This window comes from Tasmannia lanceolata, unplaced genomic scaffold (assembly GCF_043159265.1).
Source record: "Tasmannia lanceolata isolate RefF3 unplaced genomic scaffold, GAP_Taslan_0.1 ptg000008l, whole genome shotgun sequence".
In the NCBI taxonomy this organism is placed as follows: Eukaryota; Viridiplantae; Streptophyta; class Magnoliopsida; order Canellales; family Winteraceae; genus Tasmannia; species Tasmannia lanceolata.
This window is the reverse complement of record NW_027518685.1, coordinates 67,305,143-67,449,321: the sequence shown is the minus strand read 5'-3', so window position 1 is coordinate 67,449,321 and position 144,179 is coordinate 67,305,143. Positions and strand designations below refer to the sequence as shown.

The 144,179-nt window shown below is 37.0% G+C and overlaps 5 protein-coding genes, 4 long non-coding RNA genes and 2 pseudogenes across 26 annotated transcripts in view; 4 read left to right on the top strand and 7 right to left on the bottom strand.

Annotated features, from left to right (window-relative positions):
* Window positions 1-7,892: 7,892 nt before the first annotated feature.
* On the bottom strand, window positions 7,893-10,297 carry LOC143883246 (uncharacterized; annotated as a pseudogene).
* An 11,773-nt stretch (window positions 10,298-22,070) lies between these two features.
* Window positions 22,071-61,887, top strand: LOC143883245 (uncharacterized). The gene is made up of 10 exons (XM_077386592.1): window positions 22,071-22,582; window positions 22,810-22,887; window positions 25,057-25,284; window positions 31,702-31,857; window positions 33,394-33,549; window positions 34,930-35,085; window positions 35,908-37,833; window positions 55,957-56,109; window positions 59,295-60,113; window positions 61,619-61,887. The coding sequence occupies exons 1-10, from the start codon at window positions 22,207-22,209 to the stop codon at window positions 61,885-61,887; spliced, it is 4,317 nt and encodes a 1,438-aa protein (XP_077242707.1). The 5' UTR covers window positions 22,071-22,206.
* On the bottom strand, window positions 38,903-41,986 carry LOC143885508 (uncharacterized). Its single transcript, XR_013253334.1, has 3 exons — window positions 41,767-41,986; window positions 41,441-41,495; window positions 38,903-39,158 (listed from the first exon to the last, which is right to left on the bottom strand). It is a non-coding gene; the product is annotated as an uncharacterized LOC143885508 (long non-coding RNA).
* LOC143885506 (uncharacterized) lies at window positions 46,724-49,805 on the bottom strand. Of its 13 annotated transcripts, none has more exons than XR_013253328.1 (7): window positions 49,342-49,805; window positions 49,181-49,262; window positions 48,842-49,036; window positions 48,363-48,608; window positions 48,076-48,246; window positions 47,711-47,753; window positions 46,724-47,074 (listed from the first exon to the last, which is right to left on the bottom strand). It is a non-coding gene; the product is annotated as an uncharacterized LOC143885506 (long non-coding RNA). The 13 variants fall into 13 exon arrangements; XR_013253329.1 differs by having other exon boundaries at window positions 49,181-49,235; window positions 49,335-49,804; XR_013253332.1 differs by having other exon boundaries at window positions 49,181-49,231; window positions 49,335-49,804.
* A 5,984-nt stretch (window positions 61,888-67,871) lies between the features above and the next one.
* Window positions 67,872-74,346, bottom strand: LOC143885504 (putative LRR receptor-like serine/threonine-protein kinase At1g14390; annotated as a pseudogene). Its single transcript, XR_013253316.1, has 7 exons — window positions 71,922-74,346; window positions 71,500-71,633; window positions 69,487-69,730; window positions 69,190-69,398; window positions 68,989-69,038; window positions 68,675-68,786; window positions 67,872-68,272 (listed from the first exon to the last, which is right to left on the bottom strand). The product of XR_013253316.1 is annotated as a putative LRR receptor-like serine/threonine-protein kinase At1g14390 (transcript).
* A 4,347-nt stretch (window positions 74,347-78,693) lies between these two features.
* Window positions 78,694-79,819, bottom strand: LOC143883243 (uncharacterized). The gene is made up of 2 exons (XM_077386591.1): window positions 79,433-79,819; window positions 78,694-78,795 (listed from the first exon to the last, which is right to left on the bottom strand). Exons 1-2 carry the CDS (start codon window positions 79,817-79,819, stop codon window positions 78,694-78,696), a joined length of 489 nt encoding a protein of 162 aa, XP_077242706.1.
* A 6,333-nt stretch (window positions 79,820-86,152) lies between these two features.
* On the top strand, window positions 86,153-94,237 carry LOC143883242 (uncharacterized). Its single transcript, XM_077386590.1, has 9 exons — window positions 86,153-86,208; window positions 86,329-86,358; window positions 87,050-87,205; window positions 87,392-87,425; window positions 88,313-88,360; window positions 88,425-88,490; window positions 88,682-88,761; window positions 90,494-90,597; window positions 93,629-94,237. The coding sequence occupies exons 1-9, from the start codon at window positions 86,153-86,155 to the stop codon at window positions 93,970-93,972; spliced, it is 918 nt and encodes a 305-aa protein (XP_077242705.1). The 3' UTR covers window positions 93,973-94,237.
* Window positions 94,238-97,268: 3,031 nt separating this feature from the next.
* On the bottom strand, window positions 97,269-101,212 carry LOC143885503 (uncharacterized). 2 transcript variants are annotated; one of them, XR_013253315.1, is made up of 3 exons: window positions 101,056-101,212; window positions 97,725-100,850; window positions 97,269-97,535 (listed from the first exon to the last, which is right to left on the bottom strand). It is a non-coding gene; the product is annotated as an uncharacterized LOC143885503 (long non-coding RNA). The 2 variants fall into 2 exon arrangements; XR_013253314.1 differs by having other exon boundaries at window positions 97,269-100,850.
* Window positions 101,213-106,786: 5,574 nt separating this feature from the next.
* On the top strand, window positions 106,787-108,879 carry LOC143883766 (uncharacterized). Of its 2 annotated transcripts, none has more exons than XR_013252507.1 (3): window positions 106,787-107,074; window positions 108,387-108,469; window positions 108,595-108,879. It is a non-coding gene; the product is annotated as an uncharacterized LOC143883766 (long non-coding RNA). The 2 variants fall into 2 exon arrangements; XR_013252508.1 differs by having other exon boundaries at window positions 108,324-108,469.
* An 18,506-nt stretch (window positions 108,880-127,385) lies between these two features.
* LOC143883241 (receptor-like protein 1) lies at window positions 127,386-128,461 on the top strand. The gene is made up of 2 exons (XM_077386589.1): window positions 127,386-127,446; window positions 127,938-128,461. The coding sequence occupies exons 1-2, from the start codon at window positions 127,386-127,388 to the stop codon at window positions 128,459-128,461; spliced, it is 585 nt and encodes a 194-aa protein (XP_077242704.1).
* Window positions 128,462-137,219: 8,758 nt separating this feature from the next.
* LOC143883765 (putative LRR receptor-like serine/threonine-protein kinase At1g14390) overlaps window positions 137,220-144,179 on the bottom strand; it is a 21,364-nt gene continuing 14,404 nt past the window's right edge. The window contains exons 3-7 of one of the 3 annotated variants that reach the window (XM_077387081.1): window positions 138,834-139,077; window positions 138,537-138,745; window positions 138,335-138,382; window positions 138,027-138,073; window positions 137,496-137,633 (exon numbers count right to left, since the gene is read on the bottom strand). In XM_077387081.1, coding sequence (XP_077243196.1) covers window positions 138,035-138,073; window positions 138,335-138,382; window positions 138,537-138,745; window positions 138,834-139,077 — 540 coding nt within the window. In that variant the 3' untranslated portion in view covers window positions 137,496-137,633; window positions 138,027-138,034. Of the gene's footprint in view, window positions 137,634-138,026; window positions 138,139-138,334; window positions 138,383-138,536; window positions 138,746-138,833; window positions 139,078-144,179 lie in introns of all 3 variants that reach the window. The other 2 variants (XR_013252506.1, XM_077387080.1) reach the window with 2 other exon arrangements.

Sequence of the window (144,179 nt, the reverse complement as noted above, 5' to 3'; positions counted from 1 at the left end):
GCCTCCCCAAAGAGTCGTCTGCCTCTTTCACTCGCCCGAATTTTGATTTGTTGTTGTGGTTTTTTATTACAAAGCCTTGGTGGTTTTTGTTGTTGTTGTTTTTTATTACAACCCACCCAACAAAGAGCTCTTATCTTGTCTCTGCTTGTGCGTCGAATAACCACCGACCATACCCTCTCACTCCAAGAGCCGATTTTGTCTTCACTGGGCAATAGGATTCAACCGACGCCCAATTTTGTCTCCCATTTGGGTTACATGATTGAGGGCTCTTCATCAACAGATGATGCCAAGAAGTCCTTTATTCTAAAAAACAAAAGGAGTTTGTTGAATCAAGGTTCTCTCGTGTAAATTGATATACGACAAAGAGAGACACATTGGATCGGGTCTTGGATCTTTCTCCGACAATCTTTTCTCTGAGTTGGACCTAGCAACTCGTGTTGGATTAATCTCGTGTAGATTGAAATCGAGCAGCCCTCTCCATCTTGAAACCTTGCTGGCGGATAAGTATTGGACTTCTCTCACAGTACAACGTTTTTGGGCGTGGGTTTATTCCCACACTGAATAAGGCTTGGCCGTGGCTTCTTCCCTCCCAGATTTGGCCGTGGTTTCTCCCTCTAAGATTTGGCCATGGGTTATTCTCCCACAGAAATTCGTTTGGGCGTGGTTTCTACTACCCCAATTAGTTGAAAGTTTGAAACTGGGTGGAACTTGTATTGGGTTGAAGGTTCTTGTGGACGAATTTCTATGGCGGACTAGTCGAAATATATTTTTTTCATCAAAAGCCCTCTCTTGACCGAGTGCTTGTGGCCGGCTCTTGGTCGTGGCTTTGCCTATCTTTCAACACTTGTTGAATCCTCTTTGGGAGAACAACCGGTTGGCAGAGCACAACTTTGGCCTTATTTTGGAGCTCGGTTGTGACTTGGTTCTTGGATTCGATTCTTGGAGCTAGACCTGGAGTTGGTTCTCACGGTTCGGGTCTTGGATACGGTTCACGCGGTTCGTTGCGGTTCTCCTGGTTCGGGTCTTGGATTCGGTTCACGCGGTTCGTTATAGTTCTCGCGATTCGCCAATCAGGTGCACTCTTTCCAATTTTTACTTTTCTCTAAATTATTCTATGAAAAAGAATTCTGCTCCATTTGAGATGGTTAAACTTCAATCATTTGGTGGGTCTGAGTTTAATTCATGGACGCGAAAGACTCAATTCGGTCTACAATATATGAATTGTTTTTACACCGTTTTGAGTACCTTTGCTGCCTCAAATGAATAAGTTGATGAATCTCAATGGCATTCTTTTTAAAATAAAAAGTATAGGAAAAAGGTGCAAGTGGGACTGGATGATCTCAAACGATTCTTTCGAATCGAAGATGAGAATCGAGCTAGGAATAACTTGGAGATGGTTAGACAATAACAGTCTACTGCTAACGCGGTAACATATCCCAAGAAATTTCCTCGGAAATCCAAGTCACCTAAAAGTGAACATCCCAAGTTGGAGGCCAAAATGACTATCTTTCAAAAAAAAAAGAGTAAGTGCCACAACTGTGGGACATAGGGTCACTTTGCTGCAGAGTGTAAACAACCTAAGAAGGCTAAATCTGATACACCATACAAGAAAGCTCATAAGATGGTGGGCAGTGCTGAGCCTAAGAGTTTTGTTACTATGTTAGACAATGGTAAGGCCGGTACTTCTTCAGACTGGTGGTTAGATACATGAGCCACCTGCCATGTTTGCAACTCGAAGCGACTACTTACGGATGTTGTTGGCGTGAAAGAGACCGTTACAGTAGCTAGTGGAGCCGAGACAGAGGTAACTCACACTGGTACTGCGAACTTGGTCATTTCTTCAGGTAAAATACTAACTGTAAAAAATTTTAAAGTAGTTCCTGCTATTCAAAAGAATTTAATTTCTATTAGTCTTTTAGACAATACTAGCATGCGTTCATCTTTTTTGGGTGGTCGAGTAACTTTAACCGTTAACTCTTATTATTTTGGCTGTGCTTTCTTAATCGATGGTATGCATAGATTGAGTTTAGCAAATGACATCGTTAGTCAGGTTAGTTCCACGTTGATTGATCCTAAGTTGTTACACACTAGATTGGGACATGTGAACTATAGGAAAATGATCAAACTTGCTAAAACTTATAATATACCTTTAGATACATCGATTAGATTTAACAGATGTGAAGTGTGTGCACAAACCATGATCACTAGAAAACTTTTTCGTTCTGTTTCTAGGAGCACACAACTTCTTGAGTTAATACATTCTGACTTCTGTGACTTTAAAAGTTTCACTACTAGAGGTGGTCGGAAGTATTTAATCACTTTTATAGACGATTCTTCTAGATATTGTCATATTTATCTCCTAAAATTGAAAGATGAAGCTTTTGATAAATTTAAAATTTTCAAGAATCGTGTTGAAAATCAATTGAACTTGAAAATTAAGAGGTTTAGGAGTGACAGAGGAGGAGAATATATTTTGACAGAGTTCAACGAATTCTGTGCCTCTTAGGGCATAATACTTGAAACTATTGCTCCTTACTCGCCTCAATCAAATGGCATAGCTGAGTGTAAGAACATGACGTTAACTTAAGCGTTCAACTCCATGTTAATGACAGCTGGCATGCCTAGTTGCATTTGGAGAGAGGCAACTTTGACTGCAAATCACATCCTAAATCTATATATGCTCCTCCATGTGATAGAGTACCGAAGAATTTAGTGAGGACTTTGTGACCTACCAATTAGAGACTGATCCATCATTCTATCAGGAAGTGTTGAGATCTAGGGACTCTATGTTGTGGGCAGAAATCATTCATGATGAAATGAGCTCTCTGTTAGAAAATCTAACTTGGCAGCTAGTCGATTTGCCAAAAGGGTCTAAGACTATTGGCTGTAAGTAGATATTTGTATGTAATTATACAAAGTTTGTTATGGTCTTAATCAAGCACCTAAATTGTGACATCAGAAATTTGACAAAGTAGTAAAGAGCTCTGGGTTTCTGACAAATTACTCGGATAAATACCTTTATTATCTTTTTTGTGTCGAATAAGGTCATGATTATTTGCTTGAATGTAGATGTTGATTCTTGTTTCCAATCTCTCTCTATGATGAATAATGTGAATCTAACCTTGGGTAAAGAATTTGACATGAAAAGACCTGGGTGTTGTTAACACCATTGTTGGTATGAAAGTAAGTTTTTGAAAGACAAGGAATCACTCTTGGCCTAGCCCATTATATGAAATACTACTTTCTTTTGAGGATGCAGTGAGTGCAAACCGATTGAGACACCATTTTGATTATACCAAGAAGCTGATTTCTAAGGAAGAGACAGTGTGAGCCAGTTAGATTATTCTAAACTTGTTGGTAGTCTCATGTTTGTGTTGTACTAGGCCAGACATAGCCTTTATAATTGGCATGCTGAGTCGTTTTACTAGCAGTCCTGGCCATGAGCATAGAGATGCCCTTATGAGGCTAATGAGATACCTTTCATGTACTCAAGAGTATGCTCAAAACTATGGTGGTCATCCACTTATCGTGGCAGAATATTCTGATGAATCATGGGGATCAGAAGTAGGAGACAACAAATCTACTGCTGTTGTGTGGAAGTCGAATTGGAACTTTATGCTCTAGCTTCAGCTGCAGATGAAGCAGAGTGGATCAAGAATATGATTATGGACATTCCACTAACTCGGTTAAGGATTAATTCCTTCAGTGTGTTCTGTGATAATCAAGCTACAATTGTGATTGTGAAGAACTCAGTCTTTAATGGTAAGAGGAGACATCGTAGGCTGAAACATACCATGCTGAATTATCTCATTGAACACAGGATTATCACTTTGATTGATGTGAGATCGAAGGATAATATGACTGATGCTCTCACAAAGGGACTGACCAAAGATCGAATATTCAAAACTGTGGGGGAGATAGGGTTAAAGTCCGTATAGACAGGACTTAACCTACATCCATGTTATTTTGAATCTTCGAATCTCCCTTTTGGCCAAGATAGGCACTTGATATGTTTCGATGATGTTTATAGTTATTGTGTGTCATTCTACATTTGATGACATGTCCTTTTTGGGAAAGGTTGTACATTCCAAACTTGATGATACAGCTTAACTCAAATATGGATAAGATGACTGTAACATTCCAAAAAGAAACATGAAATGGTTCTTTGCAAAAGAAACTATTTGATCTTGTTCTTTGTTGAAACTTGACAATTAGGAATTGTTATTTACAAAAGAAGTTGTTTAGGTCTTGTTCTTTATTGAAACTTGACAATGATGCTTATGGTAAGAGTGATACTGATACTTTTTCAGCCATTTTTGAATTGTACTAAGTTCTTCTTCAGGTAGAACTAGATACTTTCGTGAATTATGAAATTGTACTAAGTTCTTCTTCAGGTAGAACTAGATACTTTAGTGTTTTACACAAATGATTGGATTCATTTTCATGAAATTCATATTTGGTAATTCACAGGAATTGGCGAAAAATGAGGAGCTTGTCCTGATTTGGATTTTGATGAAGATGACTTACTTGATGAGTAAATCTTCTAAAGTCATAAAGACTATGCTTTCATTTCAGTATGTATAGAGTTCACCTTTTTGTGGAACTTTATTTTGGATCTCGATGAGAATCATACCCCATGAATGAATTCATCTAAGATCAATGGGGTTCACTTATATGTGAAACTACCTTTCGATTGAGTTTAGATTGTATCTGAAACTCTTGGTTAATCATAAAAGTATTCGTGTTTTCAGTTGGATTATACATCTTTTTTGATATGGTGCTATGGATGATTCAATATTTGTTTGGACACACATTATCTATCTATTGGATTGTTCTATATGTAGAACATAGGAGGAGATTGTTGGGTATATGATATAACCCATGTATGTTCTAATATAAGCCCAATAAGATAATGGACCGGTGTAGTGGGCCTACATGGGCTAGAGTCCCTTAACCAGTAATTAAACCTAGTGTATCTCTATATATAGGGGCTGAGGCAACAAACTCGGTATTCCAAATTAAATACCTTCGGTGTAATTCTTCAAGCAACTTTGCTTAACCTAATTACCTCTTACAGATAGGTCCCACAAATTAAGATTTCCGATCTCCTGGGAGGTGATAAATTCGCACCCCTTTTAACGTGAATTGTGGCAGACTTTTATCACTTTTTTATCGTGTAAAAGTGGTGCGAATCATCCTAAGGGGTGCGAATTTATCATAGCCCTTTCTCTTATCCTTATCATATGAGTGAAAGTCGTCCACAAGAGATGTCCTTTCATTTTCAGTTGGGTCCCATATGTTTTTAATAGTCATAAGCCATCAACGAGGGAATACATGTTTACTTATTTTATAAAATAGTACTTATGGAATTTTATTAAAAGTTAAAATTTAACCATAAAGAATTAAAAAACCTAAAATACCTTTAAGTTTTGTCATTTCGTCTAAAAAATGGCCCCGTCCTGCTGGCACTTGTTTTTGCTCTGTCCCATACAAATTTTGTATGACTCAACAAATTGGAAAATTATCATGAAAACATACTTCTAAATTTTAAATATGATGTCTGTGCCTAGATATGAGTATTTTTCAAAAAAAAATAAAAATCGATCCCTCTTTGTTCAAAGATCCAAACCCTTCATTTGGATTACCATAACATAAATATGTTATGCCTCAATAATCATCTCCACGGGATGATCCTAACCTGGGATCATCAGAACGACGGCACTACATAAAATGATACAGATAGGAGGATTAGGATCATCCTAAGGGGATGAATATATTTTGGGGCACCACCTACTTACATTAAGGTGACCCAAATGAATTGTTTAAATCTAGAGGAATGATAGATGGAAGGACGCCCTTACATAAAGAGCTGGAAAGGGCCCTTGATTGGATCCACATCATTAACTAAAACTGAATTTACCTTTTTCAACCGATTTAGACGGTTAGCAAAAATGATGTGATGCAATCAAGGGCCCTTTTCCAGCTCTTTATGCAAGGGCGCCCATGCATCTATCATTCCTCATAAATCTGTAAACAAACTTCGGCTCAACTATTTGTTTTTTTTTTAATAATAAATTAGGCACAGCTACTCCTAAGCATTATATAAAAACTCATTCCAATCTGATAATGTTAGGTCATGTGATATGAGTGTCGCCATCTTTTCCTACTTACATGTGTGCATAATCCACACATAAACATTGTCCATGGGTTATCAACGTTAGAATTCTGCATTAAGATATTTGAACAATTATGGATTATAAAATTGAAGTCACGATCCGAGGGAAAACCCAATTAATTGGGATCTGCTTTGAAACAGATCCGAGTGGACAGTGGGCTTGTTAACCCCCCCACGGCTGGTTAACGTTTTCCCATCATTTGACCAGTCTCTCTCTCTCTCTCTCTCTCTCTCTCTCTCTCTCTCTCTCTCTCCACACACACACAACACGAACAATTGGTGGGCCCAACAAACCGTTGGTGGAATGGTGGGCCCATCTTTGACAACGTAGGCCCCACCATACCACATCATAGGATAATCCAAACCGTCCATTTGATGGGCCATAAACGTAAATAGGTTGCGTCCCAAAATATTATTTCCATAGGCTGATCCTAGCCCTCCGATCTAAATAGGAACTACATCTTATGCAACCTCTATAGATTGTAGGGTTGTGATCATCATACGGAAATGATTTTTGGGGCACAACCTATTTACATTGTGGCCCATCAAATGGATGGCTCGGATCATCCTATGGTCTGGACGGTACACTTCATTTTCAAAAATATGGGTGGGGCCTAAATTGGTACGAACCACACCATAGGGATCCAAACCATGGACGGCTTGGATCATCCTATGTTGTGGACGGTACGCTTCAATTTGAAAAATATCGGTGGGGCCTACGATTGGGCCTTAATGTTAGTGTACGACCAACTCCATAGGATCATCCAAACCAAGGACAGCTTGGATCATCCTATGTTGTGGACGGGCCTTAATGTTACTGTACGTCCACAGGATGTTCCAAACCATTCATTTGATGGGCCAACCCTTTTGGGGGCACAACCCATTTACGTTATGGCCCATCAAATGGACGGCTCGGATCATCCTATGGTCTTGACGGTACACTTCATTTTCAAAAATATGTGTGGGGCCTAAATTGGGCCTTAATGTTACTGTACGAACACACCATAGGATGATCCAAACCATGGACGGCTTGGATCATCCTATGTTGTGGACAGTACGCTTCAATTTGAAAAAATATCGGTGGGGCCTACGATTGGGCCTTAATGTTACTGTACGACCAACTCCATAGGATTACCCAAACCATGGACGGCTTGGATCGTCCTATGTTGTGGACGGGCCTTAATGTTACATTACGACCAACTCCATAGAATGATCCAAACCATTCATTGATGGGCCACAATGTAAATAGGTTGTGCCCCAAAAATCATTTCCATAGGATGATCACAACCCTACAATCTATAGAGGTTGCATAAGATGTAGTTTCTATTTAGATCGGAGGGCTAGGATCAACCTATGGAAATGATATTTTGGGACGCAACCTATTTACGTTTATGGCCCATCAAATTGACGGTTTGGATTATCTATGGTGTGGTATGGGCGGGGCCTATGTTGTTCAAAGATGGGCCTACGATTCCACCAACGGTTTCTGTTGGGCCCACCAACTGTTCCTGTTTTGTGTGTGTGGAGAGAGAGAGAGAGACGGGTCAAATGGTGGGAAAGTGACATATACGTGAATCCTAACGTTTAACGTTAGCCAGCCGTCAAGGGGGGCGAAATAGCCTACAAGGGCGGGGGAAATATCAGCACCCTAAAAAAAATTCAATCATCATATATATCCTTTTTAGGGTCTGTGTTGCCATAAAATGGGCGTAAAAGTTTACAGTCGTGAATTATTTACTTTAAAATTTTGAACCTTTTTTGTTTTTAGCTGTGCATAACTCGGCAAAATGCCCTTGCTAATCATTTCTGAATATAGGCTCATTGCCTTATCCATTTGGCTCCTCAAACAATATCCATCCATCAATGTATTGTATGTGGTAATGTCAGGGTCCTCGCCTCTTTGAATCATCACTTCCAATAGTCCATGAGCTTTTGTGACCATTCCTTGCTTGCAAAGAGCATTCGCTAGTATGTTGAAGGTTATCACATTGGGAGAAATCTCTCGTCCCACCATTTCATTGAACAACCCTATGGCTTCATTCCACCTGCCCGAATTGCACCTGCCCGAATTGCAGAGGCCATTAATCATGGAATTATAAGTGATAATATTGGGGTGAAATTCCCTTCTCAATCATATCTGAGAATAGGCACATTGCCTCGTCCACTTGTCTCACTAAACAATATCCATCCATCAATGTATTGTATGTGATAATGTCAGGGTCCTCGCCTCTTTGAATCATCACTGCCAATAGCCCATGAGCTTTTGTGACCATTCCTTGTTTGCAAAGAGCATTCACTAGTATGTTGAAGGTTATCACATTAGGAGAAATCTCTCGTCCCACCATTTCATTGAACAACCCTATGGCTTCATTCCACCTGCCCGAATTGCAGAGGCCATTAATCATGGGACTATAAGTGATAACATTGGGTAAAATTCCCTTCCCAATCATTTCTGAGAATAGGCACATTGCCTCATCCACTTGTCCCACCAAACAATATCTATCGATCAATGTATTGTATGTGATAATTAGGGGTGTAAACGGACCGAATTCGAATCGGATAGTGCTATATCCGAATTCGAATTCGATTACAATATTCAATATCCGTATTCGTATCCGAATCCGACGGATAATTATTATTCGTTACCGAATTCGCATCCGACGGATATTATTCGAATTCGGATATTATCCGTATCCGTTTATCCGGATTCAAATCATATCCGAATATCCAAATTCGAATAAATCATATCCGAATGTCCGAATTCGTATCCGTATCCAAATTCGATTCATGTCTGTAACTTTAAGTTAACTGGTTAAATATCCAAAATTATCTAATTGAAGTTGAATTCGAATGCGAATATCCGCATCCGTAACCGGATATCCGAGTTTGCATGCGAATCCGGATATCCGAATTCGAATACGAATTCGGATATACGAATACAGATGCGGATATTCGGGATAAACGGATGTACTTGTCGGATTCGGATGTTAAACGGATCGGATGCACCATTTACCAGATTCGGATCGTTAAGAACCGGATATCTCCTAAACGGATTCGGATAATATCCGCTTGAAGCGGATTCGGATAATATTCACTTTAAACGGATTCGGATGCAGACGGTAATCGAATTTTCGAATATCCATTTACACCCCTAGTGATAATGTCATGGTCTTCGCCTCCTTGAATCATCACTTCCAATAGTCCATGTGCTTTTGTGACCATTCCTCATTTGCAAAGAGAATTTGCTAGTATGTTGAAGGTTATCACATTTGGACAAATCTGTCGATCCACCATGTCATTGAACAACCCTACGGCTTCATTACACCTACCTGAATTGCAGAGGCCATGAATCATGGAACCATAAGTGAGAACATTGGGTGAAATGCCCTTCCTAATCATTTCTGAGAATAGGCACATTCCCTCGTCCACTTGGCCCACCAAACAGTATCCCTCGATCAATGTATTGTATGTGATAATGTTAGGGTTCTCGCCTCTTTGAATCATCACTTTCAATAGTCCATGCGCTTGTGTGAACATTCCCTGTTTGCAAAGAGCATTAACAAGTATGGTGAAAGTTATCAAATGAGAAATATCTCGACCCAACATTTCTTTCAACAACCCTAAACCTTCATTCCACCTGCCTAAATTGCAGAGTCCAAGAATGAGGGAACTATATGTGACAACATTCGGGCAAATGCCCTTACTAAGCATTTCAGAAAAGTGATTCAGGGCCTCTTTAATTGGTCTCTCTTTGCAGAGACCGGCAATGAATGTGTTATGAAGGACTACATCAGGCCTACATCTTCCCTTCTCCATTTCTCTGAGCAACCCAATTGCTGAACCAGTGTATCCCATCTTGCAAAGCCCGCCCACGAGAGTGCCGAAGGTAAAAACATCTGGTTCATGACCGGATTTCAGGATGCCACCGAAAATAGCTAAACCAAAGTCTACTCTATTCAAACAGCAAAAAGAATTAACCAAAATGTTCAGCGTATATATATTTGGATCCATTCCTACCGAATTCATCTTTCTACATAGAGAAATTACAGTGGAATAATGTTTCATTCTGGAAAGAGCCCCCAACAGGTGACCAAAAGTCGAAATCGATGGGAAGGGCTTCATGGCCACCAAACGATCAAAGAAACCCAATGCATCCTTCAAACTAATACCAGACCTTGATTTACGCCTGCTTCTTCACGAAATTTTCAAACTGGGTTTGGCTCCAGATATCCGAATTAGATTTATGATGATGTATAATATGAGAATGAGAGAGTGTAGAAAGAGGAGGTGAGGGTGGAGAAAGCTTACCCTTTTGATGAATCTGAGAAGCAAAACTTGTCCTTGCAGTTTTCATGGAAGAGGAAAAAGCAGCAGCATAAGCAGATCCCATCCCCATTAGTTGTAGAATATGATTATGTTATTTGAGCCGCATAAGCAGGGCCTTTAGGGCCTGCCCTAAAGGCCCTAAACTCTCTGTTTTTCATAGGGCAGTAGGGGTGGCAATGGTTCGGTTTCGGCTCGGTTTGACCCCCAAACCGAACCGAACCGAACCATCCTACACTCCAAACCGAAACCGAACCGAACCGAAATTCTGAATGGCCAAACCGAACCAAACCGAACTGATTTGAAAATTTCGGTTTCGGTTCGGTTTTCGGTTTCTTTCGGGGTGTAAAATAATTGGCCCCTTTCCATTAAAAACATGAGGTGAAAATGGAGGTGAAAATGCTTAGAAGACTACAGCCCTCAACCGCTAAGGAGCATTTCTAGTTGTTTTTTGAATGTTGGTGTATGATTTTGTTTACGAGTTTAACCAATTTGAGCATTCACACAACATGGTCAAGAAAATTCTAAATGACCTGTCACATAAACTATATATAAATTGGAATTTGAGAAGAATATGTCAAATTCCAATTTATGGGCATCACAAACAAAGTGCCTTAAAACCCCACAGAAACAACTCACAAATATTCAAATCCATTTCCCGTCACAATCTCCTGTCTCGTTTCATTGAGAAAATTCAAGATGAGACATCATATCCTCACAGATAGCAAGGAGGAACTGGATTGTTTCTATTTTGGATACCTTTGATCATGAGAAAAAATGGCTCAAAAAAATGGGGCGACTATACAAAGTCCTCTTCTGTACAAATGCATGGCCCAATTTGGGGAAAAAATGAAGGGCGAGATAGATTGGATGCTGACTAGCACACACAAAGGAGTGCAATCAAATGTTGAAGAGCTTGCTTCGTGCACTAAAAAAAAACTTGATTTTAGAATTCATCAGGCTTATTAAATGCTCCCTAAAACATTTTTCAACAATATCGACATGAGACCAAAGAGGTATCCTTTTCAGATATATGAACAAAATTTTACATAAACTTGTACATGTCTTGGTGATGTGTGTGAAAGTTTACTTTTTGACCTTCAAGACATGAGGAACTGACATTTACAAAGGTCAAATTCATATCGTGAACTAATGCTGACAGTTTTTTATAAAGAGCAATGCAATTATGCCAACAGTGAATTGACAATATTAGCAACATATCAAATTATTTCCTACTGGCAACAAAGAGAAAATGGAAACTACATAATGAGCTCATACCATGAGCTAGCATTGCACAACCAGAATAAATCATTTCCTTTGTTAACTCACAAATTGCCAGTATAAGTAAAAATCGCAAATTAAGCTTGCACAAAACACTGATACAAACACACTCATCTAATTACCTGTTAACTCATCCCAACTTTTAGTATTGAAAGAATGATCACATTCTTTGAAGGGACTCAAACGATAAAAGAGATGAATTTACCCATAGGTTAATATGAACATACAAGTTTGAGCAAGTTAATATCATTTTTTCAACCTGATAAGGACATTATCTAACTGAACAAAATAAATCTGCATTTGTTAGCATTTCTCAAGTAATTACATTAACTATCTTAACTATCTGTTACTAGTCATAGCATTTTCCATTTTACACTGAATAAAATACAGGGCAAATATTTCAAGACGACATCAAATACTTTCAGCCCATACCCTGTAATGACCACGTACCCAACTCAATTGAGTATCAACAAGCATTTGAGAAAACCACAGGATTCTATATCATATGTATGAGAACACTGAATTATAGTAAAACTCATTTCAATTAATCGCAAGGCTAGTAAAGCTAAAAGAGGTTATTAGTGTTAAGACATGATTATGATAACAAAATCTGAGAGAAAGCCAACCTCTAATGAAACCTCTTTACTCCTTCAGCTAACAATTATCAAGATAAGGAATTCCAGCCCATTATGAGAAAACAGTTAACAACTCAGATTCTGATGTAAAATGATGATTGATAAGCCCCACTCATGTTATGAATCAAGCATAAAAAAATATTCCCATTTGTTGAGCTTCCTCCAACAAAACACAACGATAGAATATACTACCTGAAAAATATTGCCATGATATCAAGGAAAGATTCCACCAATCTTCACAAGGTTACAGACTTCCCCACAATTAAAAGAACCATTGTACACATCCAGAAATCCGAAAAGATGCAACCCACCCACATTTATGTAGCATGGCACACATACACTCTATTATCACAGCACTACTATATGATGACTAGTCATTACATACAAAAGAGAAAAGTCTCAAAAACAGATGTAGGAATTTCTTTTCCCAAGTCAAGTCATAGACCGCAATTGTTTTTCGAGAAATTAAAATCTAACATTACATATGACTAAAATCATACGTCTTCCCCAGCCATTTCCTCATCCTTCCCCGTGAGAATGGTGGCATGTATAGCATCTAGAACAACAGCACAACAGAAACAACACCAATAAGATGACTTAAGAAAAGAAGACGAACAAACATAAGTATGAACATAAACACTAACAAGTAGTTACTACTAATAAACACTCTTCCATTCCATGTTGAAAATATGCAACATTACTAATGCTTAAAATTACCTACCATCATCCAATCGTTGATTCATCATCCAATGATTCAATTAAATGACTATCATATTCACTATCAATTGTAGAAGCCGAGGTAATAGTTGAATATGCATCAATCGACCCGAGATGTGCGATCCCTATGAAAAATAAAGTATAAATATATCAAAAGAATTTACATAGTTAAAAAAAGATAAATCATAAAAAAACTTATTAAGTAAAGAAAAAACATTACCATTTCCTTTAGCCTTCAACCAATCTTGAGTACAAATTAAAGCTTCTACAGTACTTGGTTTCAAGCTACTCCTATACTCATCAAGAACTCGACCTCCTGTGCTAAATGCACTTTCAGAAGCAACAGTAGAGATCGGAATGGCTAGAACATCACGAGCAATTTGAGCAACCATTGGATACTTTCAACCATTTAATTTCCACCAAGACAATATATCAAAAGTACCATCTTCAATCCCTGCCCCAGGATGCACTTTTTCGTCCAAGTAGAGTTCTAATTCAGATTTTTGTGGTGTCTCCTCGGTAGTTTCCATAACAAAAACAGCAAGTTTTGCCAAGTTGGAATTTGATGTCGAGGAAGTTGCAATCGATGTGGAAACATGCCCATATGGAATTATATCATGTCTATCATATTTTTCCACGTATGCATCATAAAGACGAAATAACGCATTCTTCACATTCTCAACATTCATCTTTCTTTCCTCTTCATATGAATAAATTTCTCGAAAGAAGTATTGAATCGATTTCATTTTATATCGAGGATCTAAAATGGAAGCAATCCCCAATATAATGCTAGTAATTCCCCAATACTTCTCAAATTTTTCAAGCATTGACACGGCCATGTTGCTAATGCAATTAACTTCACTAGTATTCCATTTCTTCAAAGCAAGATATATATCACAAATATCATTGAAATAGAGATTTGATGTGGGATATCGACAACCAGAAATCCTTTCGGTAACATCATAAAATAATTTCAAACAACCAACAATCATCTCTGCAAGATTCCATTCATATTCTGATGGTGCACAAGTGTACTTCGTATCACATTCAGCCATACGATTAAAAGCTTCCTTGAATTTAAGAGTGTTAACAAGCATCAAGTATGTGGAATTTCATCTAGTAGGCACATCATAAAAAAGAGAGCTTTTAGGAGACCGAACTTGATTTGCAATTTTTTTGACCCTCTCCAATCTAGCTACTGAAGATTTAACAAACTTGATGCTTTCACGAATATTGTGGATGCTTTCACGAAGATATCCTAAACCATCTTGAACAATGAGGTTTAAGATATGTGCACAACACCTAACATGAAGAAACTCTCCATTCGAGATAAGAGATTTCTTTGGGTAGAATACTTTCAACATCTCCCGAATGACAACATCATTAGTAGTACAATTATCCAAGGTGATACTAAAGACTTTATTATCAATGTTCCAATCATAAAGTCTAGCACTAATTGACTTTGAGATCTCTTCACCCGTGTGAGGAGTTTCAACATTTATGAAGTTTAAAATTTTCTTTTGAAGCTTCCAATCATTATCAATGAAATGACACGTTAAGCATAAGTAACCTTCCATGGTTCTTGAAGTCCACATATCCGATGTTAGACTTACTTTACAAGGAAGGCTCTCAAGTTCCTCATAAATGTTCTTCTTTTCAATTTCATACATTTTCAGACAATCTGCTTTCACAGTATTCCGAGTAATCAACTTAAACATCGGCTGAAGATTTCTGAGAAAAACTCTAAAAAAAACATGATTGGCAATAGAAAAGGGATGTTCATGATAAATAACCATCCGAGTAAATCATCACGGCTTATTTGTTGATTGAACTCAAAAAAACTAATATCAACACTCCCATCAATCTTTTTCTCCCCCATTTTAAGAATCTGTTGGCCCACATCAAGCTTTTGTCTCTTGCTCTTTTTATAAGTAAAGCACGTCTTTAAATGGTTACTCAAACTACTAGTTCCAACTCTACTACTTCCTGCGTATTTTTTATTGCAATATTTGCAATAAGCCCATTCAGACCCATCTTCCTTTTTTTCTTTCCTAAAATCGATCCACACTTTTGATCTCAAATTGAAGGCATTATCATAGGCACCTTTATCAGACATTGGAATATCATCTTCATCAACATTAATAGGCACATTCATTTCCACAGAATCAGAATGACTGTAACAAAAGAAAATAAATAGATTCTTCAAATGTATCTAAAAACTCTTATGTCATTCTACTTCTAAAACAACATAATAAGGTTCTAAAAAGTGAGATTATATACCTAGCCACTGGTTGGCTTGAAGATCCTTGATAAGATAGATTCTTTTTTTCCGGGCGGGGGATGCGAGCACGACGTGGGCTACGAACAACTTCCTGAGTAGTCTCAATTGGAGGACTTTGCGAACTCATCTTCCTGCAAAGTTAGGAAAGGTTGAGCAAAAATTATTAGACTTACAAGTTACAATACTCTAAGAAGCTTCATTTGCAGTTCTATACTTGTGAATTAGTCAAAACCCTCAAAAACCAAAATCTGTAAAAAAATATTGAAAATTAAAAAAAAACATCAAATTTGGGTCGGGGGTGAGCTTCATTCTACTTCTCAAGATTTGGTAGATGAGATTTTTGTGTTTGTAAGGATAAATTTGTTGAAAAGAAGTCTAGGCTTTGTTTCGGTAACCATTTTCTAAAGTGATTCTGATTTTAGAGTTCTAGCTAATGATTCTTGAGCGATTCATCAAATTTTTTCCCTACTGCAAATAAAAACAAGAGATTCCATACATATAGCCAGCAAGGTCCATAACAAGAAACTCATGATCCAAACAATGGAAACAGTTCCATTCTTCAGTAACTATTTGGTAGGGAAAGCTCCAACGAAAATAGCTTTGCAAAGGGCATGTGAGGTAGTTCAGCTCTGATAATGGCTGTGTGGATTAGTTTCCCAGACAAAGTAGAAAGTGAACCAAAAAGTTGAATCTCTTCGCCATACCAGGGAACTACAGATCTTGGATTAGATCTTTCAAGTCTCCATTGATCCATAACCCGGAGATCTGAGGACTAGCCCAGCATTGTAACCAAGAGCAACCCACACACTAAAAGGAATCTCTGCAATGTGTGATGATGAATAAGCAAAACTACAACAGTAATATGTTCATCAAAATCATATTGAATTTCCTGTACCTGCTGATCCCAGATTTCATAACAAAGATCCATCAAAATTTTAACTTGATACACGACACACTGGCGGTGTAGGAATAACAGGAAAGTTAAGCCAACTCAGAAGAACAGTAATTAACAACACTCCAGCCCTGGAGATAGTGTCGAGCAGAGACATCGTGCTTCTCGACATGGAGATGAAAACCCCCATTAGAAGCCTAAAGCAGCAGTTAATATGTAAAGGGAAATGATATTTCCACCCCTCAACTGTCTAATGTGTTCAACTGATTGGAATTGTAACAGCAAATGAATAAGCAATCTAAATAGGGGCCATCAAGGTAACAAAACAATGGGAAATGTCAGATAAACATCTCCATTTTTCATACACATATATGGGAGTGTCAATGAGAGGGCTGATACCTTAGCAAAAGAGGGAATATTTCCTGCATTTGTGATTGTTTTATAGAACATCAAACCACAAACGAAGGCAAAAAAAGATTAAAAACAAATCAAAAAAACAAAAATTCTGTAAAAAGAAAAAACCAAGAGAGAGAGAGAGAGAGAGAGAGAGAGAGAGAGAGAGAGAGAGAGAGAGAGAGAGAGAGAGAGTTTGAATCATACTTCTAAGGGCAGTGATAAATTTAGGGGTATTTTGTTGGGGGCACCCCTCACTTTATTAAAAGTACGGTATGGCCTGCACCATAGGATCCAAACCGTTCATTAGATGGGGCCACAGCCTAAATAGGTTGTGCGCCAAAAATCATTTCCATAGGTTGATGCTAACCCTTCGATCTCAATGTTAGAGTGTTGATCTAACCCTCTATAGATCGGAGGGTTAGGATCAACCCATTGAAATGATTTTTGGGGCACAACCTATTTAGACAGTGGCCCATCTAATGGACGGTTTGGATCATCCTATGGTATGGGCCATACTGCACTTTTAATAAAATGAGGAGTGCCCTCATCAAAATATAATAGTGCTGATGACATTTCCCTAAATGTACCCCCATCTATTATAATATTCAACACCTATTTTTCAAAATGGCCTATACAGCCCATACAATAGGATGATCCAAACCGTACATTTGATAGGCTATATGGATTTTCGATTGGGAGGGCTACTATGATAATCGTATGGAAATGATTTTTGGGCACAGCCTATTTGCATTGTGGCCCATCAAATGGACGGTGTGGATCATTCTATGGTGTGGTAGTCCATTCTGAAAAATAGGGGGTGATTAGTGCAATAATAGACGGATGTGAATTTATCACTGCTCTATTTATAGTCCTACGAAAACGCAATTACGCAACTCCCAAAATGCTCTGCTTTTCGAGATTTTAATATATCTGTCTCATACTTACACGGAACCCCTGGATAGAGAGAGAGAGCGAGTCAATTGCCCACCGAATCTGTTTCCTTAACCATCAACTTTTGACCCCCAACAAATGAACGATGCAGATCATGCTAACAGTATGAGACTTTTGTCTTAATCATTTAATTCATCTTACGTGGCTGCCAAATCCCATCTGCAATTGTCCCTAGCAAATCCGGTAATGGTACCGGCCGGTTGTAATCTCAATTTTCTATAAATATAGATTTTTTTTTTCTGTCGTAAGGGTTTGAAACAAAGTTTTAAGAAATGTATTTTTTTTCAAAAAATTTCAAAATAAATAAATAAAACCGGCTTAAAATGAAGTTTTGCAAACTAACTCTATCTCCTCACTCTTTCAGCATGAACTATTGGTAGATCTTTGAACAAAGTAGGCTCCACTGTATTTGGGAGATAATATTTTCACCCCCACTACGTATGTGCCCCCTTTGTAAGGTGATTTGACGTGAACAGTGGACAACTTTAATGCTTTTTGAAGTCAAAATCACGTTATAAGGGTGGATGCATGTGTTCTGCAGGAGGGGTGAGTTTTATTGACATCATATAACATGCATACTGGTGGGGTAAAATCGGACCAGAAGGAACCAAATTGACTCGTGGCTCCGACCGAGACAACAGTTCTCGGCTGACCGACTACTGACTACGACCGACCACTCCGTTTTACGGAGTGAAGTGAAGAGAAAACACTTACAAGAGGAGCTAAGATTGATGTTAGAAGAGAAATCAGGCACAAGAAGGCCTTCATCTTCTTTTACCTAGCGAAGTATACCTCTTGCTGTCAATTTTATCTAAACTCAATTCAGCCTCATTTCCGTTCTAGTTCAATTTGTGTTCTTTTCTTCTCATTTTATGCATTTTCTATTCTAAAACAGCAAGTTTATGATTTTTAGACTGATTTCAACTTAGTTTCCATTCGAATATTACTACTTCACTGATATGGACTAGTGTTTTATCCTAATTGATAAATTAAAACTAGATCCACACTAGATATATGTCAAATTTGGTATCCGAGTCGGATCCAGATGAAATTCTCATTAGGGTCTGTGTTATCTCCTTTTGAAAAATGACCAAAGCAACTCTCTCACATAAAAATGACAAAAAAACTCATATCTCATAAAAATAACCAAAGTACAGCTCGTTAAAAAAAAATGTAAAACCAGGTGGGTTGTCCTCATTATCAAAACATTGTCTTGGAGATACTAAGATATCAGTCCCACCAGTTTTAAATATGCAGTTTATAAGAAGGCTATTGATTTTGGCACTGCTGTGTTTTGATATTTGCACTAGGTTACCTTGTCTTCTATTTCATAATTTGCTTCTATAGCATTTTTTGAAATTGTCATAGCCATTGACAGCTGGTTGAATAGTACAAGACAATATGAGTTAGTGAAATTATCAAAACATTTTCCCAACCGAAATCTTTCTTGCATGCATGTATTACAATCAAGGTTTTAAATTTCAGTTTCGTTACCGGTTTCGGACCCCACAAAAATCGAAATTTCGCTCGAAATCCCGACGGACAATTAAAAAGTATATTTTATTCTTATTGAAATCCCTGAAATTTCGGGATAATTATAAAATAGTTATAAAATAAAAAAAATGGTCGAAAGCCCTAAAATTTAGCACGAAATTTCGGAAATAACGAAATTTCGACCGAAATCTCAAAATTTCGGTCGAAATAATAACACGTTTCAGTTATGTACCATTTCGGTTTCGGTTTCCAAATTTCGGACCGAAATTTTGGACTTCGGTTGAATTTAAAACCATGATTACAATATGTATATGCCATCCACCTTATTCAATCTGAACCAAATCATCATGGCCCGGTTTGGACTTTGGATTGCAGGAATTTTATGAAAAATGAAAGTAAACACTTATCCAATTTTTCCTTCTTTTCCATTGTTTGATTTTATATGAATAAAATAACTTGAATCTATTCAATTTTTGGTGAAAAACAAACTTTCAATTTGTGGATAATCCATCGGTAGGTTTGACGGGATTAGTATCATGACAACTCTGTAGTTTTTTTACTGTCTAGATTGACCAAAAGTGTCTTTGATCTAATTCTCATTTTGTAATATCTATACCTGCATCTTCTTTAAATAAATAGAAAATAAATAAATAAGGGTTACACAAAATGATAATGAGTGTGAGACCTACCATCCTTTAATGTAAGATGAAGGAATTATTGATGAGTGATTTAGAGTGTGAGGCACGTAGTGGAAGTATTCTCTTGGAAGTATTCTCTTGACTCTCATGTTATACAGATAGAAAAAGAGACGACCTTTCCTGTCACAGTTGTGGGTCTCACTCTTTATGAGATGTCACTATTACTATGCATTTTTCCCTTATATGACACGACATTGACTATTAAATTTTAATTGTTTAAATCTCTATCAACAAGACTGCTTTTACACTAGAAGACATTAAATACAGTCAGACCCGCACTCCACACTAGACACAACCGTCTCAATTACTCAGAATCTCCCATCCAAGGATGATAAATTAAGATTTTCGATCTTTTGGGAGATGATAAATTCACACCTCCTGGCAGAATATAACACTTTTTTTTACGTGAAATAGGGGTGCGAATCATCCTACAAGGGGTGCGAATTTAGCATCGCCCTTCTCTTATCCTTTTCATAGGAGTGAGAGTCGTCCACATGAGATGTTCTGTCATTTTCAATTGGGTCCCATATGCTTTTACTAGTCATAAGCCATCAACGAGGGCTAAATCTTTTATAAAATAGTACTTATTGAATTTTAGTAAAAGTTAAAATCTAACCATAAGGAATTAAAAAACCTAAAATACCTTTCCCTTTAAATAAATACATCTGCTAGCTGGCACTTGTTTTGCTTGCCTCATACGAATTTTGTATAACTAAACAAATAGGAAATTTATTGTGAAAACATAGTTCTAAATTTTAAATATGATGTCTGTGCTTAGATATGAGTATTCTTCAAAAAAAGTCGGTCCCGTTTTGTTCAAAGATCCAAACCCTTCATATGGATTACCATAACATAAATATGTTGTGCCTCAATAATCCTAACCCTAGATCAACAGAACGACGACATTACAGAAAATGATACAGATCGGATGGTTAGGATCAACCTAAGGGGATGAATTTTCGGGCACAGCCTACTTACATTAAGGTGACCCAAACGAATTATTTAAATCTGGAGGAATGATAGATGCAAGGACGCCCTTGCATAAAGAGCTGGAAAGGTCCCTTGATTTGACCCAAATCATTAAGTAGAACCGAATTTACTTTTTTCAACCGATTTGGACGGTAATAAAAAATGATGTGATGCAATCAAGGGCCCTTTTTCCAGCTCTTTATGCAAGGCCGCCCTTGCATCTATCATTCCTCATAAATCTGTAGACAAACTTCGGCTCAACTGTATGTTTGAAGGATCCGAGGGAAAACCCAATTAATTTGGATCCGCTTTGAAACAGATCCGAGCAGATTGCCAGTTTTGAGCCAAGGGCGAATGGAAGAAATTTTGAGCCATTGGTAGGGTTTGACGGGATTAGTATCATGGTCGAGCAATCAAGACCATCGTTTTTCTTTTTGGGATCCACCTATTCATCATATTCAATAGTTTAATTCAGGAAAAAAACGAAAAAAATAGGCTTGTGGGCCCCCCTGCTACTCTTTTCCAGCCTATTCCGTTGCCTCTCGCAATTTTCCACGGACATGGAAAAAGCAAGAGGTTTCGTAGTTTCTTTGACGACGAAGTCCGGTAGTTGGGCCCACTCAGGGATCCGCCTGCCGGCCACCACGCGTGACAAATTCGTGGGCTGAGGTGGTGCGAACTCACGATATTTCCTCAGTGCTTCCGATTTTATGGGAGATTATTTTTTTTCGCCCCCCTGTAGGATAATGCGCCCCATGTTAATTGGAACTGGGGGCAGACTTTAACCTTTTTGACGTCAAATCACGTGACAAGCGGGGCGCATTATCCTACAGTGGGGCGATAAAATCATCATCGCTTTCTTTGTTTTCTTATTTTTCTTATTATTTATATTATGGGAGATGATTCAGCACAACCATGTTTGAACAATTGCTCCTACCTAACTTGTCTTTTTATTTATTTTTTATTGGTTTGTCTTTTTCCTTTTTAATAGACTTGAAAATCTTTTTAATAGCTCTGCAGTGTTTTTTGAGGTCCGGTAGTTGGGCCCACTCAGGGATCCGCGTGCCGGCCTCCACCCAAGAGAAATTCGTAGAATGGAAGTATTCTCTTGTCTCTCCCATGTTAGACGGATAGAAAACGAGACGACCTTTCCTGTCACTGTTGTGGTCTCACTCTTTATGAGATGTCACTATTACTACGTGTTTTTCCCTTATTTGTTAGCTCAGCTTCTACTTTAGACATTTGGACAGTCCAGATTTATGAATGGTGAGGTGGCGAAGACTAGAAAGACTTTGGATCCACCTTCGACCTTTCCTTCTCTACATATATCTATGTTTAAGCTGAGAGTGAAACTACAACCAAGCTTTTAGTTTGGAGATAAACTTGTTAAAAATATGAAAGGTTTACACGCGTATAGTATTGTTGGGGTGTTGTGGTCTGTGAGTGTGTGTTGCTGCTTTTACGGGGTCCAAGCATGTTTGAAGGAAGAGAAAAAAGCTCTCTTACAATTGAAAGACTCCATCAACGACTATCCAAATAATGCTACTTATTCTCTCTTGGAAGATTGGGTTGGAGAGGATTGCTGTCAATGGAGGGGTGTATCATGCTCTAATTCTTCGTCCCGCGTGATAGAAATCGACCTTTTCAATGCAAGGGATCCTTCTTGGTTTGGAGTGTGGTATCCTAATGCTACTCTGTTTGCCCAATTCAAAGAATTGGAGTCACTATATTTGGTCTCTAATCGGATCGGTGGATGGGTTATGCCAGAAGGTAATGCTCGTTTCCTCCAATTTTATAAAATCCTTCCTCAAATTCCATATAAACCCTCAATCTCTTTTCTTAGGCAATTCAAAGATATTGATGGATGTTTAGCAAATCAGGTTTTTCTTTTAGTTCATTACCGGCATGAGGCCCATATATTTTTTATTATTATTATAAAGGGGGAGGGAATATAGTCATCAACATCTCACTCTCTCATCGTCTCTTCCTTTTTGCAGGGTTCATTCAAATGAAAAACTTAAAGATATTGCGTCTTGGGGATAATATGCTAAACCAAAGCAGCCAATCCTTGTCAGGTATCGATTCTAGATTGAATCTTATAAACTCACACACATACAAAAATTCCAATAAATATTTAGTGGAGTAACAGTCGATAGAATCATATTCTAACGACATGCTTTGGATGGAAATTGAATCATGTTTATGATTTGTATGAAACATCATCTATTCTTTTCTTCTTTGTTTTCTCATTTGTAAAATGCTTGTTTTCACTATAATTTGCTCATTTCTTGCGTGACTATGTGGTTTGAAAAACCTACTATATTTGGATCTTAGCTACAACAATTTTGAAGCACTTCCATCGTGTCTGCGGAGCAATCTCTCTGCATTGGAAGAATTGTTCTTATATGGGAATAACCTGAAAGGAGACTTACCTGGTATTTTGCATTTTGCCATTTCATTTCTATGTTAGTTGAAGCAGTGTGAAAAATCAAAGAGTAGATTTTTTTCATTTAGAATTAGTGATGTGAAACAGGTGAGTAGGAAATGGGTCTTAAGCTGAAAAACTTTAATCTTTATAGACTGAGGTGTTTTAGGTCAAAATTCAAGTTTAATTTTTAGAGAAACAACACACTCTATCTTGGAACATTGTAATGAATGAGGATTTATCAATAACAACTCAGAACCGATCGGCCGAAAAGAAACACTTCAAACAGAACGTTAACTTCAACTCATGAAAGAACATGTTTCTATTTTTCTTGGCCCACTGACCGCTTAGGGAAATGATCGGATCTGATTCTGATCACTATGGATGCAGAACTGATTAAGTAGGTGGAAGCTAAAGGAGATTCCTTAATTTCTCTTCACACTTGTCATCTGAACATAGAGATGACATGAGATGGGAAAGACCCTTGCAGATTCAAAGTTGACTCGAAAGGGAAATTTTACAAGCGTGGAACTGATTACATTCAAAGAAATTCAAGATAAAGGAGATGAAATGGAGCACCTTACCTTTGAAAACGGCCAAAAATGAAACTCCTTATTTATAGAGGAAGAGAAGTCTACTAGAAGCTGCTGCCATCTTATGACAGCTCAAGCCAGCTGGCTTGCTGAGGTGGCATGCCACATGGCTTCTTGTAAGGCTCCCAATCATGTGGTCCCTTCTTGCCCAAAGGCCCCCCTTCTCGCCTTCTCTAAGCTCCCAATTGAGTGACACATGGTGTGTTCTTGTGCTTTAACGCCTTTTAATAATCAGTCCTCCCAACCGACTATGCCCTACCATCCTTTCTACCCGATATTGCCTCTCATATGACAACATAGACATTACTACATTTAACCCCCTGTACGCATAAAGGAAAGTAAAAATACGACTACTCTATGCTAAAAAGAAACCCGCGCTCCTCGAACTCTCCACCTTCAAAAGAGCATTCCCTAAAGCTCACGTCTTTCTCCAGGCAGACTCGACACAGGTTCTAGGATGCCCTTCGCCTGGGGCCGATCTGTGTCAACACCTTGCCTCGTTGTCAATGGTGTATCGCACCACCTGGCTACTTCTGATAGTGCCTTGTCTTTATCTCCATCTTGAATTTCAAGTAAGTTTTATGTCCCAAGGCTATCCTCACGAATCAAATGTTTTTGCCATAATGTTCTATCATGATCCAGAAAAGGATCGTGAATGAAAAGCTCTATTAAGTCAAAATGGTCCCTTGTCATCTCAAGATCCAGGCCGTCCACTGCCCACACCCCTGGGCACAATATGGTCGTCCTCTGCAAATGCCATCCATTCTCCATCATCCTCTATGAAGTGTTCCTTGTATCTACGACGTCAGACTGACAATCCTCCCATATCTCAACTTGTGTACCACTATCCTCACAAATCTCACTTTGTGTGTCAAACTCCCCTATCTCCACACAAGAATCTATCATCAACCTGCTCATTGTACACACATCAATTGATGTAGATCGCCACGTTTAGATCAAATTGTCATACTAGTTCCCAAAGGTTAGCGGAAAACTCTGAAGATCTGATCTTCAAGACTTGGATCTAAATGCAAAGCTTTCAACAACAGTGATGAAGTTCGATCTACTCACTCTTCATAAATGAGTTTTAGAATTCTGGTCAGGCTGAGGCTTCGCTATCACTATATTCTTTGTGAAATTAATGCTCACGAATGTATACTACTGCTCAGATTGAAGATTCTTCTAACCAAGGACTTTTGATTCTTTGGGATTCTGTTGTGTTTCAGTGATGGAAGATGCAAAGCAATCTCAGATTTGCAAGCTCCAGGTTGAAGCAAACTCCTCCAATGATTGCTCCTTAGTAAACTCAATTTGGCCAGATCCACTCACTTGTTGTTTGACAATAGCTAGCTGGATTGGAGTTCAGCGAGGTTTCCTTCACTCACTGAACTGGTTCGAGTTTATTGTGAAGAGGAGAAGTAGATCCAGAGAAGATATTAAGAAATATCAAATTGGTAACTGAATACCTTCAGCTCTGAGTTCTCCTGTTCTAGGAAACTCAAATCTAGCACTTGAACCCAAGTATTGGAGGGGGGAAAATACAAATCAGAGAGAAGGAGCAATAGGACCTAGAACCTGTAGAATTCCAGAGTGGAGAGCCGGAACTTGTAGATCCGGAATGCCTTTCTATTCAGGTGGACCGAAGCTCAGCTTCAGAAAACTATCGCTTCAAGCCAGGAGACGACAAGCAGGTGGCAGCTCAAACTCCACATAGTTGATTTTCATGATAACATAGCACGCTGTCTTTTCTCCTTCCAGCTCAAAATGGATCAAAGGTTCATCAATACCAATTCTCAAATACTTGTTTGGATCGAACAACCAAAAAGCATAGAATTTTCTCAAAAACAGAGTGTCGGTGGTACTCTGTTTCTGTGTTCTTCTAGAATATAAGAAACAAAAGTTGAATCCTTTAAGTTCAAGTGGATTTGTTGTTTTGTAGAGATGTAAGAAGATAATAAGTATAGGATCCACTATACTTGTTGTTAACAGTTAGCACTCTGTATTCCATTAAGACGAATGATCAGTTTTCCCAAAGACGAATTATCTGCCATGAAGTAGTGTAAAAACACAGTGGTTTTATTGCCTCCTAGATGACTCCTTTCCCCATTTCAATTCTGTTCAAGGAAGGCTTTCGAAATTGCATGAAAAACATGAATAGATTCCTTCATTTTCTATTTTGATCTATTAGATCTTTATGAGGAAAGATCTCAGAGATGAAGTCCAGTAATGAAAGCAGAGAGGATCGAATGGATTGCACGTCCAGAACAAAGCGAAAAAGAACACTTATGGAATCGAACAACGAGGCTCTCCTCCAATTGCTAAATCTCTAAAACTCTAAGTCTAATGAAAACAAAGAGAATTCCTCAAGTATCCTAATAAGCTGCAGTTCGTATGACGGGGATGGTTTTCCTGGTATGATCCAAGGAAAAAAAACAATGGAGGCAGAGCAATGTGTGATGCTCTATTTTTTTATTCTATGAATAAATTCAATGGAAAACTATAAAACTCTCAATGGAGGAAATATGATCGACCAAAGAAGAAGGACTTTGTCACTCCTTGATGTGCTTGTCATGAGGCTTTCCATTTGAGTTGCTTGTGGAGTAATCTCATATTGACCTGAACTTAATCCACAATACTAACAAGCGAATCATTAGATTATAAATTTCAATCAATTTGGGTTTGGGATCAATCAAAACAGGGGTGATCGTTGAACCATTGGGCTTACAAAATTTCCGCAAATTTGGTGGACTTTTCGACAATTTCTGTGGAAATTTTGGTGGACATCTTTAAATTTCGATGGGAATATTTAAAATCTGGGTGGAAATCTTGTAAATAAGCATGAAAATGAAAATTTGGAATTTCAATGAAACCGTGTAAAACAAATGACTCATTGTGAATTTTGTTTCGGTCTTGGCCGAATTCCGAAACTTCGGCTGAAATTTAAAACCATGCCACCAGTCTGATGTCTTGGAAAGCAGCCCTCACTTCCGCTTTGTTAGATTCCTTGATACCAAAAGGCCCAGGGAAGGCTCGCTTAGTATCACCAGTCTTGTCTCTAATAAGGCCTCCGATGCCGGTCAAACCTGGGTTGCCAAAGCTAGAACCATCGAAATTTAGCTTCAAACAACCGGGGTGTGAGTGACATTTTTAACATTTTTCATAGAAGTGATATAGAAATTTGTGTTAGTATCTAAGTCAAATAAAAAATGTGGAAAATTGATCGTACCTCTTGCCATGATGATCATATTGACATTGCTTTATGATATGTGCTACTATTGAAAATGCTCATATCTTCAAGTATTGTTGATCACTGGAATGATTTTGCAATATAGCCAACTTATGATGCTTAGATCAATAGAATCTTTGGCCTTACCTTTGGTATATCAAAGAAAAATCATAATAAAATCCTGAGATCTGAATATCTCTTGCTCCCATCAATCAAAAACCCATATTAATAAAAGAGATTAGGGTTAACCCTCCTAGTGAAAAACATCTTCCTTCTTAAAGTTGAACTTCTAATAGATTTAATCTTTAATTTATCTAAAATCCATTTTAGCAAAAATCCTAAGCACGGATTAATAAAAAATCTAAGTGGCAATGTCGGCTACCCTATTAGATCTCACGAGAGATTATTCCAGCATTCTCCCAGCGGTCCATATTGACACTGCTATGTTCTGGGTAAAAAAAGACCGGGCTTTGGACACTTTAAATTTCTGAAGTATGGGCATACATCATTTCCTTTAACAAATAATCTCTTTAGTCTAGTCTTTCAGGGAAAATATACATTCATGTAAAAAGAACTAAATATATAGATCATGGCAGCAAATACCCAAATAATGAGCATTACATTCCATATATCACGGAAATAATGATTTCCTTTTATGAGTACTTAATGTGGTGCACTCTTTATGATTAGACTAACTAATATCCATTCCATTCCAACTTTATGTTGTGCTCGTGGTTAATCTTCCTTTGACTATATCCAAATGTATAAACTTTACCTATGATACGAATCATCAAATTTAGTTTCAACATTAAAGTTAAAAGTGTCTCGTAATCGCGATCAAACACTAAGGCCCTGTTTGTTTTAGATTTTGAGAATGGATTGTGAGTTCAAAACTGATTACTGGACTAAAAATTAAATGTAATTTTGATTCCAATAATCAGTTTGGGACTCACAAACGATTCTTAATATCCAAAACAAACAAGGCCTAAATGAACTAATCAATCCCATATGCTCTACATGCCCCTTATGTGATATGTATGGAAGCCTTTCTTTGTCACTTGATACGCGGCTATCATCACAATGTATATGTGCTTCACAGTAGGGGTGGACATGGTTCCAGTTCGAACCGAGGAACCGAACCGAACCAGCACATTTGGTTCTGTTCGGTTCGGTTCCATTTCTATATGGTTCGGTTCCGGTTCAGAAATTTGGGAACCAATGCAAATTCGGTTCGATTCTGGGTTTGGGATCCTGGAACCGAGAACCGAATTGGTTTAATGTGATTTTTTCTTTGGATATTAGGGACTGTTTGCTTTGAATATTAGGGCCTTATTATTTCCCAAATTTGTAGTTCATGGCTTCATTCATTGTCAAAATTTGTGCATGATTATCCCACTTGTTTGTACTTCTTCATACTTCATATAAGTTTTGCATTGCCCAAATTTGCGCCTATTACTGTTACTGTTAGTGCTTGTAATTCATATGTAAACAGGGCCATTGGTAAAGGTTGGGTAAACCCAGAACCGAACCGAACCGAACCGATTATATATGGTTCTGGTTCGGTTCGGTTCCACACATATGGTTCGGTTCTGGTTCCAATTTCAGGGAACCGATTATATATGGTTCGGCCTTGGGTTTAGCCCAAAACCGAACCAAACCGGACCATGTCCACCCCTACTTAATACCCAAATGATGATCCCTAACGTTCTCCCTAACAATATGATACTTTAAGTAATTATGCTTATTGTCATTGTCACTCTTCTTTCTCCTTAGAGAAGAAACCTACTGTAGCATTATCCCAATAAATAACATGTAGCCTAGAGATATGAGTGCACGACTCCAAGCCTTGTGATAAAATTCTGCAACCATAGTGCCTGTATCCCAGTCTTGTAGCATGGAACAAACTCAGCCTCAATACTAGAAGAAAAGATCTGACACTAATACTTCATGTTTTGTATGAGATGAGATTTCCCTCCTTCCACGTAAGTAGGAGGACATCCCTAAGGTAGACTTCATATAATCGAGGTATTGTATTTATAAGAGAAAATTAGCAGGTTAGCCTTTTGTGAATGATCCTTAAACAGAACATCGCTCAAACAAAACCTCAAATGAGTCTTACGATCAAGCCTAGCGTCAACATCATGTCATACATAGGGACAAGGGTGTGGAATCAAGATCATTGATCTGGTGAAACATGATGAGGAAAACCCATATGGTTCTAGTCCCGTTCCTAATGGACATCCCATTCACCCAATTAACTGCTATAGATAATCAAAGCTTTAGCTTCTGATAGAGAAAACCTTAACGAAGCCTAATACTCAAGTGCTAGGATCATTCAATCAAGGTTGGGCAAACAATAATGTGCCAGGTTTATGTTCGCCAGTTAGTTAACGAAACAGATCACGTCCACAGGGCACAAGTGGAGGGCCCAGGATGTGAGCCCAGGAAGTTATATGTCTTCAAGGATGCGAAGAATTGATAATGAGTATTTATCTCGTAGACTATGAAAATATAATAAAACAAAGTTAACTTTTTTTTTTTGCAAACCTTAAAACGAGGGTTGGTTAAAGAACCTAGATCTCTGGGGAAACCAACTTGATGATCGAAGTCTTCCATCATGTCTAGGAAACCTTTCGTCCCTGGAAGGTTTATATTTATCATCTAATAATCTTAGAAATCCACTTGGCATCTCAACAGGTATGGAGTGACAATAGTATTTTTCTCATCCGAAATGATGATGGTTAAAGTAGTTTTTCTCTTTCACTTTCACTTATCTCATAATTTCAATGATAAGATGATGCATATAATATGCTTTTGGTACAGGCCTTAGGGTATCTGGGGATCTTTAGTAGCTGCACCCTTTTTCAATTTTCGAAAGGCAACTGATCAAGGCACAAACTTGTTTTGACAATAGAGCAAATTAACTCATCTTGTCCACATGGATGGGGAGATCAGATAATGACTGTCGTTGGCGAAATTAACAAATAGGCTAGTATCATGTCTCATGGCGAAATGAACAAATTTTCCTTCCTTCAATTTTTAAAATAACAAAAATACCCATTAGATTAGATTAGATCTCCCCAGCAGTGACCGGAGTAAACTGATCAACACGCTACTTTAGGGCTGTTGCACAATTAGATTAGATTAAACTCTAGAAAAACCACCCAAAAGTTGCATTTATTGGTGTTTAATAGGAAGCCCTAACCCAGGTTTTGCAAACAGACAAAAACACCCACTTTGTCTAAAGAGGAGAACGAATTTGGTTAGGGTACTTTCGGGCTTTCGGTTAGGATAAGACTAGGCTCAACTTCTAATCCCATTAAAAAGGGCAGTGATAAATTCGCCCATTGGAGTTGGCATTCGCCCCCTTTATCGCCTCTCTAATGCAAGCTAAAGCTTTTATGTGGCCCATTTCCTCGTCCCCAATAGAAGCTAAAGCTTTGATAGTTGTAGGCCTTAAATCTGACATATGTGATCTCTGATTGTACTATATGGATTGCCTCATGATAGTCCATTAAATCAACGGTCTTAATTACACCCTTGACCATTAAATCATGATAGTCCATTAAATCAACCTTGTGGGCTACGCCATGAGGAACTAGGCATATGGCCCTTTTGGATTGCAGGAATTTTCTTAAAAAGTTTGGAAAAGAAATTTTTTATAAAATTTCTTCCTTTTCCATTGACTGATTACAAAGTTTTATTTATTAGGACTTTCTTTTTATAATGGTACCCCTCTAAATAAACCGTAACCACACGATTCCCCTCTAAATTGTGAAATATTAAAAAAATCAAAGAAAATATTTTCTGCGAGAAATGTTTATCTGCAATCCAAACAGGGCTGAAACAAATCTCATATGTTTTTCTGCAATCCAAACAGGGCTTAAACAAATCTCATAGGATGAATACTAGGCCAAGATCAGATACATTGCACATAGGTACAAGGGTGTGCGTAACCAAGGCCCTTGATATGGTAAACTATCATGAGGCAACACATATGGCCCTCGCACCACACCCAACGGCCATCCCATCAGTAAGGGCCCATTTGGATACCCAAAAGATTTTGATTTGGATTCCTCACATTTGCAGCCCTTTTTGTGTTGTGATTTGAATCCGGATCAAATCCTTGGATTTCCAAATCAACTACTGACAGTAAAAAAAATCAGATTTCCAAATATGCTGTGGTAATAAGTAATTGGAAATCCACAAATCTGTCTCCCTCAACATGAGCTGCGGATCTATTCATTTTGTATTCAAAACTCAAATCCAAATCCAAATACATAATATCAACTATCCAAACGGGCCCTAAGATTATTTGTTGGATACAAATATGAAAGCTTTAGTGGCTTTTGGTGTGAGACCTACTAAATCAAGGCTTAGGATCATCTGATCAAGATTGGGAAAATGATAAAGAGCCACTTTTGTGGCTGTCTTCTAAATCAACAGAATTGATCATCTCCACATGGCACAAGTGGGTCCAAAAAGTAATCATAGGAAAAAAATAATCCAAGGGTGATTTTTCTAGCAATTTTCATATAAGTAATATAAAACTTTGAGATTTCTCCCTTGCGTTGAGAGCAGTTTATTGTTTAGTAATAAATGAAATGGATTTTGGATTTTTATGTCTTGATAATTTTTCTTGTAGGTTTATGTTTCTTGAAGAGACTCACGCGACTAGATCTCGGATATAACAATCTTGACGATCAAAGTCTTGCATCATGTCTAGGCAACCTCTCCTCCCTTCAAACCCTGGATTTATCAGGGAATAATCTGACATTCACATTTGGCGCCATCTCAACAGGTTCGGGGCCATTAGCATTTCCTGTTTAAGAAAAGTAAACTATACATTTAATAAAGAAAATAGCATCTGATCAAGATTGGGAAAATGATAAAGAGGCCATTTTTGTGGCTGTCAGCTAAATCAACAGAATTGATCAACTTCCACATGGCACCAGTGGGCCCAGAAAGTGATCAATAGGAAAAAAAATCTAAGGGTGCTTTAAAAGATGATATAAGTTTGTAACATGCGGGCGGTGTTTTTGCTTCTTTAACCGAGTACAGTGATAATGTCATTACTCACTTTGTTTTGCACCTTTTATGAGTGGATGTTTATACCATCTTGAATATTGTGGTGTCATTATCAAAATACGGTAGTGCAGATATCAGTCCCCCTAAAATAATCTTCCAACCTTGTGACAGTAGAATTTGGCTAATAATATTGGCACTACTCTGTTTTCATAATTGCAGAATCTCAGCTTGTCTTTTCTTCCTTAATTGCTTTGAGTGCTTTTGGGGAACTATAATAACCTTTGACGGCTATTTAAATGATAAAAGACAAGATGAGTTACTGCAATTATCAAAACATGGGAGTGTCAACATTAGTAGCCGAAGATGGAAGTTCAATTTTTGCACGCTTCAATTTTATTGAACAATATAAACACAATTGCAAATTCATATTTCAAAATAAAAGATCTATTTTTCTCATAATAAAGTACACAAAACATAGATCAGAAAGATTATATAACAATAATACAGGGAAATAAACCACACTAAAAAGGGGTAAGAAGAAAAAAGAAAAAAGAATAAAGAATGAAAGATTTTAGTTGGGCTTTTGTTGATGTATATTACACAAACACTACCCAAATCACGCACCACTCTTACTCCAAGGCTTGATGACAACAACAACAATGATAACCACGATTATGAGAAGGAGTATAATAGCAAAGCACGTCCATTTCCGTTTGTTCCTTTGCAATTTCTTAGCCTTTTGGAGAGCAACCGTCCCAGATGAAACGTGATCCACCACGCTCGAAACCTAAGTTAAAAGCGTACTTAGCAAAACGTGGTTCGGCACCACAAAAAGGGCAGGGATGGGAAAAATTCGAGTTTAATACAATATTGGTTCAAAAAATGTAGTAAAAAATGAAAACACAAAAAAAATGCATTAAAATTTGTCATTTACAAAAATATAGTGGTGGTAATAAAGTTGGAAAGTTGGGCAAAAAATGTATCTAATACCATCTTAAACGTGTTTAAAACATTTTCCACAGAAAATGGGGGTTTTTACTATAAAAGTTTTAAACAAAGTACTAACTCCATGCCAATAAAAAGAGATTTTTTTCAAAAAAAAAAAAAAACTCTCCTTAAACTGTGTTTCGTTCACTACGGTTAAAGATACTGTGTATATGTAATGTAACAACAACCACCTGATAACAACAACTTTGAGATGATTTTTTAGCATTTTTTTAGCATTCTTAGTTTTATATTCCATTGAGAGCAATTTATTGTTTAGTAATAAATGAAATGGGTTTTGGGTTTTTGATCATTTTTCTAGTAGGTTTTTGCGGCTTGAAGAGACTCACGTATCTATATCTCAGAGATAACAATCTTCACGATCAAAGTCTTCCATCATGTCTAGGCAACCTCTCCTCCCTTCAAACCCTGGATTTATCAGAGAATAATCTGACATTCACATCTGGCGCCATCTCAACAGGTACGGAGCAGTAGCATTTCCTCACCCAAAATGATGATGTGTGAAGTATTTTTTGACAGGATTTTGTTATTTTTTTGACATAATACTACCCGCTTTAAGAAAAGTAAACTATACATTTAATAAAGAAAATGGGAAATGATATTCCCACCCCCTCTTTTAAGATCTTTGGATCTCACAAGTCACAACACAGAGACAACCAATACAATGACTGGGCCATATCTTATAGTTATATCATCTCTACATGGTTACTGATCAAATTATCCTATGACTGTCATAGGCCTATGAAAAATATAATAATAAAAAGTTAAACTGTTTTTTCTTTTTGGAGAAACCATAAAAACGAGGATTGATTGATCAGTAGGCTACTATCATGTTTCTTGGGGAAAGTAACAAATTTTCCTTCCTTCAAGTTTTAAAATAACACAAATACACATTAGATTAATTGTCTATTCGGTTTTAGCAAAAACAACATATTTTTGTTGCAAGGTGGGGTCCAAGCCATTCAACTCATGCTCATTCCAAATCAACAGAACTTAAATCTTAGTGTTTTTGAAAGCTTTAGTGGCTTTGGTGTGGGACCTCCTAAATCAAGGCTCAGGATCATCTGATCAAGATTGGGAAAATGATAAAGAGCCACTTTTGTGGCTGTCTGCTAAATCAACAGAATTGATCATGTCCACATGACACAAGTGGGTCTAAAAAGTAGGAAAAATAATAATCTAAGGGTGATTTTTCTAGCAATTTTCATATAAGTAATATAAAACTTCGAGATTTTTCCCTTGCAGCGAGAGCAATTTATTGTTTAGTAATAAATGAAATTGGTTTTGGGTTTTTATGTCTCGATCCTTTTTCTTGTAGGTTTATGTTTCTTGAAGAGCCTCACGCAACAATCTTCACGATTAAACTATACATTTAATAAAGAAAATAGCATCTGATCAAGATTGGGAAAATGATAATGTGTGGAGCATTTTTTGACCTTTGACCTGCCTTAATTGCTTTGAGTGCTTTTGGGGAACTATAATAACCTTTGACAGCTATTTAAATGATAAAAGACAAGATGAGTTAGTGCAATTATCAAAACGTGGGAGTGTCAACATTAGTAGCCTAGAATATACACTAATACAATACCTAAGATGGAAACACAAAAAAATGAAAACACAAAAAAAATGCATTAAAAATTTTGTCATTTACAAAGATATAGTGGGGGTAATAAAGTTGGAAAGTTGGGGTAACAACAACCTCCCGATAACAACAACTTTGAGATGATTTTTTAGCATTTTTTTAGCATTTTTAGTTTTATATTTCATTGAGAGCAATTTATTGTTTAGTAATAAATGAAATGGGTTTTGGGTGTTTATGTCTTGATCATTTTTCTTGTAGGTTTATGTGGCTTGAAGAGACTCACGGATCTAGGTCTCACTGATAACAATCTTCACGATCAAAGTCTTCCATCATGTCTAGGCAACCTCTCCTCCCTGGAATATCTGGATTTATCAGAGAATAGTCTGACATTCACATCTGGCGCCATCTCAACAGGTACGGGGCAATAGCATTTTTATGACATAATACTACCCGCTTTAAGAAAAGTAAACTATAGATTTAATAAAGAAAATGGGAAATGATATTCCCACCCCTTCTTATAGGTATATCATCTCCACATGTTTACAGGACTAATTATGTTATTACTCTGAGTGGTCATGGTTAGGATGAAGCCTAGGGTCAACATTAAGTTCCACATATGGTCAGGGGTGTAATCAAGACCGTTGATCAAGTTGACCATCATAAGTCAACCCATACTGTCCAAGTCTTATGCCTAACTGAGATCCCATTCGTCAGATTAAGGCCTACAAAACATTGAAAAAGGATGCGGAACTTCCTTCACGATTTTCTCAAACATAACGGAATGTTTTATCATTTTCCTAACAAGAGGGATAATTTTGTCTTAAAAAATAATTATGACTGTAACGTTACACACATGACAAAGCATGATAACCTCCCTACATATTATTGTTATGGTATTCTACCTACTACACTGGCCTTTTAATGAAGATAAGCAAAAAAATGAAAAAGGGAAGAAATAGCGAATGGGACCCCACGTTGGAGATTTGATGTATGAGGGCGTCATCCAGAGGAAGTTGGTGGTCTTGAGGGTCCCACCTTTGATTGATCTTATCCTTGCATTTGATAGGCCTTACATTGAGTCAAGGTGTGAGAATATTATTTCCCAAAATATGACTATTTACATTTACACTAATAAATTGAAAAAAAAGGAAAAATAAAATTTTATTAGAAACTTGTTTTTTAGCGAAGAATTTTATCTTGCCTCATAATCATACAATGGGGCTTCCTCGTTATCATTTTGCAACATCAATCTAATTTTGTCACCATTTTCTCTCTGTCTTATTCTTACAGGGATTTGCAAACTAAGGAACCTAAGTCGCTTGAATCTCATGAGGAATTCAATTGAGGGTATTCATCCATGTATGGAAGGCATGCATAACCTTCAACAGCTTTATCTCTCCGACAATCACGTTACAGGGAAGATTCCTTCATTCATTTTCAACAACCTAACGAAGATAGAGTCTATTTATCTTTCAAATAATCAGTTCATGGGTGAGTTCTCATTTTCTAGTTTTGCCAACCTCTCGAAGCTTTCAGATGTTGACCTTTCAAACAATGTCCAATTAGAAGTCGAAACCCAACACCCACATTGGGTTCCTACTTTTCAACTCGGGAGTCTGTCCTTAGAAAATTGCAACCTCAACAAACATAGCACTCGTACCATTCCCAGCTTTCTTTCTAGCCAGGATAACTTATATGATTTAAATTTGGGTCATAACTCTCTTAAAGGGATCATCCCGTCTTGGCTATTGTACAATATGTCAATTTCTTCCTTGTGGTTGATGGGTAACTTGCTCGAAGGCTCAATTCCTCAGTCTACCCACAACACTACATCATCTGTCAGTTTTCTAGATATCTCTGAGAACAATCTGTCTGAGCCACTTCCTACAAACATCGGCACACTCTTCCCTCAGTTGAATTACTTCAACCTATCCAAAAATATTTTGCAAGGTAGGATCCCCTCATCCATGGGTGAAATAGAACGCTTATCTATATTGGACCTATCTTCCAACAACTTTTCAGGAGAAATGCCACATCAACTCACCAAAAATTGCACTCAGCTGGTTTACCTCAATATATCAAGTAATAGATTGCAAGGAGACATTCTCCCAGTTGATGCTAACTTGATACGATTGCAATATTTATTTGCCAGCCACAATAACTTCACTGGAAAAATTCTATCTGGCCTGTTAAATAGCCCTGTCTTGATGATTCTTGATATGCGAAAAAATACCCTATCCGACACTATTCCTAGTTGGTTATTCTCCCTCTCAAAATTGGTATCAATTCTTTTAGGGAATAATTTATTTCGAGGAAACATTCCAATACAACTGTGTCAACTAAGTAACCTCCATACCTTGGATCTCTCCAACAATTCTTTTTCTGGAAATATACCTTCTTGTCTCGATCGCATAATTTCATGGAAGAAAGTAGATCAAATCCAAATTTCTGATCTTTTTATAAATTATGCACCCTTTCATCCTAGGCCAAACGGTGTAAGTTACTCGTATACTACATCCTTTCTTCCTAGGCCTTCAACTTCTTTCACCACAAAGGGTGTAACTTACACTTACGAGGGTGTTCCTTTTACCTTGATGACTGGAATTGATTTGTCCATGAATCAGTTGGAGGGTGACATTCCATTCCAAATAGGAGACTTGGGAGAGCTTCTCTCATTAAATCTTTCCAACAACCGGCTAACTGGCCATCTTCCACGATCCTTTCAAAACCTAAAAAGCTTGGAGAGTTTGGATCTTTCTCACAACAAGTTAGTTGGGAGAATCCCTTATGAATTATCTCAATTGGATTCACTTGGCGTTTTCTCCGTCGCCTACAACAACCTATCAGGTAAGATCCCTTATGAGAAACACCTTACCACATTTGGTAACGATAGCTACGAGGGAAATCCAAATCTTTGTGGACCACCACTAGAAAGAAATTGCTCCTTGGAAATCCCTTCACAACCTCCTAGAGATGAGGGAAACAATTCTAGGGTTCTTGAAAATCCTATGATTTTCTACTCATTCGTGGCAATGTCATTTGCATTGGGATTTTGGGGAGTCATCGGCTTTCTCATCCTCAACAAAAATTGGAGGCATAAATACTTTAGAGCTATGGATGCATATATTGACTGGTCAATCGAGAAGCTCTCAGAATTCCGCAGTTACTTGAAAACTTGTTGTTTCAAATAATGGTACAATTTTTCTTTAGCTGTAATGCAAAATGATTGTTGGAACTAATAATAAGCTTTATCTTCAGTTTAAAGTTAATAATTTGATATTTTTGCAATGAATGGCTTATGACCACAAAGATCAAACCGCCTACCCAAACCGATGGTGTTGATCACTCCATATCAACAATTATATGGTTGGGATGGCACCAAAAAAATAACTGCTTGAACTTTTAATAAATTATTGTTATATAATCATCACCTGCATTGTGAGGATGTCCTAGAATGTGTTGCTTGTTCCTAGCAATCTCTTTAGACTATAACATCCTCTTAGAGTGATAGCTGAGATATCTTCACTATATATATATATATATATATATATATATATATATATATATATATATATATATATATATATACACACACACACACACACACACACACACACACTAGTAAGAAACCCTGTGCGATGCACGGGTAAAAAAACAAAAGCCTAAAAACTTACACTTAAATAGCTTGATTGCATATGTGGAGGGAAAGATAAAAAATACCATAAGAGGTAAATAGAACTTAAAGAGAGATCCAAAGAAGCGGCAAGCCTGTTGGAAAATGAAATAAAAATATAGCTGGCAATGTTTCATAACTAATATAAACAACCTAACAATAAGGTATTCACCTTTCTAATATGACTTCTCTCAACAGCCTATTGATATGACAGATGTGAGGAAAATAGAAAGACGAATCCAAAATAGCAAAGGACAATTTACTATCCTTCTTTTCATTACAATGACGAATCCAAATCTTAACCCGTAAAGTGGTATTAGAACATCACAAAAACTTTGAATTCTACATGGACACAGTAATGAACCTCAATTCTACACCCCGTGCGATGCATGGGCAAAAAAAGAAAGTTTGGCTTAAAATTGTTTCAAAGGCAGAAATATGCATTCGTTAAAAATATTAAGTTTGGAGATGCAGGTTTTGCCTCAAAACATGTGAAAAAAGAGTAATAGCTCTTATAAATTATCTATTTAAAAATGGACATGAAAATGGAGGAGTAAAGAATAACAAATTCATTTTCTTGGAAAGAGGAAGGAATAACAAATTCAGTTTCGTAAACATAAACAGAATGAAAATCGAGCAAAATCCCAACTTCTAAGCCAACAAATCAAAGACAGACTATCAACGAAAGTTCAAGTGGTGAACATCGTCTCCTGTTCTTAAGTGATGAAACAAGATGAAACCTCAATTTCCCACTCTACTCCACCCAAGCAACTGTCGTTCTTTGCAAGTAGACCTCTCCAACTGCAACTCAAGCCTGCAAGCTCAACTACAAAATTATTCATGTGGGACCTATGAAAAAGCAACTACGGAAGGATTAGAAGATTTCGGTTCTTTATCAAAAAGCAGAAATGCAACTACGGAAGCATTAGAAGATTTTATTTCTTTATCAAAAAGCAGAAATTTTGAATAAGTAACTCCTATGATCCAAATTTCAAAATACATACCATTTAGGACAAATGTGACAATGATCAAAAGGAGATGCTGTTTTGCTGATATTGATCCATACAATTGGTTATTCAAGCACAATAAAGAGATCATTAACCTTGGTATGGTGGGTTGCACAGATGAGACTCCACAAACACCCCTTGTTCGGTCAAAGCTGTACCCACTTGGAGGGTACAGCTTAATTATTTAACAAATTTCGGCTGAAATTACCAAAATTTTGGAATAATTTTATATTTTAAAAGAAAAATCAATTTCTTAAAATTTCGAATGGTAAAACATGGAATTTCAGATTTTGCCAAATTTGGTGTTCGGTATTTCGGATCTGAAATTTGAAACCATGGTTATGGTAAATCCGAAATTTGAAACCATGGTTATGGTGAGATTATATGTATCACAGAAAATACCTTAAGAGTATCTGCAATTGGTGACCGTATAAAATGAATGAGGGATCTGATTAGTAAAGGTGTAGAAATCAGAGGCATCAAAGTGGTCCTTGGCATGAGATTAGAAAGTTTTTGTGCATAAATTCCAAAGTTCAATTTCCTAATAAGTAACAAAAAAAAGGCCACAGAAATGTGGTTATCTAGCATCTTGAAACAATGATCTTTCCATGAAAGAGGGATTGTTTTTTGAAGGTAGGGATGTAAAAAAAAGACCACGAAACTTAGTTTTCTACCATCGTCAAACAATGATTTTTCCATTTGGCAAGAATTCCTAATAGATGTTTGGACTTGGCAAAAAGTCAGCATAGTAATATTGTAACAAAGTTCGGAATTGGGAGAAAGAAACTTTGCAAAAAAGAAAGGAATATGGAAGGATGTTTGGACTTGGCATTGAATTCCCCTTATGAAAACCAGAGGAAAAAAATCTTAATAGACACTGAAATACTTGAATCGTAGTCCAAGTACACTTGACTTGGATATCTTCCACTCAACGAAGCTATCCCATATTGTCGAAGATATGTAAAATCGTTATGAAAAAGAAACCAATATTAACACTGGAATGACGATTGGAGTTGGCATTTCATCCCTAACCACGTAAATTCCCCTTACGAAAAGCTGCAGTAATTTTTCTATGGAAATATCAATGCAACAAACAATGGCACAAACATAACTAATCCCATAAACATCAATGCAACAAACATAACTACGTGCATGCCCACTAAGAAATGTGATGAAACTTCTTAGAAAAGGCATTGAGCACTGACATGAATTTCTTCCATTTCAAAGACGGCTTTGAGCTTTGGACACCATTTTCTATAACAAAGCAGGTCTTGAGGTAGAAATTACCAATCCCAAAAAAAATCAGCCAAGTAACACCTACCAAAATTTGACTGAAAAATATGAATCTAAATACCAACATGCCATCAAAATGGCAAGCTAATCTAAACCAATTCAGCTTATTGAGCATCCCATCCAACAACACCATAAAAGGAAGATGAGAGTAAAATAATAGCCCTGTTTGGGTTGCCAGATTTTTTTGGAAATGTTTGGAAAATGAAAAAAAATTTACATTAAAAATTAGTAGCCCAAACAAAAATTTTCGGATTGCAGGATTTTCTTCGAAATGTTTGGAGAAGATACCCATGCATTGTAACAAAAAGAGAAGATACCCATGATGATTTGCAAGACTGAAAAGGAATTGGGAGAAGCAGCACCCTCCTCGCTCCACACTTGCTGAATGCCGGGGCTACAATACTGTGCTAAAAAATGTTGTGCCTGCTAAATCTACACTTGTGTTCCTCTTATGGCTCTGGTTGATATAAAACTCTAAGTGGTGGGTCACTCTTGCAATTTGGGTACTATGCATATGATTTTTGAATCACCAGGCGATATCAGAGAATGGAATACAAAGAAGAATATAACGTTGAGCAAATGGTAGATATACTGCCCCTTAAAATCAGTGAATGGAATGAGAAAACAGAGAAAAGAATAAAACTGCAAGTTCACGAAGTTCTTTTCCTTCATATCCTCGAGGATATGAAGGAAAAGAAGAAAAAAATTGCCTCATTAATAGTAAAAAATATTAGTTTTTTTTCTATCAAAAGTAATACCATAGCTTGACAGAGCAACACACAGTGGTAAAATTCACCTTTAAGAAGGTTGAATGTATTGCTTCGTAGGAGATGAAAACAGCCCTCGAGATCCTGATTTCCAAGAATGAAGCTGGGGATGAGAATAGGTTTGTAGCAAAAATAGATACGAAATTGTCATCCATGAAGAAAACTAAACAATTATCTTAGATTTCATAGAGGTGACAAATACCCTTAAAACCAATGTATTAGACAGGGAGACAGGGAAAGGCTTTGAAGGTATGAAACCCTAAATTACCCCAAAAAAAAAAAAAAAATACAAAAATCCCAATGTTGTAGAAGATAAACAGGAAACCTAAGAAGAAGAGGAAGATAAGGAAAATACCTTTTTTTCTTGGACCGTGTATTCCTTCAGGAACTGAAAGCAGAGCTGGGCCTGAGGAGAGAGGGGTGATGGTGGAATGGCAAAAGTCAGGAAAAACAAATCCGGAATATATCGCAAGACGTTGAGATGGGGAAACCAACGGACATCGAGAGAGAGAATATCACAGGCCGAGATTTTAGGCGTATAAAGAGACGAAGGTGGTGACGTTGAGATGAGGAAAGCAACCGACATAGAGAGAGAGAGAGAGAGAGAGAGTGTGTCTCGGCGATATCACGAGCAATCCTTTTCTTTGGCTTTACTCTCTCTCTCTCTCTCTCTCTCTCTGCGCATGTGAGGACGAAGGAGAGGCTGACACGTAAGGAAATCTTATTTTCTGAGATTTTTTTTAAATAAACGAAAACACAGAAAATATATGTTAAGACAAAGGGGAGGCTGACACGTCAGCATGATGAACAGTAAAAAAACCTTTTCCTCTTTATTATAATACTAGTGGGACACCCCGTGCGATACACAAGGAGTGGGAAAACATTATATTCAGCTTCTCATGATAGACAATAGAGAAACTGCACATTACGGAAACCTTATAGATCGGAGGGTTGCGATCATCCCATCGAAATGATTTTGGGGGCACAACCTATTTGCGTCGCGGCCCATCAAATGGACGGCTTGGATCATCCTATGGCGTTGACCGCAAACTTAATTTGAAAAATCTGGGTGGGGCCTACAATTTGGCCTTAATGTTAATGCACGACCCACACCATAGGATGATCGAAACCATTCATTTGATGGGCCACAATGTAAATAGGTCGTGCCCCAAAAATCATTTCCATTGGATGATCACAACTTTTCAATCTATAGAGGTTTCCGTAATCTACAGTTTTTCTTTAGATCGGAGGGCTATGATTATCAAATGGAGGGTTTGGATCATGGGGTGATGCGTACAATTCATTTTGAAAAATACAGGTGGGGCCTACCTCGTTCAAAGATTTGAAGAAATTAATATTTGGGCCCACCAATTGTGGGTATAGACCAGTTCAAAGATTTGAAGAGATTAATTTTTGGGCCCATCAAAATGATCTTGAAAAATATGGGAGGGTTTGACCCGACCCGTAAGGGTCCAGGTGACACAGGCCAGGTCAAAATGACAGGGGGAAATTTACAGGTCACGAATATTGGACCCGTACCCGGCCCAAGAACTGTAAGGACCACATCATAGGTTGATCCAAACTGTCCATGTGATGGAACACAACATCAACAGGTTGTGCCCCAGAAATAATTTCCATACGCTGATCCTAGGCGTCCAATCTATAGAGGTTTCCATAATATGTTGTTCCTCTTACATCGGATGGTTAAGATCACCCTATAGATTTTTTATTACAAAAGCATAAAGGAGAGGGGGCAAGATTGAAATTATGTGGCTTTCATGGGTGCCTTCGTTAAAAAGCATAAAGGAGGGGATAGGATTGAAATTATGTGGCTTTAACAGGTGCCTTTGTTAGAAAGCATAAATGAGGGGGTAGGATTGTAAATATGTGGGTTGAATGGGTGCCTTTGTTAAAAAAAGTCAAAAAAAAGTGATGTGTAATTCTCACAGATTTTTGGGAGAAATTCAAATAATTCCCTTAGTTTCCATTTCTATATATATATATATATATATATGAGAAAGTGATTGTGAGCAGCCCCTCATATAAGCTTATATGAGGTGACTGCTAAAAACATGGTGGGCCCACATTTTTGGGGTGATCTGAGCTGGTCATATGATAGGCCCTGACGTAGATAGGGGGTGCCCAAAAAATCAGCTCCATAGGATCATCCCAACCCTACTAATTGTGGAGGTGAAAGAGGGGGAAATGGGTGGGTATAAATTTGCCCACTTACCCGTCCATTTTCCCCTCTTTCACCTTCACAGTACGAAGGGTTGGGATGATCCTATGGAGCTGATTTTTTGGGCACCCCTTATCTACGTCAGGGCCTATCAAATGACCGGTTCGTATCACCCCAAAAATGTGTGCCCACCATGTTTTTAGCGGTCACCTCATATAAGCTTATATGAGGGGCCGCTCACAATCACTTTCCCCATATATATATATATATATATATATATATATATATATATATATATATAGAGGAAACTGTTGGTGAGCTTAAGCTCACCAAACTTATGGTGAGCTAGCTTGCCCAATCACATGGATCCCACATTTTGGGGAGTGATCCAAACCATTCATTTGCAAGGCCTTATCATAGATAAGGGGTGTACCAAAAATCAGCTCCATAGGATCATCCTAACCCCTCCATTTGTGGAGGACAAAAATGGGGCAGATTTGTGTCTGTCCATTTTTGTCCTCCACAAATGGAGGGGTTAGGATGAACCTATGGAGCTGATTTTTGGTACACCCCCCATCTATGTAAGGGACTTTCAAATGAATGGTTTGGATCATCCTAACAAAGTGGGCCCCCATGTGATTGGGCAAGCTAGCTCACCATAAGTTTGGTGAGCTTAAGCTCACCAACAGTTTCCTCATATATATATATATATATATATATATATATATATATATATATTTGAGGAAACTGTTGGTGAGCTTAAGCTCACCAAACTTATGGTGAGCTAGCTTGCCCAATCACATGGGGGCCCACTTTGTTAGGATGATCCAAAGCATTCATTTGAAAGTCCCTTACATAGATGGGGGGTGTACCAAAAATCAGCTCCATAGGATCATCCTAACCCCTCCATTTGTGGAGGACAAAAATGGGGCAGATGTGTCTGTCCATTTTTGTCCTCCACAAATGGAGGAGTTAGGATGATCCTATGGAGCTGATTTTTGGTACACCCCCTATCTATGATAAGGCCTTGCAAATGAATGGTTTGGATCACTCCCCAAAATGTGGGACCCATGTGATTGGGAAGCTAGCTCACCATAAGTTTGGCTCACCAACAGTTTCCTTATATGTATATATAGTAAAAAAACCCCGTGCGATGCACGGGCCGACAAAGAACTGTAGGGACCACATCATAGGTTGATCCAAACCGTCTATGTGATGGAACAGAACATCAATAGGTTGTGGCCATAAAATCATTTCCATAGGTTGATCCTAGCCCTCCAATCTATAGAGGTTTCCATAATCTGTTGTACGAAGGTGTCCGGAATTTGTAAATATTTTTTACAGGTCTGATGAATTTGTAAGATCCTCAAAAAATTAATAAAGAAAAGTAGTTTTTTCGTAATTGTCATATTTTGATACCTCTTCTTTGTAGTTTTTTCCGTAATTGTTATATTTAGGTACCTGTTATGTCCTTTTAAGCTTGCTTGGCGTATGTATGTTAATACGGTTTGGATCATCCTATGGTACGGTCTATGTAAGATTTTTTTAATTTTTTTGAAAAACAACCTATTCACATTGTCAGTCATCACATGAATGATTTGGGAAATACGGTACTAAGAGTAAAAAATGGATATTTTATAACATCTCATAAGATGATCAAAACCGTCCATCTGATGGGCAACAATTGAGGTATCTGATGGGCAACAATTGAGGTCGAAGAATAATTTTTATCAGATTATTCCAACCTTGTGATCTATAGAGGAATTGCATATATGGAAATCTATATACATTGGAGGTCTACCATCTATAGAAGAAGAAGAAGAACCTATTTACATTGTAGTCAGTCATCACATGAACGGTTTGGATCATCCTATGGTATGGTCCATGTAAGAGTTTTTTTTTTGGGAAATACGGTACTATAAGGGCCTACATCGTATAAAAGTTTTTATTTTATGAATTTTTATTCGTCTGAATTCTGATACATAAGGATAAGATGGGAATTGCCAAATTAAAGTAGGAGCATACCGTAAGAACTGAGCCGAGAAATTCCCGTCATTTTGTCTCTCTCTTTGCCGAGAAATTAGCAGTATTTTTTTTGCCGTCTATTTGTTCCTTCTCTGACGAAGGGGAGGCTGACACGTAAGGATGTTTCTTTTATTTTTATTTTCAAATAAGCGAAAACATAGGAAATATATGTTTTAGAGGAAGTGGAGGCTGACACGTTAGCATGATGAACAGTAAAATACCCTTCCCTCTTTAATAGAACTAGTAAAAAACCCGTGCGATGCACGGGCCGACAAAGAACCGTACGGACCACGTCATAGGTTGATCCAAACCGTCCATGTGATGGAACACAACATAAATAGGTTGTGCCCCAAAAATCATTTCCATAGGCCGATCCTAGCCCTCCAATCTATAGATGTTTCCATAATTCCTCTTATCTTAAATCGGATGGTCAAGATCACCCTATAGTTTTTTAATTAAAAAACCATAAAGGAGGGGGTAAGATCGAAATTATATGGCTTTAATGGTGCCTTTGTTAAAAGCATAAAGGATTTAATGGGTGCCTTTGTTAAAAGCATTAGGGGGGGGTAGGATTAAAATTATATGAGTTGAATGGGTGCATTTGTTCAAAAAAGTCAAAAAATTTGACGTGTAATTCTCATGTGATTTTCAAAAACATGGAAAAAACTCTCTTCTTTTCATCCCAGCTTATTGTATTAGATATATATATACTAGTTGCAGACCCCTGCGATGCACGGGAAAAAAAAGGTAAATGTTAAGTTAAAAAATGTGTCCAAAAATTGTAGAGAAAAGAAAATGCATGTAAATGATTCACAAAAAGAAACTTAGTTAAAAAATTTGAATGATACAAGTAAAGAAGAATTTCAGGGAAACCCATATTCAGAAAGTAAATTCATAGGGAGAAATAAATTTTCATCTCGACCACTGAAAACTCTCTTCACCCATTTCTTAACGTTACATCTCCATGGCTGCTAAGAGTGACCACAAAGGGTCAAACAAAAAGTACTATGCAGTATGCACGCATGAAACAAACATGCTTCACAATCTACCATATGGAGGATGGGGTGGAATATTATTAAAGAACCTAAAAATTACAATCAAGAATCAATTGCCAAAGCAAAGAACACACTCTATAGTTTTATGAAGATTAAAACTCGTGTTCGTCAAAAGCTTCGAAATAAAAATGCCATCACATAGCAAATCAACACTTTCATCTACAAATATAAATATGAAACAATTATCAAAACACTCATCCATTGTAATAAAAAGGAAAAATACCCATCCATTGTAAAAAAAAGAACCCCAGCAAGGTAGTATGATTGAGGAATGTGTATGTACTCCAACAGTCCATCCTAACACTAATGAGATGCAACTTTTTGCGTAGAAGTGAGCGGGATCAAACCTCCAACATGTAGATTGTCACACACACAGCTCTTCTAAGTTGCTCAATTACGACGACCTGTGGTGACAAATGAAAGAATTACCATTTCATTCTTTTAGGTAATTTAATTCCTCAATTTTTGAAACAATGATATGTACCAATCTCAAATAGTTTACATATGCAGGTGTATCTAGTGAATAAAAGGAAGAAGATAGATCACCCTGATAAATAAAGTAGCATAAGATGCTAACACTGTAAGCTATATACCATGCTTGAGAGGAATAAATAAAACAAAGAAGAGACAATTGTTAGCTGTTAGCCCATTCAGGAGAGGACCCAGACAAATACAATTGCAGTAAAGAATATAAGGGGCTACACCCATGTCTAAAAGAGTGTTAGCAAAGCGGCCATAAGGGGTTATACATTGTTGGGAATACCAAAAAGTCATGAAAACCTTAACATTAAAGACGACGCAATTTCGGCAGCTACATCTGCTGAAACAAATTAAATTTAGAGATTTATGGTTGTGGCATTCATTTGATGGCAAAATCATGCAGGGAAAGAAAAATGGGACCTAAATATCCAAATTTAAGAGAAAACCCCTGCAAACATGACTCAGATGCCACACTAAACCTTTACATCATAAGAAAGAAAATATTTGACCCATAGTGAAAAATTACAGATATGGAAAACACCCTCTGGGAAAATACTCACTAATTTTGTTCCCCCTTTTGCTCTCTTCAACAAAAGAGTATACCTACAAAAAATTGAAACCCGTCTCAAATAATTAAAAAGAAAACCTATAAAAAAAAGGAAATTCATGAAGTTACCACATGGCCAAATTTCATGTATGTAGAGATGATTTGAATCATTTGCTTAAAAATCAGTTCAATAGCAAGAATCACTTGAAACTTAAGTGAAAGAATGAGTCTTAATAGGAAATGCATGCAACTATAGAATCCTCTCTCATTTGATACAGAATAGGCAGAGCACTTGAAAGTTGGGAAATGCCTCACTAAGAAATCCATGCAACTATAACAAACAATCACTTATGCATACAAAAAGAAAGCATTACCAACCATAGAATCCTCTCTCCTTTGATGGTATCATCTCTCCAGTCCCTTCTCCATCTCCCCAATGAATTTAGATGCACCAAGAAATACACTAAGATTGCATGCTATTCTTTTATTCCTTTTCCCAAATATTAATGTCAACTTGAAGTTTTTTGTCATTGCTGTGAACATTATACACTGCAAATTTGAGCAACCAGAAATGGCCATGATGAGTCATCTGTTCCAAAATCTGATGAAGTTTGACAAAAATACTGAACCGTAAGTGAATGGATGCATGGAGTGATTTGACTTACCTGCAAATTACTCTACCAAAAGCAGAGCCGTAGCAGCAAAGCCAAGACCAGGCTATCATGGTATGAGTCTATGAAATATTACCATGGAAAGCATCTTAAGTTGCAATAAAAGCTTGGGAGGTAGTGTCCTAGTCTTACCAACCCATGTAAAAATTTTGGAACCACAAAGCACCAGAAATACACAAACTTCTTATCTTGTATTGAGACACCCAAAAAACTATTTTGTCCATTTCTACCAATGGAGATCTGTAGAAACAGGGAAAAAAGTTTCTTAGACATTGAATTACCATCTCTACCAATGAACTAAAAGGAATGAATTAACGGAGGATTGATGTTTTTAAAATGTCATTAGAGTTGAGAATTACCGATAAATGAAGAGCAAAAAAACAATAAAAATAAATATATTTTTTGTGCGAAGGAGAAAGTGCCAAAGTCTGATACAAAAAATGAAATGAAAATAAAATATATAGCTTTATTACCTGATGCAAAATCCGTGGGCAAAAAAGAGAGCAAGAGGTTGTTGCTTACATCTTACACTCATGTCACTGTGATCCTTCCCCGATCTCATCCTGCATTGGAGGAAATTCCGAAGTAGATATTAGGGCTTCTATTCTTTCATTGATGAACAAAACTTGGCTTCAGTTCATTGATTTGCCTTGGTGTTCTTTCCAATCCTGATACAACCAAGTCAAATATGGGGATTTTAAATTACTTAAAAAGCACCCCAAATATCTTCTGTAGAGGAAATTTGAGTGAGATTTGGGGATGCTACATAATTCCTTCATTCCACTCAATACTCGATCATTAGAAAAACCCACCGTTCCATCTTCGTCTCCAAGAGAGTGCCCACGAATCGAACTGCTCCATAGCTACCTACAGAAAAAACACCAACTAAAAACCCTAAAATAAAAAACTCATAGCAGTCCATCTACAGAAAAAACCCAAAAAAAAAAAAAAAATTAAAAATAATACCCTTTACCAATCAGTTCGTGACTCGTTACTATCGTCGGCCAAGCGACCTTGCGATCCACTTCCAGCCAGATTAGTCAGAGATCGATACTGGCCAGCGCCTCTTTCTGAGATCAATCGCAGCAAAAGGAGGGTTTGAATAAGAGAGCAAGAGAGCAGTTTGGGAAAGGGCGAGAGAGAGATTGATTAATAATGGAGAGAGAGAGAGAGAGAGAGGTTTTATTTTTCTTTTGCCGTTTAACTTGCGAGCGGGATAGAAGAGGGGCTGCCATTAATTGATATTTATTTATGGAGGCGTATTTGTAAAAGAAGCAACTTTTGGAATTCCTGACGTGTAAAACGGGATTAAACAAGGATGCTTAAAACGCCATGCTGTAAATTAGAGACAAAAGGAGAAAGAATCCGTTTCTCTCGCCCTATTAAGTAGGCGAGAATGAGGAGCGTTGCTCAAGACCTTTGAAGCGTTTCTCTCCCTATGTTGTAAATCTCCCTATGTTGGAATTTTAGGGGACATGAGAAAGAAGAAGAAGACATGAGGAGAGAGAGAGAGAGAGAGAGAGAGAGAGAGAGAGAGAGAGAGAATTTAAGGGCATAGGAGGTATTTTCACTTAGATGTGTTGGAATTTTAGGGCATAAGAGGTATTTATCTGTTTGGGGGTGATGTGTAATTCTCATATAATTTTCAAAAAAATCAAAAAATTCACTTCTTTTCCTCCAGCTTATAGTAGTAGATATATATATATATATATATATATATATAGCTTCAGCTACACAATTTAGGACACACCAATACATTTTGTGGCTATGTTTGAGCCTGATCCGGTACAATTTTGTGCCATATGATATTAGTCCAAATTAGATTCGATGGATCGAACTATTGTGCCTAGGTCTTGAACATTGAAGTTTGGACCTTTTAGATCCATCGGACTGTCTACTCCAACGACACTTCTACTAAATATGTGAAAATACCATCCTAGAAGATAACGCCATACACAGTATTTCACCACGTTTCAGCGCGCGCCATTATCTTTGCCAGATATTGTTTGGTTGTCATATTTATTAGTGACACTGAATATATCCTCAATTTCAAGGTCATTTTCCCTATAAAACAAGGGCCCTTATCCTACCTCTATCTAAACCTTTTCTAGTTTCTTTGGATAGCCACCATGACCAAACTCCAAACCAAGCATTTTTAGTATCACGGTCCATTGCCATCAACGCCATAGAAGTTGAGAGGCTATGGTAGGGCCATTCCATACGAGGTTCTTGTAATGATCCAACTCCAGAAATAGTCCTTACCAAATAACATTATGGAATCGGTGATATAGGAAAAGAAAACGTGGGGATGTTGCAAGCAAGCCTGATTTCTAGTGGTCTACTTCCATGCATGGTTGTCTCAACTGGCAACTCGATCAACTTGGAGGTAATCATAAAATATTCATCCATTATTTGTATGTGAATGCATATTTATATGTTTGTGTCTTGATGTATGCCTGTATGTTTGCTCATACATTTATGAGTGCCCATTTTATCCTTATATTACCTAATTAGATAATGTTTACTTTTCCTAAGAAGGGACAAATTCTTAAATATCTCTCCCTATCAATAATCATTTGGAATCTCTCTCTCTCTCTCTCTCTCTCTCTCTCTCTCTAAAATAAAGATAAAAATGCAACGGGAAGGAAGAAACACCGCAAAGAGTCATCTTTCTCCTCCTCAAAGAGTCGTCTTTGTCCGCTATTTCAGAACAAAGGCTCCTTTGAAAAAAGTGGCTCTCCAAGGGGGGAATTGCTTTGTAAAAATAAAAGATAGGTAACCGGATACATAAGTCCCTTTAACCCTTTGAGTTAAAGGATCGCTAAGGGGGGTGAATTTATTGTGAAGCGGGGTGAATTATCAGTGCCCTTTCACTTTCGTCTGTATTTTCCAAACAAATTCCTGTTTTGGAAGTGTTTTCAAGTCCTTTATGAGATGACCTAATTATTGCTAGTCCCACGCCACACGAAAATCAAATCCATAAGATAGATCAACTTTCGATCACCTATGATGGAAAAAATTTCTTTATGGAAGTTGGAGCAGGCAGTTGTTTATGGAGATTTTGGTTCTAGAAAAAATTCTTAAGAGGATGAGGACGATGACTTATGATGAAGAGAGGGCTTTTTTCAATGACCCAACTGATAAAGAGATGTCGGGAGATCTTCTCCGGAAGCAATGGAAACTATTTAAGCTAAAGACCCAAGGTTGCCCTTGAAAACTTTATAGCCTCTATGGGACAGACACGGTTAAAGACACCCACTCGCCGTTACATAAACATCCTTTCTTCAAACTAATCTTGAACAAAGAAAGAGTGGTGAGGAGGCAGAACTGGGAAGCTAACAAGGTGGTGGGCATCCAGCTGGTGGGGAAATGATTGCTAGCAGAAAAATTCCTGGATTCTTGGATCGGATTCCGAAGGATCTCCTCATTGAAATGTCGGATTTCCATTACCAGCACATCCTGGAGGAGTTGGAGAACTGCTCGGCATAGGTGAGCCGTCTAAAGATGAGTTGTTGCTAGAATTTTCTGAAAGTAGGGTGGTTTCCATAGCGTTAGGGACATTGTCAGAATCTTAGGTCTTTTTGGTAACATAAGTACACTTGCGGAGGTTTAGACGTAGTCTTTGGGTATTCGAGGTCATACTTTAGGATACCTTTTGTTCTTTTTGGTAACATAAGAAAAATAGCTAATGATTTTTCTTTTCATAGAATTGGCGGATAGTGCCATTTTATTTTGTGATCATTTGAAGAGCCAAATGAGAATTTCATTTCATCATGATTTCCTGACGTCTTTGCTGTAGATTTCCTTTATAGCTGATTATAGTGTTTTAATTTCCTAAAAAAAAGGGGTAGCATTTTCATGATATGTGATGAGTGAATAATATTCTTAATTCAATAGGTTATACATTTTTGTGTCTTATTAGTTCATCAAGCCTTGAGTGAATGGGCTAAAATTGATCTGTTGTTTGTATTCCTTTTTGTTATTTCAATAGTTAACCACCGTAACCTTGGTCTTTGTAAAGCTCAAGATGAATAGAGAAGGTGTAAAATTTGTGTGCCTTGTTGATCCGTTTAACATACTACTTGTGGTGGCACGAAGTTTACAAGCTTCAGTTGGTTGGAAATAGCTATAGTTTTGATAAATACATGAAATTGGCTTGTTCTTAAATGGATATATACTTTATTACAACAACTTTATCACATAATTTGCATGCTAACTGACCTGACTTTAAGTTCGCACTAGGTGAAATGCTTAAAACATTAGCCATAATTAAGAGAGACATTTATAGAAATATTGGCTTGTGTTCTTGACTCCATATGTGTAGAGGACTACTTGAATGGATTTTAGGTTGCTTGAATGACAAATTCTTCAATTGGATAGATGGATTGATGATTTGGGAGGGTATATCTGACCTATTATATTCAATTTGTTCCATGATTGTTGTGAATTAAAATTATATGTGATTTCCTTTCTATTAACTTGTTCCAATTTAATCATCCATAGTATGTCATGATAATATGTTCATATTGTCTGTCTAAAGTATTACCCTTCTTCATTCTATAGAAATGAATGGTTTAGACCATTGATTTTATTCTATCTTATCCGCATTCTCTTTTGCAAACAGATTATGTTCAATTAGAGTTAGTTCCATTTCATTTTTTTTCTAAAACTAGTTATCATTTGTCATTTAAGGTAGATGATGTCTACTTTTTTTTTTGAAATCTGTATCAATATTTAAACTTTAGGGGTCTGAGGAAAATGTGTCTATTTGATGATTATTGGTCAGTTGTACATTTCATTGAAATCATGTGTTTACTTTTCTTTAGGAACTTGAGGCATGTTTTGGGTGTTCCATGTATTTCATTTTCAGGAGGTTTTTCAGAAGAATATAAAGGCATGTGTATACTCAATGGATTGGATAACAGGTGGTAGTTATCAAAATAGAGCAATATTTACTCTAACTTTCATAATGATGTTATCTTAGGCAATCATATGTAATCTGTTCATCTTTTTCAAGGTAATTATAACCTTCCTCGAATTCTTAGTTGTCCTATGAAGTCTACTTTGGTTTAGGATTTATCCAAGAAATCTGTTAGTCTTTCCAATTTGTTTAGGGCAATGAAAGAGTCATCTAGAGCCCCCTATAGGAGACATGGTTTGTCTCTATAGTAAGTTACTCTTTAGGAGACAAGCCCTGTCTCATTAGAAAAGTACCCTCCTTTAGGAGACTATTCAAGTCTCATAACTTGCACCCCTAACTAAGTTAAAGACTATCTTAGTCTTTTAGTTGCCCTATGCTATTTATCATTGTAAGGGCAATGATAGGGATACTTGGAGCCCATCCCTGTGTCTAGGAGACTTGCTCAGTCTCACTAGCACCCTTCTTTGTCTCCTCTTCTTCTAGGAGACTTGCTTTAGTCTAGTTAGTACTTCCTTTAGAGCTTATAGACTAGGAGTTAGCCCCATAGAATAGGAGTCTACCCTCTAGTTAGGAGTCAGTTCTTCAGTAGGATTCTGTCCTACTATCGTAGAGAGTTAGGATTTTGTCCTACTTTCATAGAGTCATAGGATTCTGTCCTATTGTCATAGAGTCATAGGATTCCGTCATACCCTTGCAAAGTTTAGGAGCCTGTCCTACCCTTGCAGACTTTAGGAGTCTGTCCTACCCTTGCAGAGTTTAGGAGTCTATCCTACCTTGACAGACTTTAGGAGTCTCTCCTACCCTTATAAAGTATAGGAGTCTGTCCTTTCTTTTAGGAGTCTGTTCCATGATTCAAACCTGAATTCCCAAGATCTAGAGCTTAGCCTCAATATCCAACTCTGGAATTCGAAGGATGAGGAACAATGTAAGCAAAAAAAAAATCTAAACTAGTATATGGATCTTGCCCAAGGAATTGAAATTAGAAGGAAACTCAGTTTCCTAATGTAATAATGGAAATATACTATGAAAACACAGCAAATATACTTAGAGATATAACTAAATATGAGCTTATTGTTGTAGTGACTACTCCTGAGATTTTTTTTTCTACAATTCACAATCCAAAAATGGGGAAACATTTCTAAAGATCGAGTGTTATTTAACTCCGTTCCAGAAGAACGCAGGCACTTTCTATCCTAGAAGGATGAAGGAATGCTCTTATACATTGAATTCTCTTGTACAACGTTCTGAATTTTATTGTACATGGAATTTTCTTATATATATAATTGTATTGATTTGAGTGCAATATATAGGCCTCAAATTATGGCACATGGATGGTTTTAGTCTATGTGGGACTAAACATCACATAATATATATGTAAAACAAAATCCTGGACGACTTGGGGGCACGACATGGCACCCCTTCTATACCCACTTTCCTTTCTCCATAGAATTCACGATTAGAAAAAAGTAGCTATTTTTTTTGCCTAAATATTCTACGAGAATAAAATACATGCAAACTGGTAGGGTTTAAGAAAATCGAAACAAAAGAGTCCTCCAGCTGTGGGATTTTAGGAAATAGAAAGAAAAAAAAAATTGATGATAGTATCCAGTTTCCATAGGGGTGAACCAACCTTTTGGGTATGTGTATTGTGTAACACTCAAATTAAGGCCCCCCAATTACAAACACGTTAGTGGAGGATATTTCTTAAGATTTAATTTAAGATTTATCTCTAAATTGCCATCTTAGTTGGTTTAGTATAAAAGGCCCGTGCATAGCACGGGTCCGCAACTAGTTCTACCTTAATTTCGAAATTGCATAATTTTGGAAAGTTCTGCTAGAGTTTCAACCAACTTTTGAAATTTGCAGTAATTAGAGTTTCTCACATGTAAAACCAGGTGGGTTGTCCTCATTATCAAAACACTGTCGTGGAGATATCAGTCCCACCAATTTTAAATATGCAGTTTATAAGAAGGCTATTGATTTTGGCACTACTGTGTTTTGATATTTGCACTAAGTTACCTTGTCTTTTATTTCATAATTTGCTTCTATAGCATTTTTTAAAATTCTGATAGCCATTGACAGCTGGTTGAATAGTACAAGACAATGTGAGTTAGTGAAATTATCAAAACATTTTCCCAACATAAATCTTTCTTGTATGCATGCATTACAATATGTATATGCCATCTATCTTGTTCAATCTGGACCAAATCATCATGGCCCGATTTGGATTGCAGGAATTTTAGGAAAAATGAAAGGAAACACTTATCCAATTTTTCCTTCTTTTCCATTGTTTGATTTTATATGAAAAAAATAACTTGAACCTGTTCAATTTTTGGTGAAAAACAAACTTTCAATTTATGATGTATTTTTCTAAATAAGCCGTAACCATATCATTTTCTTCTATTTTCCTGAAAGGAAAGAATTCCTGCAATCCGAACAGAGCCTATATTCAAACAAATCCTCACGGTCACTTTTGTGGATAATCCATTGGTAGGGTTTGACGGGATTAGTATCAAACAAATCCTAACAGCTCTGTAGTTTTTCTAGCAATTTTCATATAAGTAATATAAAACTTCGAGATTTTTCCCTTGCAGCGAGAGCAATTTATTGTTTAGTAATAAATGAAATGGGTTTTGGGTTTTTATGTCTTGTTCATTTTTCTTGTAGGTTTATGTGGCTTGAAGAGACTCACGCAACTAGATCTCAGCGATAACAATCTTCACGATCAAAGTCTTCCATCATGTCTAGGCAACCTCTCCTCCCTTCAATCCCTGGATTTATCAGAGAATAATCTGACATTCACATTTGGCATCTCAACAGGTACGGGGCAGTAGCATTTCCTCACCCAAAATGATGATGTGTGAAGTATTTTTTGACAGGATTTTGTTATTTTTCTGACATAATACTACCCGCTTTATGAAAAGTAAACTGTACATTTAATAAAAAAAATGGGAAATGATATTCCCACCCCCTCTTTTAAGATCTTTGGATCTCACAAGTCAAGTCACAACACAGAGACAGCCAATACAATGTATATCATCTCCACATGTTTACAGGACTAATTATGTTATTACTTTGACTGGTCATGGTTGGGCCCAGACCGGTCTGGAGAAACTTCCTCCAGCCCCTCTAATAGCAAGGGGTGTGGAAATATCAAATCCATGTCTGAAAAAAATAAACATGGCATTGATATTTACACACCCCTTGCTATTAGAGGGGCTGGAGGAAGTTCCTCCAGATCGGTCTGGAGCCAAGTTTTGTTCCATGGTTAGGATCAAGCTTAGGGTCAACATTAAGTTCCACATATGGTCAGGGGTGTAATCAAGACCGTTGATCAAGTGGACCATCATGAGGCAACCCATATTGTCCAAGTCTTATTCCTAACCGAGATCCCATTTTTCAGATTAAGGCCTCTAAATATCAAAGCTTTAGCTTCTTTTAGTAGGATCCTTAAAACAAGGCTTGATTGGTTAGCATCTCCATATTTTTTTAGCATATTCCTTCACGATTGTCTCAAACATAACAGAATGTTATTTCATTTTCCTAAGAAGAGGGATATTTTTGTCTTAAAAAATAATTATGACTGTAACCATACACACAAAACAGAGCATAACAACCTCCCTAAATATTTTTGTTATGTTATTCTATGTTTTCCAAGGGGCGAATGCCGTTTTGTGTGGGCTACCCCATGAGGAAGTACAAGGTCAATGGTTGTATTCATATGATTGCAGTCTACATTGTGAAATAAACAAAATCATATGATTGCAGTCTACATTGTGAAATAAACATTGGAGGATTGCAGGAATTTTCTTAAAAAGTTTGGAAAAGAATTTTTTTATAAAATTTGTTCCTTTTCCATTGATTGATTACAAAGTTTTATTTATTAGGACTTTCATTTTACAATGGTACCCCTCTAAATAAACAATAACCATATGATTGCAGTCTACATTGTGAAATAAACAAAATCAAAGAAAATATTTTCTGCGAGAAATGTTTTTTCTACAATGGTACCCCTAAACAAATCTCACAGGATGAATACTTGGCCAAGATCAGATACATCGCACATAGGCACAAGGTTGTGCATAACCAAGGCCCTTGTGCCTTGGTTAATTATTGCATACAAATATGAAAGCGCGCTTTAGCGGCTTTTGGTGTGAGACCTCCTAAATCAAGGCTCATGATCATCTGATCAAGATTGGGAAAATGATAAAGAGCCACTTTTGTCTAGGCAACTAGATCTCGGATATAACAATCTTCATTGTCAAAGTCTTGCATCATGTTTAGGCAACCTCTCCTCCCTTCAAACCCTAGATTTATCAGGGAATAATATGACATTCACATTTGGCGCCATCTCAACAGGTACGAGGCAATAGCTTTTCCTCGCCCAAAATGATGATGTGTGGAGTATTTTTTGACAAGATTTTGTTATTTTTCTGACATAGTACCCGCTTTAAGAAAAGTAAACTATACATTTAATAAAGAAAATGGGAAATGATATTCCCACCCCCTCTTTTAAGATCTTTAGATCTCACAAGTCACGAGACAACAAATACAATGTCTGGGCCATATCTTAAGGTGGGGTCCATTGTTTGGCTATCCAATCCATTCAACTAAATATATAAAAAATATTTTTTATGAAGATAAGCAAAAAAATGAAAAAGGGAAGAAATAGCGAATGGGACCCCACGTTGGAGATTTGATGTATGAGGGCGTCATCCAGAGGAAGTTGGTGGTCTTGAGGGTCCCACCTTTGATTGATCTTATCCTTACATTTGATAGGCCTTACATTGAGTCAAGGTGTGAGAATATTATTTCCCAAAATATGACTATTTACATTTACACTAATAAATTGGAAAGAAAAGAAAAATAAAATTTTATTAGAAACTTGTTTTTTAGCGAAGAATTTTATCTTGCCTCATAATCATACAATGGCTTCCTCGTTATCATTTTGCAACATCAATCTAATTTTGTCACAATTTTCTCTCTGTCTTATTCTTACTAGGATTTGCAAACTAAGGAACCTATGTTACTTGTATCTCATGAGCAATTCAATTGAGGGCATTCATCCATGTATGGAAGGCATGCATAACCTGCGACGGCTTTTTCTCTCCGACAATCGCGTTACAGGGAAGATTCCTTCATTCATTTTCAACAACCTAACGAAGATAGAGTCTATTGATCTTTCAAATAATCAGTTCACGGGTGTGTTCTCATTTTCTAGTTTTGCCAACCTCTAGAAGCTTTCAGGTGTTGACATTTCAAACAATGTCCAATTAGTGGTCGAAACCCAATACCCATATTGGGTTCCTACTTTTCAACTCCAGTGGTTGTCCTTAGAAAATTGCAACCTCAACAAACATAGCATTCGTAGCATTCCCAGCTTTCTTTCTAGCCAGGTTAAGTTATCTCAATTAAATTTGGGTCATAACTCTCTTAAAGGGATCATCCCATCTTGGCTATTGTACAATATGTCAAGTGATTCCTTGTCGTTGACGGGTAACTTGTTCGAGGGATCAATTCCTCAGTCTACCCACAACACTATATCATTTCTCATTGTTCTAGATATCTCTGAGAATAATCTAAGCGGGTCACTTCCTACAAACATCGGCACACTCTTCCCTCATTGGAATTACTTCAACCTATCCAAAAATATTTTGCAAGGTAGGATCCCCTCATCCATGCGTGAAATAGAACGCTTATCTATATTGGACCTATCTTCCAACAACTTTTCAGGAGAAATGCCACATCAACTCACCAAAAATTGCACTCAGCTGGGTTACCTCAATATATCAAGTAATAGATTGCAAGGAGACATTCTCACAGTTGATGCTAACTTGATACGATTGCAATATTTATTTGCCAGCCACAATAACTTCACTGAAAAATTTCCATCTGGCCTGTTAAATAGTCCTGACTTGATGATTCTTGATATGCGAAAAATACCCTATCCGACACTATTCCTAGTTGGTTATTCTCCCTCTCAAAATTGGTATCAATTCTTTTAGGGAATAATTTATTTCGAGGAAACATTCCAATACAACTGTGTCAACTAAGTAACCTACATATCTTTGATCTCTCCAACAATTCTTTTTCTGGAAATATACCTTCTTGTCTCAACAATATAAGTTCATGGAAGAAAACAGATCAAATCCAAATTTCCGATGTTGAATTCAATTTTACATCCTTTCATCCTAGGCCTTCAACTTCTTTCACCACAAAGGGTATAACTTACTTTTACGAGGGCCTTCCTTTTAGCTTGATGACTGGAATTGATTTGTCCATGAATCAATTGGAGGGTGATATTCCATTCCAAATAGGAGACTTGGGAGAGCTTCGCTCATTAAATTTTTCCAACAACCTGCCAACTGGCTATCTTCCACAATCCTTTAAAAACCTAAAAAGCTTGGAGAGTTTGGATCTTTCTCACAACAAGTTCGTTGGGAGAATCCCTTATGAATTATCTCAATTGGATGCACTTGGTGCTTTCTCTGTCGCCTACAATAACCTATCAGGTAAGATCCCTTTTGAGAATCACCTTATCACGTTTGGTAACGATAGCTACGAGGGAAGTCCAGATCTTTGTGGACCACCACTAGAAAGAATTTGCTCCTTGGAAATCCCTTCACAACCTCCTAGAGATGAGGGGAAAAGTTCTAGGGTTCTTGATAATCCTGTGATTTTCTACTCATTTGTGGCAATGTCATATGCTTTGGGATTTTGGGGAGTCATCGGCTTTCTCATCCTCAACCAAAATTGGAGGCATAAATACTTCAGAGCTATGGATGCATATATTGACTGGTCGACCGAGAAGCTCTCAGAATTCTGTAGTTACTTGAAAAAATGTTGTTTCAAAAAATGGTACAATTTTCCTTTAGTTGTAATGCAAAATGATTTTTGGAACTATTGACCTTGGAGGCGTGTCTCACGGTTCGAAAGACCATTTTGTCATCTTCTTCTCATATAATTTTTCCTATCTTTTCATCTCCTGCAATGTGTTCGTTGCACCACCGATTACCAATGAAAATAGTAATATGTAGCCAATGGGTGCATATATCTAGTCCTAGACAATAAACAATTGACATTTAGTTTTTTTGTTTTAAAGTAGAAATTTTGAAAAAATAAAATTTGATACTTTCTTTTCATAGGGCTTTATAAACCTTGTAAAAATTTCTTTTGATAGAGCTCAATTTCCTCATATAAAAAGTTTCCAAGTACGAAGAAAAGATCACTGTGTAAAATAGGGCTTTATAAACCTTGTTCTCGTCATGTTCCACAAATTGCCACATCCAATGTGGATGTTGTGTCTCAGATATATCGACTGATTATATATGGCACATCATACACACTAAAGAGAGATAATATATGGTGAAAACAAGGCCCCATGTATGATCTATCATCACACTCAAAAGTAGCTTCATATCACATAATACATATCTATAACAAACAATATGGAATACCTTGCTCAAAACATTCTACTATATAGTTAATCCATATAACACAAACTCATCAAGATATATATCATTTACCTTAGTCATTGGAATATAGAAAAGGGAGATGATAAATTCGCAAACCCTATAGGATGATTCGCACCCATTTAAGGTGAATTGACGTCAAAAAAGTGTCAAAAAGCATAAACAAGCATAAGCCTTTAATGTTTTTTTAACGTCAATTCACGTTAAAGGGTTTGAATAATCATACAGGGGTGCGAATTTATCATCACCCCATAGTAAATCCAAAATGGTTGAGGTCAAACTGTTAACTATCTATAGCCATCAGAATATAGTATATCCACAACTGCACAAGATAACCTAGAGGTCGGCAGTTCAATCTCAGCTTACCTACCGAAAAAGGAAAGTAATAAGCTTTGCTTGCTTATGAAAACTTTCTAAAACTTATAGAAGACTTCAAGCTCTTGGCCGCAGACTTGAAATCCTTTAGGCCCTATTTAGATGGCAAGAATTTTAAGGAAAAGTTTGGAAAGGAAAAATATTTCAAATATTTCGTACTTGTTTTACACATGAAAAAGCTAATTGGAACCACCACTATTCAAATTTTACTAAGAGGAACTTACAATTTATAATAATATCTTTCCAAATTAACCATAATCATATCATTTCCATCTAAATTGTGGAAAGAAGAAAATTTTCCAAGAAAGTTTTTTCCATCTGAAATTTTTTTCTTGCAATTCAAACAAGGCCTTAAGGTAGACCTGAAAAGGAATCTTAATGACTAGCTTAATACATTCCAAAGGAGGACTTCAAGGCACCTAAAAAATACAACACTTGCTAAAGAATGGCATAAGTCTGCTAACTAATGCTGGTTGTTGAAGGGTCAGAAATGCTACACGCTCTAACACCAGACAGTATTACTAAAAGGATATTCCAAATCAAACCATATGAAACGAAGAATCCTGATCCTGGAGAGCCCAAGATTAATATCGAAGGAGCTGGAATTGGTGGAATTCTTCAACACTACGAAAGAATGATTCTTGGTTTATTCTCCATTGAAGTCATGAAAGAACAATTTTTGGGACTAGAGCTCTCATCCATTTTCATGGGAGTGAAAACGGTGCAAAAATGGGGAACCCCAAATCTATAGATTAGAGCCGATTAATTATTTGCAGTAGATGTAATTACGGGGAAAATCCAAGCCCCCATGGAAAATATCCCAATGATAACCCACATTCGAAAAATCCTCAACACTTTCAGAGCCTGGTGCATAACTCACGTGTCGACGGAAGCAAACTCGGCAGCAGACTTCCTCTCAAAGTGAGGTTGCCCATGCAAGGGAGAAGATATCCCTCTTCTCCTCATCCCTCCAATGCTCATGGAAATAATCCAGTCAGATAGGGAAAGAAAATTGTACTCTTGTTTGTAATTTGTTCTCTAGTTTCATCTGTTCTTCTTGTATTCTTTCCTTCTATTCAATGCACTCGTAGGGGTTCCGCCAAACCCCAGCTCACCCATAAAAAAATCTATTTACAATTCACTGCGGCTATCCATACCTTATCCAGTATGGTTTTCTTAGTGTGGAGATCCCACCTAAGACATACTTTCATTGTAGTTATCCACACTAGCACATATGATAGCCATCCTCACTAGCTTAGCTTTTCTCACTGAATCCATCCGCACTTTATAAAATACTCAGTGTAGGTGTCCACACTATCATAAATTTTCGGTGTGATTATCCATACTAATAAAATTTTAAGTATAACTATTCACTATAGTACATATTTTAAGTATGATTATTCACATTTATGGGGTTTTCTTTTTTAAATGTAGTTTTCTACACCTATAGTGAAAATTTTACTGCCTATATCCTACTTGTGATTGAAAATGAGCATGGGCTTTAGGATTATACTAATAAACGGCGGAAATGACGTAATTGACAGCAAGAAAGTAATGTAAGAATCAAATGGTAAAGAAGTGACTTATCGACTGAGTTGATGCATGAATATGAATCTGCTATCCATAAAGCAAATATTGTCCTCATAAACAACTAATCGATGGTACGTATGGGATCTCCAATGAATGCCTCCAGGATACAACAACTCCACTCCAGGATTGTGCATTCACACAACTTGGACGCCTTGAGAAAATGATTATGTTTGCCATGATAAAAAAAATAGAACAGAAAAGGGACCAAACTTTACAGGGGAAGAAGGGAGAGAACAAATATATTCTAAAATAACTTTTACGCATTCTTGATCGAATATTTCAAAAAGTTAAAGAGACGTGATTAATGAAAAGTTATGTTGAAAACTGTTTTGAAATGTTTTCATAACGATAGCTTATGCTAAACTAACCCGACCCGGCTCTGAAAACTCGCTACTCAAGCTCTGGAATGATATTCCAAATCAAAGTAATTGAAAACATGCTACCCAAGCACCGTAAAACGCGCTACCCTTGGAGACAATGTGCCCCCTTCTGCACTGGGTTGATCGGCGTTCGGCTCCCAAGATACAACGATCCATTGGGTCTCTTCCGGAATCGATCTGTAGGGACGCGGGTAAAACTCATGCTTAAAAGCTAGCTGTTAAGGGGAGGGTGCTCATTCCCTTATAAAGTCCATCCACATCCATTACACTTCCGATGTGGGATCTTTGCTTTCACGTGGATCCCCCAACAATCTCCCCCTCCATGTGGAGACAACGTGGGAACTACAAGATCTTCCCCGAGGGATATTTTATCATTCTCAGAGGCATACCGGGGTTACTCAGATCTTCCCTGAGGTATTTTTCGTCCTCAAAGGCACACCAGAGTTACCACGGCCTGGCATTGATACCACTGGTTGTTTGACTTGGTATCGGATGCAAGGGTCCCGAGTTCAAACCTCCTTGATAACAAAAATCCATATGCAATGGCCAAATCCAAAAGAGAGGACACATGTGTCACATATTTAGGCAAACCCTAAAAGAGGGGCCACAAGTGAGGGGGGTGTTAAAGTATAAAAGATTAAATAATGCCTTCTCCAGCCGCTTAAGCTTTTGAAGCAACTGGTTGTTTGACACGATCCCTCGAACTCGTCACCACCCGTGTTACAAAAGATGATAAAAGATGTAACCAAAAATAAATCAATGGAGTTTCTGGAGAAGAAACCAGATAGCTTTTATAGAGATGAGGAGACCTCACCAGAAAGTGGTCCTTCTCCCATTTTGAGACTATCGAAAGAGAGATTTTGTAGGGAAGAATAAACATGAAACGTCTCCACCCCTCCTAAAAGCCCTCTTAACATTTCCAATTTCCCTCATTTATAGGTTTTAATGTCTCCCACCGTTTCAACCCATAAAAAGTACATAGTAAATAAAATCTTTTGATCTCTTTAAACACTGAGAAACATTAAAACCAAAATGTCATAGAAATCTAGCATGTAAACGAAGCAGAAGTGGGTCTTGATAAATGTCTTTAAAAAAGGAGAATAAAAGGGAAATGATAAATGCACCCCTTTTCATCCCTTCGGACACTTGGCTAGAGTGTATCTATGACTGCAAAGGGGCTGATGTACTTCACATTTAAGGAATGAAGTGACCTGATTGCCACGTACAATGCAGCCGGGTGTCCCAAGCGATGGAAAAGGGCGCATTTATCATTTTCTGAATAAAAGTGTCTTTCATTTTAGCATTTTCCATTTCCATTAAGGCCTTGTTTGGATTGCAAGAATTTTTCAGAAAAGTATGGAAAGGAAAAATATTTCAAAAAATTCCAAACTTTTTTTACACAAACCAACCCTATTCAATTTTTACTTAGGGGCCCTCAATTTCTGATAGTATCCCTCTAAATTAACCAAACAGGGTCATAGAAAAGAAAAAAATTGAAGAAAATATTTTCATTCTGAAATATTTTTATTGCAATCCAAATAGGGTTTTAATGCTGGGCATCTTTCGCATGTGTATTTATTTACGATTGAGCAAGGTTTGCTGAAGTTTTATTTCATTTACTTACATTTGCCTCGTACTTTCCTAAATGAAGTGTTCTTTACCTACATGTATCAGAATATGTAGGTCCCACCCATATCATTTAATTTGGACCATGTAACAGATCAATACACTCACAGAATCTTAACTATCTCTAAAAAGGCGGCCCAGTGCACGAGGTTGCCGCTATTGCGGGGTCTGTGTAGGGCTAGATGTATGCAGCCTTACCCCTGCTTTGCAGAGAGGCTGTTTCCGTGACTCGAACCCGTGACCACTATTGGAGCAACCTTACCATTGGACCAAGAATCTTAACTATATCTACAAATGTACTTTTTCATCATTATTTCTTCTGTTCTTTTCTTGATCATTAATTTCTAGGATCTTGACCTAATGGTTACGATGATTAGCTGTGTGTTTTCTGCATGGTTGTAGATCAAGGTGGGCCCATGATGATCTGATGAGTGATTGAGACGATGGTGTTGTATATATGAGAGATTTTCCCAACTTTTGTAGTTTCCTTTGGATCCCATGCCTGCAACATTGCCTCATGTCGGATGGGGATGAAAATGGTGGATTGGAATTGACCTTTCGTCTCCTTATATGGGGAAGTGATATATTCGCCCTCTTTTCTTCCTCAGGCCACCCCTGTAGTGTATTCATGACTACTCTTTTCAACAGGGGTGGCCAGTGAAGAAAAAGGGGCTAGATATCATTTCCCTTCAAAAAGAGAATGTGGAATACACAATTGCTAATTAGTGGGACCACCACCACGAATGTAAGGTGGGAAACTTGGTAGGTAGTGTGATTCAGATGGACGTCTGAAGTGTATAATGCGGCATAGATATGGATAATTGAAATGGAGATTAAGAGACCTTTCATTGAAATTGTTGGCAATCTTTTGGAGTATATACGGGAAATGATACTTTTTCCATTCTTTTCTAATATTTTCACCCATTTTCATTTATCTTTTCCTAGAAAAGATGGCATTTCCAAACTTTGTTTGATTTTTAAAGGAAACAAAAGGAAGGAAAAAAAATGGAAGAAAACCAAGTAAGAAATATGCCACCAAACCAATACTCAATTCGCGGTAGAGTAGAGTAATTGTATTGTCAATATGTTTCATTTGGGCACACCTCATTGTGTGACAATGGGGCATGCCCCACTAGGACATAGTGGGTGTCAACTTAGATTGATCTAAATCGCACATTTCATGTTGTGACAAATTGTAACGGTGGATGAACAAAGTGACTCTTTAGAACAAAGAATCATAATAGGAGAGAAAGAGAGGTAGGCAAGGCACAACGAAGCTTTCTCTTACAGATTCTTTTTCTTCACTTATGAAGGTGGCTACACAGAAATAAGTCCCACGAAAATTGTTGGGGTCCACGCAAAAGCAAAATAGTCCCACATCGGTTAAGTAAGATGGATGGGGATGGATTATAAGGGAATGGGCACCCTCCTTCTAACAGCTAGCTTTTAGGGGCGAGTTCTACCAAGTTAAATTCCCTACAGATGGTTTGCTTCCGAGGGCGGGAATGTCCCTCGGAGAAGATCTCGGAAACCCCGGTTTGCCTCCGAGGGCGGGAATGTCCCTCGGGGAAGATCTCAGAAACCCCGGTGTAGTATCTTGTGGTTCCCACGTTGCCACCACGTGGAGGGGCGAGATTGTCCACCTTGCTTCCGCGTGGAGGGGGAGATTGTTGGGGTTCCACGCAAAAGCAAAATAGTCCCACATCGGTTAAGTAAGATGGATGGGGATGGGTTATAAGGGAATGTGCACCCTCCTTCTAACAACTAGCTTTTAGGGGCGAGTTCTACCCGGTTAAATTCCGTACAAAATAATGCATACGCCAAGAACAAGGTCTACACGCCGAATTCCGGACAAGTATGCCCTTACATATAGGAAAAGAGCAGAGTTAAAGGGGAGAAAGTTATCTTAAAATTGAGACCACAAGCCTTCTTTTTTTTGTTAATAGAAAATAAAAAGGATATGAAGGCACCACGTCAAATGAAAAGTACCCTTTCATTTTAAAACAATACTTTTTCACAACCTAATGTGTCTTCTAGTTGGAAACATCATTTTACAGAGAGAAATGTCTCTTTCAAATTTCTCATTGAAAAATCTCATTTTTCTATTTAAAAAAATAAAATATTTTAAAAATATCCAACATTTCAAAGGCACACCAATCATGCATTATATCTTAATAATATGTGTTTATGTCTTTGACCCCTTGATCATGAGATGAATATCACAAGATAATGTGTTTTATTTTGGATTTAAAACCACTCTCTCCATCTCTTGTGTCTTGATTTGGCTAAAACCTTTGAGAGATTGGATTATGCTCAACTTGTATTATATTGTGAGAGATTTCTTCTTCATTCTTCATCGTGCAATCAGCCCCTAAAATGAGGCAAAGCAAGATCTTTCTCTTCTTCATTCATTTTCATTGTAAAGGTGGAAGGGCACCAATATTAAACCCCTTGAATCATCAAGCTTATATGGGCTCACATACGGCCTACTAGGGAGAATAGCAATAGTAGTTTTCCTCAAGGAGCAAAACTTGAGAAGAGTGGAGTATGCCATGGTTTCAAGGTCGAACCACTATAAATTATTGGTGTACATTTCTCTTTCCCTTACCTTCTTTTCTTCTCTTAGTTATGCTTATCGTGTTTATATTTTCATTCTACTTGGCTAACCACTGAACTAAAGATTAATAAGCAAAAGGGTTAGGATTAAAGATCAAAGTTTAAAGAGCTTAAAATTTTAATAGCCAACCAATTCCCACCCCCCTGTTTCGTGGTTGCCCTACTTGGGATTTACATTGATTTAAGCATATGGCTTTGGATAGATCTAAAGGCCACATCAAAACTAAGTTCTTCAAGGAGAGTATTCAACGTTCAGATAATGTGCATCATCCGCACCTTCAATTTGATCATCGTAGCAGAGGTAACAATCTATTTCCGCTTAAGGTTGATTAATTTTCTAACAAATATCATCAGTAGGCTAAATAAAAATGTATAATTTAAGAAAAAAGTATAACATAAAAAATATCAGTAAATTATCATGTTATTTTTACAGTGAATTATAAAAATGAAAATATCGTGATATTTCTTAAAATCTCGGGACTATTTCGGGATTTTCTCATTTTATAAGACATCTTATTCCCCCTGCTCATTTAACATATCCTCTCTTCATTATCAATCACTGTCATAAAAAATAGAAAGAACCGTAGGAGAATAGGATGGGTAGAAATATACAAACAAGTACCATGATCCGAATTTTTGAAATACCACCAAGTGATAAAAATAAATACAAAATGAAGGATACATTAATCTCTATGAATGGGTACTGAGGTTCTCGCTGTTCGTCCATCCATCTTGAACTTGAGCTGAGTACTGCAAGTTCCAGAGAACATCTTCTATCGATGGACGCTGACCAATATCTTCAGATAAACAGTTTATGGTGATCTCAACTGCAGTTTTTAAGGACTCATAGGCAAAAGTACCTCTAATGGAAGGATCAGTTTCCCCCCTCAGTTTTTTCGGGCCTTCTGCTAGGCCTCTCTCTAGCTGGGAACCACAAAAAACATACATAAACTTTAAAAAAATTACTAAAATTTCAACATACTATTATGAACTAAAAATCTATTCATGATTCAATCTTGATGTCTAATGGCGTGTCACAACTCGCAATCATGGGTTCAAAATTTCCTAATACAAGGAATTCATTTCGTTAACATACTACCAAAACCTTCTTTCTCCAGTTATTAATGGAGTTTTTTTTTTTTTTTTTTTTTTTTTTTTGAATAATCCAAACACTTGGATATTTTCTGAAGAGATTTCCATGTTTTTGAAAAACTAGAAATATGTTTTAGAAATCGCTGATTAATAGCTTAGAAATAGTTTTAAAAAAACATTTCAATTTCTCTCTCTAAATGCATTAATAGTAAAATGGAGGAATGGGTTGTTTACCTTAAGTTTCAAGACATCCAATTCTGTCTGAGATGTGATGGGATTTCCTGTAATAATTTATAGTAGAATAACTCCCAGCTGATAAACATCTTCTTTATCACCATGTCCAGTACTGCAGATAAAGAAAGTAAAAACCAATTCGTACTGAATTCACCGTAACATGCTTGGTGGTCATCACTATATACACTCCCACATGTAAGAAATATAAACGCTTTTTAGGTTGACGATGATCAAACTACACTTAATTTTGATTTGGGTTTTATATAAGACACACTCCAGCTATAAGCATTATATCAAAAAAGGTGGTTGTTTACCTGTCAAGATCGCCAAGTTCTGCTCCATTGAAAGGGCTTTCAGAACCGACCTACATTATTACAGATGAAAATTAGCTGAAATTGAGACCTTTTGGTTCAAACAAAGAAAAAATATCAATAAAATTAGGGGTGTATTAAGTAAATGTGGATACATATTAACAAAAAATAAAAACTGAACTATTCACTCTAAGTGGAGCTGACCTTAGTGATCTTATTGATAAATGGTCTTGGAAGCTTATAATCACTAATTTTTGCTGTGAGATTTTCATCCAACAAAATATTCTTTATATTAAAATTATTTCTTAAAACACCAGGCACAATTCTTGTATGCAAGAATTGGATTCCTCTCGCAATTCCCGTAGCAGCAGCTAATCTTTGTGGCCATTTCAGCATCTCGTGCTTTCGCCGTTCTGCCAAATAAATTATAAGAATTGAAATCTTATGATATTTCAGATATTAATGGCTGAAAAGCCATAGGATAATGGTTATTCCCCTTACCGGTAAGATGACTCCTCAGTGTCCCATTTGAAATGTATTCGAAGACAAGAAAGATGGTATCAGTGGCATTAGGGGATTCCTCATAAGTGACAAAGCAGTGTCCAAGAATGCTGACCAAATGGCAGTGTCTGAGCTCTGAAATTACTTCCATTTGCTGTTTTAAGATTTTAAGAGCATGCCTTTGCTTTAGTTTCAGACACCTCACCACGACCACTGATCTGTCACTGAGCCATCCTTTGTACAGCTAAAATTGCAAAAGAAGTCAAGATGATGTGAAATTGATTCAGATGTCAACATTGAAAGTGAAGCAGTCTGTGTCTAGTAGAGATGATGTTTTAATCATATTAATTTACAAAATTCTATCAAATTCATGGAGATATGATCATGGATCATCACCCAAAGTCAGAAAAAAACAATAACTTCTAGTTTTTCAAATATCCTATGTTGGTCCAGTAAGATACACCATAATCAGGAAAGGTTACTGCAACATATGAAAAGGGGAATTTTATCCCTATTTCTGGGACATTAAATAGAACAGTCCAAATCTTTTGTCTTTTTCATTTATTTTAATTCGTGAGTACATGTATGGCATCTGAAATCCTCCTAAGAGATGCCCATGTCTGAAACTCTAATGACATAGACATTACAAGAAAACTGTAATTTACTGTCCTCTTGAATTACTTTAGTTCATGAGCTATAGCTCCCAAATTTGTCTTACGTAGGTAGAAAAATCACTTGGTATGTTTTATGAATTAGGTTAAAAATATAACTAGTGATTGAAAGACACCATTTAGAGAGAGATATGGTAGTGCTTAAAATCTTATCATTGCTCAAGAAGTCAACCCAAAGCAAAAGTGGGTTGAATCAGGCAGTCAATGATTTACCCAGCGAGTTGCTTGCATCGGGTGGATCAACGAGTTTTACTGACTCAGTAGATCTGAAATCAAGTTGATTTGTGCGAGTCAATGATTGACCAAGTGAAGTTTCAAACATAGAAAAAGTAAATCCAATCAACTACTTGTGGAAATATAAAACAGAGCATTGATGCATTTTGAAAGAGTTGAAATTATAAAAGTGTGGAAACTCAAAATGAACTGACAATAACAAATCATACAAGTGAAAAAAAAAAACATTTTTCGATAGAGTTGAACACTATTACCGACTGAATTAAGCCTATAATGTATGCAAATAACCTATATTAGATATTTACCATGAGCGTGTGTGATTACTTGTTCAAATTTTGAGAAAATAAAAAATTCGGAAACCAGCTTAGTTATGTGGAATCCGTCGGACAGATTTTAACTGTAAACACCCAAAAACATTTCTTCTTTGCTCTTGATCCATTCATAACTTGGGTGTTAGGCTGCTAAGGGAATTGAGAACTGATAAGGAGGATAACTTTATATAAAATTCACTACCTTACCACTTAATAGACTGAAATTTGAGGGGACTTTTGTGTTGAACCCATGAACAAAATATTTAGTATTCAAAAGAGTTTGACACAACAGGCATAGTCCAAAAATCAACAGTTAAATTGTTCCTGGCAAAGCACTAAAAGATAGCCATTTGATCAAGGAGATAGGATGTTTAAATTATGGTGGCAACAGGGCAAATAAACAGGACTCATTGAGGTCTACCAGATGTTAAAAATCTATCATCTATTTTCTGTAATCAGTTTCGTTTCAATGCTCACAGGCACATACATTGGAAACATTCACTTTTATGTCATGGTTAGAGCCACAACTTGGGTAGTCCATTCAGGTCTAGGTAGAAGAAGGAAAATACAACATCATTCCCTTATCCTTTCTTTAGAGTGTATTAACATTTCGTATATGATCTACCTATTCTGTCGCCTTCATTAATCTATGCAGTGGCTAGGGTGACACAGTCAACATTATACTGAAACATTTTATTACATGATCATTTGTCCCCAAGCATTTCGAACAAATATATAAGATTATTATTAAGAGTAGTAGGTGATATTTTCCATCCGAAATAGATTCACTCTCATACCTGACCCTGAGATCCTTCCTCCATTAAATTCGACGGCTCGAAGTTATTTGTTGCTTCTTCGAGTTCCTCCAGAGTAAAAGCATGATATGGTGGGAGCCCAAGTGCTCCTAGCCTCATTGCCTGAGACATATGCCCTGTCAAAGATAAAATTGGCTTCACATATTTTAATCATTCCTATCAAAGAAACATTGAGTGCTCCATGTAAGAATCCTTTTACAAAAGTCTATATACACTACCAAGCAGAAACATTACAAAAGAAATTCAGAAAGATTAGGCCCTTAAACCATAGACGCAAGTCTGGAAAACTTGGATACATTTCTACTGAAATTTTCAAGGATGGTAAAGTGAAAGAAATATCATTCATGGTCATTCTATATAGACAGATAGCAATGAATAATGGTGGAAGAGAAAGAACAGCTTACTAGATTCAGTACCCAGTCTTGGGGATATCCGAACTGACGTTTTTCCTACGACAGATTTCTGAGATCTAGAGTTTCTTTCATTCTTTTTCCCCAATCTCCTAACTATCATGCATATTAACATCATACATGCTACCAAGGATCCCACAATTCCCCCAACAATTCCAAGTAAGAGGCCTAACTTGGTTTTCGATGTTTCCTTCTGTTTACTAGGCATAACTGCAGCCAAAGCTTCTACATGGCAAAATGAGTTTGAATGTTGATACTTTGAATCCCCAGAAGACAAACAATTCCATGAATACAACACAATTCAGTCTGAAGAATTAGAACGGACGCAGGGAGGCAAACCTCCAATCAAAAGATTATGAGAGAGATCCACAAAATTGAGTCCATTTCTGCAAGATGTATTCATTGGAAGAGCTCCACTCAAGTTATTACCAGCCAAATCCAAGTACTGAATTGAAGGTAAAGAGAACAAAAGAGATGGGATTGGCCCCACAAGTTGATTGAAAGAGATATCTAATCTTTGGAGCTGATCAAAGGACTGAAGTTCAGAATTAACACTTGAGTGGAAAGAATTGTTTCTCAATACTAGACTGACAAGCTTATTCCCCAATGAGGGAAACTCCGGTCCGAGGATATTGCAACCGAAGTCCAATTCTTCAAGAACTGTTAAGCTACTAAGATCAGGAACACTTCCATTGAACAAATTATCATGAAAAATAAGACTCTGAATGCTGGTCAAAGAATAAATTTGCAATGGGATTTTCCCATAAATAAAATTTGAACTTATATTCAGTACTTGAAGAGACAAAAATCGATTGATTTTTGCAGGTAAAGGCCCCCACAAACCCAATGAAACAAGTGACAGCACCTTCAAGCTTGACAACTTAGAAAGAGTGGTGAAAAGAGAATCAATCGAAAAATTCGAAGACAGAGTTTGAGAAGAGATGGAAAAGACCTTACTGGGATAAGGGGATCCTTTGCTTCCAATGACAGTTAATTCGGTTACTCGATTTCCCGAGCAGACGATTTTAAGAGACTGAGAAGGGGGAATCTAACAGAAATTAGTCCACCTGTTCCAGCCATTGAGAACAGATGGGTACTCCAAAATGCGTTGAAATCGGAACAAGGCCATTGTTTCAGAGGGAAGCAATTGAGCAAAAGAGAATGGAACAACAAAGAAAATGAGTATTGTAAGGAACGTAAAACCATGAGGTTTTTCCATGGTTGAGAAGAAAAGATTGGTAAATGTAGAAAGAACACAGATAAAAATATTTACATTCTAATGCGGCGATTTGCCAGTTTAGACTACTAATTTATACATAACTATTAGTATCTGTAAATAATCCTAATGCAAATAGAACTAAGAAATAAACAAAAAGGAAAATAAGAAATCTAAAGAAAACAACAAACAATGGCCTACATCACATAAAGGAAAAATTCAGCAATATAAGAAAGAAGCAAATAAACAAGAACTCCAATTTTTCTATTACTGGAAACTAAAAGACTAGAAATTAGTCACAGAATTGAGTCTAAATCTCTGTTCTTTCCATTTATAGAAAGTAATTGTGGAGGGACTGAAACCCAAGATAACAAACAAAGCTGAAATTTGGTGCAAAATGGAGTGTAGAATCTACAGACTAAGAAAGATTTTACTTAAAATTTTGATCTGCAAGTGAAGAACAATGCAAAATGGTTTTGGGTGTGGAGTGAGTATGAGTTTCAGTGTTCTTTCCCAGATGGAGAAATCATTTAGTAGAAGATGAAGTTTCTTGCAAATGGGTTTTGAATTTTAAGTACTGATAACAAAAAAAAACCCCGAAAAAAAAGAGAGTTAAAATTGAAAGATTTAAAGATAAACAAACCCAGATGTGTCAGGAGTTAGAGAAATAGAAAGAGAAAAGATTTTTTTTTTTTAAAAGTTCAAACATTTCAGCAATCAATGTTAAAAATAAGAGCTTCAAAAGATGGGTGTAAGATAATTTCAAGTGGGTGTAAAGAAGATGAGTTGAGAAGAAGAGAAGTGGTCTAGAATGGAAGTGAAAGGAACAGAAGAGAAGTAGAGCAGTGCAGAGCAGAGGAAGGAAGAGCAGAGCTTTCTGTAGAGACAGAGGGGCAAATGATAGGCTAAAAGTCCTGTAAGAAATTGGACGTGTCGGCGGCACGTGCGTAGTGTGAGAAGGAGCGTTGGGAAGTGAGCTAAGATCTGACCCTATTTCGGTGTTTTAATTAGTGCTTGTGGGCAGACAAGAGGGCATGCATTTCAGCAAGTCTACATCTTTAGATTCCTTCCTTCCATTAAGATCCAAATCAACCCAACAGGTTCAACTACTGTATTTATCATTCCATTAAAATGGTGGGGCCCACCCAATCAAAGCAAGGTGTAAAATGGTAGGCCCCACCTTATACATGAATATGAATTTGGGTGGAGATAGTGATCATTGGTATACATGTTGTAAGATGGTGGGCCTGACTCTACGTATGGACTTGGGTGGAGATAGTGATCATTGGTATACATGGTGGGCCCCACCATATTCATGTGTTTGAGGGAAATTGGTAGGTCCCACCGTATCAAAACATGGTGCAAAGTAGGGGGGGTTTTATATTCTGCTGGCAAGAAGTCCATTATTTTTCAAAAAAATACTGTAGGACTAACTTCATAGGATGATCCCAACCGTTCATAAGCATCTCCACAAGATTTTCTTAACCCTCCGATTTGTAGAGAGACTGCACATTTTAGATACCTCTATAGATTGGGGAGTTAGGATCATCCCTTCGAGATTATTTACAGGATACAACATATTTAAGTTGTGGCCAACAGATGAACGGTTTGGATCATCATATGAAGTGAGCCCACAGTAGTTTTTGAAAAATAATGGATTTCACGGGCGCATAGATGTTGTAATTTACATCAATCATGGACATTTTTGTCGGCAATGTGTGGTATCTTATGCTATAATATTATAAGATTGTGTGATTTAAAAATTCAAACTTGTAAATTTATTTTAGAGTCAATATTTTTTAATTAATAGGCCATTTTTCCCACCTCAAATAATTTATTTTAGAGAAAATATATAGATTAAAATTTACAAGATTTCAGCCGATATGGCTGAAAAATCTTTACCTCCCTTAGGCCATGTTTGGATTCAAGAAAAATATTTCTGACAAGGAACCTTTTTCCAGGGAACATGTTTCCTTTCATCGACTTAGAGGGGGATAATATGCATGATTATGGTTAATTTATAGGGATAATCATCATAAATTGGAGGTCCCTCTAAATAAAACTTGAATAGGGTTGATTCAAATTATCTTTTTTAAGTGTGTGAAGAAAGTAGAAAATTTTAGATATTTTATTCCCTCTTTTGAACGGGGGAGACTTTGACATTGTGCGTGTTTGGCGTACCGTTTAAAATACTGTTTTGGGGCCAAACGGCAGTTTGGAAGTGTTGGGGTGCACAGACACCTTTTGAAACACCGTTTTGAACCCTCAAAACGGCGTTTTGCAAACAGAGGGGAGGAGGTCCGTTTGCATAACGCCGTTTTGAACGGAGTTTTTGGGCCTGTGGGTTTTTAAGTGTTTGCCCTCACCAAAACCCATTTTTATGTATATGATTGCGATTTTATGCGTTACATCAAATACCAAAAAAGTGGGGGTGTTAATATCATTCTTGAGGACACAAATTTGTTAAATTGTTAATATTTAATTCAAAACAAGGGGCTGCTGATATCATTATATGATCTCTTAATTTTGATTTTTTAAAGACAAAAGAATTAAAAGAAACCCTAATTTCTTACTTTCTTCATCTACTTTGCAAAGTTGCAAACCCTCTCACGCCTCACTGCCTCAGCTCCTCCACTCGTCCGTCAAATCTGGCGAATCCGGCCGTTAAGAAGAAGAAGGAGAAGAACTCCAACGGGATAGCCATTTTTTTTTTTTGGCAATGATGTTTAATTTTAATAGTGTTTGAATGAGATCCTAATGACCTTTTAATATTGGGCCTAATGAGAGAGTAACTGAGTTCCATTGAGGCCAACCAAATAATGCCCTTTTTGGTCATTTTACCACTAAAACTCCGTTTTAGGGCATTTGCAACCGAACACACAATACCTCTGTTTGCCTTCTAAAAAGCAGTTTTGATCTGGCCAACCAGACATGAAAACGCCGTTTGGCAAAACACCGTTTTGAACCAACATGCCGTTTTGCAAAACGGCGTTTTAAACGCTATTTCAAACGGTACGCCAAACACACCGCTGTCGTTTGGAAGGAACCATTTTGCTTTGATCAAAAGCCATGCTTGGTGGCTTGCCCAAATATACACCCTCGAAAAGTGAACCTTTTTATTTTATTTCTTGATAAATGTAAAGTTTACTTAAAGTTAATCCCTGCAGTCAAAGCAAACAAATGCATCTGATATTTACACTCTTATGCTTTGATACGTCCACTCCTATTTTCGCTTTACAGCAACTAAGAAGACCTTGTTAAAGATTTTTCAAAATCAAGTGTTTTGTGGTCATTGAAAAGATAGTTCCACATTGCTTTGGAGAAAAGTTAGAGATGGGCATATATTAGATCACACATTCCTTTATCTTGTTTGTGTGCACGTGAGGTCTTAGCCATGGGTCGAGCCGCGGGACGGTGCAACGCACCGTCCGCACTCGTGCACGCGCACGCGCTTGCGTGGGCATTGGGCTATAGGGCGCATAATGACGCTTTATTGGCGCTTTTTTAGGCGCACTTTGCACTTTGCAGCGTTCAAACCGAACTGGAAAGACACTATTCGGGGGTGCTTTTCACACTGAAAAGTCACCAAAGGCTCAATAAAAAGTGCAGAACCCAGCCATTTCAATTTAGAAACGAATTTACTTATTTCTGGGGCAATTCTCAAAACTTCCAGTGCAATTATACTCTCTTTTCTCACTCCCACCAAATTCGTTTTACATACTGTTTTCAATATTGTTTGTCTAATTATTATTATACTGCAGAAACAGTAATTAGATTAATTCTCTAAGGCTTGTTATTCTCTAAAGGGCATTTCGGATTTGACTCCGCTTGTGCATACCGTCGTCAAATATAGTAGGACATTCCTACTGGCTTCATTGTATCTTGGAGGTAGTTCGCGGATCCCCTTTGCACACTTCTAGTGGGGGCGAAATCTGTCTTAAGGAAAGCGATTTCGCACCTTGAAGCAAACCGGTTTCTATTCTTTCTTCTCCAACAGATACAAATTATCCCCAACAGACCTTATTGTAGATATTTTGTTAATTGAAAAAGGACACGGGATCGAATCGATTCCTCATATGAGAGCAAACATACCACAATGTTCAAAGGGGATTTTGTAAAAAACAAAAAAAAAAAGAAAAGATGTTGAAAATAAAATGAAGATGCACTACAATGCTACTTCTTGAAGATATATAGTTGGAGCCACCATGCATGCCAAGAATTTTAGCAACTCTATCTCAAAATTCAACTAAGCACTGATTTGTGTGGCCATTAGCCATTTATATTGGGACCTATATTTCTTTCCAGCATGTAAGATTGGCAAATGGCGAAGCCAGTAATAAGCTAGCTAGAGCAAGAGTGTCTAAGGAAGGCTTAGAGTTGTTTGATTTTCTCCCTCCTTAACGGCCCACTAGTAGTACTTGTGTCTGTATTTGTATACTTCTTTTCTGTCTTGTATTGACCCCTGAGACACGGATTATCCCTTTATTTCCTCTTTAATAAACTTTTCTACCATTCAAAAAAATAGCATGGGGCATGTCAATAGCCACCAAGTTCCCCATCATATATAGTATCCAGATATATAACATAGATGTGATATTTAGTTACTATAAGGACATGCATCTATAAGGTTTTAAATAACCTGGAGCTTATCAATGGCCAGCTAAAAAAATTTCTCCCCATTATATATAGATAATAAATAGAAAATTTTATAGTAAGTTTATAAAAAGAGAGACTAGACACTTGAGCAACCTTAAAAGTTGAAGTCAAAAGTGGCTATGGATAGTGACCCCCTCCGTCTTTATGGACTTTTTGTACATATTTTTTCACAAAGTGGATTAGTTGAGAATCCTCACTATCAAACAAAATATTTAGACATCAAGTACTTTTGGTTTCCTTTTTTATACATTTTTATATGCCTGTCGTATTTCAACTCTCTTTGTTTGATTGATTTAGCTTGTCTTATTTGTTTCATTCACCTGTTTTTTAGTTTTGTCCCCATGTCCTTTGTCTACTACCTCCAAATATCCAGCATTCTCTTCCATCCTCCCTCATGCAATTTAGACTGTATGATTCTCAATGCATTGATTCAAAACTGAGAGCCATAACTAGAGGGACTTGATATCTACACGTTAAATTTTGATAATGGCACTTCACTATTTATTTTATATTTTTGTGAATAGCTGGTACAGTTCAAAATTTTATATTTTTGATTTAGCTTGTCTTATTTGTTTCATTCACCTGTAACATAGATATTGATTTGTGTACTTCAAATGATCATACTAACATCAAATGATCATACTAACCTTCTGATTTGTGTACTTCAAACAGATTGAAAATAAAACGAGAATAGCATATACATCAAATGTTCTTACTGACCTTCAAACAGATAGAAAACAAAACGAGAGCATATAACAACTTATAATAATAACAATAGGAGATGTAATCCACAATTTCTTATTTTGATAATCGTGCTCCTCTCAAGGGGTATAAGGGGTATGAAACTGATAAATGATCAAGGGACTATCCAATGTTGCCATTTCTTTTTTTAATTCAGTTACGGGTGTTTCTAATCCCTTCCTCTTGTGAGTAACATCGCAGTTGGGCTAGACCCCGAAAAACATCCTTTTCTGTTTGGATTATAACGGCAGATACCTTCAAAAGAAAACCTTCAAAAGAACAGAGTCAACGATGATGCTGAGACGTTTTAAAACTATGGTTATAACGGCAGATACCTTTCCTCAGATTAAAATCGAACAAAATAAATTGTTGGTACGAGAGGACTATGTCGAAGTGCATAAAATTTCAGCTCATCGCACAGTCACTGAAAAGGCTGTGAATTCAAGCCACAACGCAATAGCAAATTTGAATTGTGTGGGAAAGAAAAGACATCAATACAGGCCAATGTCACAAATATCGTTCTCGGGAATTTCTAGGCAAGGGAAAATCTCGGAATATATTAAATTTCTTTTATTTTTTCCAGGTTTATATCAGGAAAAAACAATAATAATAAAGTTATTTAAAAATATATAAATATATAAAATTTAAGAAAAATATATAATATAAAAATATCGTAAAAATGTCAGGATAATATAATGATATTATTGCTATATTTTATGATAAAAATGAAAAACATAGCTATATTTTTAAAATCTAGGGATTATTTTGGAATTGTCGTTTTATCAAAATGTCGCAATAAAAACGTGATAATTTGAAAATATTGGAGATATTTGTGACATAGAATACAAGCAGCGTATCATTGTGAAATTGAAGAATATACGGGCCTAGATACCTCACATCCAGACTCTAAGGCAAGCTTGAAAAACCCAAGTGAAATTGAATGCTTAGCAGCAGATTCAGATATCTTAATCTGTGATATCCAATAAGAGACAGATGAGAAAACACTGAATTTCCGCCTGTTTGTCGACTTTGACGCATCAGAGGCAGGTGTATCACAATTTCCCTGGCTGGTAGTTGATTTCTTTGTTCTAATTTCTGATATTAGAGTAATGCTGCTAACCGGTCTCGGTAGTGGGTTGACAGAAGACTTGGCAGGAATTGAGAGGAGTCTAGGTGGTGTAGCAGTTTTTTCCTTGCCAGAAAGATCAAGAGCACTCACACTTTTGCTTACATTTGAGACAGCCTGACCCCTGCGCAAGTATGAAATTAATCTCTTCATCTTCTTCTACACAGGATGTTGTAAATATCTAAATTTGAAATACATAAATATAGAAAGAAATAAAATTCTATATTATAGCTAAAATCTGCCGGTACCATAATATCTTTCTCCCTCCCCTTTTAGAAGGAAATTATATGCTGAAAGGCCTTATGAACAAATAAAGGCAGTACGATAAAGGTACCATCCTTGAGATTTGATCCAACAGCAGCCCATCAAAAAGTGAGCTGCTGTAGGATCAAATATGATGGATGAGATGCTGAGTGCGTATTCATAAGACCTTTCATCATATAATTCTCTTAGAAACAAGTCATTTCTCTCATATTTTGCTACTAGACACACCATCTCTCTACCATCTTCTCTTTACACAGAGTTCAATTATACATGCTCTTTAGAAGATCTTTTTTTAATGTATTTATTTATCCCTTGATCTCATACACCAAAGAAAACAAGATTAAAAATAAATAAAAGGTTTGAAATTTTGAATGTAGTAGGAAGAGAGGACATCAAAGTTTCGAATTTAAATATAACTGTGAAGTTGGATTTCTAATGAGTCATGACTGGTTCAACAAGTCGAAGTGAATATGTAAAAGTTTTAACCTAAAATTTGTATAGAAAGATCGAGAGGACATAAAAGAAGAGGATTAAATCTTTCACGATGCTTGCGATTAGTGGGTCCAATCATTGATGGTGGATCTGTCATGGATAGATTGAGAAGTTGGTATTCCGTAGAAGCCCTGTGTGAAAATCAATATGAATGCCGAAAATTTGACGCGTGCATCGCCCCAATATATAAGATCGAGATTAAATAAAATGCTTTGGAAAAAAGTATAAATTCTAGTTTGTATTTGTGTACTAATGGCTTGTATGGTGAAAAAAAAACTATTGTAGAAAGTCTAAATTATAGTAAAGTGTGTGCAGAGAAAGAAATGACTTTTTTTAAGAGAGTTCTAGTGTAACCTTTGAGCAATAGGAGCCGCGAGAGAGAGAGAGAGAGAGAGAGAGAGAGAGAGAGAGAGAGAGAGAGGGTCTTTCGAGAACAGCACCAATCGAGGGAAATATCCCCACCCTACCTCCTTCTAGGATTTTGAGGGGAAGAGAGAAATGAAAGATCCTCTTGAGAGGAGAGGCTACTGTTATTTTTTTAGAAGTAGGATAGGAGTCCATTTTTTGTCCTGCTATAAAAGAAAATGGAAGAAAAAAAAAGATATTTGGGGGGTGCCTAAAATAAAAATGATTATTTTTAATTGAAATAGGGTTGTATGTCAAAAAAAGAACCTTTTCTATAATAGAAAAGTTCGTCGAAAATTGTGTTATCTTTTATGAAATGACACGTCAATGGTGTTTAATTCGATTTCGCGTACTGTGAGAAAGACTATAATGCCTTTTTTATTTTTTAATTGTTCCTGTTTTTTAATCTCCACCACCACCGACGACAATCGCTGCAACTTGAAAAAGGTGGAAGAAGAGGAGAAAGAAGAGAAAGAAGAAGAAGATGAAAAAGTGGACAAAGTAGATGAAGAAAAGAGCGTGAAGAAGGAAACAAAAGAATCGACGATGGAAAAAGTAGAAGACTCCAGAAAAAATTAAAAAAAAAAGAGAGACGAAGCGGAAATTGGGGTCGTGTCGGTGAGAATTGCGGTCGACTTCGTGAAATGTGGCGTCACTGAGTTGACCGAAAAATCTCACAGAATCAACTCTAAATTTCACCAAGCTGACTTTAAAAAATACCGAGTCAATCCTAAATCTCACCGAGTCAACCCCAATTCCACCAATACGACCCCAACATTCTCTTCTTCCCCTTTTTCATTTTTTCCGATCCATTCTTTCGAGTGTCAATTCTCCTTTTTTTCCTTCTCCCTCTTCTTTTCCATTTTTCTAGCATCTTCTATTTTTCCCGACATCGATTCTTTCTGTTTTCTTTCTTCTTCCTCCTTCAAGTTGCAGCAATGGTCAGCCATGGTGGTGGAGATTAAAAAATACGAAAACAAAGAAGAATGAGAATAAGGCATTTTGGTCTTTTTAATCGTACAATACCAAACATACATGAAATGTCATAATGGTTCCATTCTGAAGTAATTTCTCCAACAGAACACAGTTTTCGAGAAACTTTCCCTTCTATATTTGGATGTATGTAGTTAGAAGATTTATTAGAAAGAACAAAGATTTTAGAAATATAAGTAAAAGAAAAATTTTTGAAAAAATAAGGACTGTAGCCTTTTACTGGTTATGGTAAAAGGTAATCTTTTATTGAAATAAAAAATAAAAGAACAATATGTTACAATGAGAATTTATATGGTGGCCGACCGTGAAAATCACAACCCTTGATTTTTTATCTTGGTCAAAGCCCCTTTTTTGACTTTTCACTTAGATAAAAAATCAAGGGGCAGAGATTTGACACTCTGCCCTTGTGATTTTCACGGTCGGCCACCATATAAAAACTCGATTACAATTACCCCTCTTTTTCATCTCTTTTCTATATAACAAGTGACAAAGAAGCAAACACATGAATAATATGTAGGTCGTAATTTAAATAGAATAAAATTAAACTAAATAGACACCTATAGGATACCCCTCTCGTGTGCCTGATTTGAAAGTGTGGTATCCAAATAAATAAACTCAAAAATAAATGACAAAAAATAGTAAGAAAAAACTAGTGTACACTGTAAACAGATTGGGGCAACAACATACAACATCCAATGAGAACACTCTCAATGGCAGCTCGTACACGAACCTTGCTCTGAATTGTTGCCTTGAGCACACAGGACCACATAAAATGAAATTTATACAACAACCTAGCTTTGATACCAAATATGATGTGGAGCGGAAGTGAAAACCAAGTGGATTCTAAACATCGGCAGCAGAAATCATTGAAGCTTCTAAACTTATACAGTTATACTCTTTGATTTGGTATGCTCTAATACCAATCAAATGTAGAGTGGTCAGCAAAAGCAACTTTTAATCACAACAGTAGAAACTCTAGAATTGGTGTGCTTTGAAGCCACTACAGATTCAGTCCTCAACTTAAATCCAAAGACGTAGCAACAAATATGAAATTGAGGCACCCACTACAAAAATCTTTACCTCCCTTGGCCCATGTTTGGATCTCAAGAAAAATATTTCCGACCGAAACTTTTTCTAGGGGAAATGTTTCCTTTCCTCGATTTAGAAGGGAATAAATTTTTGAATTAATTGGGTCATTTTTTCCATCTCAAATAATTTATTTTAGAGAAAAAAAAGATTAAAATTTGCAAGATTTCAGCCCATATAGCTGAAAAATCTTTACTACCCTTAGGCCATGTTTGGATCTCAAGAAAAACTATGCATGGGTTGTGGACACCCTATCTATGTGAGGACCATTCAAATGAATTGTTTGGATCACCCAAACAATGTGGGCCCCCACTGTATTTTAAGGTAGTGTGTAGGTAACTTACCTACACAAGTGTGTAGGAAATGTTCTCTCTCTCTCTCTCTCTCTCTCTCTCTCTCTCTCTATATATATATATATATATATATATATATATATATATATATATATATATATATATATATATATATATATATATATATATATATCGAAAAAGTGTTGCTACTCGGTCTTGTAGCTAAGTTTATCTACTTGGTCGGGTTAAATACAGTGCGGGCCCACATTGTTTTGGTGATCCAAACCATTCATTTGAAAGTCCCTTACCTAGATAAGGTGTCCACAAAAAATTAGACCCATAGGATGATCCTAACCCATCCAACAATGTAGGGGAAAATGGGAAAAAATGGACAGACATAGTGTCCACAAAGAGGAAGGGAAGTTTTACTGTTCACAGACACGTGTCATCCTCCCCTTCCTCCTCCCGTTTATTTTGATTTTCTCAAATTCCCAAAAAATCAGCAAAAAATACAAAAAAAAAAAAAAAAAAAAAACAGGAAAAAAATCATTAAAATAGGGAAAACCCTCTCTTGCCAAGAATATTGCCCTCTATATCTCTCGCTCGCCCCCAAAATCTCGCCTAAGAGAAAATCTCAGTCGAGATTTTTGACCCAAGATTTCCACGAAGACTCTCTCTCTCTCTCTCTCTCTCTCCAAAATCTCGGTATCGCGGGATCATTAGCAAAGCCCGAAAATCCTTACTGAACTTATCTTCTCAGGACCGCCTTGACACACGCGCCACAGCTGCCATACAGCTGCTTCATCAACCACGAAGTTTCTGATTTGTGATTTGTGATTTTCGGTCTTGGGATTTGTCCAAAATTTTGTATGTTCTCTCCCATATTTCTGCCCCTCTTCAAGAAACCCTATATATTTGAAAAGTGTTGCTACTCGGTCTCGTAGCTAAGCTTATCTACTCGGTCGGGTTAAAAACAATGCGGGCCCACATTGTTTGGGTCATCCAAACCATTCATTTGAAAGTCCCTTACCTAGATAGGGTGTCCACAAAAAATCAGACCCATAAAATGATCCTAACCCATCCAACTGTGGAGGGGAAAATGGGAAAAAAATGGACAGACACAGTGTGTCTACAAAGAGGAAGGGAAGTTTTACTGTTCACAGACACGTGTCTTCCTCCCCTTCCACCTCCCATTTATTTTGATTTTCTCAGATTCCCAAAAAATCAGCCAAAAAAAAAAAAAAAAAAAAAAAAAAAAAAACAGGAAAAAAACCATTAAAGTAGGGAAAACCCTCTCTTGCCGAGAATATTGCCCTCTGTATCTTTCGCTCGCCCTCAAAATCTCGCCTAAGAGAAAATCTCGGTCGAGATTTTCGACCCAAGATTCCCACGAAGACTCTCTCTCCAAAATCTCGGTATCGCGAGATCATTAGCAAAGCCCGAAAATCCTCACCGAACTTATCTTCTCAGGACTTGTAAATTTACAAATGAATGTGATCAGTAATACTTTTTTTGTAAATGTTTGACCTGTGCATCGGTAATACTTTTTTTTTTTTTTTTCATCTTGATTTGTAATTTTCGGTCTTGGGATTTGTCCGAAATTTTGTGTCTTCTTTCTACTTAGAAGCCTGATTGATGTTTTTTTTTTTGTTCTTCTCTCCCATATTTCTGCCCCTCTTCAAGAAACCCTATTTCAGGGTAAATTTTAGAAACCTTGTTTCAGGGTAATTTACCCATGTCACCTTTTAGAAACGCTACCTCTCTGTTCTTTTCTTTTTTTCATTTATGAAATTTCTTGGATTTGGGATTCTTCTGAGTTTTTCTTACTTATGATGATGATTCAAAGCTAGGTTTCTTTTTCTTTTCTCAGTTTTTTTCCTCAAGGACAGTAGAAATGAAAAAGAGATTGGAAAAGATGGATTAAGATTGCTAGGGTTTCAGGTTTGGACAGCTTCTTTCCAGCAGGTTTGTGTTTTTTTTTTGTTTAATTTGATGATACTTCGGAGATTATGAGGGTACTACTTTTTCCAGAGGATGTTGATGATGGCCGGCTTACTTGAATTATCTAAAATGTTCTTACAGGCAGCATAGTTTAAGACCAATTGATGTTGTACTATACATGTGTTCATTGGGACTTGCTAGGCAATTTTAAGAAAAGCCATGTCGCGGCTGACTTTTGCATGTGAGAAAATCCACGGAGGCTCAAAAGTGGCAGTTCTCTGGTGCAAAAGTTAGCCACAAAATGGCTTTCGGCTAAATTGCTTAGCAAGCCCATTTATTCAACCGCTTTTCCTATTGCTTACATTTTCCCCCTTCGCTACTTTATAAATGATTAAGACACCTTCTGTTGCCATCTGCTGCTAAGTTTTTAGGGGAGAAAATCGAAATCGCTCTCTTTACTGGCGAGTTCTTAGGGGAGAAAATCGTGCAAAAAGAAAAAGAGATGGTGTGAATCTCTCTTCCACGAATTCCCATCGGCCTTCACCCTATCCATCCCTTTGGCATGTCCTGGTTTTTTAAAGATTCGATGGATTTTGGGGCTCAACAATCGATCTGAAGATTCTTTTCCCAATCTGCGACTGATTATTCAAGCTCTGCTGTTGGTTTTGGAATTTCTTTCTTCCTTCCTTCCTTTTTTTGTTGTTGTTGTTGATTCGATTCCTTTCTTCTTCCAGGAGTAGGCTTTTGGGCGTCAAACATTTAAGACACCTTCTGTTGCCATCTGCTGATAAGTTTGGGTTCCAGACTTTAATTTCACCTCTCTAGCCTTTTTTTGATGGATTTATCAGGAAGGGGATGCTCTATATTTTGGTTGAGTGAAAATAAGGTTTATCAAAATTAGGGGATGCTAAAAAATTCAAAGAGTGTAAGCAAACAAGCCTACAACTATACGAAGTTAGTACTTCTGGATTGAAATGAAAAATCCTTACTATGAGGTTTCTTTGTTGAATCAATGGATATTTATGGCAGATGGACTGTTACAGCCTTGGTGCGTCCTTGCGGACAATGGTACTTTTAGTGAGAAGGTGGTGATGAGCAGTTGTATAAATTTTTTTCTACTTAAAGAATGTTTTTTTTGAGGGTTTTATCTATTTTGATTATGATCTTACTCTTTCTACTGTATTGCAGGTATACGATTAAAAAAAAATTGTATTGCAGGTATAAACAAATCTCGCGAGATTTTTCCGCGAGATTTTCTCCTTCCCTCACCTGTATCTTCATGTCATTGAAGCTGGGGCACGATTTGGGTTTGGAACAGTTGGTTACTTGCTCGAGGGTTTGTAAGGTTTGTATTTGGATTTGGTGGTTGTCGTTTCGATATTTTCATGCTTCTCTTAGCCGATTAGGGTTTTTCTGATATGGAATTTCACTCCCAACTGAATCTGGGGAGAAAATTCAGGTTTGTCAAAGTGGCTTCAATCAACTCGAGGCTTAGATTTCCTTGGGGAGCATTTTAGCAACTGAAGGTGAGTCCATCTATGAATCCATTTTCTTTATTCTGTTCTATGTAAACAGATTGTATCCATTTTCTTTATTTCCCGTTTTTTAATATATCCTTTCAACTGACCCATTTCCTAACAGCGAGCATGTGGTCCTTGGTTGCTTAATCATGTTTTTTCTAGGCTTATATTGAATTTTTTACGGTGTTTTGCTGAGCCTAGCAGTCTTCTTTTGGGGTTGGTTTTGAATCTTTCCATTTTCATATGCTTGGCGTTGACGTGGAAATTGGGTTGTTTTTCCCATTTTCCATGTTTGTATTCTACTGTTCGGCCTCTAAAGGATGTTGTTTCTCGAACGATGACTCTTCTTTTTTCCCCTGTTTGTTCATTAAGATTTCTTCCGTTCACAGATTTATTGCAAGTGATGTGCTGGAAAAGATCAGAGGTGGCGAATTGTCTCTGTCGGTGATTCACTTGGGAGGAATCAATGGTAGTCACCCTCATTTCTCACAGACTTATTCTCTTGGGAGGAATCAATGGGAGTCACTCATTTATCATGGAATTTGGTACTAGCCAACGTAACAAATCTCAGATATCAAACCCTGACAATTTCCTTATGAAGTTAAACAACCAACATACCTCCTATCTCTGTTTCTATGCACATGCATTCTAATTTTCTACTAAACTGCTATTAGGACAAGGAGTTTGACTCCCTATTGGGATGCAAGATGTTGATAAGTGGGCCTTTTTAGTCTGCCAAAACACCTTCCATTCACTAATAACAAGGTACTTCTGGATCGAAAATAGTGAGACCTTCTAACTCAACCTCTTTCTTAGCTTTTTGGTTTCCTTTGGTTTGACCATGTGATCCAATTTGATGATTGTTCGGAATGTATTGTTTAGTGGTGAGTAGAGAAGTGCACTACTTTAGAGAAGAAATCCACGAGACAACTAGATTGTTACAACCATGTTAATGAAGCACTATCACCTGATTTGTTTTTGTGTTTCTCATTTTATGGCCTGTATGTGAGTAATTTTAACTTCAAAGTGCATATTACTTCTGTTGTTGGGTTCCTATGGCAATTTTGTTTGTTTGATAGCTTGGATCATATGCAAGTAGCCTTAGGAATTCTGGGGTTGCCTTTGTTTCTTACTTTCCCTATTTTCCGAAATTGAACATGTGTGGTGTGGGAGTTCTTAAAACGAGGTATGGGTGATAAATAAACTGCCCTAATTTACCATCTTTTTTATTATTTCCTACTATAGACCAACGCGATTCAGAATTACTGAGTCCTAAACTGACTATTGAATTCCAATAGTTTGACTCCCAATCCCTCCCAAAATCCAAAACAAACAGGGCCTAAGTTATGTTTCAATTTATGGAATGCAATGAACTAACTGTTCGGTGTTGTTTAACCACTTATAGCCATCTAATGTGTTTTTCCCTTTTACTTTGTACATAATCATTTGAGAAGGTCCCGGGCAACGATAGTTACCTTCTCTAAATCTTACAATCCATTCCCTTTTGATTTGTTTTTCTGCAATGTTTTTAACTAATCTATTTGGATTTGTGGATAGATGTTGTGAACTTCAATTGCATTTTGTGTTATTTTCCTTTTATCTATCATGCTACATCATTCTGTTTAATTTCAAAAACAGTTTTCTACTTTCAGGGTTTCACCTTCGATCGAGATTGTAATGGGTTTTCTGTAAAATTGCAGGTCAATTTCAGATTACCTACTTTTCTTTTCTTTTTTGTTGTAAATATTGACCTTTAAAATGCAGGGTCATTTGAGATTACATCATCCATCACCTTTCTACCAGATATTTTCAGCAGGTCTAGATCTTGAGGTAAATTGATATGGATATTTTTATAAATTAGCATATATATTTGATGAGTAAAGATTGGAAGGTGGATTTTGTTCTTCTCTTCTACTTTTCTCCCGTTCCTGCTATTCGATTCAGATACTAGAGTTTCATAAATTTATATTGTTTCCTCATATCTCTATTTACTTTAGTTTCTAATTATTTTTTCCATTTAGTTTGTAGCTGATGGACTTTTTCCCGGAGCTGAAGGAGGTCTATATTTTGATGATCACACTCCTCACTTTATTGAAGTAAGGTATGGCCCGCACCATAGGATTATCCAAATCTTCCATTGTGGATTGTGGAGGCTATTTCAATGTTGAAAAAGAAAAAGAAATATACATAACTTCTTCAGATGGAACCCAAATTCGGGTTTTGGGTCAGGTCGGGTTGCCCGACAACCCAGCCCGACCCGATTTCCAATTCGGGTTGATTTTTCCCAACCCAACCCAACCCAAATTCGGGTTGAACTTGTTGGGTTCGGGTAGAACCCGACCCGCGTGGGAACATCCAAGTAACAACGAAGGTTTCAAATTATATATAGTGCTAATGTTCTCACTACCATATTTTATAATGGCACTACTCACCGTATTTTGATGATCGCACTCCCCACTTTATTAAAATATACAGTATGGCCCGTACCATAGGATGATCCAGACCATCCATTAGATGGGCCGCTGCCTACATAGGTTGTGCCCCAAAAATAATTTTCCTAGGTTGATCTGAACCCTCCGATCTATAGAGGGTTATTGGTTGATCCAAACCGTGCATGTGATGGAACACAACATCAATCGGTTGTGCCCGTAAAATCATTTCCATAGGTTGATGATAGCCCTCCAATCGATATAGGCTGATCCTAGCTCTCCAATCGATAGAGGTTTCCATAATTGTCGTTCCTCTTCAGGTGCCCGGAATCCGTCAATATTTTGCAAGTGTCCTGCATGTGTAATATAAAGTAGTTCTTTCGTCATTGTCATATGTCTTTACCTCTTCTTGGTATTTTTTTCCGTAATTGTCATAGATAGGTACCCTGTGTTGGTACTTTTCGTATGTAGATTACGATTTTTCCCTCAAATAATTTCTCATAGAGATAAATGTTAGATATCAGCAAAGGGGTTAATGGTAAAAGAGTAATGCTGACGTGTAAATCCCAGATAAAAAGAAAACAAATTTCTTTTTCCTCCCGCTAGATTGTAGTATGTATATATATATACTAGTTAAAAACCCCGTGCGATGCACGGACCGAGAAAGAACTGTAAGGACCGGCCTCTCCTTTCGTCTAGATTGTAGTATGTAAATCCAAGATAAAAAGAAAACAAATTTCTTTTTCCTCCCGCTAGATTGTAGTATGTATATTTATATACTAGTTAAAAACCCCGTGCGATGCACGGACCGACAAAGAACTGTAAGGACCGGCCTCTCCTTTCGTCTTACCGTATATTTTCTACGATTTTAAAAGACTTTGCTTACGTGTCAACCTCCTATTTCGTCTCACCTGAGAGAAAACCTCCGCCCGATATTTTAGAGATTTTCTCTCGATATTTTCTCACCCTTTTAGTTAGCGAGAGAAAATCTCTGCCCGATAGTTTCAAGATTTTCTCTCCATATTTTCTCTTTCTCTTTCTCTCTCGAGATTTCTGTGCGTCCACATCATATAATGCGAGACGTGTCCTCCTCCCAATGTTTCTCTTCCCACATCCCTCCATCTATCCAACCGAGCAAAACCCTAAATCGTTACTTCCAACCTTGAGAGGGTTTCTTCATCTCCCAAAAATCATCACCTCCAATTCATCTCCATCACTCCATGGCTGCCCAGATCTTTCCTTTGGTTAAGCATCCCGTCAACTGATTCTCGGTCAGATCGGTGAGGATTACAGGGCCTTCTGCAAAAATGGTGTGTAAGTTGGAATTTACCTTATAACTTAAAAATTCTTCTATATTTTTACGAGTATTTGTTCTGTAATTTTATCTTTTTATGTTCTATATAGGGGCATTTCTAGGGCTTCTATAGGCTTTTGCTCTGATAACGGGAGGGGATTTTTTACAAAGAAGCAGCACAAACCTCTTCATCTCTGCTCAAAGACCACCGAAGGTCAGACGCGTTTACTGATTCTAATTGTGAAATCTCTATTTCTATTTTATCTCCTTTTTTTAATTTTTTCCATATATGTTTGTCATTTTATTCTTTACTTTGTTATCTACTTTACTCTTACTGCCTTGAGCTTGAATTTTCTGATAGTGAGATTAGATCCTTCACCTTTTATTTAAGGAATTATCTGCTTTTATGTCGCCCTTTATTGAAGCTGAGAACAATTTGTATTTCTCTTTTAAATGGTTTACTTTTTTGCAATATCAGTAATGGATCAATTGAAGTGAGGTCCTGCAAGGATCACGAAATGCAGTTAGGTTGAGTCAGACTCTGATGCATAGGTTCAATTGTTTTTTGTACTAGAGATTTTTGGATTGTGAAGGTGATGGAAAATCAGATAATTTTAGGTTCTCTTCTATAGGCTGTACATTTCTTTCCTTTCATTTTCTTAGTATTTCACATACTAGGTTTCTCATCCGCTTCAAGGCTAAAGAATATTGCCCTCCCTCCCTCCCTCCCTCAAAAGAAGAAACCAAAAAAGGGATAGGAGCACCAATTACCTTCCTCAAATAATTGTGATTGATATAAGTGGCAAAAAACAAAATTAATAACAAAATTTTATGTTTTTTCGCTTTCACCCACAAACACATTCTTCCAATTAATGGCACTACTCACCGTATTTTGATGATCGCACTCCTCACTTTATTAAAATGTACGGTATGGCCCGTACCATAGGATGATCCAAACCGTCTATTAGATGAGCCACTATCTACATAGGTTGTGCCCCAAAAATAATTTTCATAGGTTGATCCGAACCCTCCGATCTATAGAGGGTTATAGGTTGATCCAAACCGTCCATGTGATGGAACACAACATCAATTGGTTGTGCCCGTAAAACCATTTCCATAGGTTGATCCTAGCCCTCCAATCGATATAGGCTGATCCTAGCCCTCCAATCGATAGAGGTTTCCATAATTGTTGTTCCTCTTCAGGTGCCCGAAATCCGTCAATATTTTGCAAGTGTCCTCCATGAGTAACATAAAGTAGTTTTTTCGTCATTGTCATATGTTTTTACCTCTTCTTGGTAGTTTTTTTCCGTGATTGTCATAGACAGGTACCCTGTGTCGGTACTTTTCATATGTAGATTACGATTTTACCCTCAAATAATTTCTCATAGAGATAGATGTTAGATATTAGCAAAGGGGTTAATGGTAAAAGAGTAATGCTGACGTGTAAATCTCAGATAAAAAGAAAAGAAATTCCTTTTTTTCTCTACCTACATAGGATGATCCAAACCGTCCATTAGATGGGCCGCTGCCTACATGGGTTGTGCCCCAAAAATAATTTTCATAGGTTGATCCAAACCCTCCGATATATAGAGGGTTATAGGTTGATCCAAACCGTCCATGTGATGGAAAAAGACATCAATCGGTTGTGCCCGTCAAATCATTTCCATAGGTTGATCCTAGCCCTCCAATCGATATAGGTTGATCCTAGCTCTCCAATTGATAGAGGTTTCCATAATTGTTGTTCCTCTTCAGGTGCCCGGAATCTGTCAATATTTTGCAAGTGTCCTGCATGAGTAATATAGGATTTCTTACTTAAAATCTAAGATTCTAAAGAGAAGCGAAATAGATGGTCTCCTTCTCTTGTCTCCCATCTACAATTTTGAAGAAATCCAAGATTCTAAAATCCGCGTATCCAAATGGCCCCTAAGGGATTTTAGAATCTTGGATTTCTTACAAATTGTAGATGGGAGACAAGAGGCAGCCTTCTATCCAGGTTTTAGCTTGAAAACAATGTAAAAAAGGGTTCATGATCAAGCTGTTGTATGCTGTCTTGATAGCGTTTCTTTGATTTTAAGTGAGAAATCCAGGTTTTAGAAATCTCTCCCAGAAATCTCAAAAATCTCCCATCTTGAGATTTCTACAAGGGATTTTTGCTGATTAGTCCCTACATGGCAAAATAATTGCTTATTAGTCCCTAAGAAAAGCATATTTGCTTAACGGTCCTACTTTTAGAAAATATTTGCTAAAAGGTCCCTAAAACTCATGAACTTCAATTTTCTCCGTTAAAAATTTTAAAATGGCAAATTTACCCCCCAACCCATTTAATCATTTTTAGCGTTTTTGGATTTCCCTTCCAATTTTTTAGGAAATAAGCAACAATATTGTCTTCCAATATTTACTTTCCCTTTGAAATTCTCCCTTCTTCTCCTAAGATTAGAAGCCAAAACCTAGTTCTTATTCCCAAAACAAAACTAAAAGCCTATCATATTGCGACCGGTGGCAGTGATCAAGAACACCGAGACCTCCAACTGTTTGAAACTGCAGCTCTTTCCTAGCAAGATGGATTAGTGCTTCTCTTACAAAATGCCTTCTACTTAGGCCCCGTTGGATTGTAGGAATTTTATTGGAAAAGTTAGGACAGGAAAAAAAACCTAAAATTTCTTATTACACATAAAAAAAAGATAAGGTAAACCAACCCTATTCAATTTTTCAGTTAGGGACCTTTAGTTTATGATGTTATCCCTCTAAATTAATGAGACATAATTCCTCAATGAAAAAATTTCCATAGAAATCATTTTCCATTAGAGATATTTTCTTGCAATCCAACCAAGATAGGAATTTCTTAGAAAAATTAGAAACGAAAAATATTCATAAAATTTCTTACTTTATTTATCTATGAAGAAAAGTAACTAAAACCGACCCTATTTAATTTATTTTAGAGGGATTTTCAATTTTTTAAAATTCCTAAAACGATTTTTTTTTTGGAGGTTTTTTGGCAAGAATATTGGAAGAGATAATATTGTCGCCTATTTCCTAGTTTTTTTCCTAAAAAATTGGAGGGGAAATCCAAAACGCTAAAAACGATTAAATGGGTTGGGGGGTAAATTTGCCATTTTAAAATTTTTAACGGAGAAAATTGAAGTTCGTGAGATTTAGGGACCTTTTAGCAAATATTTTCTAAAAGTAGGACCATTAAGCAAATATGCTTTTCTTAAGGACTAATAAGCAATTATTTTGCCATGTAGGGACTAATCAGCAAAAATCCCTTTCTAAAACCTGGAAATGGGACGATCTCCTGCTCTCTGGCTCGACGGAAAGAAGGGCTTCAAATCTGAAAACGACAGACGGTCTCCTTCTTCTCTCATCTTCCATCCAGGATTTTGAGAAAATCCAAGATTCTAAAATCCGCATATCCAAACGGCCCCTTGGTGTTTGTTCCGAACCTCGTAGTGGGAGGGGTTGTCATTACCAATATAGAAAACGAAGAGGGAGAGACAAGAAAGGAAGAGCATCATTCTCCAAGTCAAATTCTATGAGTTTGGTAACTGAACACTACTTATCACTATTCTACAAGGTAAATTCGAAGTAAATCAAATGTTTCTCTCCTCCCTATAGACTACTTATACCACTAATTATCAAGGTAACTACCAGCAGCCAAACAAAGCCACATCATCAAAATCCTATTGTATAGATACGAGATTTCAACTGGCGAGGAGCCATCTTCTCCCATTTGTATTGATAGATAGCACGTGTCTCCCTTCATCTGTTTTCTTTTCTTCATCTTCATTTTTCAAAATTGGAGAAAAAGGCTCTAGCCTCTAAAATTTTACACTATTCGCCACCATAATAGTTGTAGGACCTAAATTAACTCTATAGAGATCGGTCTACACTTGGAAATGGGCTCCCGGACAGGTTATGGAATCAAACGGCATCGGCTCTGCATGATTTTATGAATTAGTCTCTACTTGAAAATATGGCTTCCATGAATAAACTTCAAAATTTAAAAAACTATTTATTCATCCTCGTGGCTTCGTCATGAATTTTTCCTCATATGATGATATATAGTAATGCAAGCATCCATACCAAATTGTTCTGATGCCATTTGTGATTGCATGATCGTATGCGATCATGAATAGCTCAAAGATTGTTATCTTGAATCATCAAAATCCGGACTCAGATCCATTTGCATGGATTTGATCTCCATGTTTCTGAAATTCATAATGCAACAAATATATAGCTCTAGAATGCTTTCATTCTTTATTTAATTAAATCTAATAGAATAAAACTGACCAAATAGACACGTAATTGAACATAGAAAACCCATCATTGTACCCACCATTCTATCTATCCAATGTGAATTATATCAAAAAAATTTTGGCTATGGTGTATAAGGCTATTCTATTGAGGAAGACCTATTTGACATTTTCACGAAACCTTGAACTCAAACATGTACCCCATGATTCAAACCTGAATTCCTATGATCTAGAGCTTAGCCTCAATAATATCCAACTCTAGAATTGGAAGGATAAGAAACAAGGAAAGGGAAAAAAATCTCAATTAATATGGATCTTTCCTAAGGAATTGAAATTAGAAGGAAACTCACTTTCCTAATGTAATAATGGAAATTTACTATGAAAACGCAGCAAATATACTTAGAGATATAACTAGAAATGGGCTTGTTGTTGCAGTGACTACTCCTAAGATCTTTCTTTTGTCTACAAGTCACAATCCAAAAATGGGGAAACATTTCTAAAGATTGAATGTTATTTAACTCTGTTCAGAAGAACTCAGGCACATTCTCTCCTAGAAGGATGAAGGAATGCTCTTATACATTGAATTCTCTTGTACAACGTTCTGAGTTTTATTGTACATGGAATTTTCTTATATATCTAAGGGCGTGTTTGGATGCTGAAAATATTTTGATTTTGATTTCTCACATTTGCAGCCCTTTTTGCATTGTAATTTGGATCGGATCAAATTCTTGGATTTCTAATTCAGCATCTGACAGTGAAAAAAAAATCAGATTTCTAAATTTGCTGTGAAAATAAGAAATTGGAAATCCACAATTCTGGCAGTTTCTTTCACCCTCTTTGCTCCTCGACCTCTCTCCTCCACTTGGGAGTACCCACTTCTCTCTCTCTCTCTCTCAACATCAGTTGCCACATCTATTCATTTTGTAGTCAAAACTCAATTCCAAATCCAAATACAAAATATGAGGTATCCAAACATGCCCTAATTGTATTGATTTGAGTGCGATATATAGTCCTCAAATTATGGGATACGGATGGTTTTAGTCTATGTGGTACTAAACATTCTACCTTAATTTTGAAATTGCAGAATTTTGGAAAGTTTTGCTAGAGTTTCAACCAACTTTTGAAATTACAATTTGCAGTGGTTAGAGTTTCTCATATGCAAAAGCCAGCCGCGAAATGGCTTTCCCCGAAATTGCCTATCCAAAAGTATACTTTTGTCAACTAAATATGGATCTTTGCTTCCTTTTCTTTTAGGAAGTGATAGTTATAACTCCATATCAACAATTATATGGTTGGGATGGCACAAAAAAAATAACTGCTTGAACTTTTAATAAATTATTGTTAGATAATCATCACCTGCATTGTGAGGATGTCCCAGATTGTGTTGGTTGTTCCTAGCAATCTCTTTAGACTATAACATCCTCTTAGAGTGATAGCTGAGATATCTTCACTATATATATATATATATAGAGGAAACTATTGGTGAGCTTAAGCTCACCAAACTTATGGTGAGCTAGCTTGCCCAATCACATGGGTCCCACATTTTGGGGAGCGATCCAAACCATTCATTTGCAAGGCCTTATCATAGATAGGGGGTGTACCAAAAATCAGCTCCATAGGATCATCCTAACCCCTCCATTTGTGGAGGACAAAAATGGGGCAGATTTGTGTCTGTCCATTTTTGTTCTCCACAAATGGAGGGGTTAGGATGATCCTATGGAGCTGATTTTTGGTACACCCCCCATCTATGTAAGGGACTTTCAAATGAATGCTTTGGATCATCCTAACAAAGTGAGCCCCCATGTGATTGGGCAAGCTAGCTCACCATAAGTTTGGTGAGCTTAACAGTTTCCTCATATATATATATACACACTAGTAAGAAACCCTGTGCGATGCACGGGTAAAAAAACAAAAGCCCTAAAAACTTACACTTAAATAGCTTGATTGCATATGTGGAAGGAAAGATAAAAAATACCATAAGAGGTAAATAGAACTGAAAGAGAGATCCAAAGAAGCGGCAAGCCTGTTGGAAAATGAAATTAAAATGTAGCCAGCAATGTTTCATAACTAATATAAACAACCTAACAATAAGGTATTCACCTTTCTAATATGACTTCTCTCAACAGCCTATTGATATGACAGATGTGAGGAAAATAGAAAGACCAAGCATGAAAAGAACCTGAACCACAATATAGTACTATCAATTGAAGAGGTGGATATGAAGGAGGTGGATTTTGATATGGCCATTCCTAGCACAACCAAACTGAAACAATTTGGATAATTGAATACGTGGGCCCCACCTTGACAAACGAAAGACCCCCACTCAAAATAACAAAGGACAATTTACTATCCTTCTTTTCATTACAATGACGAATCCAAATCTTAACCCGTAAAGTGGTATTAGAACATCACAAAAACTTTGAATTCTACATGGACACAGTAATGAACCTCAATTCTACACCCCGTGCGATGCACGGGCAAAAAAAGAAAGTTTGGCTTAAAATTGTTTCAAAGGCAGAAATATGCATTCATTAAAAATATTAAGTTTGGAGATGCAGGTTTTGCCTCAAAACATGTGAAAAAAGAGTAATAGCTCTTATAAATTATCTATTTAAAAATGGACATGAAAATGGAGGAGTAAAGAATAACAAATTCATTTTCTTGGAAAGAGGAAGGAATAGCAAATTCAGTTTCGTAAACATAAACAGAATGAAAATCGAGCAAAATCCCAACTTCTAAGCCAACAAATCAAAGACAGACTATCAACAGAAAGTTCAAGTGGTGAACATTGTCTCATGTTCTTAAGTGATGAAATAAGATGAAACCTGAATTTCCCACTCTACTCCACCCAAGCAACTATCATTCTTTGCAAGTAGACCTCTCCAACTGCAACTCAAGCCTGCAAGCTCAACAACAAAATTATTCATGTGGGACCTATGAAAAAGCAACTACAGAAGGATTAGAAGATTCGGTTCTTTATCAAAAAGCAGAAATGCAACTACGGAAGCATTAGAAGATTTTATTTCTTTATCAAAAAGCAGAAATTTTGAATAAGTAACTCCTATGATCCAAATTTCAAAATACATACCATTTAGGACAAATGTGACAATGATCAAAAGGAGATGCTGTTTTGCTGATAATGATCCATACAGTTGGTTATTCAAGCACAATAAAGAGATCATTAACCTTGGTATGGTGGTTTGAACAGATGAGACTCCACAAACACCCCTTGTTCGGTCAAAGCTGTACCCACTTGGAGGGTAAAGCCAGCTCCTAAAGAATGGCCAGCAACACATACATTGGAGGTTCCTAATCTATCAACCGCCAAATTTAGTACCTTGAAAGCTACATTATATCTGACAGATTTGTAAACCCTACTTGGTAAAATGTTTGGGCCATCCTGTATGCAAACACGCAGTACATTGAAAGTGATTGTATGTGCATTACATTTTTGTACTGTTCATGTAATAGTAAATAAATTACCATCTCCTTCTCATAAACATATCTATTTGGATATGAAAGAAACAAACAGGATTGACATAGTACCATCTGCAACATGGATTCATGACAAACAAATCTGAGTATACTTACTCAAGGAGTCACCTTCTTAGAAGTTCTCCATAGAGTAGCAACCTGCCCTCGCCATTCTTGGATTCAAATGTGTACACATTCATATCTTGTTACAAACACATAATCCAGTGCAGAGATATTGTTGGGTATACACGGACAGCTTGTATGCCCAGAGACGAATAATCACGGTAAACAATACATGAGGATGCCACATACCTTGGCAATCAGCATTGAGAGGCTTGTGTTTCCTTTATCAACTGAAGTATGGCTTGCCTCTCAGAGGCAGCAGTAGATATCCTCGAAACGTGTCTATTTAAACAAAAATATAGCAGCAAACATAGAAAGAAAAAAGTTACCTGAGTTCCGAACTCAAAAATATTGAGGACTATGAGATACCAAAGAAGAATTAACATTCTAGCAATCGTCATGGAAATTGTAATAACTATTGCCAGCAGACAACTAACAGTCATGAATTTTCTAGGCAAGAGAAGTGAGGGCGGATTTTTATGGAGTGGAGACAAAGTAAACCTGTATTAAATAAACTTCAACTCAATTTGTAGTACAGTAACTTGTGTTATGGCCATGGTTTTAAATTTCAGTTTCGGTTATAATTTTGGTCTTGACCAAAACCAAAAATTTCGGCCAAAAACCGGTAATTGGAAAATTTATTAATTAATTATTTAACAAATTTCGGCTGAAATTACCAAAATTTTGGAATAATTTTATATTTTAAAAGAAAAATAAATTTCTTAAAATTTCGAATGGTAAAACATGGAATTTCAGATTTAGCCAAATTTGGTTTTCGGTATTTCGGATCTGAAATTTGAAACCATGGTTATGGTAAATCCGAAATTTGAAACCATGGTTATGGTGAGATTATATGTATCACAGAAAATACCTTAAGAGTATCTGCAATTGGTGACCGTATAAAATGAATGAGGGATCTGATTAGTAAAGGTGTAGAAATCAGAGGCATCAAAGTGGTCCTTGGCATGAGATTAGAAAGTTCTTGTGCATAAATTCCAAAGTTCAATTTCCTAATAAGTAACAAAAAAAAGGCCACAGAAATGTGGTTATCTAGCATCTTGAAACAATGATCTTTCCATGAAAGAGGGATTGTTTTTTGAAGGTAGGGATGTAAAAAAAAAAGACCTCGAAACTTAGTTTTCTACCATCGTCAAACAATGATTTTTCCATTTGGCAAGAATTCCTAATAGATGTTTGGACTTGGCAAAAAGTCAGCATAGTAATATTGTAACAAAGTTCGGAATTGGGAGAAAGAAACTTTGCAAAAAAGAAAGGAATATGGAAGGATGTTTGGACTTGGCATTGAATTCCCCTTACGAAAACCAGAGGAAAAAAATCTTAATAGACGCTGAAATACTTGAATCGTAGTCCAAGTACACTTGACTTGGATATCTTCCTCTCAAAGAAGGTATCCCATCTTGTCGAAGATATGTATAAAATCGTTATGAAAAAGAAACCAATATTAACACTGGAATGACGATTGGAGTTGGCATTTCATCCATAACCACGTAAATTCCCCTTACGAAAAGCAGCAGGAATTTTTCTATAAAAATATCAATGCAACAAACAATGGCACAAACATAACTAATCCCATAAACATCAATGCAACAAACATAACTACGTGCATGCCCACTAAGAAATGTGACGAAACTTCTTAGAAAAGGCATTGAGCACTGACATGAATTTCTTCCATTTCAAAGACGGCTTTGAGCTTTGGACACCATTTTCTATAACAAAGCAGGTCTTGAGATAGAAATTACCAATCCCAAAAAAAATCAGCCAAGTAACACCTACCAAAATTTGACTGAAAAATATGAATCTAAATACCAGCATGCCATCAAAATGGCAAGCTAATCTAAACCAATTCAGCGTATTGAGCATCCCATCCAACAACACCATAAAAGGAAGATGAGAGTAAAATAATAGCCCTGTTTGGGTTGCCAGATTTTTTTGGAAATGTTTGGAAAATGAAAACAAATTTACATTAAAAATTAGTAGCCCAAACAAAAATTTTCGGATTGCAGGATTTTCTTGGAAATGTTTGGAGAAGATACCCATGCATTGTAACAAAAAGAGAAGATACCCATGATGATTTGCAAGACTGAAAACGAATTGGGAGAAGCAGCACCCTCCTCGCTCCACACTTGCTGAATGCCGAGGCTACAATACTGTGCTAAAAAATGTTGTGCCTGCTAAATCTACACCCGTGTTCCTCTTATGGCTCTGGTTGATATAAAACTCTAAGTGGTGGGTCACTCTTGCAATTTGGGTACTATGCATATGATTTTTGAATCACCAGGCGATATCAGAGAATGGAATACAAAGAAGAATATAACGTTGTGCAAATGGTAGATATACTGCCCCTTAAAATCAGTGAATGGAATGAGAAAACAGAGAAAAGAATAAAACTGCAAGTTCACTAAGTTCTTTTCCTTCATATCCTCAAGGATATGAAGGAAAAGAAGAAAAAAATTGCCTCATTAATAGTAAAAAATATTACCTTTTTTTCTATCAAAAGTAATACCATAGCTTGACAGAGCAACACACAGTGGTAAAATTCACCTTTAAGAAGGTTGAATGTATTGCTTCGTAGGAGATGAAAACTGCGCTCCAGATCCTGATTTCCAAGAATGAAGCTGGGCATGAGAATAGGTTTGTAGCAAAAATAGATACCAAATTGTCATCCATGAAGAAAACTAAAAAATTATCTTAGATTTCATAGAGGTGACAAATACCCCTAAAGCCAATGTATTAGACAAGGAGACAGGGAAAGGCTTTGAGGTTATGAAACCCTAAGAAGAGGAGGAAGATTAGGAAAATACCTTTTTTTCTTGGACCGTGTATTCCTTCAGGAACTGAAAGCAGAGCTGGGCCTGAGGAGAGAGAGGGGTGATGGTGGAATGGCAAAAGTCAGGAAAAAAATCCGGAATATATCGCAAGATGTTGAGATGGGGAAACCAACGGACATCGAGAGAGAGAGAGAGAAAATATCATGGGCCGAGATTTTAGGCGTATCACGAGACGGAGGTGGTGACGTTGAGATGAGGAAAGCAACCGACATCTCGAGAGAGAAAGAGAGAGAGAAAATATCAGCGATATCACGAGCAATCCTTCTCTTTGGCTTCTCTCTCTCTCTCTCTCTCTCTCTCTCTCTCTCTCTCTCTCTGCATGTGAGGACGAAGGAGAGGCTGACACGTAAGAAAATCGTATTTTCTTAGAATTTTTTTAAATAAACGAAAACCCAGAAAATATATGTTAAGACGAAGGGGAGGCTGACACGTCAGCATGATGAACAGTAAAAAACCCTTTCCTCTTTATTATAACTAGTAAAAAACCCCGTGCGACGGGCCGACCAAGAAACGGACCACGTCGTAGGTTGATCCATACCGTCGATGTGATGGAACACAACATAAATAGGTTGTGCCCCAAAATCATTTCCGTAGGCTGATCCTAGCCCTCCATTCTATAGAGGTTTCCATAATTCCTCTTAAATAGGATGGTTAAGATCACCCTATAGATTTTTTATTAAAAAACCATAAAGGAGGGGGGTAAGATTGAAACTATGTGGCTTTAATGGGTGCCTTAGTTAGAAAGCACAAAGGAGGGGGTAGGATTGAAAATATGTGGGTTGAATAGGTGCATTTGTTAAAAAAAGTCAAAAAAAGTGATGTGTAATTCTCATAGAATTTTCAAAATATTCAAAAAATTCTCTTCTTATACTAGTAAAAAACCCCGTGCGATGCACGAGCTGGCAAAGAACTGTACGAACCACGTCATAGGTTGATCCAAACTGTCCATGTGATGGAACACAACATAAATAGGTTGTGCCCCAAAAATCATTTCCATAGGCTGATCCTAGTCGTCCAATCTATAGAGGTTTCCATAATTCCCCTTAAATCGGATGGTTAAGATCACCCAATAGATTTTTTATTAAAAAACCATAAAAGAGGGGGTAAGATTGAAATTATGTGGCTTTAATGGGTGCGTGCGATGCACGGGCCGACAAAGAACTGTACGGACCACGTCATAGGTTGATCCAAACCGTCCATGAGATGGAACACAACATAAATAGGTTGTGCCCCAAAAATCATTTCCGTAGGCTGATCCTAGCCCTCCAATCTATAGATGTTTCCATAATTCCTTTTAAATCGGATGGTTAAGATCACCCTATAGATTTTTTATTAAAAAACCATAAAGGAGGGGGGTAAGATTGAAATTATATGGCTTTAATGGGTGCCTTTGTTAAAAGCATAAAGGAGGGGGTAGGATTGAAAATATGTGAGTTGAATGGGTGCATTTGTTAAAAAAAGTCAAAAAAGTGATGTGTAATTCTCAGAGAATTTTTAAAAAAAATCAAAAAATTCTCTTCTTTTCCATCCAGCTTATTATAGTAGATAGATATATATAGCTTCAGCTACACAATTTAGGAGACACCAATACATTTTGTGGCTATGTTTGAGCCTGATCCGGTACAATTTTGTACCATATGATATTAGTCCAAATTAGATTCGATGGATCGAACTATTGTGCCTAGGTCTTGAACATTGAAGTTCGGACCTTTTAGATCCATCGGACCGTCTACTCCACCGACACTTCTACTAAATATGTGAAAATAGCATCCTAGAAGATAACACCATACACAGTATATCACCATGTTTCAACGCATGCCATTATCTTTGCTAGATACTATTTGGTTGTCATATTTATTAGTGACACTGAATGTATCCTCAATTTCAAGGTCATTTCTCACTATAAAACAAGGCCCCTTATCCTACCTCTACCTAAACCTTTTCTAGTTAGGTTTAGTTTCTTTGGATAGCCACCATGACCAAACTCCAAACCAAGCATTTTTTAGTATCACGGTCCATTGCCATCAACGCCATAGAAGTTGAGAAGCTATGGTAGGGCCATTCCATACGAGGTTCTTGTAATGATCCAACTCCAGAAATAGTCCTTACCAAATAACATTATGGAATCGGTGATATAGGAAAAGAAAACGTGGGGATGTTGCAAGCAAGCCTGATTTCTGGTGGTCTACTTCCATGCATGCTTGTCTCAACTGGCAACTCGATCAATTTGGAGGTAATCATAAAATATTCATCCATTATTTGTATGTGTATGCATATTTATATGTTTGTGTCTTGATGTATACCCGTATGTCTGCTCATACATTTATGAGTACATGTATGCAGAATTTTAGAAAGGGATTTTTACCTATAAGTAGTTCATTTATAAAATATACTCTGCTTAGCCATTCTAACATATTATTTAGCCAAAAAATATTTTTTAGAAAAAAAAGTATTGCTACTAAGTATTTATTTATGTGGCATGCATTAGACATTGAACTTGTTTTCTTCAACATGACCTTTTGAGTAACGCTAAAAAGGCAATGTTTTAGTCCGAAGAGTTTGTTGTTATATTCCTCTGATGTTTTGAATAATTTTTATACAAAAAAATTGTGTACACATGGGCCATGTGTCCAACAGAAAAATAATTGGAGACCAACATCGATCAAAGCCTTGTCCCCTAATTATTATGGCTCAAATGGGCAGTCTGCCAGACGAAATTTGGTCGGTGGCAGGACTCCACCTGGCATTGAACACATCTAATGGACATACTACTAATTAACCTTAACATTTAGTTGAAAATGTAACCCTCTATCTTTTTCTACTTTACCATTTCGACTTTTATTGGTAAGAAACTAGTGAGGGCATTTCAAGTTATTTTTTTCGAAAATGACTGAAAACCTTCTACATAAAAACGTATCTAAAAGTGTCTGCCCAAAATTTTCTGATTACCAATAGCATAGTATTGTGTCCTAAATAGTTTTTAATTTTTTGTCTCTACCAATTTCAACCTTAATTATATTAGGGAAAACTACTAAAAAACGCCTACATCACAACATATCTATAAGAATCTCCATGTAATTTTCTTAATTAGCAATAGCTTAATCTTCGCCTTAGATAGATTTTAATTTTTTTTCTGCCCATTTTATCCTTATATTACCTAATTAGATAATGTTTACTTTTCCTAAGAAGGGACAAATTCTTAAATATCTCTCCCTATCAATAATCATTTGGAATATATATCTCTCTCTCTCTAAAATAAAGATAAAAATGCAACGGGAAGGAAGAAACACCGCAAAGAGTCGTCTTTCTCCTCCTCAAAGAGTCGTCTTTGTCCGCTGTTTCAGAACAAAGGCTCCTTTTGAAAAAAGTGGCTCTCCAAGGGGGGAATTGCTTTGTAAAAATAAAAGATAGGTAACCGGATACATAAGTCCCTTTAACCTTTTGAGTTAAAGGATCACTAGGGGGGGTGGGGGTGAATTTATTGTGAAGCGGGGTGAATTATCAGTGCCCTTTCACTTTCGCCTGTATTTTCCAAAAAAAATCCTGTTTTGAAAGTGTTTTCAAGTCCTTTATGAGATGACCTAATTATTGCTAGTCCCATGCCACATGAAAATCAAATCCATAAGATAGATAAACTTTCGATCACCTATGATTGAAAAAAATTCTTTACGGAAGTTGGAGTAGGCGGTTATTTATGGAGATTTTGGTTATAGAAAAAATTCTTAAGAGGATGATAACGATGACCTATGATGAAGAGAGGGCTTCTTTCAATGACCCAACCGATAAAGAGATGTCGGGAGATCTTCTCCGGGAGCAATGGAAACTATTTAAGCTAAAGAGCCAAGATTGCCCTTGGAAACTTTATAGCCTCTATGAGACAGACACGGTCAAAAGACACCCACTCGCCGTTGCATAAACATCCTTTCTTCAAACTAATCTTGAACGAAGAAAGAGTGGTGAGGAGGCAGAACTGGGAAGCTAACAAGGTGGTGGGCATCCAGCTGGTGGGGGAAATGATTGCTAGCAAAAAAATTCCTGGATTCTTGGATCGGGTTCCGGAGGATCTCCTCATTGAAATGCCGGATTTCCAAATCCAGCACATCCTGGAGGAGTTGGAGAAGTGCTCGGCATAGGTGATCCGTCTAAAATGAGTTGCTGCTTGAATTTTCTGAAAGTAGGGTGGTTTCCATAGCGTTAGGGACATTGTCAGAATCTTAGGTCTTTTTGGTAACATAAGTAAACTTGCGGAGGTTTAGAGGTAGTCTTTGGGTATTTGAGGTCATACTTTAGGATACCTTTTGTTCTGTACTCAGGACTCCTGGTCGCAACCCTTGTAAAGATGTTTGAAAGATTGAAATAAATTGTCATTTTTCAAAAAAAAAAAAACTTTCGGTCACCAGATAGATCAACAATATTGGTCACATGCAGAAGGTACACGTGGGAGCAAAACAAGCTATAGTTAGGAAAGATTCATCTTTTAGCGAGATAATAAATGCACCTTGTCACGCCTCGACCCCACGTTGTAAATATTGTTCGATTCTGGGTCTTCTACCCACCTCGATTTTATTTTCCAATAGCACTGACCGAGTCTGACCCACTCCGCGGGGCCCGCCCCTTGGAGATGCTGAAAACACATCTACACATGGAGAAGGAGAATCCGCATATATAGTCTAGGAACATTCTGTCGCTTTTCGATGTGGGATCTTACACACCTCATTGTTATACGAGGGACATACCTCCTTAGATCTCTGTTTTGAAAAAAAAAAAGGCGATGGTGGACATTGATTGAATGGAAAACAGCGGAGCATGGGCCCATTGTTTTGCACTCATGCATAGCATGGGCCCCCGAATTCTAGTCTAATATATGTTAGAATATATCATATCCATTAAGATCTGACCGTTGGATTTTTGGGTACTGATTAATTAATTATTTAGATTAAGAAACTTAGTTGATTAGGAGTACTTCGTCATAGCTCTTATCCTTATTACTTACTATATTCAAGAGAATTCAATGTATAAGAGCATTCCTTCATCCTTCCAGGACAGAAAGTGCCTTTGTTCTTGTGGAATAGAGTTAAATAACACTCAATCTTTAGAAATGTTTCCCCATTTTTAGATTGTGAATTGTAGAAAAAAAAAATCTTAGGAGTAGTCACTACAACAATAAACACATATTTAGTTATATCTCTAAGTATATTTGTACGTTTTCATCTTAAATTTCCATTATTACATTAGGAAACTGAGTTTCCTTCTAATTTCAATTCCTTGGGCAAGATCCATATGCTAGTTAAAAAAAAAATTCCCCTTACCTTGTTCCTCATCCTTCGAATTCTAGAGTTGGATATTGTAGACACCCCATTTTGACCGGACCCTAATTCCCAAGAATTGAATAAGTTCCCGAAACCCGAACCCCATAAATCGACCCAAGTCGCACCCCAACCCAGGTCTTGGGTTCAAGTTGAGCATAACATCAAGAAATGCGCAAGGGGGGTGAATTATCCAGCCTTAGTGTGCCTATATCAATCTCATGTGCCAAAAAAATCTAAATGCTTCCCCTCCTTCCTACCTGTGCCACTCCTTCGTAGGGAAAACAGTGGTTATAAATACACTAAAGTTGGGTTGTCTAGGGAGAAAATTGGGGGTGGAATTTATTACTTCACTTAAAATGGATCGAATTAGGGCTTCGAAAGGGGGGTTCCATTTTCGTTGAAAAATCAAGGAGAGAGGGGTTTTATGATCTGCAGAGGGAGAAATTGAGGGAGAGGAGAAGACTGAGAGATTTCTAGAGAAAATCTCGAAGAGAGATCAAAGGAGAAAGTAGAGAGAAGAAGATAGAGAGATCTAAGACAAATTTGTGAGGGAAAGAGATTAGGGTCTTTGATCTTTTTTTCTTTTTTTTAAAAGAGTAGATCTGGAAAAAAAAAAAAGCTGAAGGAGAGTTTCTAATAGCGGAGAGAGTTATCTCTGATTCATCAGTGCAAGTGCTTTACAGGTATTTCTCTTGCTTGTATTGTTTGGGAGTCATTGCACATTCAGATATATGGCATTTTCTTAAGGTTTTCTGAAACTTGACTTTTATGTTTGAGAGAAAGGAAAAGAGAGAAGAGAACATGAAGAGCTTTAAACCATTGCATCTGTCATCAAATTTTTTTTTTCTTAATCTATATGATTGATGCATTTCATTTTTTTTTTTTAAATTCGCTTTGGATTCTATTCTGCATGTTATAAATCATTTGTGAACCATGTTGATGTCTCGGTTATATTTCACATATATTCTTTTTTCTGTTAATAGGTTATAAATAGCTAATGGTTTTTCTTTTGATATAATTGACGGATAGTGCCATTTTATTTTGTGATCATTTGAAGAGCCAAATGAGAATTTCATTTCATCATGATTTCTTGAGGTCTTTGCTGTAGATTTCCTTTATAGCTGATTATAGTGTTTTGCTGTAGATTTCATCATGATTGTGGATGTTATGATAAGGGGTGTAGAATGAGAGTCATATTTAAGATTAGAGTTTAAGAACTCTAGTTTCAGCTATCTTATGTATGTATCGACGGATTTTCACAATCTTCTCTTCCCTATTTAATCTCCATAAATATAGCACAAAATCGTGAAGAGACAGTTTCAATTTCCATACAGGCATTTTTTGGTCAATTTATTACGGCACTCAATTACAAATTTAACCTCAGTCGGAATTCCAAAAGACCTCTTCTTCCATAAATGTCCATTGCCTCTTTGAATTCCCTAACGCATGTAAATGGGAAACACATGCAAATGAGAAAGTGTAAGAGTCGCACAATTCTTTTCGACTTTGTTTCACAATTTGCCTTGCTCCTTTTAATGCCTTTTAAACGCTAAAGATAGGTAAGAATAAAAGGCAAGAAATCTTTCCCATTGATTCATTCGTTTCTCTCGGGAAAAGCCTGTTTCGTTTCTCTCTCTCTCTCTCTCTCTCTCTCTCTCTCTCTCTCTCCAATGTTTGCTGATCCAGCAAGAAGGCATTAAAGGAGCAACTAATTTTTCCAGTTTTTTTGAGATTTATTTGGTTCTCTCCAGAAATTTCATTAGGGTTTTTAATTTTCCTGGAGATTTTTGCTTCAGCTATTTCCTGTCAGTTTTTTTTTCCTGATATTTCGTTAGGGTTAAAATCCTATTTTTGATATTTCGTTATGATATTTTTTATCATCCTATTTAAAATCATCATCACAATGTATGTAGTTAAGCCTCTTATTTTCAGGACTACTTCTATCTTTGCACCATTTTTTTGTCATGATCTGATGTTTACATGACTGGGTGTTAGAGCCTATAACTCCTTCCATGCACGAACATCTCTTGCTACTGGACATCTTTCCCCGTTCATTGATATGCCTTGTCATTTGAGAGGTTAGTACAATATTACCCCCAATCTATTCTTCATTTGCTTGGATTTTGGATCAAATTTTATTTTATTTTATTTTTTGCTTTTCTTAGGAACATAGCTATTTTATTTGCTCTTCATTTCTTACCAGGTGAGCAGTATTATTTGAAGCCTCTCTCTGTCTCTCTCTAATGTGAGTTATGTTTTTCATTGTTCTCATCAATAAAAAAAATTTATTTCAGCAGGCGTGGAAAAAAGTGAGTTGTAAGTGAGTTGTATTAAGAAGCATGCTTAGCAAGTGAGTTGTATTATTTGTTTTTTCTAAACTTTGTTCCATGATAACGGGGAGTGTAATTCTCTCCTTAATATGTTGAATGGTACATAATCTCACCAATTGGGTTGGGGACCTTGGCTATACAAATCAATGGTTCATAATCTCACCAGTGGTTCATATTTTATTTGAATAGATATAGCAAAACTTTATTTGCTGGGAAATTGAGATTATTTAATTGCTACTATTTGTGGGGGTAAATTTTGGTTTAAGCTTATTGTAAACGGGTTGAGTTTAGGGTCAAGGCTAATACATTATCATGCCACAGCTCCCTCAAGCTCTACGAATTTGGGGCAGCTTCCACATGAATAGGAGATTATGGGCCTCTTTGGATGTCACCAAAATCGATCCTTATCTCCAAATGGGCAAGGTTAACGCCTGTTAGGAAGTCATTAGAAATAATATATTTATTGACTTTCAAAAAGGCCTTACTGCCCTATTTGCATATTAAAACAAGAGTGTGTATATGCAATTTTAGAAATCACATTTTGCATCATTTTTTCCACAGAGTAGCATTATTACTTTGTACCCATGCTTTTTGCCTGTGAAAATAGGTTGGTATTTTGCCTACCAACCCATGTGTTGCACAACATGATGGTTATTAGGTTATTTTCATGTGTGGTTTAGATTGGGTAATGAGCTATGCTGTGCTGTTTAGATTGGCACTTTCGACTGTCTATTTCCAGGTTTTTGTAATTGCAGTTGAAATGGCTTTGTCTCTTTATATTGCCTTTGAAATCGCCCCGACAATGATAAGCTTAGTTTCTATATCAGCGATTTGGCCTGCATGTGCACCCAGTGGAGGTAATTACGAAGTTATTGTTCATTTTCTCAGTTTTATTGGAATATACTTCTTTACCAATAGATTACAACTAATGATCAGTTTTACTTCTATCAAACGAGGGTTTGGTATCAATTTCATTCTTTTGTTGGAGTGTTACGTCAGAACTTAGGAATTGATAATTTTATCTTCTCTTTCTTTTGTTTTTTAATTACTAAATTGTTTGTACATTTAGTTTTTCTTTCTTTTATTTTTATAGGTTTGTCAACATTTATCCTCATGGATCTTTTTAAGAATGCATTTTGTTTTTTAAAATAGTTTTAAAGCATATTTTGCTCCTCGCTCCGTGCATCACACGGGTCTGCAACTAGTTAGAGATTAAACCAACAGCATTTTTTTTATTATTTCATAAATGTGATAGAAGCCGGTATTTTGACTTGTAATTTTTCTTATTAAGTTCTCCCAGAATATACTAGAAGACAAAGCTTTGAACTTATGATTTTGTTTGAATTAAGTTACTGGAATGTATTGTTGTTTGTGTGATGTTTCAAATAAAAATTACCGAGATGGATATCTGAAAATGATAAGCTCTCTTTATTTCTATGGTAATTTTCCTAGTTTCAGTTGAATATGTAATACAAAATCCTTTATTTCATAATCTTTCACACATCCTATGGATATAAGATAAATGTTGATTAGTTGAAAATTTTCATGATTACTTTAGGTTTCCTTGTTTTTTACATGAGTTACTTTGATATGAAGGTATTCAATGCACGTATTTTTCCTAAAAAAAAAGGGTAGCATTTTCATGATATGTGATGAGTGAATAATATTCTTAATTCAATAGGTTATACAGTTTTGTGTCTTATTAGTTCATCAAGCCTTGAAGTAAGGTTGAAATAAAACTAACTAAAAGTTCATGGTATACATATTGGGTCATATTCCTTTGTGATATATAGGCGAGTTCCAGGGTATTTGATGACTATTAAAGCATTGAGTTTTTTTATTTCATTCAAGCTGTTAATATGTTTTGGGAAATGGCTTTCAATTGAGATTTGGTTGAGACCTCTTCCTCTGCTTCCTTGAGTGAATGGGCTAAAATTGATCTGTTGTTTGTATTCCTTTTTGTTAATTCAACAGTTAACCACCGTAACCTTGGTCTTTGTAAAGCTGTCAAGATGAATAAAGAAGGTGTAAAATTTGTGTGCCTTGTTGATCCGTTTAACATACTACTTGTGGTGGCAGGAAGTTTACAAGCTTCAGTTGGTTGGAAACAGCTATAGTTTTAATAAATGCATGAAATTGGCCTGTTCTTAAATGGATATATACTTTATTACAGCAACTTTATCACAGAATTTGCATGCTAACTGATGACTTTAAGTTCGCACTAGGTGAAATGCCTAAAACATTAGCCATAATTAAGAGAGACATTTATAGAAATATTGGCTTGTGTTCTTGACTCCATATGTGTAGAGGACTACTTGAATGGAATTTAGGTTGCTTGAATGACAAATTCTTCAATTGGATAGATGGATAGATGATTTGGGAGGGTATATCTGACCTATTATATTCAATTTGTTCCATGATTGTTGTGAATTAAAATTATATGTGATTTCCTTTCTATTAACTTGTTCCAATTTAATCATCCATGGTATGTCATGATAATATGTTCATATTGTCTGTGTAAAGTATTACCCTTCTTCATTCTATAGAAATGAATGGTTTAGACCATTGATTTTATTATATCTTATCCGCATTCTCTTTTGCAAACAGATTCTGTTCAATTAGAGTTAGTTTCATTTCATTTGTTTTGTAAAACTAGTTATCATTTGTCATTTAAGGTAGATGATGTTTACATTTTTTTTTGAAATCTGTATAAATATTTAAACTTTAGGGGGTCTGAGGAAAATGTGTCTATTTGATGATTATTGGTCAGTTGTACATTTCATTGAAATCATGTGTTTACTTTTCTTTAGGAACTTGAGGCATGTTTTGGGTGTTCCATGTATTTCTTTTTCAGGAGGTTTTTCAAAAGAATATACAGGCATGTGTATACTCATTGGATTGGATAACATGTGGTAGTTATCAAAATAGAGCAATATTTACTCTAACTTTCATAATGATGTTATTATATCTAAGGCAATAATATGTAATTTGTTCATCTTTTTCAAGTTAATTGTATCCTTCCTCGAATTCTTAGTTGTCCTATGAAGTCTACTTTGGTTTAGGATTTATCCAAGATATCTGTTAGTCTTTCCAATTGGTTTAGGACAATGAAAGAGTCATCTAGAGCCCCCTATAGGAGACATGCTTTGTCTCTATAGTAAGTTACTCTTTAGGAGACAAGCCCTGTCTCATTAGAAAAGTACCCTCCTTTAGGAGACTATCCAAGTCTCATAACTTGCACCCCTAACTAAGTTAAAGACTAGCTTAGTCTTTTAGTTGCCCTATCCTATTTATCATTGCAAGGGCAATGATAGGGATACTTGGAGCCAATCTCTGTGTCTAGGAGACTTGCTCAGTCTCACTAGCACCCCTTCTTTGTCTCCTCTTCTTCTAGGAGACTTGCTTTAGTCTAGTTAGCACTCTCTTTAGAGCTTATAGACTAGGAGTCAGCCCAATAGAATAGGAGTCTACCCTCTAGTTAGGAGTCAGTTCTTCAGTAGGATTCTGTCCTACTATCGTAGAGAGTTAGGATTTTGTCCTACTTTCATAGAGTCATAGGATTCTGTTCTATTGTCATAGAGTCATAGGATTCTATCATACCCTTGCAAAGTTTAGGAGCCGTCCTACCCTTGCAGACTTTAGGAGTCTGTCCTACCCTTGCAAAGTTTAGGAGTCTATCCTACCTTGACAGACTTTAGGAGTCTGTCCTATCCTTATAAAGAATAGGAGTCTATCCTCCCTTTTAGGAGTCTGTCCTGCCCTTATAAACATGATTCAAACAGGAATTCCCAAGATCTAGAGCTTAGCCTCAATATCCAACTCTGGAATTCGAAGGATGAGGAACAATGTAAGCGAAAAAAAAATCTAAACTAGTATATGGATCTTGCCCAAGGAATTGAAATTTAAGGAAACTCAGACTCTGGAATTCGAAGGATGAGGAACAATGTAAGCGGAAAAAAAATCTAAACTAGTATATGGATCTTGCCCAAGGAATTGAAATTTAAGGAAACTCAGATTCCTAATGTAATAATGGAAATTTACTATGAAAAACACGGCAAATATACTTAGAGATATAACTAAATATGAGCTTATTGTTGTAGTGACTACTCCTAAGATTTTTTTTTCTACAATTCACATTCCAAAAATGGGGAAACATTTATAAAGATCGAGTGTTATTTAACTCTGTTCCAGAAGAACGCAGGCACTTTCTATCCTGGAAGGATGAAGGAATGCTCTTATACGTTGAATTCTCTTGTACAACGTTCTGAATTTTGTTGTACATGGAATTGTCTTTTATATCTACTTATTGATTTGAGTGCAATATATAGGCCTCAAATTATGGCATATGGATAGTTTTGCTAGAGTTTTGCTAGAGTTTCAACCAACTTTTGAAATTTGCAGTAATTAGAGTTTCTTACATGTCCACGAAATTGCCATTCCAAAAGTACACTTTTGTCAACTAAATATGGATCTTTGCTTCTTTTTCTTTTTTGACGGCCATTTGTACGGTCTTAATCAGATGGTTACGGTCATTGGCTCTACGTACTTTGGGATGGTTACATGCCAAGGTGGGCCTATGACAATATGACCCTCTAGATTGACCGAGGTGAGATTTAATATTAGTCTAATTTATAACACGTGTAATCTTCATAGTTTCTTTACACAATTATTTTGGGAAATTATATTTTCACCCCCTTTTTGTCCTTGGCCACTCTTTCATGTGTATTTAGGACAACTTTTTTAAACACTAGAAGGGGGTGTGAAAATATCACTACCCTTAAAAAATATGGGATACACCAGATGCTAGTTATTGAGACTATCACCCCTCACCTATGCTGAGAGGCAATATAAAAAGTGATGGGGGTTCCTAGCAAGACGGGATCCGTGCTGAAAAAAGCACAAGATCCTCTATTGTTACACGTGCTCAAGAGACAAAAAGAGAGAGCGTGTATCCCCACAAATCCAAAAGAAAAAGGGTAAAAATATCCAAATCCTTTGGTTATTCTCATCCCTGATTTATTTTTGGCACAAGATCCCGTTTTGAAGTGTTTTCCAAGAGTGATTGAGATTGTCATGTGGAGTGTGTAGCATGCCATAGAGAGATTATCTTGATTGTCTTGGTTTTCAGATCCCACACGGACAACCTTGAATTGTTTGCTGGATGGACAAGTAAAATACATTTCTAACATACATGCAACTTTATCTATTTCTTTAAATGATTCAAAAATGCTAATTAGTGGAACTATTTTCTATGAGGGTCTGTTTGGTTGCTTGGCATGGACTTGGAGAGTTTTGGAATAAGTAGTCAACATGGAGGAGACAAGCATTGGATTTTCCTGGAATTACCTCGAAGAATAGTCGTTGAAAGTTTTCGGTTGCGCAGCATAGGCTCGGAGAGTAGGGGAATAAGGAGGGGGTGTCATTACCAATGCATAGAGAGAGAGAGAGAGAGAGAGAGAAAGCACTGCTCTCAAGAAATTTAAAGCGAAATTCCACCTTTTTGGGTGTGTTTGATTGCACAAAGCCAGGATAGTTTAGGGGTTTTACTTTGTATTTGGGTGCCACATTAGCAAAATCTCTTGTTTGGTTGCCAATGTAGCTTCGAAATCTCTGGATACTACAATACAAGATTCTTAGATTATTATTGCATGTCTAGTGACATTGCATCCATATCCCACCCTTATACCTTCCGAGCCATGTCTGGTGACATGGCATCCATCTCCCCTCCTTATAACTTTCATGCCAAATTTCTCAAAGAGGTGGATTTTGGCTCGGAGAATAATTCTTTTTCTCTTTATCTCTTGCTCTCTCTTTCCTTTTTATACTAGTAATGACACCCCTCCCATTACTCTACAAGGTTGGCAACCAAGCACTACATATCACTATTCTAGGAGGTAAATTCTAGGTAAATCAAATGTTTGTCTCCTCCCTATTGAGTAGTTATTGTTGGAGAAAATATGTTGGTGGTGATGGTGGGAAATGGAAAAGAAAGAGATGCTTCAAAGCGCATTGTCGCTTTCCTTAAGATGATAATATTCGCCCCCACCGGTGTTATCTATATCTAATGTTTGTTGACGCTTTGTACTAAAGCGGAAACAAACTCTAAATCACCTTTGGATAAACAAGTATTTGAGACACCGGTTACTGTTTCTACATAAAACAATACACTAGAATGGATTTGTGAAAAGAAAGCAAAGAACAAAGTTGATAAACTTCCAAGAGAGTAATTTTGGCTATGGATTTACTCGAACTCAAGTCTCACAATTGTAATTTTTGTATTTTATTTCAAAGGTTGTTATCTACTCCCTTTTTGTTTGATTTGCACCCCTACAAGGTCACCTTTTAAAAGCATGTTGAAATTTGGCCGTTAGATCGCGCCAATCCACAATTCTATAGTCCAGAGCAATCTTGGAGTGATTATTGGTTTGTGTAAAACCTCCGTCCTCCCCTCTAACTGCTAGATCAATGATCCACAGTGTGGATTGCACCCTTTGGCTTTTGATCGTTAGGACGTGACGGGACATAATCCAACAGTCCTCATCACACCTTATCACCCACTAGCCGTTACACCACGATCTGAAGCTTTTGATAGCACCCACTCAAGCACTAGCCGTTGGAGGGTGTTGGACCAAAAGATCGACCACCCCCAACCCGACCGAGTGGGACCTTGATCGATCCAACGGTTCATTCGGCCACCTACACGACCGATCCATTGTCAATCCAACCGATCAACTAGTCTTTATTAGACGGCTCATATCAAATTTGGTAAATTTTAAACTCTCCAGTCGCTCGTAGCGATGATGCGAAGTGCACCAAAAGAGCGCCTACAGACCACACCGCGCGTGCGGATGGTGCATTGCACCGTGTCGTGGGTCCACCTGTTGTGCAACAAAACAATAGAGAGAAGTGGATAACGCTATATATACCCTTTTTCAACTCTTTGAACATCCAATGTGGGCCTATCCCCCCAAAGCGGTTTTAACCTCTTTTCCAAAGCACCCCAACTTTTACAAACCAAATGCACTTTTATATATAAAACCTTTTCAAAACACTTTTACTTCGAAAATACACTTACAGTTATACCACTAACCTGAAGCCAAGAGCCACATCTACAAGCAAAATTCTTGTATGTTACAATGCACAAGAATGTCATATCAACATACATGCAATAATTACCCAGGCGACATGTTAGGGAGTCTCCAAGGAGTTCAATGCTATATTGCAACCAAGAATGAAGAATTTTGCTGACATGACACCCGGATGCCAAGCAATATCCCTAAGCCTCCCCTGCTTTTGTGCAACCAAACTCACTCTGAATGTAAGGATGTGGAGATCGAGGGGTGCCATTCTTCCCTAGAGGGTCCCACAGATTGGAGTGATTGAGACCTAGTAATGAGTGATTGAGATGGTCATATGGAGTATATGGCACGGCATAGACATTTGGTGAGGTGTTCTTTTCATGAGAGAAATATAATGGAAGAGAAATTATATGGTGCCCGACCGTCAAGTAGCGTCAAGGTGGTACTTCGAAAGTACCACCCTTGATCTTTGATCCAACAGCAACCTCTTAAAGAGTGGGCTGCTGTTGGATCAAAGATCAAGGGCGGTACATTTTTTATGCTGCTTGACGGTCGGGCAACATATAAAAACTCATAATGGAAAATGAGAAAAAGAAAGTAGATGAGAGAGAGAGAGAGAGAGAGAGAGAGAGAGAGACGGCAACCCATGCTCATTGAAATTGAGAAAAGTAATAAGAATAAAAAGTCAAACCGACCCCACTCCCCCCTAACTCCATTCGCTAAATGGCCTAAAAAATCAAATTCGAACCGACCCCACTCCTCCCTAACTCCAATTGCTAAACTGCCTAAAAAATCAAATTGGAAGGTAAACGAAATAATTAAACTCTCTTGATCATACCCAAAATATATCTTGGATTTTAGATACCGTGGAGGCTACTTTGAGTCATGTGGGCCTGTTTTCAATGAATGTAATGATAGACTTACTAACGAGTGATTGGGATGGTCATGTGGCGTATATGACACAACATCGACTATTAAATTTTAATTGTTTAAATCTCTATCAACAAGACTGCTTTTTCACTAGAAGACCCTATTAAATTTTAATTATTTAAATCTCTATCAACAAGACTGCTTTTTCACTAGAAGACATTAAATACAATCCGACCCGCACTCCACACTAGACGCAACCGTCTCAATTACTCATAATCTTCCATCCAAGATAGGTCCCACAAATTAAGATTTTTCGATCTTTTGGGAGATGATAAATTCACACCTCCTGGTAGAATATAACACTTTTTTTTACGTGAAATAGGGGTGCGAATCATCCTACAAGGGGTGCAAATTTAGCATCGCCCTTCTCTTATCCTTTTCATAGGAGTGAGAGTCGTCCACAGGAGATGTTCTGTCATTTTCAGTTGGGTCCCATATGCTTTTACTAGTCATAAGCCATCAACGAGGGAATACCTGGCTAAATCTTTTATAAAATAGTACTTATTGAATTTTATTAAAAGTTAAAATCTAACCATAAGGAATTAAAAAACCTAAAATACCTTTCCCTTTAAATACATCTGCTAGCTGGCACTTGTTTTGCTCTGCCCCATACAAATTTTGTATAACTCAACAAATAGGGAATTTATTATGAAAACATAGTTCTAAATTTTTAATATGATGTCTGTGCTTAGATATGAGTATTTTTTTTTAAAAGTCGGTCCCGCTTTGTTCAAAGATCCAAACCCTTCATATGGATTACCATAACATAAATATGTTGTGCCTCAATAATCCTAACCCCGGATCAACAGAACGACGACATTAAGGTGACCCAAACCAATTATTTAAATCTGGAGGAATGATAGATGCAAGGACGCCCTTGCATAAAGAGCTGGAAAGGTCCCTTGATTTGACCCAAATCATTAAGTAGAACAGAATTTACTTTTTTCAATCAACCGATTTGGACGGTAATAAAAAATGATGTGATGCAATCAAGGGCTCTTTATGCAAGGCCGCCCTTGCATCTATCATTCCTCATAAATCTGTAAACAAACTTCGGCTCAACTATTTGTTTTTAAAAAATAAATAAAAGATAAATAAGGCATAACTACTCCGAAGCATTATATAAAAAGTCATTCCAATCTGATAATGTTAGGAAATGGAATCTCACGTGTTCACACCTTACTGGCCGAAACCAAGAGTGCAAGTCATGATCGAGCAATCAAGACCATCGTTTTTTCTTTGTGGGATCCACCTATTCATCATATTCAATAATTTAATTCAGGAAAAAACGAATAAAGTAGGCTTGTGGGCCCCCCTGCTACTCTTTTCGCAATTTTCCACGGACATGGAAAAAGCAAGAGGTTTCGTAGTTTCTTTGACGACGAGGTCCGGTAGTTGGGCCCACTCAGGGATCCGCCTGCCGGCCACCACGCGTGACAAATTCGTGGAATGGAAGTATTCTCTTGTCTCTCCCTCCCATGTTAGACGGATAGAAAAAGAGACGACCTTTCCTGTCATAGTTGTGGGTCTCACTCTTTATGAGACGTTTTTCCCTTATTTGTGAGCTCAGCTTCTACTTTAGACATTTGGACGGTCCAGATTTATGAACGGTGAGGTGGCGAAGACTGGAAAGACTTTGGATCCTTACACCTTCCACCTTTCCTTCTCTTCATATAGAGTGAAACTACAACCGAGCTTTTAGTTTGGAGATAAACTTGCTAAAAATATGAGGGGTTTACACGCGTATAGTATTGTTGGGGTGTTGTGGTTTGTGAGTGTGTGTTGCTGCTTTTACAGGGGCCAAGCATGTTTGGAGGAAGAGAGAAAAGCTCCCTTACAATTGAAAGACTCCATCAACGACTATCCAAATAATACTACTTATTCTGTCTTCCAAGATTGGGTTGGAGAGGATTGCTGTCAATGGGATCGTGATCGGATATCATGCTCTACTTCTTCATCTCGCGTGATAGGAATCAACCTTGAATATGAAAGGGATCCTTCGTTTGGAGTGTGGTATCCTAATGCTACTCTGTTTGCCCAATTCAAAGAATTGGAGTCACTATATTTGATTTCTAATAAGATCGGTGGTTGGGTTATGCCAGAAGGTAATACTTGTTTCCTCCAATTTTATAAAATCCTTCCTCAAATTGCATAAAAACCCTCAATCTCTTTTCTTAGGCAATTCAAAGATATTGATGGATGTTTAGCAAATCAGGTTTTTCTTTTAGTTCAACAAATACCTAAAATGGATTCACCGTCTATATATTTTTCTAGAATTCTCCAAAAGGAAAAAAGAACAAAAACAACAATGGACAAATGGTAATTTGAAAGCAGCGGTATCCAACAATCATTCCTGCCATGAGGCCCATATATGTTTTAGTATTATTATAAAAGGGGAGGAAATATAGTCATCAGCACCTCACTCTCTCATCGTCTCTTCCTTTTGCTGGGTTCATTCAAATGAAAAACTTAAAGACGTTGAATCCTTGGGGAAATATGCTAAAACAAAGCAGCCAATCCTTGTCAGGTATAGAGTCTAGATCGAATCTTACAAACAGTCGATAGAATCATATTCTAACGACATGCCTTAGATAGTAATTGAATCACGTTTATGATTTGCATGAAACATCTTCTTTTCTTTTCTTCTTTGTTTCTCATTTGTAAAAAGCTTGTTTTCACTATAACTTGCTCATTTCTTGCATGATTATGTGGTTTGAAAAACCTACTATATTTGAATCCTAGCTACAACAATTTTGAAGCACTTCCACCGTGTCTGCTAACCAAGCTCTCTGCATTGCAAGCATTGTTCTTCTATACGAATAACTTGAAAGGAGACTTACCTGGTATTCTGCATTTTGCCATTTCATTTCTGTGTTTGTTGGAGTAGTGTGAAAAAATCAAATAGTAGATTTTTTACATTTAGAATTAGTGATGTGGAACAGGTGAGTAGGAAATGGGTCTTAAGCTGAAAAACTTTGATCTCTATAGACTGAGGTGTTTTAGGTAAAAAATCAAGTTTAATTTTTAGAGAAACATCACACTCTATCTTGGAACATTGTAATGAATGAGGATTTATCAATAACAACTCAGAACCGATCGGCCGAAAAGAAACACTTCAAACAGAACGTTAACTTCAACTCATGAAAGAACATGTTTCTATTTTTCTTGGCCCACTGACCGCTTAGGGAAATGATCGGATCTTATCACTATGGATGCAGAACTGATTTAGTAGGTGGAAGTTAAAGGAGATTCCTTAATTTCTCTTCACTTGTCATCTGAGCATAGAGATGACATGAGATGGGAAAGACCCTTGCAGATTCAAAGTTGACATGAAAGATAAATTTTACTAGCGTGGGACTGATTACCTTTGAAAACTGCCAAAAATGAAACTCCTCTCCTTTATTTATAGAGGAAGAGAAGTCTACTAGAAGCTGCTGCCATCTTATGACAGCTCAAGCCAGTTGGCTTGCTGAGGTGGCATGCCACATGGCTTCTTATAAGGCTCCCAATCATGTGGTCCCTTCTTGCCCAAAGCCCCCCCTTCTCGCCTTCTCTAAGCTCCCAATTGAGTGACACATGGTGTGTTCTTGTGCTTTCACTTTTAACAATCAGTCCTCCCAACCGACTATGCCCTACCATCCTTTCTACCCGATATTGCCTCTCATATGACAACATTGACAATCTACATTTAACCCCCTGTACGCATAAAGGAAAGTAAAAATACGACTACTCTATGCTAAAAAGAAACCCGCGCTCCTCAAACTCTCCACCTTCAAAAGGGCATTCCCTAAAGCTCACGTCTTTCTCCAGGCAGACTCGACACAGGTTCTAGGATGCCCTTCGCCCGGGGCCGATCTGTGTCAACACCTTGCCTCGTTGTCAATGGTGTATCGCACCACCTGGGTACTTCTGATAGTGCCTTGTCTTTATCTCCATCTTGAATTTCAAGTAAGTTTTATGTCCCAAGGCTATCCTCACGAATCAAATGTTTTTGCCATAATGTTCTATCATGATCCAGAAAAGGATCGTGCATGAAAAGCTCTATTAAGTCAAAATGGTCCCTTGTCATCTCAAGATCCAGGCCGTCCACTGCCCACACCCCTGGGCACAATATGGTCATCCTCTACAAATGCCATCCATTCTCCATCATCCTCTATGAAGTGTTCCTTGTATCTATGACGTCAGACTGACAATCCTCCCAAATCTCAAGTTGTGTACCACTATCCTCACAAATCTCACTTTGTGTGTCAAACTCCCCTGTCTCCACACAAGAATCTATCATCAACTTGCTCATTGTATACACATCAATTGATGTAGATTGCCACGTTTAGATCAAATTGTCATACTAGTTCCCAAAGATTAGCGGAAAACTCTGAAGATCTGATCTTCAAGACTTGGATCTAAATGCAAAGCTTTCAACAACAGTGATGAAGTTCGATCTACTCACTCTTCATAATGAGTTTTAGAACTCTGGTCAGGCTGAGGCTTCGCTATCACTATATTCTTTGTGAAATTAATGCTCACGAATGTATACTACTGCTCAGATTGAAGATTCTTCTAACCAAGGACTTTTGATTCTTTGAGATTCAGTTGTGTTTCAGTGATGGAAGATGCAAAGCAATCTCAGATTTGCAAGCTCCAGGTTGAAACAAACTCCTCCAATGATTGCTCCTTAGTAAACTCAATTTGGCCAAATCCACTCACTTGTTGTTTGACAATAGCTAGCTAAATTGGAGTTCGGCGAGGTTTCCTTCACTCTCTGAACTGGTTCGAGTTTATTGTGAAGAGGAGAAGTAGATCTAGAGAAGATATTAAGAAGTATCAAATTGGTAACTGAATACCTTCAGCTCTGAGTTCTCCTGTTCTAGGAAACTCAGATCTAGCACTTGAACCCAAGTATTGGAGGGGAAAAATACAAATCAGAGAGAATGAGCAATAGGACCTAGAACTTGTAGAATTCCAGAGTGGAGAGCCGGAACTTGTAGATCCGGAATGCCTTTCTATTCAGGTGGACCGAAGCTCAGCTTCAGAAAGCTATCGCCTCAAGCCAGGATACAACAAGCATGTGGCAGCTCAAACTCCACATAGTTGATTTTCATGATAACATAGCACGCTGTCTTTTCTCCTTCCAGCTCAAAATGGATCAAAGGTTCATCAATACCAATTCTCAAATACCTGTTTGGATCGAACAACCAAAAAGCATAGAATTTTCTCAAAAACAGAGTGTCGGTGGTACTCTGTTTCTGTGTCTTCTAGAATATAAGAAACAAAAGTTGAATCCTTTAAGATCAAGTGGATTTGTTGTTTTGTAGAGAGTAAGAAGATAATAAGTATAGGATCCACAATACTTGTTGTTAACAGTTAGCACTCTGTATTCCATTAAGACGAATGATCAGTTTTCCCAAAGACGAATTATATGCCATGAAGTAGTATAAAAACACAGTGGTTTTATTGCCTCCTAGATGACTCCTTTCCCCATTTCAATTCTGTTCAAGGAAGGCTTTCAAAATTGCATGAAAAACATGAATAGATTCCTTCATTTTTTCCCATTTCAAAAAAAAAGATTCCTTCATTTTCTATTTTGATCTATTAGATCTTTATGAGGAAAGATCTCAGAGATGAAGTCCAGCAATGAAAGAAGAGATGACCGAATGGATTGCACGTCTAGAACAAAGCGAAAAAGAACACTTATGGAATCGAACAATGAGGCTCTCCTCCAATTGCTAAATCTCTAAAACTCTAAGTCTAATGAAAACAAAGAGAATTCCTCAAGTATCCTAATAAGCTGCAGTTCTTGTGACGGGGATGGTTTTCCTGGTATGATCCAAGGAAAAAAAACAATGGAGACAGAGCAATGTGTGATGCTCTGTTTTTTTATTCTCTGAATAAATTCAATGGAAAACTATAAAACTCTCAATGGAGGAAATATGATCGACCAAAGAAGAAGGATCTTGTCACTCCTTGATGTGCTTGTCATGAGACTTTCCATTTGAGTTGCTTGTGGAGTAATCTCATATTGACCTGAACTTAATCCACAATACTAACAAGCGAATCATTAGATTATAAATTTCAATCAATTTGGGTTTGGGATCAATCAAAACAGGGGTGATCGTTGAACCATTGGGCTTACAAAATTTCTGCAAATTTGGTGGACTTTTCGACAATTTATGTGGAAATTTTGGTGGACATCTTTAAAATTTTGATGGGAATATTTAAAATCTGGGTGGAAATCTTGTCAATAAGCATGAAAATGAAATTTTGGAATTTCAATGAAACCGTGTAAAACAAATGACTCATTGTGAATTTTGTTTCGGTCTTGGCCGAATTCCGAAACTTCGGCTGAAATTTAAAACCATGCCACCAGTCTGATGTCTTGGAAAGCAGCCCTCACTTCCGCTTTGTTAGATTCCTTGATACCAAAAGGCCCAGGGAAGGCTCGCTTAGTATCTCCAGTCTTGTCTCTAATAAGGCCTCCGATGCCGGTCAAACCTGGGTTGCGAAATCTAGAACCATCGAAATTTAGCTTCAAACAACCGGGGTGTGAGTGACATTTTTAGCATTTTTCATAGAAGTGATATAGAAATTTGTGTTAGTATCTAAGTCAAATAAAAAATGTGGAAAATTGATCGTACCTCTTGCCATGATGATCATATTGACATTGCTTTATGATATGTGCTACTTTTGAAAATGCTCCTATCTTTGAGTATTGTTGATCACTGGAATGATTTTGCAATATAGTCAAGTTATGATGCTCAGATCAATAGAATCTTTGGCCTTACCTTTGGTATATCAAAGAAAAATTATCATAAAATCCTGAGATCTGAATGTCTCTTGCTCCCATCAATCAAAAACCCATATTAATAAAAGAGATTAGGGTTAACCCTCCTAGTGAAACACACCTTCCTTCTTAAAGTTGAACTTCTAATAGATTTAATCTTTAATTTATCTAAAATCCATTTTAGCAAAAATCCTAAACACGGATTAATAAAAAATCTAAGTGGCAATGTCGGCTACCCTATTAGATCTCACGAGAGATTATTCCAGCATTCTCCCAGCGGTCCATATTGACACTGCTATGTTCTGGGTAAAAAAAGACCGGGCTCTGGACACTTTAAATTTCTGAAGTATGGGCATACATCATTTCCTTCAACAAATAATCTCTTTAGTCTAGTCTTTCAGGGAAAATATACATTCATGTAAAAAGAACTAAATATATAGATCATGGTAGCAAATACCCAAATAATGAGCATTACATTCCATATATCACGGAAATAATGATTTCCTTTTATGAGTACTTAATGTGGTGCACTCTTTATGATAAGACTAACTAATATCCATTCCATTCCAACTTTATGTTGTGCTCGTGGTTAATCTTCCTTTGACTATATCCAAATGTATAAACTTTACCTATGATACAAATCATCAAATTTAGTTTCAACATTAAAGTTAAAAGTGTCTCGTAATCGCGATCAAACACTAAGGCCCTGTTTGTTTTAGATTTTGAGAATTGATTGTGAGTTCAAAACTGATTGCTGGACTAAAAATTAAATGTAATTTTGAGTCCAATAATCAGTTTGGGACTCACAAACTATTCTTAAAATCCAAAACAAACAGGGCCTAAATGAACTAATCAATCCCATATGCTCTACATGCCCCTTATGTGATATGTATGGAAGCCTTTCTTTGTCACTTGGTCTGCGGCTATCATCACAATGTATATGTGCTTCACAGTAGGGGTGGACATGGTTCCGGTTCGAACCTAGGAACCGAACCGAACCGGCACATTTGGTTTGGTTCGGTTCGGTTTGGTTCCATTTCTATATGGTTCGGTTCCGGTTCAGAAATCCGGGAACCGGTGCAAATTCGGTTCGGTTCTGGGTTTGGGATCCCGGAACCGAGAACCGAATTGGTTTAATATGATTTTTGCTTTGGATATTAGGGATTGTTTGCTTTGAATATTAGGGCCTTATTATTACCCAAATTTGTAGTTCATGGCTTCATGCATTGCCAAAATTTGTGCATGATTATCCCACTTGTTTGTACTTCTTCATACTTCATATAAGTTTTGCATTGCCCAAATTTGCGCCTGTTACTGTTACTGTTAGTGCCTGTAATTCATATATAAACAGGGCCATTGGTGAAGGTTGGGTAAACCCAGAACTGAACCGATTATATATGATTCTGGTTCGGTTTGGTTCCACACATATGGTTCGGTTCTGGTTCCAATTTCAGGGAACCGATTATATATGGTTCGGTCATGGGTTTAGCCCAAAACCGAACCAAACCGGACCATGTCCACCCCTACTTAATACCCAAATGATGATCCCTAACGCTCTCCCTAACAATATGATACTTTAAGTAATTATGCTTATTGTCATTGTCACTCTTCTTTCTCCTTAGAGAAGAAACCTACTGTAGCATTATCCCAATAAATAACATGTAGCCTAGAGATATGAGTGCACGACTCCAAGCCTTGTGATAAAATTCTACAACCATAGTGCCTGTATCGCAGTCTTGTAGCATGGAACAAACTCTGCATCAATACTAGAAGAAAAGATCTGACACTAATACTTCATGTTTTGTATGAGATGAGATTTCCCTCCTTCCACATAAGTAGGAGGACATCCCTAAGGTAGACTTCATATAATCGAGGTATTGTATTTATAAGAGAAAATTAGCAGGTTAGCCTTTTGTGACTGATCCTTAAATAAAACATCGCTCAAACAAAACCTCAAATGAGTCTTACGATCAAGCCTAGCGTCAACATCATGTCATACATAGGGACAAGGGTGTGGAATCAAGATCATTGATCTGGTGAAACATGATGAGGAAAACCCATATGGTTCTAGTCCCGTTCCTAATGGACATCCCATTCACCCAATTAACTGCTATAAATAATCAAAGCTTTAGCTTCTGATAGAGAAAACCTTAACGAAGCCTAATACTCAAGTGCTAGGATCATTCAATCAAGGTTGGGCAAACAATAATGTGCCAGGTTTATGTTCGCCAGTTAGTTAACGAAACAGATCACGTCCACAGGGCACAAGTGGAGGGCCCAGGATGTGAGCCCAGGAAGTTATATGTCTTCAAGGATGCGAAGAATTGATAATGACTATTTATCTCGTAGACTATGAAAATATAATAAAACAAAGTTAACTTCTTTTTTTTGGAAACCTTAAAACGAGGGTTGGTTAAAGAACCTAGTATCATGTCTCTTGGCAAAAGTAACAAATCATCGCAGGGAAGTTGGTGGTCATGAGAGTCACACCTTTGATTGATTTAATCCAAAAGAAAACAAGGCCTGAGAATCACTTTTTTAGCTTTTTTCTTTTAAGAAATCTGATTTTTTTCCTTTGCATCGAAAGGAATTTGTTTTTTGGTAATAAATTAAATGTGCTCATATGTTTTTGTCTTCATCATTTTCTTGTAGGTTTATGCAGCTTGAAGAGACTCAAGACTCTAGATCTCAGCGATAACCAACTTGATGATCGAAGTTTTCCATCATGTCTAGGAAACCTTTCGTCCCTGAAAGTTTTAGCTTTATCAAATAATAATCTTAGAAATCCACTTGGCATCTCAACAGGTATGGAGTGGCAATAGTATTTTTCTCATCCGAAATGATGATGGTTGAAGTAGTTTTTCTCTTCACTTTCACTTATCTCATAATTTCAAAGATAAGATGATGCATATAATACGCTTTTGGTATAGGCCTTAGGATATCTGGGGATCTTTAGTAGCTGCAATCCAAACAGGGCTGAAACAAATCTCATATGTTTTTCTGCAATCCAAACAGGGCTTAAACAAATCTCATAGGATGAATACTAGGCCAAGATCAGATACATTGCACATAGGCACAAGGGTGTGCGTAACCAAGGCCCTTGATATGGTAAACTATCATGAGGCAACGCATATGGCCTTGGCACCACGCCCAACGGCCATCCCATCAGTAAGGGCCCATTTGGATACCCAGAAGATTTTGATTTGGATTCCTCACATTTGCAGCCCTTTTTGTGTTGTGATTTGGATCCGGATCAAATCCTTGGATTTCCAAATCAGCTACTGACAGTGAAAAAAATCAGATATCCAAATATGCTGTGGTAATAAGTAATTGGAAATCCACAAATCTGTCTCCCTCAACATGAGCTGCCGGATCTATTCATTTTGTATTCAAAACTCAATTCCAAATCCAAATACACAATATCAACTATCCAAACGGGCCCTAAGATTATTTGTTGAATACAAATATGAAAGCTTTAGCGGCTTTTGGTGTGAGACCTACTAAATCAAGGCTTAGGATCATCTGATCAAGATTGGAAAAATGATAAAGAGCCACTTTTGTGGCTGTCTTCTAAATCAACAGAATTGATCATCTCCACATGGCACAAGTGTGCCCAGAAAGTGATCAATAGGGAAAAAAATTCTAAGGGTGATTTTTTTTAGCATTTTTCATATGAGTCATATAAACTTTGAGATTTCTCCCTTGCATTGAGAGCAATTTATTGTTTAGTAATAAATGAAATGGGTTTTGGGTTTTTACGTCTTGTTCGTTTTTTCTTGTAGGTTTATGTGGCTTGAAGAGACTCACGTATCTAGGTCTCAGAGATAACAATCTTCACGATCATAGTCTTCCATCATGTCTAGGCAACCTCTCCTCCATGGAAAATCTGGATTTATCAGAGAATAATCTGACATTCACATCTGGCGACATCTCAACAGGTACGGGGCAGTAGCATTTCCTCACCCAAAATGATGATGTGTGAAGTATTTTTTGACAGGATTTTGTTATTTTTCTGACATAATACTACCCGCTTTAAGAAAAGTAAACTATAGATTTAATAAAGAAAATGGGAAATGATATTCCCACCCCATCTTTTAAGATCTTTGGATCTCACAAGTCAAGTCACAACACAGAGACAACCAATGGAGGAAGTTGGTGGTCTTGAGGGTCCCACCTTTGATTGATCTTATCCTTACATTTGATAGGCCTTACATTGAGTCAAGGTGTGAGAATATTATTTCCCAAAATATGACTATTTACATTTACACTAATAAATTGGAAAAAAAAGAAAAATAAAATTTTATTAGAAACTTGTTTTTTAGCGAAGAATTTTATCTTGCCTCATAATCATACAATGGGGCTTCCTCGTTATCATTTTGCAACATCAATCTAATTTTGTCACCATTTTCTCTCTGTCTTATTCTTACAGGGATATGCAAACTAAGGAACTTAAGTTACTTGAATCTCAGGAGCAATTCAATTGAGGGCATTTATCCATGTATGGAAGGCATGCATAACCTGCGATGGCTTTATCTCTCCGACAATCGCGTTACAGGGAAGATTCCTTCATTTATTTTCAACAACCTAACGAAGATAGAGTCTATTGATCTTTCAAATAATCAGTTCATGGGTATGTTCTCATTTTCTAGTTTTGCCAACCTCTCGCAACTTTCAGATGTTGACCTTTCAAACAATGTCCAATTAGAAGTCGAAACCCAATACCCATATTGGGTTCCTACTTTTCAACTCCAGCGGTTGTCCTTAGAAAATTGCAACCTCAACAAACATAGCACTCGTAGCATTCCTAGCTTTCTTTCTAGCCAGGTTAAGTTATCTGAATTAAATTTGGGTCATAACTCTCTTAAAGGGATCATCCCATCTTGGCTATTGTACAATATGTCAAGTGATTCCTTGTCGTTGACGGGTAACTTGTTCGAAGGCTCAATTCCTTAGTCTACCCACAACACTATATCATTTCTCATTGTTCTAGATATCTCTGAGAATAATCTAAGCTGGTCACTTCCTACAAACATCGGCACACTCTTCCCTCAATTGAATTACTTCAACCTATCCAAAAATATTTTGCAAGGTAGGATCCCCTCATCCATGGGTGAAATAGAACTCTTATCTATATTGGACCTATCTTCCAACAACTTTTCAGGAGAAACGCCACATCAACTCACCAAAAATTGCACTCAGCTGGTTTACCTCAATATATCAAGTAATAGATTGCAAGGAGACATTCTCCCAGTTGATGCTAACTTGATACAATTGCAATATTTATTTGCCAGCCACAATAACTTCACTAGAAAAATTCCATCTGGCCTGTTAAATAGCCCTTACTTGATGATTCTTGATATGCGAAAAAATACCCTATCCGACACTATTCCTAGTTGGTTATTCTCCCTCTCAAAATTGGTATCAATTCTTTTAGGGAATAATTTATTTCGAGGAAACATTCCAATACAACTGTGTCAACTAAGTAACCTCCATACCTTGGATCTTTCCAATAATTCTTTTTCTGGAAATATACCTTCTTATCTCAACAACATAAGTTCATGGAAGAAAACAGAGCAAATCCAAATTTCAGATGTTTTCTTACGTCGTACATTCTTTCATCCTAGGCCTTCAACTTCTTTCACCACAAAGGGTGTAACTTACTTTTACGAGGGCATTCCTTTTAGCTTGATGACTGAAATTGATTTGTCCATGAATCAGCTGGAGGGTGATATTCCATTCCAAATAGGAGACTTGGGAGAGCTTCTCTCATTAAATTTTTCCAACAACCGGCTAACTGGCCATCTTCCACGATCCTTTCAAAACCTAAAAAGCTTGGAGAGTTTGGATCTTTCTCACAACAAGTTAGTTGGGAGAATCCCTTATGAATTATCTCAACTGGATTCACTTGGCGTTTTCTTCGTCGCCTACAACAACCTATCAGGTAAGATCCCTTATGAGAAACACCTTACCACATTTGGTAATGATAGCTACGAGGGAAATCCAAATCTTTGTGGACCACCACTAGAAAGAAATTGCTCCTTGGAAATCCCTTCACAACCTCCTAGAGATGAGGGAAAAAATGCTAGGGTTCTTGAAAATCCTATGATTTTCTACTCATTCGTGGCAATGTCATATGCATTGGGATTTTGGGGAGTCATCAGCTTTCTCATCCTCAACAAAAATTGGAGGCATAAATACTTTAGAGCTATGGATGCATATATTGACTGGTCAATCGAGAAGCTCTCAGAATTCCGCAGTTACTTGAAAAATTGTTGTTTCAAATAATGGTACAATTTTTCTTTAGCTGTAATGGAAAATGATTGTTGGAACTAATAATAAGCTTTATCTTGAGTTTTAAGTTAATAATTTGATATTTTTGCAATGAATGGCTTATGACCACAAAGATCAAACCACGTACCCAAAATGATGGTGTTGATCACTCCATATCAACAATTATATGGTTGGGATGGCACAAAAAATATAACTGCTTGAACTTTTAATAAATTATTGTTAGATAATCATCACCTGCATTGTGAGGATGTCCCAGATTGTGTTGGTTGTTCCTAGCAATCTCTTTAGACTATAACATCCTCTTAGAGTGATAGCTGAGATAGCTTCACTATATATATAGACATTTTACTAAGTAATTACTCAAAGTTTCTGAATTTCTGGATGAATGGTAGTTTAAAAACTATTGACCTATTTGGCGTGTCTCACGGTTCGAAAGACCATTTTGTCATCTTCTTCTCATATTATTTTTCCTATCTTTTCATCTCCTGCAATGTGTTTGTTGCACCACCGACTACCAATGAAACCCAGAAGTGGAAGAAGAGGAGGAAATAGTAATATGTAGCCAATGGGTGCATATATCTAGTCCTAGACAATAAACAATTGACATTTAGTTTTTTTGTTTTAAAGTAGAAATTTTGAAAAAATAAAATTTGATACTTTCTTTTCATAAGGCTTTATAAACCTTGTAAAAATTTCTTTTGATAGAGCTCAATTTCCTCATATTAAAAGTTTCCAAGTACGAAGAAAAGATCACTGTGTAAAATAGGGCTTTATAAACCTTGTTTTCGTCATGTTCCACAAATTGCCACATCCAATGTGGATGTTGTGTCTCGGATATATCGACTGATTATATATGGCACATCATACACACTAAAGAGAGATAATATATGGTGAAAACAAGGCCCCATGTATGATCTATCATCACACTCAAAAGTAGCTTCATATCACATAATACATATCTATAACAAACAATAAGGAATACCTTGCTCAAAACATTCTACTATATAGTTAATCCATATGACACAAACTCATCAAGATATATATCATTTACCTTAGTCATTGGAATATAGAAAAGGGAGATGATAAATTTGCACACCCTATAGGATGATTCGCACCCATTTAAGGTGAATTTACGTCAAAAAGTGTCAAAAAGCATAAACAAGCATCAGCCTTTAACGCTTTTTTTACATCAATTCACGTTAAAGGGTTTGAATAATCCTACATGGGGTGCGAATTTATCATCACCCCATAGTAAATCCATAAAATATGCCAAAATGGTTGAGGTCAAACTGTTAACTATCTATAGCCATCAGAATATAGTATATCCACAACTGCACATGATAACCTAGAGGTCGGCAGTTCAATCCCAGCTTACCTACCGAAAAAAGGAAAGTAATAAGCTTTGCTTGCTTGTGAAAACTTTCTAAAACTTACAGAAGACTTAAGCTCTTGCTAGCAGACTTGGAATCCTTTAGGCCCTATTTAGATGACAAGAATTTTGAGGAAAAGTTTGGAAAGGAAAAAAAATTTCAAGGATTTCGTACTTGTTTTACACATGAAAAAGCTAATTGGAACCACCACTATTCAAATTTTTTTAAGAGGAACTTACAATTTATAATAATATCCTTCCAAATTAACCATAATCATATCATTTCCATCTAAATTGTGGAAAAATGAAAATTTTCCAAGAAAGTTTTTTCCATCTAAAAATATTTTTCTTACAACTCAAACAAGGCCTTAAGGTACACCTGAAAAGGAATCTTAATGACTAGCTTAATACATTCCAAAGGAGGACTTCAAGGCACCTAAAAAATACAACACTTGCTTAAGACTGGCATAAGTCTGCTAACTAATGTTGGTTGTTGAAAGGTCAGAAATGCTACACTCTCTAACACCAGACAGTATTACTGAAAGGATATTCCAAATCAAACCATATGAAACGAAGAATCATGATCATGGAGAGCTCAAGATTAATATCGAAGGAACTGGAATTGGTGGAATTCTTCAACATGACGAAAGAATGATTCTTGGTTTATTCTCCATTGAAGTCATGAAAGAACAATTTTTTGGACTAGAGCTCTCATCCATTTTCATGGGAGTGAAAATGGTGCAAAAATGGGGAACCCCAAATCTATAAATTAGAGCCGATTAATTATTTGCAGTAGATGTAATTACGGGGAAAATCCAAGCCCCAATGGAAAATATCCCAATGATAACCCACATTCGAAAAATCCTCAAAACTTTCAGAGCCTGGTGCATAACTCACATGTCGACGGAAGCAAACTTGGCCGCAGACTTCCTCTCAAAATGAGGTTGCCCATGCAAGGGAGAAGATATCCCTCTTCTCCTCATCCCTCCAATGCTCAAGGAAATAATCCAATCAGATAGGGAAAGAAAATTGTACTCTTGTTTGTAATTTGTTCTCTAGTTTCATTTGTTCTTCTTGTATTCTTTCCTTCTATTCAATGCACTGGTAGGGGTTCCGCCAAACCCCAGCTCACCCATAAAAAAAATCTAGTTACAATTCATTGGGGCTATCCATACCTTATCCAGTATCGTTTTCTTAGTGTGGAGATCCACACCTAAGACATACTTTCATTGTAGTTATCCACACTAGCATATATGATAGCCATCCTCACTAGCTTAGCTTTTCTCACTGAATCCATCCGCACTTTATAAAATACTCAGTGTAGGTGTCCACACTATCGTAAATTTTCGGTGTGATTATCCATACTAATAACATTTTAAGTATAACTATTCACTATAGTACATATTTTGAGTATGATTATTCACATTTATGGGGTTTTCTTTTTTAAATGTAGTTTTCTACACCTATAGTGAAAGTTTTACTCCCTATAAGGTCCTACTTGTGATTGAAAATGAGCATGGGCTTTAGGATTATACTAATAAACGGCGGAAATGAAGTAATTGATCGCAAGAAAGTAATGTAAGAATCAATTGGTAAAGAAGTGACTTATCGAATGAGTTGAGGCATGAATATGAATCTGCTATCCATAAGGCAAATATTGCCCTCATAAACGACTAATCGATGGTACATATGGGATCTCCAATGTATGCCTCCAGGATACAACAACTCCGCTCCAGGATTGTGGATTCACACAACCTGGACACCTTGGAAAAATGATTATGTTTGCCATGATAAAAAAAAAATAGAACAGAAAAGGGACCAAACTTTACAGGGGAAGAAGGGAGAGAACAAATATATTCTAAAATAACTTTTACGTATTCTCGATCGAATATTTTAAAAAGTTAAAGAGACATGATTAATGAAAAGTTATGTTGAAAACTGTTTTTGAAATGTTTTCATAACGATAGCTTATGCTAAACTAACCTGACCCGGCCCGGCCCGGCTTAGAAAACTCGCTACTCAAGCCCCGGAATGATATTCCAAATCAAAGTAATTGAAAACACGCTACCCAAGCCCCGAAAAACACACTACCCTTGGAGATGATGTGCCCCCTTCTGCACTAGGTTGATCGGCGTTCGGCTCCCAAGATACAACAATCCATTGGGTCTCTTCCGGAATCGATCTGTGGGGACGCGGGTAGAACTCACGCTTAAAAGCTAGCCGTTAAGGGGAGAGTGCCCATTCCCTTATAAAGTCCATCCACATCTATTACACTTCCGATTTGGGATCTTTGGTTTCACGTGGATCCCCCAACAATCTCCCCCTCCATGTGGAGACAACGTGGGAACTACGAGATCTTCCCCGAGAGATATTTTACCATTCTCGGAGGCATACCGGGGTTACTGAGATCTTCCCTGAGGGATTTTTCATCCTCAGAGGCACACCAGAGTTACCACGGCCTGGCATTGATACCACTAGTTGTTTGACATGGTATCGGATGCAAGGGTCCTGAGTTCAAACCTCCTTGATAACAAAAATTCATATGCAATGGCCAAATCCAAAAGAGAGGACACATGTGCCACATGTAGGCCAACCCTAAAAGAGGGGCCACAGGTGAGGGGGTGTTAAAGTATAAAAGAATAAATATTGCCTTCTCCAGCCGCTTAAGCTTTTGAAGCAACTGGTTGTTTGACACGATCCCTCGAACTCGTCACCACCCGTGTTACGAAAGATGATAAAAGATGTAACCAAAAATAAATCAATGGAGTTTCTGAAGAAGAAAACAGATAGCTTTTATAGAGATGAAGAGACCTCACCAGAAAGTGGTCCTTCTCCCATTTTGAGATTATCGAAACAAAGATTTTGTAGGGAAGAATAAACATGAAACATCTCCACCCCTCCTAAAAGCCCTCTTAACGTTTCCACTTTCCCTCATTTATAGGTTTTAATGTCTCCCACCGTTTCAACCCATAAAAAGTACATAGTAAATAAAATCTTTTGATTTCTTTAAACATTGAGAAACATTAAAACCAAAATGTCACAGAAATCTAGCATGTAAACGAAGCAGAAGTGGGTCTTGATAAATGTCTTTTAAAAAGGAGAATAAAAGGGAAATGATAAATGCACCCATTTTCATCCCTTGGGACACCTGGCTAGAGTGTATCTATGACTGCAAAGGGGCTGATGTACTTCACATTTAAGGAGTGAAGTGACCTGATTGCCACGTACAATGCAGCCGGGTGTCCCAAGCGATGGAAAGGGGCGCATTTATCATTTTCCGAATAAAAGTGTCTTTCATTTTAGCATTTTCCATTTCCATTAAGGCCCTGTTTGGATTGCAAGAATTTTTCGGAAAAGTATGGAAGGGAAAAATATTTCAAAAAATTCCAAACTTTTTTACACAAACCAACCCTATTCAATTTTTACTTAGGGACCCTCAATTTCTGATAGTATCCCTCTAAATTAACCAAACAGGGTCAGAGAATGCAACATTGCCTCATGTCGGATGGGGATGAAAATGGTGGATTGGAAATGACCTTTCGTGTCCTTATATGGGAAGTGATATATCTGCCCCCTTTTCTTCCTCGGGCCACCCCTCTAGTGTATTTATGACTACTCTTTTCAACAGGGGTGGCCAGTGAAGAAAAAGGGGCTAGATATCATTTCCCTTCAAAAAGAGAATGTGGATTACACAATTGCTAATTAGTGGGACCACCAACACGAATGTAAGGTGGGAAACTGGGTAGGGAGTGTGATTTAGATGGTCGTCTGAAGTGTATAACACGTCATAGATATGGATAATTGAAATGGAGATTAAGAGCCCTTTCATTGAAATTGTTGGTAATCTTTTGGAGTATATGCGGGAAATGATACTTTTTCCATTCTTTTCTAATATTTTCACCCATTTTCGTTTATCTTTTCCTAAAAAGATGGCATTTCCAAACTTTGTTTGATTTTTAAAGGAAACAAAAGGAAGGAAAAAAAATGCAAGAAAACCGAGAGTAGAGTAATTGTATTGTCAATATGTTTCATTTGGGCACACCTCATTGTGTGACAATGGGGCATGCCCCACTAGGACATAGTAGGTGTCAACTTAGGTTGGTCTAAATCGCCCATTTCATGTTGTGACAAATTGTAACGGTGGATGAACAAAGTGACTCTTTAGAACAAAGAATCATAGTAGGAGAGAGAGAGGTAGGCAAGGCATAACGAAGCTTTCTCTTATAGATTCTTTTTCTCCACTTATGAAGGTGGCTACACAGAAATAAGTCCCATGAAAATTGTTGGGGTTGTTGGGGTTCCATGCAAAAGCAAAATAGTCCCACATCGGTTAAGTAAGATGGATGGGGATGGATTATAAGGGTATGGGCATCCTCCTTCTAACAGCTAGCTTTTAGGGGCGAGTTCTACCAGGTTAAATTCCCTACAGATGGTTTGCTTCCGAGGGCGGGAATGTCCCTCAGAGAAGATCTCGGAAACCCCAATTTGCCTCCGAGGGCGGGAATGTCCCTCGGGGAAGATCTCGGAAACCCCGGTGTAGTATCTTGTGGTTCCCGAGTTGCCACCACGTGGAGGGGCGAGATTGTCCTCCTTGCTTCCGCGTGGAGGGAGAGATTGTTGAGGTTCCACGCAAAAACAAAATAGTCCCACATCGGTTAAGTAAAATGGATGGGAATGGGTTATAAGGGAATGGGCACCCTTCTTCTAACAACTAGCTTTTAGGGGCGAGTTCTACCCGGTTAAATTCCCTACAAAAATAATGCATACGCCAAGAACAAGGTCTACACCCCGAATTCCGGACAAGTATGCCCTTACATATAGGAAAAGAGCAGAGTTAAAGGGGAGAAAGTTATCTTAAAATTGAGACAGCAAGCCTTTTTTTTTTTGTTAATAGAAAATTAAAAGGATATGAAGGCACCACGTCAAATGAAAAGTGGCCTTTCATTTTAAAACAATACTTTTTCACAACCTAAAGTGTCTTCTAGTTGGAAACATCATTTCACACAGAGAAATGTCTCTTTCAAATTTCTCATTGAAAAATCTCATTTTTCTATTTTAAAAAATAAAATATTTTAAAAATATCCAACATTTCAAAGGCACACCAATCATGCAATATATCTTGATAATATGTGTTAATGTCTTTGACCCCTTGATGAGATGAATACCACAAGATATTGTGTTTTATTTTGGATTTAAAACCACTCTCTTCATCTCTTGTGTCTTGATTTGGCTAAAACCTTTGAGAGATTGGATTATGCTCAACTTGTATCATATTGTGAGAGATTTCTTCATTCTTCATCGTGCAATCAGCCCCTAAAATGAGGCAAAGCAAGATCTTTCTCTTCTTCATTCATTTTCATTGTAAAGGTGGAAGGGCACCAAGAAGCTTCAATCTTGTATGGGCTCGCATACGGCCTACTATAGAGGATAGCAATAGTATATTTCCTCAAGGAGCAAAACTTGAGAAGAGTGGAGTATGCCATGGTTTGAAGGCCGAACTACTATAAATTATTGGTGTACATTTCTCTTTCCATTATCTTCTTTTCTTCTCTTAGTTATGCTTATCGTGTTTATATTTTCATTCTACTTGGCTAACCACTCAACTAAATATTAATAAGCAAAAGGGTTAGGATTAAAGATCAAAGTTTAAAGAGCTTAAAATTTTAACAGCCAACCAATTCCCACCCCCCTGTTTAGTGGTTGCCCTACTTGGGATTCACATTGATTTAAACATAAGGCTTTAGATACATCTGAAGGCCACATCAAAACTAAGTTCTTCAAGGAGAGTATTCAACGTTCAGAAAATGTGCATCATCTGCACCTTCAATTTGATCATCATGGCAGAGGTAACGATCTATTTCCGCTTATGGTTGATTAATTTTCTAACAAATATCATCAGTAGGCTAAATAAAAATGTATAATTTAAGAAAAAAGTATAAAATAAAAAAAATCATTAAATTATCATGTTATTTTCACAATGAATTATAAAAATGAAAATATCTTGATATTTCTTAAAATCTCGGGATTATTTCGGGATTTTCTCGTTTTATAAGACATCTTATCCCCCCTGCTCATTTAACATTTCCTCCATTATCAATCACAGTCATAAAAAATAGAAAGAACCATAGGAGAATAGGATGGTTAGAAATATACAAACAAGTACCATGATCCGAATTTTTGAAATACCACCAAGTGATAAAAATAAATACAAAATGAAGGATACATTAGTCTCTATGAATGTGTACCGAGGTTCTCGCTGTTCGCCCATCCATCTTGAACTTGAGCTGAATACTGCAAGTTCCAGAGAACATCTTCTATCGATGGACGCTGACCAATATCTTCAGATAGACAGTTTATGGTGATCTCAACTGCAGTTTTTAAGGACTCATAGGCAAAAGTACCTCTAATGGAAGGATCAGTTTCCCCCCTCAGTTTTTTCGGGCCTTCTGCTAGGCCTCTCTCTAGCTGTGAACCACAAAAAAACATACATAAACTTTTAAAAAAATTACTAAAATTTCGACATACTATTATGAACTAAAAATCTATTCATGATTCAATCTTGATGTCTAATGGCGTGTCACAACTCGCAATCATGGGTTCAAAATTTCCTAATACAAGGAATTCATTTCGTTAACATACTACCAAAACCTTCTTTCTCCAGTTACTAAAGGAGTTTTTTTTTTTTTTTTGAATAATCCAAACACTTGGATATTTTCTGAAGAGATTTCCATGTTTTTAAAAAACTAGAAATATGTTTTAGAAATAGCTGATTAATAGCTTAGAAATAGTTTAAAAAAAAACATTTCAATTTCTCTCTCTAAATGCATTAATAGTAAAGTGGAGGAATGGGTTGTTTACCTTAAGTTTCAAGACATCCAATTCTGTGAGAGATGTGATGGGATTTCCTGTAATAATTTATAGTAGAATAACTACCAGCTGATAAACATCTTCTTTATCACCATGTCAAGTACTGCAGATAAAGAAAGTAAAAACCAATTCGTACTGAATTCACCGTAACATGCTTGGTGGTCATCACTATATACACTCCCACATGTAAGAAATATAAACGCTTTTTGGGCTGACGATGATCAAACTACACCTAATTTTGATTTGGATTTTATATAAGACACACTCCAGCTATTATATCAAAAAAGGTGGTTGCTTACCTGTCCAGATCGCCAAGCTGCTCCATTGAAAGGGCTTTCAGAACCGACCTACATTATTAAAGATGAAAATTAGCTGAAATTGAGACCTTTTGGTTCAAACAAAAAAAAAAGACCAATAAAATTAGGGGTGTATTAAGTAAATGTGGATACTTCATATTAACAAAAAATAAAAACTGAACTATTCACTCTAAGTGGAGCTGACCTTAGTGATCTTATTGATAAATGGTCTTGGAAGCTTATAATCACTAATTTTGGCTGTGAGATTTTCATCCAACAAAATATTCTTTATATTAAAATTATTTCTTAAAACACCAGGCACAATTCTTGTATGCAAGAATTGGATTCCTCTCGCAATTCCCGTAGCAGCAGCTAATCTTTGTGACCATTTCAGCATCTCTTGCTTTCGCCATTCTGCCAAATAAATTATAAGAATTGAAATCTTATGATATTTCAGATATTAATGGCTGAAAAGCAATAGGATAATGGTTATTCCCCTTACCAGTAAGATGACTCCTCAGTGTTCCATTTGAAACGTATTCGAAGATAAGAAAGATGGTATCAGTAGCATTAGGGGATTCCTCATAAGTGACATAGCAGTGTCCAAGAATGCTGACCAAATGGCGATGTCTGAGCTTTGAAATTACTTCCATTTGCTGTTTTAAGATTTTAAGAGCATGCCTTTGCTTTAGTTTCAGACACCTCACCACGACCACTGATCCGTCACTGAACCAGCCTTTGTACAGCTAAAATTGCAAAAGAAGCCAAGATGATGTGAAATTATTCAGATGTCAACATTGAAAGTGAAGCAGTCTGTGTCTAGTAGAGATGATGTTTGAACCATATTAATTTACAAAATTCTATCAAATTCTTGGAGATATGACGATGGAATCATCACCCAAAGTCAGAAAAGAATAATAACTTCCAGTTTTTCAAATATTGTATATTGGTCCAGTAAGATACACCATATTCAAGAAAGGTTACTGCAACATATGAAAATGGGAATGTTATCCCTATTTCTGGGACATTAAATAGAACAGTCCAAATCTTTTGTCTTTTTCATTTATTTTAATTCGTGAGTACATGTATGGCATCTGAAATCCTCCTACGAGATGCCCATGTCTGAAACTCTAATGACATAGACATTATAAGAAAACTGTAATTTACTGTCCTCTTGCGTTACTTTAGTTCATGTAGCTCCCAAATTTGGCTTCCGTAGGTAGAAAAATCAATTGGTATGTTTTATGAATTAGGTTAAATATATAACTAGTGATTGAAATATAACTAGTGATTGAAAGACACCATTTAGAGAGAGATATGGTAGTGCTTAAAATCTTATCATTGCTCAAGAAGTCAACCCAAAGCAAAAGTGGGTTGAATCAGGCAGTCAATGATTTACCCCGCGAGTTGATTGCATTGGGTGGATCAACGAGTTTTACTGACTCAGTATGAAATCAAGTTGATTTGTGCGAGTCAATGATTGACCAAGTGAAGTTTCAAACATAGAAAAAGTAAATCCAACCAACTACTTGTGGAAATATAAAACAGAGCATTGATGCATTTTGAAGGATCCAACTTTTCACTACATTAAATTATAAAAGTGTGGAAACTCAAAATGAACTGACAATAACAAATCATACAAGTGAAAACAAACATTTTTCGATAGAGTTGAACACTATTACCGACTGAATTAAGCCTATAATGTATGCAAATAACCTATATTACTTTGAGATCTTTACCATGAGCGCGTGTGATTACTTGTTCAAATTTTGAGAAAATAAAAAATTCGAAAACCAGCTTAGTTATGTGGAATCCGTCAGACAGATTTTAACTGTAAACACCCAAAAACATTTCTTCTTTGCTCTTGATCCATTCATAACTTGGGAGTTAGGCTGCTAAGGGAATTAAGAACTGATAAGGAGGATAACTTTATATAAAATTCATTACCCTTGGACCCAGATCCAAGAGGACGGGTGCTGAGGACATGAGATCCTCTGCAATCCTCAAAGATCTCCACATGTGAAGGAGAGCTCTACCAAGAAACTCTCAAAATAAGTGTCACTCTCATAGCCTAGCACGAGTGGTGATAAATGAGATACCTCTTGATCCAAGGATAAATCCTCAAACCAAGAAGTACCTAAAACAAACTCAGAGTCGCCATCCATGGATAGGCCACGGAACCCAAAACAAAGCATCTGTGCAATAGATAACCAGAAATATATATATATATATATATATATATATATATATATATATAGGCTCGTGCCTGGTTACGAATGGAGAAGATCCGAAGAGCACCCCCAATTCGTCTGAGTGCAAGCACTTGGTCTCTTATGCCATTTTTTATTAACTCCAAAGAATTTTGGGTAAAATCATGTGAAATGGGAACGAAATATCCCCGAGAAAACGTCTACCTAATCATACATGTCCCGAGGATTAAATAATAAGCACACACGAGATGAACGAAAGAAGTGTCACCTAATCACAGCTAGGTTATGAGTGACATACCTAATGGGTGTCTAAGTTCTGGTGGACAAACACATGCATGCTACAGCTAAAGGTATAAGGTCTGCACAGAAAAATAAGAAAGCACAACAAAACATGCAATATAACTTAATACCACACAAGACGCAACACAACAAATCCTAAACTCTAAACGATTTCGCCCGATTCTTTGGATGGTCTGGTATTCATCCAAAGCTGCCTACGTATCCCCGCTTCCACGAGAATCAAAGCAACGTAGTTCTTCGCACCTATTCTAAGCTATGATGCCTAAGACATCTAGACCTCTATCCTAGACTCGACCTGAAAGACCGGACTAGTTATTAAAGCTTCTTGTGCAATTATTTAAATTCCAGTGGATTGTGGATTTTAGGACACCCTATATGCCCTAACTAAACACAAGTTAGCCCTAAGCTAATGCAGGTGGTTCCTACAACCTATGTGTAACTAGGCTGTGTGTCTTAAGGAAAACAATGGAATCTCTAACGCATCCTAGACCTACCCATCAGTCGGCGATGTGAATCGCCAACTGACCGGACGGAGACGCAGCAAACTCCTAACTCTAACACAAACACACAACACATCAAAAGACAAACTCCTAACTCTAAAACTCTTTATCTAGGACAAACTCCTAACTCTAGAGGAAGATCTTGTTGAAAACAAGGTTATAAAATATTTTTGTGATTTTCAATGAATTCAAATGATTTATTTACAAAGTTTGGCTGGACTTGGGATAAAGATCTCAAGCTGCACTACGTACCCGTGGAAGAGTATCAAGCCAACGTAGTTCGAAAATCGAACTCTCCTAACTACCATTAAAATTTAACACTCCAAATGATTCAAGGCTTTTGATGTTTTCAAATGTTTTTTATTTTCAAATGCTTCTAATGTTTTTTCCAAATATTTTTGTTGTTTTAAATTTCTGATGTTTTGGGGTTTTAAAATGTTCAATTGTTTTTAGGTTTCAAATTTCTAATGTTTTGTGATTTAAAATGATTTCAATGTTCTTGTGATTTTAAGATTTCAAATGTTCTGGATTTTAAAATTTCAAATGCTTTCACCCTTTTGGTCAAAGGCCAAAGGGAACACACAATGCAACACCCTAGGGTAAAACCCTTAGGGTAAAGGGGAAACCCCAAACCAACAAATTAGTATCCCAAAACAAGATGTAACAATCCACGAACAAGTAAACAAGTGCCCCAAGAACAAAGAAAACAATCTAAAATCCTAAGTAAGCAAAGCTCTAATAAGACTGTGCTAGTCTCTAATAAAGAAGAACGACAACAACTCTAAAGGAGAAACCCCTAGCTACCAACACTAAAGAAGAGAGTACAAATGAGTCAGAGACTCTCTAATAACACTATCAAAACAAGGGCAAATAAGTCAAAAACTCACTCTAGAAAAAGGGGAGACTCTAACATGAGGCTGGGTAAGCCTCCTAAAGGGGAAACTCTCTAAATGAGACAAGACTTGTCTCCAAATAGGGGTTCTATAAACGAGGCAAGGCATGCCTCCTAGACACAAAGGTGAGCTCCAAGTACCCCTATCATCACCCTTGTAATGATAAGCAAGGTCAGGGCAACTAAAAAGACTAAGTTAGTCTTCTACTTATGAGGGTGTTCCACAAATGAGGCTAGGCAAGCCTCCTAAAAGGATGAACTCTATAAATGAGACAAAGCCTGTCTCCTATGGGCGGACTCCTCTAATGCTAAATCCAAGGTATGAGGCTTGTCTTCAAAAGAGAACTGCCTCATGAGACAAGGTATGTCTCCCAATAGGGCTCTAGATGACTGTTTCCTTGCCCTTGCAATGAATGGGCTACTTATGGGTTAAGGGCACCTAAAAGACTACGAACACTCTACCTAAAGATAATACAATAAACAAGCTATAGATAATACACACCTTCCCAACAATGATTTCTTAATGAAATACCCTAGTACAAATAGGAAACTAATTTTAGAAAAGATCACAACTATAGATAATACACACCTTCCCTTCTGTATCAAATGACCAATACCCACTACCCTAAAGTCCATGTAGAGAAATAAGTCACAAATTACACACATAGTCAAAGTGGAGTTTTGAACTGGGCTCTTGCAGAAAAGGTATACCCAGGTTCATGCTTTAATTTAACTACAGGCCATAATATTTAGTGAACGAAGGTTGGACTCCTAAACGGGGCAGGGGGTACCCTGTGCCATAAAAAAAAAAAAAAAGGGTCCACTGCAACTTCATCATAAAACAAATCAGCCACAACCGAACTGAAGCATTCAAAGTGTATAACAATCTTGTACAAAACTTCTCCAATTGGACCATATAAAAGTAAGATCTACAGTTTTGACATCCACAACAAGAAGCCAAACTCGTATTTATTGAAAAATCATGAACCTCAATAAATTCAAAACAGGAAATAACCTAAACTAAAACTTCTAAGAAAGTATACCCTGCCATATAACAAAGAAACAATTACAGAATTAAGACATGAGGAAGTTGTTCCCACATTACCATTCAAAAAATAAAAAATAAAAAAATGTTCTCACATTGCAAACATGTAATAACCACACAGCAAGAGGGAGGTTTAGCAATTAGAACCTATCCACTCGAACGAATATTATAGGCATCCAGAAATTCAAAGTTTTAAATTTAAAAACAAAAAGAAGAAAATAATAAAAATAACCGTGCACCTGCAAATAAAATGCAAAGTGAAGCATGCAGTTCGAGGTGAACCCTACAATGTACAGTTAAGTTTTAACCATCCATAATACAGTTAGATGAAAATGACAAATGATAATCAAGTCATAGATGAAAACAACGGCCTCCATAAACAGTAGAATCATAGTCACACGCTCTAAGCATGCTGTGCACAAGAAATAGAATAAATACAAGGACCTTGAGACTTGTCCTCTCCGATTCTAAGATGAAAATAGCCAAAATAACCTTACTAGGACGGTAAGAAAATTAAAATGAAGCGCGGAGCTTAACGCTAATTGAAGTTATACCTTAACCATCCAGAACAGACCTACATATAAAACCATAACTGCAAATCAATCCATAAAAGAAAATTCTACAAATGACATCCAAAATAAGAAAGAGTCACATTGAGCCCCTCAAGGCATGCCATATACAAGAACAGAATAAATAAGTAGAAATGTCTGGGGACATGCTCCATCAAAATTTAACATAAGGATTCCAAACTGAAAATTCGCATGTAACATGTGCTTTGTTATGGCACATTGCATCCGCTGAATTCTAAGAGTAAAACATCTTGGCGCCCATATACAAGATACTACTTTATCTTTATCATTATCCAAAGTCCAAACAGAAAATTCTCATAAAGCAAATGACT

Bases quoted from the DNA above. Each gene is read 5' to 3' on its own strand.
- LOC143883245 (XM_077386592.1), top strand. From the start codon at position 22,207: ATGAAAGGTTTACACGCGTATAGTATTGTTGGGGTGTTGTGGTCTGTG. The intron at 33,550-34,929 runs GTACGGAGCAGT...TTTTTCTTGTAG, and splicing joins ATCTGGCGCCATCTCAACAG to GTTTATGTGGCTTGAAGAGA. The intron at 37,834-55,956 runs GTTACTTGAAAA...TTTTTCTTGTAG, and splicing joins GAAGCTCTCAGAATTCCGCA to GTTTATGTGGCTTGAAGAGA.
- LOC143883243 (XM_077386591.1), bottom strand. From the start codon at position 79,819: ATGAAGAGATTAATTTCATACTTGCGCAGGGGTCAGGCTGTCTCAAAT. The intron at 78,796-79,432 runs GTATCTAGGCCC...TTTCTTTTGAAG, and splicing joins CCTTAGAGTCTGGATGTGAG to GTATCTGCCGTTATAATCCA.
- LOC143883242 (XM_077386590.1), top strand. From the start codon at position 86,153: ATGGATATTTATGGCAGATGGACTGTTACAGCCTTGGTGCGTCCTTGC. The intron at 87,206-87,391 runs GTACTAGCCAAC...GGGCCTTTTTAG, and splicing joins CTCATTTATCATGGAATTTG to TCTGCCAAAACACCTTCCAT. The intron at 90,598-93,628 runs GTCAGACGCGTT...TTTGCCATGTAG, and splicing joins CTGCTCAAAGACCACCGAAG to GGACTAATCAGCAAAAATCC.
- LOC143883241 (XM_077386589.1), top strand. From the start codon at position 127,386: ATGGAAAATCTGGATTTATCAGAGAATAATCTGACATTCACATCTGGC. The intron at 127,447-127,937 runs GTACGGGGCAGT...TTATTCTTACAG, and splicing joins ATCTGGCGACATCTCAACAG to GGATATGCAAACTAAGGAAC.